The following is a 135,327-nucleotide window of genomic DNA, read 5'->3' as shown; positions in this document are numbered from 1 at the left end:
GTGCATGGAGCTTGGTGGAAACAGGCGCTGACAGTTAACTGTTTCACGTCTGGGTTCATTTTTCCAGTCATCTGGACATATTTTGTTATGCGAAAAAAAAAAATCTACAGCAAAAAATTAATTAAAAAAGAAAGAAACCTTTTGAAACTTTTATTACTGTGATTAATTTTCATAAAATGAGAAACATACCCATGATACTGAATGAGTATTCTTAGCTTGGAAGTTTTTACCATTGTAGTTGATAAAGTTAATTTCTGTTCATCACTGAGTTTATAACTGTTTTGTCATAAATCCTTTTTTGAGTGGGGTGCTTTAAATATGATAAAATAGAATAAATAAATAGAATGAAAAGCACAGTGAATGTGTAGTGAGGTAGAAGCTGAATAAATATGGAAATACTTGTGGCGTGACACCTCATGGTTTGATTTGTCACTCACAACAATAACTACAGTATAAATCCCTTAAATTTAATAAAGATTAACATCTAAATTCTTCTCCGCTGACATGTCCAAGCTGATATCACATTAAACATGTCAGCAGCACACTGCAGCCTCCAAGCCAACACAAGACCCCACTGAGAACTCACACAGTCAGCAATGCTATCAAATACACAAGAGGAGGATTAGTGTGAAGATGGACTGAGCTAGTGGTCAGTCCAAGAACTTAAGCCCTCCACTTCCCCATCCTCTTTTACTCCCCCAAATTACTTTAATAGCCCCCCTCCAAGGCTAGTTGCTTAACTGGATGACAGTGGTATGTAAACTGACTTGACCTGCCCTGTGCATAACCATGTATCACAGCTGAACCTCACATAGGAGTCAGCATCTGACTTTAAATACAATTCACATGATTAGCAGACATTTCTTTAAAATTTTAACAGAGAACCATTATTTGATTGAGATCACTGATGGCTGACCCCCTGAACGCCCTCAGGTGTAAGAATTTACCTCTCGTCAGGTAAGAGGCACAACTCCTGCTTAATCATTCAACTTGAGTAAATCCTGATGTTGAGTCTGCTCCTTCATTTCCTATCTGACAAAACTAGTCCTCTGTCTCCTCACACACCCTGGCCCCTTGTCACCCAGCTGGTTTGTGTTTAAATGTGTTTAAATGTGTACCCCTTCCCTCTTGCTCATCGCCATACTGTCGTGCAAGAAGGGGATGAGAGTTGGGCCGTGCAGTGCACAGGCTGATTCATCTGATACAGGTACATCCAAAGATAAATCTACATGAGAAGTACACTTACCTCTCCTCCCCCGGTGTTTGGTGCAGTGTATTTAGCTTTGGGCCCCCTCTCCCCTACCTCAAAAGACATTTCTGTAACAGCATGCAGGCGAGTGAACGGTGTCAGAAGGTGTTAGTGAGTTTGAAAGCAGATCTGTTCTTCAAGGTCGATGCAAGCGCAATGGGAAGCACTTTCCCCTCAACTGGCACCAGAAATGAATACTTTTTCACATGTATGTGCAGGGGGGCCGTTTCCAACAATCTCATGTGTAGGTGAAACCATTTATCCAGTTCATAAAGTGGTGGTGGCACAATGAACTATGTGAGAAAACAGTTTAGGGCTGTAGACCTTTAAGGTCACTCTCATATCAAACTTTCTTTTTTTTTAATCATAGAGCCCAATAAACCAGTTTTCTTTTTCTTTTCTTTCAACATTTTTTTTTTTACATATACAGACTAATTGAAGTGTGCAAAAACCTATGGACTCAGATTCTGTGTTATTCCTGTTGAGTTGATATCTGTCTTCCATCAATAATATGTCTATTCCCCACTGTAGCGAGGCCTTCTAACAAACAGATCATTTATGAGGAGTGAGTGAGCCGTGGAACCCAATCCTTGTGAGATGTGTCAACAGTGGCACAAAGACCTGTAGCTACAGGCCTCAGCGAGATGGACACTTTGCTGACATGACAGCGTGTGGAGCAGATGGAGACATGGGAGCATGTTACTCTCAGCAACATCCCAACACGCCAATCTTGCTTTCTCTGGCTTTTCATGTCTGAAATTAGCTGAAGAAAACCGGAATACTGAGCCGAAGTTTAACAAAGCTACCCTCTTCATGTAATCAAACGGAACATTCTTCGTAATGATGTAGTCATCATTTCTCCATGAAACCAAGAGGTAACTATTTATTATTTAAAAATTTCTACCTCTGCAAACACTTTAATCCGTTCAGCTTCCTCACATACGGCAACCAGCACAGCGCTCTTTGTTTAACAGCCGTTTAAAAAGCAGTTATTTGTGTTGCTCCGTGCTGCGGAAAATATCTTTGACCTTTAATTTGACTTAACAAGTTGATCCAGTCCACATCAGACTGGCTTCAATCCTGCACTTAAACGCTAGTTTGACATTTTCTGCCAAAGCCACTTCCTCTTGTGGCATCAGAGTGCCCTGCGTTTGAATGTCGGGTAATGAGAGAAATATTCTTGCCGTGCTAAAGGAAAGGAAGCAAATTGCCTCCATCATGGCTTCTTTTTTGGACTGTAAAAAAGCAATCAGGGGACGGAGTGCCCTGCGGTGTTATAGCTGCTCTTTTTTGACTCAAACCAAATAACAGCAGGGTTTATTTCATACATCAGTGGGTATGGGATTTTGCATTTTGAACTCGGCTTTTAAATTAATGCTTGCTCATGAGCTGATACAGGCTAGATTTTTAAGCAACACCTCTAGCACTGCTCACCACTCGCTTGAGCGTCTTCAAAAACAGTTGTGTTCTTTGAGAGGGTTCCTCCTGAGCTCTCTTGCCAATAGAGATTGTTAAGGAGAAAAACCTCAAGAGGTGACAATGCAATTGGCAATTTCGTCTGGCTTTCCATCGGCCATAGAAATCCACATTCTTGAGGAAAGTCTAGAGACAATGCAAGTGGGCGAGTTAGGTTGAGCACTGGGGACGAGGAACTTTGTGTGGCTACTCTGCGGTCTCATTCACAAACCGAAGAATGTCACCACAATCTCATACGCTCTTAGCAGCCAAAGCTGTGATGCAGTATATCTGAAGAAGAAGAAGAAAAAAAAACTAAGGCAGCAGCATCAATTTTCTCTTTTACTGCTGGCTTCAAATCCCAGAGAGGCCAAAACCAGTAACTATTGTATAAATTACAGCAATTTGGTAGATATCATATTTTCTGTTTTACGTAATAAAAAAAGTTTCGGCTGATATTTAAGCGGGGCGAGATAAAATATCAATAATTCCTTTCAAATTATTTCCGCAAAGTGTAACTGAGAGGATTATTCAATCCTTATGGCTGAATGCAGGTACATTTACAGTACTCATATGGTCCAATTATAGTAAATTAGGAACAATTTGTATGTATAACATTTCGTTGAACTGGAAAATAATCATAATCACAGCAATAAAACAGTAAGTGTTCAAAACAATTTATGTCAAAAAGGATGACAATTTTTTTTTTCTCACAAAGCTAAATCACAGTCACATTTTCTTTTTGACAATTGCTTCCAGGTGAGAATCTTTAGATTTTTTTTCTCCTGTCAGTGTATGTTTTACAAGCAAATGAACCATCCCCCATAATTGATGTGAAATTCATGTAAATGTAGCTGATTTAAAAATGCCCCCATTCATTATTTTATTTAAAATGTCCATCACTAACTTCTCTTTACTAGCTAATCTTGCTTTGAATCTAATTGTAAGTCAAAGATTTTGCAGTCAAAAGCGGTTTCATGCACTGTAGATCCAAGCTGGCAAGGCTTGTTTCATAGTAATAATGTTATTGCAGGCACCAAAGGTCAGAACAAATATGTGTGTTTGAATATCCTGAGATTACAATTTCAAAGTCCTCCCCATGAGAAGTCGAACAAAGGAGAGGGTGGGAAGTTTAAAAAGCGGGGTCTCTTTCAAATAAATAAGCATGCCTCTGTCCTGAATAGGGCTGCTACCCAGCAGCCGGATTGGTTCTCAGAAGACTGAGAGCAGCAAATGTGCACGCTCTCCTTCTTCTTCTCATCCTCCTACACTTAACTCCCAAACACACTCATGTAGTAAACATCAGTAAACCTGATAGAGTCTCACAACTATAATTAACTGCCCCGCTTATTTCTTTATCCCACCTTTTATCACCTCTGTTCACCCCCTTTTCACCCGCTGAACAGACCATGGACGAGAAAGTAGATGGGGGGTAAGAGCTCCCCCTTTTTGTGCTATTGCTTAATGAGCCTGAAAATACAATTGCACTGTCCTGGCTGTGAAGGTAGCCTGCAGGCTAGTGTAAATTAGCAGTGCAAGGAAGCCTGGAGGGCTGAGTCTTGCTGAGTAGCCAGAATAGAGAGACGTGGTGAGAGGGGGAAAATCCTGTTAGGGCAGTGCATATGGAGGAATCACGGTGCATTTATGACCCAACTGGAGCTCACAGGGCCACTTGTTGAATCCCGCAGTTGTGAATCTCAAATGCAATCACATACAATCTCACTGCCGATCTGTGAGATTTATTGAGACTGCACCACAGCCATGTGTAATGGCATCTATTATGTGAGATGTCAGTTGTTCGTCACATTTAAACCTATAATTCCATTTAGTTCTTCACAATGGCTCCTTTTCAGCCACTACTACAATCATCATTCAATTTAATTTTCTATTCTTTTGTAGATTCCAAGGCAAGGCAGCGGAGGCGAGTCTCCCACATTGCATATGTCCTCTTATGAGCTCGAGATGCTCTTTTGACCGCTCCGCTAGGCATCTGCTGCCCGTAGCTGCATTCTAATGCACATATCCTGCTGGGATGTTAACTTTAGGCCCTCAGTAATTGATGGCTTCCACACTTCAGCCGAGTCCCCCCTTTTTCCTTCTCCCTGCCGATTGTTGGTATATCTCTGTGGTTTGGGGTCTTTCAGTCAACCATTGTTCTTTTATAGAGGAATTATAATAGACTAAAGTAGAAGGAGAAAAGAAAAAGAAAGGAGGGGGAGAGAAGGGGAGGGGATAAAAAGAAAGTCGCTGCTGATATTTAGTGAACTCCGAAGGGGGAGTTTTCATTCTCATTCTGCAAGTTTGGCACATGCCTTCTGTTACTAAGTGGCAGTGGATTGAAAGAGCTTCTTGCATTTCCCATTCTGCAGCTCTGCTAGGTGCCTAGACTTACAACCCTGGCAGCTGTTGGGCCTTCTATGCAGCTATAGACTCCTCTCCACAGGTGAGCTCCCCTACCAAACTCCCAGTCTCCACTTCACTCAATAGGGCCTTTTTCAAGCCTTTTATCAGTGGGGAGAGGCTGACTTTATGTGTGTGCCCCTCACATAACTGCAATTCATGGTTCTCAAGATTGCAATTAATGTTGCTCATTGTGTAACGCCAGGGTGATTTATATCTTGTTTTAGCATCGTCTTCTCAAGCACACTTGGACGTAGGTCTTTTTGAAATTTTGTGTAAATGGCAATTACAACATCCAAGAAAAAAACAAACATAAGCATCACGCAAACAAACGCTGTTTCGGTGGCACAGAGAGTGGACCTTTTTCTGAGGCTTACTTCAGATAAACAACGCTCTAAAACAAATGAATGGAAATGCAGCGCTGCATATTTGAAGGAAAAATAACAATTTTGTATCTAATTTCTCCCAAATTTGCCACATTATGATGCTGCATACAGTATGTGTTTATGTGATATGCTAGCCAAAGTGGCCAGTGGTTGGGTCTCTATTTCTGTAAGGCAACAATTACTTTAAGCGCTATCGGCTGGACTGGTGAACCACTCTAAATGATGTTGTTGTTTTGGTTTGGGCAGGTTTCAGCACCTTTTTTCTTCAGATTTCAGTGGCAGAATATTTACTTGTTTATTTTCTTCTTCTCTTTTTTCTCCCTGAGATGCGAGCTGTTACATATTACTCCTAAGGTGTGGTGCCTCTTCCCTCAAAGGGCTCCACTGTTTCCTCCAAACTGCTGCCAAGCTGGGCTATCTATTCATTTGGTTACTTAAGTGTAATTGCTCCCCTTTGAAGCCTCAAAGAGGCAAATCATTTGCTTTGGCCCCGGGGCAGTAATGGTCACCGAACTGGCGACCCCCTCCTGGTCCGAGAGCGTCGAAGAGACCGCGAGAGGCCAGCTCCCATACGGAGAAGAAATAATACAGCCTGGGCCGCTCAATTTCACCTCCCTTTTCATCCCATTCTTTGAAAACTTTTTATTAACAACAGCTTTCTCTCTCATACCAGGGCGCCAGGAGAGGGGAGGAGAGGAGGCAGAGAGGTGGGGAGGGGTGGTGGTGGTGGTGGTGGCGGCATGAGAGGATATCGGCAGCGGGGGAGGAGATGGGGGGGTGGAAGGGGTGGCTGTCCCCTGTAGATGTCTGCTGGATTCTCACACACTCACATGCACATGCATATACATACACACATCATCACTAGTGACAGGTCAAGGAGGCATTGAGAAAACAGCCTCCCCCTTCAGTCTCCCCCATGGCTCACACTGCTAAACAGGGATTCATGTTTCATATGCCACTGGCCTCACACACACACACACACACACACACACACACACACACACACACACACACACACACACACACACACACACACACACACACACACATTCCTAGTCCACTGAAGCTTGTGAGTGCATGTGCATTTGCTAATATAAATCAATAACCTATATGACCCTGTGCTCATACACATGCATTTGTGTACCTGCTCACCTCATTGTAGACATGAGAATGTATTTGACTCGCCTCCTTTCAACCCACGATGGGCCGCGGGAATATGCGGCAACGCAGTACAAAGACCACATTTAACGCTGAAAATTACTCCACCACTTACTGTAATTGTCACAGTTCTGACCACATTGACATTGTAATCTCATAATAAGGTAATGGGAGGACTGAAACTGTGTACAGGAGTGCAATTAGAAGGGTGTAGTTCAGAAAAAAAGGGCTAAAATGTCAGAGGACAACATTTCCTGCCCAGGCGGAGGCATACAGTACTCCACGTTTGTGTTTTTCACGAGGTTTCACCGATGAAGACAAACCCAAAGCTGATAAAGGTGCTCTGTTTTCTTCCTTGTCATCCATGCAGGCTGTAACTAAAAGGATTACTGGCAATCACTTTTTAGCACAAAAATAACAAATTTCACAAAGAACAATCCCTCTTTAACGCAGGAATTGCACATTTCAAATCTTACACTCTATCTGGACTCTGTACCGTTATAGCGATATGACGAGGCCTACTTTTAGAAAGAAAAACGATTACTTCTAAATAGCGCAAGTTATCTTCAAGACAGTGTGGAGCCAAATCAATGTAGACAGGCATCCATAAAAAGCCAACCTGGTTATGAATGCTGCATTTTACTTGTATCATTTTGACTTTGAGGTTTTTAAGAGAGAAGCATTCCCTGCAGTCAAGCCAGATGGTAACAATTCTTAGACATATTACGAGCTGCTCTCTGCCAAATAGCATACCTTTGGGCTATGTTTTCAGTGGGCTATAAAAGCCAATAATGTAATTTTGATCTATTTTATCAGATATCACCCCAGCTCTGGCTGCGTTTATATAAGACAAAGTTTTAAACAGTACAAGGAGTCTCTCTGTTTTGCTTTTCCCTCTATAAGTGCACAATTTTCAATATCTGACCCGCTGTGTGGCTTTGCTTGTTTGACTTCTGCACTGGACTGAAATTTGGAGTGGGCCGCAATGGAGAGGTTGGCCTCCATGTCGTCAGACATATGGCACTTGGTATATGTAAAAATACACTTAACTATAGGTGCGTGGTTGCCCACAAGATGACTTGTGCTGGCCGGCCCAGAGAGAAAAGGGGATTCTTTGTGGAAGTACTTAAAAAGTCTGACCCTGACATCTCTTAATGTAACAATGACACAGTAGCAAACCATCCCAGCACTACACCACACTCCCCAGTGGCCTGCCATCAGGTCCATGACTCACCACTGACCTTGCAATAACTTTCCAGCGCTCTACCAGCCCCATTTAGAAAATCTTAAGGGACACGGTATTCAGTATGACATGGTGTAACACTAAACACACCTGAAAACAGAGCAAGTTCGCATAAACATACTGAACAACAGAGCCAAGGGATTATATCCCATCTGTGGGCACTTCTCCCTCGTAATGTCTAAAAAGTGTAATTGCCCCAGAAAAAACACAATAAAGTTGGGACGATCGAAGACATTAGCTCAGGTTTTCCATTGTGAAGCATGTTGTTTTTTTCAGGTCCGATCACATCCACAACTGGAAGCCTGCTGTGTGGAATTACTCGCACTAATGGCACTACACACTTTTGTTGCAGGAAATCGGACAGCCAGGCTGTAACTGCTAAAACGGCGATTAAAAACCCCAAATTGCATCATGATGTTGGGCAATTCAGCAGAGGTCTAAAAAGCTCTCCAAATGAAGTGAACGAGATTATTGAGCAGTTATGGGATGTGTAAAATTGTCTCGTGAAGCTATACCTCTGTCTAATGGATTTCTTTGGAAAAGTAAGACTTAAAAATAACTAAATCTAAATCTGAGGGCAGCTAGTAAAGACTAATTAAAGTTTGCAATAATAACTCTGTAATTTGCTTGTCTGTGGGGTCATTAAGTGTCTCCCTGGCTCGGTTTAATGGGATACAAACTGCAGTTAATGAGACAAATAGTTAGCTGTAATTATGCCCGGCTGAGTGTTGGCTATAGATGCTCTGAAGACTGAGCAACTCAATTTGAGATTTCTTTGTACTCTGTAGGTGCTGCTCATTTGCTGAATTGCGTGTATTATGAGTGGTTTAGATGAGTTTGTTTAATAGTAATTGAAGGTTGAGTACAAATACCTGAGCCATGAGGGGAAAAGAATGATTTGCTGATTAAAAAATGAGAACAGGGGAAAAACAGTTTATGATCAAATAGCTCCACCAGCTTTTAATTATATGTGACCTTTTTAAAAATGTGGTCCCAATTTAACATCAGAGGGAGGAAAGTACAGTGTGCATTATTGTGAGGTTTTATCTCCTCATAGTCATATCCCCTTATTGCTTGTGGTGCTTGTTAAAAGCCATTGTCGATAACAAACGCAATTTTTCTGTGATAAACTGAGTAAGACAGGAGAGCCTCAATGAGCGGTCTGCACAAAACTGTCTTTGTCTCTCATCTCCAGCAGCCAGTTACAGCAGCCCCCCCAACCCACCCCCCCCAATGACTGAAGTCTGACTTAACTAAACATTTTTTTTTCTTCGTCCCTTTTTCTCTCAGTGAATTTGTGGTCGTGTGCAATCTTTTAATGAGCTCCATCTTTGACCTAGGTTGTATGTTTCCAGAGATGTCATGTCTTGTAAGTCAAGGAAAGACTTTAATGTTCACATGATTTAAACGTAAAGGGACAGATTCCAAAAATGAGGCAGAGTGCCAGAGAGGAAATATTATTCCTGTAAATGAGAAATTGTAAATGCAAAGTACATCCTAGAGATGATGTGAATACACTGGGAGCAACAGACTTTGAAGAGTCTGAACTTTTAAGATGAAAAAATGATTAAAATGTCCAAATCAAGACATGCTAATGCTACTTTAACGTTTTCATTCCACAATGAAAGCCACAATATTCTGCGTTTCCAATGTACACTACACATAAATCAGAATCCAAGTTTTTTTTTTCCCCAATGCAGTTTTTTTTTCTTTACTGTAAATTTGTTGTGCGTGTTTCCTGTTAAAACACATGACTTGTGTCTTTATTCTTAACTTCAGATCATAAGGATGAAAAGAAGGCAAAGAGAAGGAAAAATAAAACAGAGAAGGACTTTGGCTTGTGACCGTAAGTGACATGCTTGCCACGGCATTGTTTGAGGTTTTTGCAGACCTGTAATCAAATTTGGGAAGGTTTGGAAACCTATCGTCATGGTGTGCTCTCCAAGACAGAATGATGTCCAGTGAAACAAAAAAAAAAGAAAAGAAAAGAAAAGCTCTCGCACACATTCAACATGCTGTGCTAGACTATGAGAAAATGTCTTTCTGAAAAAGAAATATCCCCCACAACAGCAATTTCCATGCACCATGAAAAACGTTCCTATTACAAATACAGTTGTTATGTCCTTAAATCTGTTTGTTTTGTCATATTGCTCCGGGGTTGTTTCTTTTTCAGGAAACCCTGCTTCAATTAAGTGTGATGGAACACATGTGTCCTTTATCGGGGGCCAGAATCTTCTCCTGTTGGCCTTTGAAACGACACCGGCTCCACGGGATAATTGGGTTTTAAAGGGGTATTCTCCCGGGTTGCCACTTCTTGTGCCTGTCTGCGTGGATCAGCTGATGTCTATAGACTTTTTATAAGTAATCATAAATTGGTTATGTATGTAGCTACAGGGATGATAGAAATCCTAGGACCCAACTCTCTTTTCTGTTGGGCCCCTGACACGCAGACAGACACACAGACTGACATCCCCCTCATAGGTGCGTGACTAAATCTGATCCAATTATATGATTCACCTTTGAAGTTTTACACTTTCTGTAAAATTGATGATTGTGCTGATTTAATGTGGACCTCACAGTAAACAAAAGCAGCTATACAGGTGTGGGCTTGTTTTTTTTTTTTTTGCATGCTTTTGTTAGTAATAAAAGAAGAATTACAGAACAAGCTCGGCACTACTTAGTAATATCCTCTCTCAGTTTCATTCAGCTCATGACTCAGCTGATGACCTTCCTGCCCTTCACAGAGACGCTCCATCAGTGGAGGCTTTGGTGATCTCCAAACCTCCGCCGACAACAAACCAGTGTTTACTGTTACGCTCCGCTTGCGTCACGTCACCAAAACAACAGCGTGTATGCGAACAAAAGACTTCATATTAAAAGCTTGTGACAGAGAGCACTTTTTTCACTCAGAAGCAAAGGGAAGAAGATTAAAAAGTTTATCCTCCTCATTGCAGAAGATAGGTTTGCTCTCAGAGGAGATTGTGACAAAGACAGACTGAGCAGAGTGGAAAACTGATTCCCTGCAATCATCTCCTGTCATCCTTTGCAGCACTTTGGCCTCCACTCCAATCATCTATCTACGAAATGCTCCTTTGAACAGCTGAACTTCTTGTAACCCTATTTGATTTTGTTTATTTCTTTATATGCTGTGTTTATCTTTATGTATACCCTTCCAGTGACTTAAAGGAACAAAATAAAGCAACTCAATCACTGATTTGCATTGTATGGAAGTCTCTCACAAACACACATGCTTTAACTTTATTAAAGTAATTTCAGCTAACTATAGAGATCTCCTGAAGCGCTGTCTCCAAATGGTACTGGACTTAGTGTAAAGTTTTACACTGGCTGCCAGGGGCTCAGAATAACTGCGTGAGTCGTCAACAGGAAGAGTGTGCTTCATGACTACAGGCCAACAACTTTAATTGGCTTTCTGCAGGAATTTCTGCTTTGGCAAACTAATTGACCCACAACTCCCTGGTGCTTTATCAACACAGGGAAACGCCACTGGGCCGATAACCAGCCAGCCTTGTAAACCAATCTATAACCAATGGCCAATTTGAAACATGTGTTATTGGCTATTTTACAACGGGTCCCCACTTTTCCTTGACTTGGATGTTTTGATGTATGCACAGGACCTTTTCATGTCGAGTCTGTCACTCTTTGATTGACAGACTCGACAGAGCCAAGCCAGCATAAGTAAGTGTTACTGTATCTCACCTCAGAAAAATCTTGGGAAAACTCACTTTGGTTGGTTCACCAAAATGACAGTGTGCATATGAGCTTGGTTTTTGTTGTTGTTTTTTTTTTTTTACTTACCTCTTGTGGTGCCGTATGAAACTGTCGAGATTGTCCAAGTTTTGTCGTGTTGAGCTTTCTTCTGTCACCTTTGTGCAGCAGAAGGTAATAAAATTTAGCTGGTTATGCTCACAGCACTGCAAAATTAAAATCTGTCTATTGTTTTCTTTTTTCTATAAACATCTAACAGATTGTATTCCTGAAGAATTAGTTGAAGTTGACTGTTAAAAAAGTTTTAAAGTACAAAATAAGCCTTATTTAAGAAATTGTGTATAAAAAAATAAACAAAAAAATATGTATGTTTCATTTAAGGGCTGCTGTAGGTCTTGAAAGACATGATCTCTCAGATTTGCTCATGAAACTGGCCCCTTTTGCATCTTTCGTATGTGTTTACTTCAGTCGTAAACCATGTATGAGTAAACCACTGTAGGAGACCTTTAAGTGTAATTAGGGAAACCATTGCCTTGTTCCTTTATTAACCCTCGTGTGACAAAGCTATGTTAGTGATTAAAATAAATGACTGGGATGTTTTTGTTTATGATATGCATGCTATTTTTCAAATAACTATATTATTTTTATTGAATCCTTTATTTAAACAATAAAAAAAATCTTTTTCAATAGAGACCTGTGTAAACAAACATTCGGATAGACACATAAGGACACATTATGCAGGTTCATAAATTAAGAAAATTATGTACAAGAGTAATTGCAGATAGTAGTTACTAGTAGTAGTTTTTGTATTTTGTTCCATTTTAAGAAACTAAGTATTGGATTTAAGAGGAAACTAGGAAGTAGAGCGAGTCGTCAACCCAACGCACGGTTGACGAATCGACACCCCGGCAATTCTAGTCTGCATGCCAAAGCATCCTTGGCAAGATACTGAATCCCGAGTTGCCCCCAGTGCATCCATCAGAGTCTGAGTGTGTGAGTGAATGTTAAAAAAAGTGTTTAGATACAGAAAAACATCCTTGAGTGAATGTCTGTGTAATGAAGAGGGTGAATGAGGCTTGTAGTAAAAAGAGTGCTCAGTTAGAGGATAAAAGCTCTATATAATTACCATTCCTTTAACAGGTATTGTTAAAAAGTCCTACGAACTTATGCTGTAAGTAAATGGTAAATGGTAAATGGCCTGTATTTGTATGGCGCTTTTACTAGTCCCTAAGGACCCCAATGCGCTTTACACAACCAGTCATCCACCCATTCACACACACACATTCACACACTGGTGATGGCAAGCTACATTGTAGCCACAGCCACCCTGGGGCGCACTGACTGACTGTGTTTAAATTGAGTAAAAGAGAAGAGATAAGCAGGCAGCCTTTGAGGTAGAGCCTTGAAAATGAACAGCATACAATGCTGCTCTCTTCTGTTAGCTAAAGAGGACAATGGTGATAAAGTGGTGAGTAAGAAAACAATCACCTGTAGTGCAGTGAGATGCAGCATATAAATAATGTCACCAAAACTGTGTATATTATACTTATGTTGTCCCTTTATCTATGAAAGATATTCTAAAATGATCACATATAATCAAATAAACTTTTTTTTTTTAAATTTTCATCAAACATCAGCAGTATGTACAATATTTATCGTGTTAACCATGGTATACTGCAAAATTTTACAATGTAGTGATTAGAAGTGTGAAACTGCAAAGAAAAAAAAATAATAATAAAAGCCTCATTTTAATAAAAGCCCACACATATTTCTGGGGTAATAAATAACCCTATATAACTTTCCATTTTCGTTGGTGCACCAATGGGCCAAATCCTTTTTGAAGAAGTAGCTTGACAAATTAATAGTAGGAAACATTTTTATGACTAAAAATGTCACAATGGCGCATATAAATATATGACTGGGGTCATATATGATGCAGCTCGCTTGCTTAAAGGTTGTATGGTAAGAACGGCAGATTTTGTTTTTCGTTCTTGAAAATGCTCCTACTCATTCTTTCTATATTCCTCCAGTGCTGCAGTGTAGTTCACTGTTCACTGCAAGGATGCTTTTTGCCAAAAGGATGCAGAAAGGTGATTATAAAAACCACTTCATTCATGGCTTTGGTTTTTCATGATGCTTCCTGACAATGAGACAAACATCCTCAGACCTGCAGAGTAAAGGGTTTTGCACTGTCTTGTATTTTTTTTGATTAAACAAAGAATTAACTGCATTTTATTTAGAAACAGTTAACCAGTGCAACATATGGAACATATCTGAAAATTTCAGCACTTAATAAAAATTTGAAATCGTCTTCACCTGGACCCCAGTTGGTGAAAACATGCTTCTGTGTTACCTTTGCTTTGGTAGTGACACTTTGGCACAACACATGCTGTTAACACTAAGTGATGAAAAGACCCAAGTGAAAGGTATGGTCTTCCCTCGTGGATGTGGTATTTGTTGCAAGATTGAACTTTTTCCAATTGGCTACAAAAATTAAGCCATAAAATCTTTCAGTGAGTGTGACAGGTCATGATCAAAACCAGCTGCCAATTAACTTAATGACTGAAGCTATCACATTCAATTAGAGCGAGTGTATCAACTGTCAATCCACCTCTCGGCTCGATCGTTAAACAAAAACACAGGCGGAGAATGATCACTTTAGGAGGCATGTCTCTTTTTTTGTGATCCTTATCTGACGAGCCCTGGATCATATTTGAACCAGTCGGCCCTGACAGGTCCCACGGATAAACTGCTGTATGAGAGGGGTCACCTCAACCTCTGGAATCCATCGTCAGCTTTCTGTCTTGCACAGCTGACAAATGGTTTCAAATAGCATTCAGGGGGCTTTACAGAAGTATTCCCTAATGTGTGTCTGCGGAAAGAACAATCTAAAAGTAAAAAGAAACAAGAGGAGGAGAGTGGTAAGAGAATGAGATGAAGGGAGAGATGCAAGTGAGATAAATAAACCAAAACAAAACAAGAATGAGAAGCACTTTCTCTCAGTTAGACCTTTACTCTGGCAAAGAGCCTACTGTAATCCCCCAGAGGAGCGGCTATCAGGCAGAAGTTTGCTCTGTGGTCAGTGTCTTTAACCCCAGATGATAACACTTAGCCTGGCCATAAAGCATAGGCCCCTTTAACTGATCCATTAGTGTCCGATTCCTGAGAGTGGACCCGCTGGTGTCTACTGAAACTTACCAGGAAGCCTTGAAGGAAAATAGCATTGCAGACATGCACTGAGATCAAAGACAACACCCCCTCCTCCTGACTACCTTTGCTCCCTCTGCTTCTTCACATCCAACTCTGTCTTTCTCTCCTTTTCTCACTGTGTCCTCTAAAATATTGTATATAAATATAAGTTTAAACAATTAAAGATAACCCAAAATGAGATATTTATGTTTTATCCATTTTTCATTCAGTAGGATCTGAAATTTGGGTGCAGGCCAATGAACTAGAACAGCAATGAACCTCTGTTATGAAGGAAATAAATTAATAATAAATAAAGAAAACTAATTAATGTTGGTGTTTTCTTGTTTTTTGGTCTAGAAGGCAAGCTACGTGTAGTTTGTGTGGTTACCAAACACCACCACCACATGATCACATGATCGTCACAATCATGAATGACTGTGACAGTTATACCTAAAAAAATGTTGTGAAAGGAGTCCGATTTGAGTAGATGAGTCAGTGAAGCTCACTTCTGTCTGATGACGGCGATACAGAGGTGAGGTGTTGAAGATATCCTGAACATTTCTGCCAGCAAGCACTGCTGTATTACTGCTGTTAGCTGCTATCAGTAGAACTTTCTTTTAAAAGGATCTATCATTATTGGACAGACACTTAGGGAATAAATTCTCTGGATACTGGAATGTAATATAACTGCTTATCAGAGGGAGAGTGCAATATTTAGGCTGCTCAAAGCTATCGTTAGTCAACAGAATGTTGTTACCTTGTAACTGAACTGAAGAAGCTTCTCGGATGAGAGGTGAAACGTCTTCAAGCGACTTAAAGAAGTCCAGACGCTTTTCTTTGCTAGCTCCTTTGACTACAATGACCTGGATGACTGAGAACCTTCACAGACATGTTACCTTGTAACCAGCTGCTGTTGTTGTTACTGTCAGCTATCCAAATCAGATCCAGTCCTGATCTTTCCCAGATCTGTGATCCTAATTCATTTCTGATTCATTTTACCATGCAAGCAGACTGAACCCAATTTGTGAATCTGTTATGGAGCCAGAATATCCAGGGTGGATCCGGTCCTGAGCCACTTTGCTATTTGGAAAGGAAATCCCCATGGACCCCCATGTTAAAAAGCCCAGAAATTAACATGTTTATGAACTAATAGGTGGACAAAATTAAAATAACAGAACAATGACGCAAAGATTAATAGTTAAAAACTTAGCAACCTTTACTGCTGAGTCCTTACCCAGTGTTGTTTGTAATGTAATTGATAGATGACATGAGACTAAGTTCCCGTTTTGTCTGATTTCAAAAGCTTAACGTGGACATAATATAAATATTTCCCACATATCTTCCTGATGTCTTTCTCTTGTCCTCCATCTCCTCCTCTGTATCTCTGTAGCTATTCATCTTTCCTTCTCTCTCTTTTAATGTCTTCTTCCTTGGTAGACCTCCCTACCATTTTTCCTTCAACATATTTGTTATCTGCCTATTTTCTTTCTTCTCCTCATATAAATCCTTTCTGTTCCTTGTTGATATTTCCGCTGTACTCTTTCTCTCTCCTCACAAGCCTTTCCTCCCTCCCTTTACCACCAGCATCCCCCTGTCTTCCTCCCCTTGTGTTTTCAATTTAGTGCCACTATGAACCAGTTCAGATTGTAACGCTATCAATTAGTTAGCGACTCCAGCACATTTATTTAATGGGGCCAAGAGCGGTGATTTACAGGCTGCAAGGGAGATGTAAGGGAGAGATGTGCAGACATGTGCTGATATGGGTCTTTAAGGTCTGTGGGAACAGAATCTATGCAATGTGTACCTTGAGGATTTGGTCTTGCGGTTTAAGGTCTCTGTAGTAATGCGGTGAAACCTCCATAAGATGAAAAGGTTTGCAGAGGAAGAGAAGAAATGCAAAGAAAAGAGAAAATGTTTGAGATTTTCTGGACAGCTAAATGCTTCTTTTCATATGTATTGGATTTCAACCACAGTCTTTTATTCTGCAAGAGCTGCAGTCTTAAGATATGTTTTGGAGATACTTTAAGATAAAAAGCAGAAGGTAAAAATGTTTACTTGATTTTAGATGTTTGCTTTCAAAGGAAAATGCTCTTTTGACTGTTGCTGTCACTGACAATGTTTTTAAAAAAAAAAGGCTTGCAGTGATATACTTTTGTATATCATTATGGTGTTAAGTTTCTTTCTCCTTAAGTTGCAGTAGATCTTACAAAGAAACAATGTTCTTTGATTTAGGACCACAGCACTGCGGAGCTGAGGGTTGTCACAAATCATTCTGGTCATCTTTTGAAGTTTCAGACTGCTTTTTCACGATTTTGAGAAAATTTCATCTAGTGAAAGACAGTACTTATTAATATCTATTTCCTACAACAGAAAGGAGCATAATTTAAAATAATAATGATAAATAAGTACAGCAAAAATGACTCCCTTATTTGATTTTCATTAATATTTTGTTTCTTCTGCGTGTTTTTAGGTAAACTGGGTTTCTGATTAAATGGTGAGTTTCTGAACTCGCCTTCTATACTGTGTTTTTTCACTTCATTAGTCTCAATCAGTTGGTGAGCCCATGTAACTTGTTGGCTCAGTTTCATGTTTTTAGCTGGCAGTAAATGCACCTGGTGTGGTCTTCTGCTGCTGTGCCCACCTATTTGAGTTACTCTCTTGTTCATACCAGCTTGATGAAGTCTGGCCCTTCTCCTTTTCAGAAGGGGAATTGGTTATTTTCTCTGTACACTCTAGAGATCATTGTGGGGGCAAATTCCCAGTAGATCAGCAGTTTCTGAAATACACAGCCTATTTGGCACCAACAACCATGGCGCCTTCAAAGTCACTTGAGCCACCTTTCTCTCCCATTCCCATTGCTCAGTTTGCACTTCTGAAGGATGTCTTGACCATGTCTTTATGCATAAATGCAATGAGCTGCTGCCGTGTGATTGTTAGATTAGATATATGACAAGGTGTACTTAATAAAGTAGCCAGTGAATGCAGATACCTGTTGCTATTTGTCTTTTTATGTTAACAACATAGAGCACATGCATATGAGTGCTTCTGCTGTTATCATCTTCATCAAAATCCCCACAAAAGCCTCATTTTAAAGAAAGAAGAAAATGTGTAGTTTCATGTACATAAGTACAATAAATTCATCTAATTAGGGCTCAATTTAATTCATTGTTTGAAAAGAAAACATTAAATATACCTTGCAGCTTTAAAGAGTGGGGAAAATTAATAAAGCAATCTAAGAAAAAATAAATATTAGAACAAAACATGATGCAGAAAAAGAAACTTGGATATGAAAAAAATATTTAAATCTATTTACAACATTTATAAAAAATAAACTGTACTTTTATTTTTGGAAGCAGCATCTATTCCAGAGCCTATAATTTGGCTTGTTTTATCTTGTCATATCATATGTTACTCCAGTGGCTGATTGAGGTTGACCATAAAACAAAGACTATATATAGACATGAATGACATGACATCACCCATTGCTATGTGACATCCCATTGTGAAGCCCCACCAACGTGATCTTAGCTTTTTGAAGCCTAACATCATGAGCAGTGTTAATTCGTGGACTGATAATTTTGTTTTGTTTTGTTTTTTACGAGAACAAGATAATAACTAAATAAAGCCTAAAGGATGAACACAATGAAGAAATGTACTGACACTTTCATCAACAAATCAAAATGAGATGAAAATGTTCTGGGGAGACCAGATCCGATTAGGACTAATTAAGATGTGTTAAATACAGGATGAGTTTGGAAGTTACCTATTGAGAGGTAATTTCCTTGTGCAGTACAGTTTCATCTTCCCCTGACAAACAGGAGCTAGATCTCCCATGTTCCCTGTTGCTCATGAAGATGAGACTGAAAGCTCGGGAGTAGAGGTATTGACACCTTTCACATTTGACATCAAGGAAAATAAGACCGTAAACTGTGTGGAGCAACTCTCTTTATGACTACAGCTAAAAAACATTTTTTTTCCCAGCATGACTAAGACTAAATCCAAATTTACCGTCAAAATTAACGTCGTTCATGAATGAGTAGTAGATATGACTGTGGAAGAAGACGCCACTGCAGTCAGTGGCTTAATGACTCATGACTGACAAAATGGTTTATCATCCTTTCCAACCATAATTTACAAAATGATCTTCATGTTTTGTTTTGTATGACCTGAAACTAAGTGGCTGATCCCATAAACTCATCAGTAAAGTGTTTATTGAGGTCACAGAGGTGAGGAGCAGAGGACTGTTTTCCTATAGACTTATATACAACTGAAAGTCTTTTTGCAACCAGAGGAGCTGCTCTCCGCTTGCCAGTACAACAAGCAAAGCTTTACTTTTCCTACCTGGACTTAATGTTAAAAGGTGGACAAGCAAAGGTGTTAAAATCTCAGCAATCAAAATAACGAATTTACAGCCGTGTCCAGCAAATAGTTTAGTTATCTATAGATAATTTTCTCATTTATAATAACTATAAAGGTGGTGATTTTTTTAAATAACTCACCCATTTGGATTTTGTCGAGACTCCACCAATGCAAGTCACTTTCTTATCCAACAATATCTGACAAATATGGTCCGCTGTGAGGTACGGCCCATCTAAGAATTAGAATTAGCACTAATTAGCAAACTAGATACCAGCCTGCTAACTGAGCTGCATGGGAGGCCCCTCTTACTCTCCTCTACATATGGTTGGAAAAACAAAAAACATGTCAATAATTCTAACCTTACAGCTTCAAAATGCAAGAAAGTAATAAAACTGATAATGAAAAAAATATTCCAAAAAGTTGATTGTGTTCATCTGGACGTTTCAATCATTTCATCACTCATCAGTCTCTGAGACGGTAGAAGTCACTTGGATGAGTGATGTAACGTCCTACTGAAACGTCCAGATGAACACAATCAACTTTCTGGAATGTCTTAACTTGGATTGAGCGTGCATCAAAACATGAAAAATATGAGAATATTGTGGCAACAACATTGAACTAGTTAACATGTCTGTTTTTTTAAAGACGCAATGTTCTCACAACAAAATTAGCACTATGTGGTTTGTAGTTGGGGCAGCAGGGTAAGCAGACTAGTGTGTGTGTGTGTGTGTGTGTGTGTGTGTGTGTGTGTGTGTGTGTGTGTGTGTGTGTGAAACAGAGCCGGAGACCAGCGTGTTATTGGAGAACCAGAGATGGGTTTGTTGGCTTGTCAGTACACACAGCCAATGGCCTGTTGCCTGTAACCGAGCCCCCACCGTGTCTCTCAGTGTCTTCCTCTTAATTACCCATCATTCCTCTCGCGGCAAGGCCCCTCACAAATTACAGCGCATTGTCTCCTGCCGATCGGCCTGTCATCACGCGGCTCCATGTTTCAGAACGCGGCTCATTGTCGACGGAGAGCAGTGTTTGGCACACACACGCATGCACGCACACAAGACCTTCATGCGTCCACATTCACACACACATGCACACACAGGCCAGGCCCATTAGCGCTGGTGCCAGCTGACTCTGTGACCCAGACAGGTTTCTGCCATGTCAGCAGGGCCAAATGACAGTGCCATGGTAGTAATACCCCCACACGCTATCACACATGCACACACACACAGTCACGCATGCACATAGACACCATACGGGTGAGCAGAGTGTCGCTTTGGAGAGTTACACATCTTTCTGTTGATCAGCTGAATGACTGCATTTCCCCTGGAGATGAAAGGAGGTACCCCCCTGTTTGCTCTATCAACCAGGATGAGACCGCAACACAACAAAAGCTTCAGTGTTTCCAGCAGGACTCTCCTCGACACGGGTAAACAGAAATGTATGCAAATATTGGGCCTGAGAGGTCAAATTTTGGAGACATCGTTTAAGTTGGATGTTTTTTTGGGGGGGTGAAGCAAAAGTTGGGAAGCAAGTAAAACATATTATTTGATGCAAAATAAATGAACGTATATAGTACCTTTCTTAATAAGCATCACAAAGTGCCTCACAACAACAATCAACATACAAAATACAAATAACTAACATGTAGCAGCAAATTCTTCTCAATATCAGTGAAATTAGAACTTGTGACCAATGCAGATGTTCTGTCTTTTAAAAACTTAATAATTTCTTTAACTGTTTTAATCAAACTTTATTCACAGGTTAAACTTGGGGGAAGGGACTTATTTCAGCTGTGGATGAATACATAATGCTCTAGTGAGTATCTGTGGCAGTAAGATGCTGTGTGTGGGATTGAGTCAAGGTAAACTATAGTCTGCGAGCTTTAACTGTAATTAGAAAAGACTGAACACTTGAACACATGTTTTTAAACAGATTCAGGAAAATAAAGGAGCTCTATGACAGCTTTAGCTGCACAGTCAATATGTGATGATGACAATAAGTTAGACTTTAGCAGTTTTACTATATGGATTCTATCATGTAGAAAAAAAAAACTAAAAAAGTTTTTAAAGAAGCAAATTATGATCCAAAATAAGCACTTGTCTGTCTTTATCTTTTAACACATTGCCCTTAAAATTGTGCTATAATTTATACAGTATATCATAAACACATGAACGGATGGATGGACTACTTAAGATATTTGTGCTTCTATGAGTTATGGATTTATTAGTTTAAATCCAAAGCAAATTATTTGTTGTTGCTGTCTTGTCGACCCCATGTTTTTGGCTGGGATTTAAGATAACATTTGCCACGTGCTGACATGTCTGTCACATCCCCCTCTTCACCTTGACCGATTCACTTGCTCCTTTGAACGTCACTCTTCTCTGTTCGGGCTCGTTGCAGCTCTGTGAGAAACTTTAGCCGCTCCGCACGTATGTCTGCCAAACCGTTGCATCAGCCGAGCATAAAAAAGGAAGGAAAAAAAACTATTGAAAAACAAACACATAGTAAACTTTAATTGTAGGCATTTGCCTTGGGTATGAGGGTGAGGGTTTTTACTGGTTCTCCCTCTTATTAAAATTCAGGCAAAACACTAATTAATAATCACTAGCATATGCTGGGTGAAGTGTGGAATTCTTTTACTGTGGCATTAGGTGCAAATGAGATTAAAAGTGCAGTAATGGCTGCTCGGTCCATCCGTCCAACACGTTCACTTTAAAGAGCACCTCTGAAAGCTTTTTGCCCCTTATACGGGCAAAGATGTGCTAGTCTAGCTTACTTTTGAAGTTCCTTTTTTTTAAAAAAAATAATCACATTATTAGGAAAAATAAGAAAACATAGAGTGTCTTGTTTTTTGCTGCATTCAGAATTTAGCAACCCACAGCTCCTAAACAAATGCCACTAACTTATAAGCAGACGGTCCTCCTTCCCCACTAACTGCTCACTGAGACACATGAACAACATTACGCGTTGGTAATTGTGAGAGTTGCTGCATTTATGTGGAAGGTAAGGGGGAGGACGGTAAAAACTAAAAATGGAAGGCTCTCATTGAATACAATGACTTCCTTCCCCTCTCTGTATGGCTGCTTCTGTCTTCCAAGCAGGGTAAGAGAGGAAAAAATAAGTCTCCATTTGGCACTGATTAGGGAAGACACAGATTGGAAGGAGGGGGCTTGGAGACCACAGGGGTTACACACATGTATCTGAAGCCGCGACACTTCAGGCCCCCTCTAATTTAGACGTCTAAGAATTTGCTGTATGTGCTGCCTCATGCCAGTAAGTCTCAGCCTCACTGTAAATAAATGGCACAGGGCAGCGTGCAGTCACCCCCATTTGTAAGTCATTAAAATATTTTTTGTGTGACATATTAATTAGAGTGCTCTGTTCATCTTCTCGCCTGTGCACGGGGAGTGTTGAGGTTCTGTATGCTTGCAAACAAACGTCTTTCAAGTATGTGTGTGCGTGGCTTCATTCATGCTGTACAGACAAGATAGTTGTTTATCAGCCTTAACCATCTGTAACACATCATCTCGCCAATTTAAAAAAAAAAAAATGTCACAAGTTTACTGGTAACACTTACTGTGGTTTACTTTCTAGCTCTGAAACAGCGAGGCAGCAGGAATAATTTAGAAACAAAAATGTTGAACATGCCCAAGAAATAATGTTTAATTATTTAATTGTTCCGATTTTAGTTTAACACTAATTAGTTAAAATGCATGTCCTATAAATTTTATTCTCGACCTTTAAAGGCTCTTTTTTTTAAGTTTTCCTTTTAATATGAGGGGAAAACAAGTCCTATGCCAAGTAATCAACTTTAAAGGTGAATTAGGAGATTTTTGTAGCTTTTACTGGATTTCGGAGGAAAGCATAACATGCTCTAAACACAACAAGATGAAATTGTCCACTTTCTGTCCTGTCATAATATGTTGATAAGTAGTATTATATGTAAAAGTCCCAGTGAGTTTCAGTTGGATACTGACTCTGTTGCTGGCTCTGATTTGTCATAATCAGAAAAACTCAAAGCTGCAAGTCACAAAACCCAAACATTGCACTAAAAGATACTAAAATGCTCTAAAACATAAGGGGAAGCTCAAAGCTGAGTGCTCTATTTCTATTGGTTCATTACCTTTTATTTGTTACAAAGTTAATATAAAAAGTTGACTAACTCAGCTTTAAACACACTACCAGGTTCAGCGTTTAATTTATCCGTCACATTTACGTATCATGGCTTTAATTGTATGCAAAAGATTTTATTGAAGTTGAGCAGGCTGCAAATAAACTAACGTTTCTGTTTGCAGAAGAGGAAATGTGGGCCATCAAAGAGTTGCACAGTCAGAGCAGTAATTGGAAGAGCAAAGAAAATGTATTTCAGCTTAAAGGTAATTTAAATTGAATTTGTAAATCTCTGAATCTCTTTCTGTCCCTGATACAAATAGAGTCCCTCTAGCATATCTTCTCTCTCTTCATGTGGATTATCGTTGTATCTCTTGGCCTGCTGGAAGAATTATGGCTCTAATAACTTTCATTGGAGGCCCCTGAAGCATCAGTAAAATGTTTACTACAAGAACGCAGCGAGGTCCTTTGGTGAAGCCGTGCGTTCGTTACAGAGCCTTTGACTCAATTCAGTGTGTATAAATATATCCATTTCATTATAGGAGGCCAGTCAAATATTTGTTTCAGCGGTTTTCCCCCCATATAATGTAAATTGCTGCAAGCTGTTGCACTTGGAAAATGTTTTCTCATAATGCCTTTCTGCCTTCACATAAATCACAGCTAAATGTTGCATTCAAATGACTACAGACAGGCAATTTATTCTTGGCTTCCTCGTCCCCCTCCAGAGAGGCTTGTGGCGAGAGGGTCGCTTCGGTTTTAATAGCGACTGTCATTATTTGTTGACAGTTGTTCATCATCCTTTCCAAATTTATGGTGTTTCCTTAAAGTATTTCTTTGTTTTCTCTGCAGTTATGACCACTGTCAAATGAAGTGAGGGGTGAAAACATGTCAAGAATTAGGCCACTGTGAGGCAATGAGCACATGACATGACATCTTTTTTTTTTTTTTTAAACACAATGAGGTTACGGGGAGATTCTTTTAATAACCCTTTTGCTCTAAAAATCCTACTCAGTAAATATCAATAAGGTTTTTCAACGTTTAATTGTCTCACATTTGGCTTCCGTAGTAAACCATGTAACAGGAGCCTGAAACATCACCTCAAATTGACAGTGACATTTCCATTCCCTTTATAAGGGACAATAATGATACATCATCCACAGGCAGCGAGATAAGCCTCTGGTGAAACTGTGGTTGCCTAACAACAAAAAAGCAGGATTGTGTTGTGCAGTGTGAGTGAGCTCTGTATCAGCTTTAACTGGATCTCAGTGGGGTTTGCTGACAGTTGAACCACTGTGTAAGTGGCTCTGAGTTGCCCCACTGAGGGATTTTGGGGAATCTGTCATCAGTGACAATCAAAGCTAATCCTGTAAAAATCCATGTCATAGCTGCCTGTTAACTGAGGCCCTAAATGATTATGACATTGTAGAGCAGAAGTGCAAATGCTGCTTCACTGAGGTTTGGTTGGACCTTTGAATTTGGGAGTAGTGCAGTGGATCCACCTGCCACACCGCCGTTGAAAAGACCTTTGTGTCTCATATAGTACACACCCAACAACACAGTGAGCTAAGTAATTAGAGGATTGTGAAAATAGAATTAGACAACAAATAAATGAACGTTATTGCAGTAAAGTGAAGAATTCCCTGTGCAACAAGTACACCAAAAGCTTTTTTTTTTTTTTTGCTAATTACCATTTAGCAATTTACCAATTACCATAATCATGAAATATATTGGAGGTCACACATCCCTCCTAGTAGAGCGTTTGTTGCAGTGAACCACAGCAGAAGTCAAATTGCAAATGCAATGAGTATAATCTGCACAACACTCATTTTGTTAATTTACTTGCAAACAGTTAGGACCTTATTTGTTGGGCAATGACACAATTTTGTATTTTTGCCTCTGTGCACAACCACAAAGGCTTTAAATCAAATTAAAGTGATGACTTTCAGCTTTAGTTTGAGGGATTTTTAAAAACTTTTGCATCAACTGCTTAAAAATTACAGCCATTTTTATACACAGTTCCCCATTTTCAGAGGCTTAAAATTCATTGAAGAAAATGACATAATTTTAAAGATGAGGATTGTTTCTCACATGTTGATGAAAAAACTTTGCAGTGGGTGATTTTGGGCAAAGTTCAGCTTGCGGTAAATTCTGATATTCCACTAACACATCAGGACAGATTACTGTCTTGAAAATGTGCGTTTCTACCCCACAAAATATTAAAATATTTGACATTCCTAAGCAGAAAAGAGATGTTTCTTAGTGGCTGCTCAAACATTGATACAAAAATGTTGAATAAATTCATTTGGTTTGGGAGGTTAAGCGATGGTTCTTGGGCTGTGACACCCTTTTCGGGAAACCCAGAGGCTGGACCGGCTCCCTGGAACATGTCAGGGATTAGAAACTTGTTGGGGGTTGTGAGATGTTGTCAGGGGTCCCAGAATTTGTAACCACACCCCTGTTCAGTGGTCTGGACCTGGAAAACAATATTCTATCTTTCAAAACTGCTCTTGGTTTTAGGGTCATGAAGAAAAACCCATGAAAAATTAGTTGATGGGAGAACTACAGTAACAGTGAGTGTAATTCAGTTTCCTTATGAATATCTTGACTTGCACAGGTTTTGTTTTTGATTGTTTGGTTGTGCCTGTGAGCAGGATAACATAAAATTTACCAAGCTGCATGTGGTGAAAGACGGTGGACAGGCATATAAAACAGAGGGAAGAGGCTGTTCTTAAAGTTGCAAGAAAGAGCATTGGTGGCAGTTTCATCTTTCATCAAAGTACTAATTTGTTCATACTGTATTGATTTTACATTATTTGTCAGTGACTATTTAATCTAACACAACAGTTTTGCATTGAAGAAGGATTGTGGGAAACCAATTCTTTTCCCTTTGTGGGCAGAGTTTTAAACCATGACAGTGAAGTGATGACAAAGCAGAATAAATGACACTGGATCCAAAATCATGTTGTTATTCACTTGCTCCTAAATGATAACAGCATGCACTCTTAAAAAAAAAGAGATCGCTTTTCTCCGGCACAAACAGGCATATTGATACAATTTCTACGACTCTCAAAGTCATTTTTTTTGCCAGAGGGCACTACATACTGAAGAGATTTCACACTGACACTGTGGACACTCGAGGCAGAAAGTAAGTATTGCACGGGGTCACAGAGAGAAATGCTATTTCTATTTTATTAACTGTTTTGTGTGCTTTAAAGGACAAACAAAAAAGAATCAACACTGAGAGTTCTGGTACGGTGAAGTGCAATGAGCAATTCAATATGAACTTTGTGTTCCTTTAATTAAATGATGGAATCCCAAATATGCTTTGTGTGTCAACACTGACACCAGCAGAGAAAAAAGATGAAGACACCCAGAGGGAGAGAAAGGTCAGTGAGAACATCCTGGAATAAAGAATTGGAGAATCCCACAGACAGACAGGAATACCGCAAACTAAGACAACAGTAACAGACTGAGATGGAAGTGTTTGTTACTCATAACATCACAAAGGCAAAAGAAGAAGAAAAGGCAAGCCTCTTAAAGTAAAACAAATTTGTGCACCACAAACCGTTAATCAGAAACTGCTAGAATAACTTTACTGCCTCAATAATGTGACATGATCTTTATTTGTTGAATTACAGCAATACAATTTGCATTTAATGTCTTCTCTGGTGTCTTTACAAGGATAACACTGGACATAAAATTGGTTTGAAGGAATAATGACATTTCCGCCTTTCACTCAAGTTAGAATCAATTGAGAATAAATTCAGTTGGTTCCTCAATTAAAGGAATAAAAAATCCTGTGATGTGACCTAACAGAGGGGAATTTGTAATTTTTTTTATTCTAATAATCAAGAAATATAGATTAAAAACAGACCACTATGGAGATTTTCCTGTTCAGTCACGTCAGAACAGCCGACCATTATTCAGGAACACACATAAAACAAAGATCGGGTGACACAGAGACATTAAAACCACTCAAGTACAGACACAAAAGAGCCACAAGGATCAGATCGGTTTTCAGTCTGCAGATGTTCGACTTTTCTATCTGTGTTCTAGTACATCAGTGTGTAATTTAGACTTTATGTTGAAGTCTTACGCCAAAATAAGACTGTTTCCACCTGCAAAATATGTGGATGCCCCATTGGGAGCAATAGTAAAAATGATTAAAAGTATCCAGAGTTGTGCAGATTATGTCATGTTGCTTTTATGAGTGTCTTACTTTGATTTGAACGTGACATGAACACCATTGATTATAATAAATAGCAAACACAGACAGCATATAAACCTCCATAAAACTGATGGCACAGCTCTGGTAAGAGATGAAACCAGAGCTTGTCTGCATAGCTTGATTGAAAAACAAATGTAGAGACACTTTGGCTTTTAGGAACAGTTTTCTACACATTTCCTTAAGACTCAAGTGATATTTCTGCCTCATCACACTTTACATTTGTCCTGCAGATGTTCGTTTGCCGATAACTCATCCTGTACGAGAGCTAGCGAGCCGAGTCATGCATTCAACAGATCACCATTAATCACATTGTGACCTTCCTCTCAACCAGGCCCATCTAAAGCTCATTCATCCCCATTTGCCATGCAACTCTGCGGGTCGATAATTGGCAAAGCAAAACACAGATTAAACCCAATTTGGAGGGTTTCAACTTGAAGCTTAGCAGAGACGGCCAGGCTCAGGCTGAACTGGTCTCTGGTCCTGTCTGAGGCTAAACCAGGAGGGAACCACAAAACCTAAATCAAACCAGCCTGTTCTCTGTTTGTGTTGCATGCATGTGTGTGTATGTGTGCGCATGTGTGAGTGTGCAAAGCATGCAGCATTGTGCTTCACCCTGCAATGGCATCACTAATAGAAACCAACTTTAAGCATTCAAACTTCGTTTGTCTCATTAACCTATTAGCTTAAAGCTTAATTACAGGATGTCGTAAAATGATTTGGTCTATGAGTAATGACAATATTTCAGCTCTTTAATGGCCAGAACAAAGCAAACTAAAGCTAAGTTAAGCAAAGCCGGTTGTTTTTCTTCCTCACGGCATGTCTGGGCTGCAGCTTTGGGCCTTTACCTCGCTGTGTAGGTCGGATAATTGTTTACTGGCGAGGTCTTTGTTGCATGAGGGCAACATCACGGCAGGAAAACAAAACTAATGACTAATTTCATGGCTATTGAGTCATTTTAAAAAGACCATCATGAGGATTAACTTTAAAAGGGCAACTGTTCCTAATCTGATAGCAGGTATTCAAGCTATGGTTCAAAAGGCATAATTACACTTGTAAAGTGAAAAACAAAGAAGGGCAATAAAACATCTTTTTTTAGTGGTTTCAAACACTTCTAGGCAAACATAAACCATCTTGATTCTGCTTATCAAGCTAGTGGTTCAAAATACGCAGAAAGAACATCCCTCTTTGCAACAATGGGAGATGACCCCTAGGTGGCAGCGTACCTCATGAAACCTCTACCACTGTAAGTACATCACTCCAATTACAAAACCTACTCAATCGTCCTTGCTTTTATTATCTCCGCGGGACAACGAAACTGGATGACAGCGCGTTCGAGCGCTCGATAAGTTATGATCAGCTGCCTCGGCTCTAGCTCATGCCCTTTAAACAGCAGCTTGATAGGATCTGTGAGGCTCGCTGAGCATGTATAGTGTTACTCTCATCAAAGGGGGCTGAATGGCGGTGAATGGAGGATGATGTGTGTACTGCCTCTGCTTAGTGGAGGCATTTCCAGCTGGCGCCAGGGCAGAGGAAACCCACTGAGACACACAACAACACACACAGACACAGGGGTCAGCTTGGATTCACCCTCCTCCTCCACCACTACCTCCTCCATGCCTCTTGGCCTCTACCGCCTCCTCTTCTTCTGCTCAAACCCTCACCCCCCACCTACACTTCCCAGGCCTGGCCGCCTCTCATCTGCTCTTTCTCTTTTCTTCTGTTTGTCCTTCATTTTCTTTGCTGTCTTGTTTTGTCATCCTCATTTGCCCCGTCGTCCAACTTCTAAGAGTTAAAATGCTTTAATGAGCCAGCTAACGGACAAAATAAGTTCTTTGCTGACTGTGAACAGGAAGAGAGACACTCCACCTTGCAACAAAACGTGCAAAAGTGGTCACATGATTAGTCACATGTGTTTGAGCAGGTAGAGACAAGGATTTTCCCTTTGATGTGTTTTGTTAACTGGTAAATGAACTGGTTCTTAAATGGCGCTTTTCTACTCTACTACTGCTTGAGCACTCAGAGCACTTTATACTACCAGCCTCATTCACCCATTCAGACACAAACATTCAACCATGCACTTCTAATGCTTTGTATCTAATATTCACACTCCAGTGAACACATCAGGAGCAAATTGCAGTTCAGTATCTTGCCCAAGAATACTGTGGTATGTAAATCAACAACTTCCTGCTGTCTGATGAACTGCGCCAGCTTTATTTGATCTATTTTATTATTGATTAACATAAAATGGGAAATCAACAATAGACTGAAATATTTTTACTTATTATATCTATTTATTGTATGTATAAACAATGGAGGAATGAAATGATGTTGTTAGCAGACAGAATATATTAAATAACGTATAAGAACCAGTATAACAACAGTTCAAATGAAATAAAATTAGAACATGTCTGTTAACACGGTTAGCTCGTTAATGTGTTGATGCCACGCATGGGGCGATCCGCAGTAACGGTTATGGTGTTAACGTCATTTTAACGAGATTAACGCTGACAGCACTAGTTTGTTGTTGTTGTTTTTTTTTACAAGTTGCACGCCATTAAACATTTACATGAAATGAAAAATGTAGACAAAACCACAATTTTCTTAACTAAAAATTGCACTTTGCTTGAAGTATTTCTATATGCACATGTCTGAAATTCTTTATGCTTCCTGCTGATGTCTATTTCTATTGAGAGACCATGATTGCTCATATTTAAGAGCAGTTAATCAGTTTGAAATCAGATAAATAGTTTCTTTTTATAAAGCAAAAGATTGGCATATTTGTGCATGTATATAGTAAACAACTGGTTGGCGTTGCTCAACATGAAGAGTGAGCTGAAAATATGATGTCTGCATGAACCAAATCAACCAATCAGCACCTTTGAAGCAGAGCAAGGCTCTTTTTCTTCACTTGGACTCCTTCTGAATTTCCGCTGGCTGCCTTGGCGAAAACTCAAGGCCACAGGAGAACTTCTCCTGTGCCTGTCATGTTATCAAAAAACTGACAACTAATGTATTGCTGCTCAGTGTACATCGAGACACAACAGGTAAAATTGATAGGTTACACAATTAATACTGATCATCTTTTTATTAAGCAAAGCTCTGCTGGGAATCCTTAGGTCCTGGTGGGAATTTTACTTTGCCATACGTTTCTGTCTTAACAATGCTGTTGCCCTGGGATGCCCCCTTCATGAATGTGTGTGTAAATGGGTGAGTGTGGCTTGTGGTGTAAAGTGCTTTGAGTGCTCAATAAAACTAGAAACTTGCCAGTCCACATGCCTTTCCCTTGAGAGGGATAATGCACCCTAAGACATGCAAAAAAACGCAGAACCGCTCAGGGTCGGCATGAGGAAAACAAGGTGTTGTTTTGAAACTCCCCAGATCCAAATCTGATCGATCATCCTCTGCAGTGGAGTGACCCAAATGGGCCCTGTCTGTCTGTGTATAGCCCCTATCTTGTTGGATGGGTTGCCAGATTTCCTATATCCATGCCCAGATTGATTGGTGATATTATAGCAGCACGAGGAGGACCAACAACAATAACAGGTTTTTTTTTTTAGTAATGACTGATCAGTAGATGTTGCTCCTTCTCTCTGTCTTTTGGAGCCACACCTACCTTTGCTTACTCTTTTTTCTTGAAAAGCTGACACTGCAGCCTGAGAGGCACACAAACAAGGAAGAAAGTACTTACATCAGTGACATCAGAACTCAGAGGAATGTAGTTTTGGTGCAACGCTAACAGCTAAATAACTCTTGGCATGGCCTCCCTCACGATCTTCAGGGGGAACGCAGGGGAAGGGTGGGGGGACTCCAAGTGGCCAGAACAAATTAAAAAGCCAACCTGCTATTTTACTGTTCAGATCTGTTGATGCTATAAAGCAGGAAAAATAGGCTTGGCCGCCTTTACGTGACTACTCGGCTGATTTTACGTGATTTTCCTCAGGCCCTGAATCTAAGCCCTTTTGGCACAACATGCTATGCCTTGACCAAGCATGGGACCTTTAAATGCACCAATAAATATTTTTTAGCACTTTATTTAATTCCATGCCCTGGGCCAACAGCATCTCAAAGTATGTCACTCAGCAACAACAGTGAGGAGGAGAAAAAAAAGGACCCTAAAGGGTAAACAGGGTGTAATGTAGATTTAATTAACAACCTAAGCACAGCGTCTCTCTCTCACTCACTCGCTCAGACACACGCACACGCACACGCGTGCACACACACACACACACACACACACACACACACGCACACACACACACACACACACACACACACACACACACACACCACATGAAGGCTTAAATATACTGTAACAGACACAAGTTGCACATAAACTTTATCAAACACATAACTTTAGGTTAATGGTTTCATATTCACACACACACACACACACACACACACACACACACACACACACACACACACACACACCTTCAAGTCTTTGAGCCACACATCCCTGGGTTTACAGCGATGGTGTGAAAATATGTGAGTGTAAATGAGATGCAGACAGGCTCACAGCAGTGAACCCAGCAAAGAGAGAGAATAAGAGGATGTGGCTTGGCTTTGAATTGCTAAACTAAAGTTTGAGGAGATGGAAAGAGTCATATTTTGAATTCTATGCATACTGATCAGCTTTGAGCAACAGAGTGTAAACAGAGCCGAACATTTTTCTTCTGGCGGTAATTCAAGATTACATTTTTTAAATATTAAAAAATATGCACTGATCCCTTTTTCCTATGTAGCTCAAAAAGCAGGAATGTGTGGAAAGCATTCAAAGTGTCTTTACAGAAATATTTAATCACAAAGAGCAGTTCTGCATTTAAAATATACTTGGCTATATGCATGTTTTATAAGTAAAATGTGTCACAAAAGTTACTCAAGAATAACTGAAGGAACAATTACAAGCTGTCTCTGATATATTTTCAGAAACAAACTCACTATAAAACCTGTTTAGTGACTCATTAGCTTGATAAAATGAAGCAAAATAAAAATAAATAAATAATAATGATTACTTAAAGAATATTTATAATATTTGTGTGACATGAGGTCCTGTTTTATTTATCTAGTTTGTACTAGTGAAAGTCCGTTACATATGCAACGGAGAGGAGCGATAGTCTCTAACTCGGAGAACCAAGGTTACAATGTAACCGTACATTTAACAAAGTTTGAAGTTGCTGGCTTGCAAGTTCTGTGGGGATATCCTTGTGTTAACACGTGAGATAGAATACCATATTGATTTCATGTTAATAATACAATATACAAATAATCCAGTAACTCTGTTACACTTTATACAATAGGGGGATGAAAAAACACTAGTAATTAGTAAAAAATAAAAGTAATTATTAGTTACTAGTCAACACCACAGTGTGTGGCTACCAAAGCATAAAATTAAAGGAGAAAAGAAAAAACAATAACCATTTACAAAAAAAAAAATACATTAAAGATAAACTAAATTTGAATGATAATATGTTATTTATAGCTGTTATGGTAATATTGCTATCGTAACTTATTTTAGACAAAATACTGTCAAGAGAAGATCTGATACCTTAATAGCGCCTAATTACTATCTTTGGTTTTGTGCACTAAAATGATTGCATTACATCCACTGAAATACCATATACACTCACCAGCCACTGTACTATGCACACCTGTGCTAGTACTGGGTTGGACCCACTTTTACCTTAAGAAGTGCCTGAGTTCATGGCATGTATTCAGCTGGAAACATTCATTAGAAATTTTGACATGATTGTGTCACACAGTTACTCCACATTTAAACAATCCACAGTTGCTACTAAGTGACCCGAAGTAATCACATTATTACACTGACCACTGATATAAGGCAGGATGGATCCATGCTTTCATGTTGTTCTCATCAAATTCTGACCCTACCAACCAAATGTCACAGCTAAAATTTAGACTCATCAGACCAGGCAACATTTTTCTTCAGTTGTCCAAGTTTAGTGAGTCAGCGTGAGCTGCAACCTCAATTTCCTGTTCTTAGCAGACAGGAGTGGCACCCAGTGTGCTCTTCTGCTGGTGAAGCCCATCTGCTTCAAGGTTTGATGTGTTGTACATTCAGAGATGCTCTTCTGCATATTTCCTTTGCAACAAGCGGATATTTGAGTTGCTGTAGCATCAAAGTCATTTTCACACAGAGAACTGATGCTCGCTGGATATTTTCTCTTTTTTCCAACCATAAAACCTTGAGATGATTATGTGGGAAAATCATAGTAGATCAACAGTTTCTAAAAAACTCAGACCAGCCAAACACTATGCCATGTTTAAAATAATCTAACTTTCTTCCCCATTCTGAAGCTCAGTTTGAACTTTGGCAGGTCGTCTTGAGCATGTCTACATGTCTACATGCTTTGAATTGCTGCCACGTGATTAACTGATTAAATATTTGTCTTAACGAGCAGTTGAACAGGTGTAGGTAAGAATGTGGCCAGTGAGTGCATATTAACTTATTATTGGTAAAACTGTTTTATACAGAATTAGATAATCAACCATAAGCCAAGACTATGTTTGAAACCTCTGACAAGGACAACTTTTACTGCGGAGGATAGAAACACCTAATGACTGTTTCTAAAATATCATCAGTGATGTTAAGTTATTAATTCAATTCATTCGTAGCAATGACTCTAAATCATCATTGCCGGTTCTGAGTGAGAGAACTCAACACTTCAGACATTTATTTCTGTTCAGTCGGTGACATCAGAACAGATGTGCCTGATGTAAATGTTTGGCAGTTAAACAACTGGAAACAAGCTGTGCTGTGATCTCAGATTCATCCGACTCACATGAAAAGTTCTGTTCCAAAATAAGATTAATGCCATTTGGAGAAAAAAAGGGAAAAAATGAATGAGACAAAAAGAAAAGTCAAGAGAAATTCTTCATACTTCTTACATCGGCAATTTTCCAAACTAAACCTTGGAGTCAAGACACATTAAATACTGTACATATATATTATTTGTTAATTAAATACATTTAAAAAACATAGACGCTTTTAACACATAATTAGCACTTATTATATCTACTGTATGATTAGAGCAGCTTATTCATACATCAGGATCGTGATAAGTTAACCCTGCGTTCACCATAAAGGCTTTTACACAATACTTATAGCAACATAAGTTAAACAAGAACGAAAACAGAACGTCATGTAATTGTAACTGTTCACAATAAGCGTACCTACATGAACATACAGTACAGGTTTTGTTTGTAATAATACATTAAAGGCTCTTAAGCTGTATCTATCATTACAGAAAGTAGCTCACATCATAATGTGACATAACAAGAGTCATCAAATGAGGAGTGGATTCAGAAAACAAACAGCATGTTTAAGTGATGCATACTTAATTGTGTTTTGTATTTAATTAATACTGATTAAGTGAACTTTTCTGGAAATTAATTACAAAGCCAATAACCCATTATGACAAAACTGTTTCCCAAAATCCGAATTTGGCTTTAACTTTACACAACTGCAATTAAAAGTCTAGACATAATAAGATGTGGGGTCAACTAAATTCAGTAAAGTGGAAAATGTCTTAATAGTCAAATTATGTGCACATTCAATAATGACTTCATACATTCTGCTCTAAGACTAAATCAGAAGACGAGGCAAGATAACAAGGCAGCGCAATGAGGGGAAACTCATTAAAAACTTATCTTCAGTTCTCACTGCAAGTTCTCGCCTTGCTTCTCTTCTCTCACCTCCTACTCACTCAGATGAGTACACATATTACCCAGTATATACGTACATACACCACACATGAATGCAAACATGCACACATGAGCTCATACTAATGTAAGCATGAACAGTGAACAGTATTTACATGAGTGCGGACACACACGCCGGATCCAGACTTTAGTCATGACTCAGTAACGCTGTAAAAGTCATGCACATTCCTGCCTTTAACCACAAGAACTCACCACACGCACGCATGCCTTTACATTGGAGCACCAGTATAAGCGAGTGATTCAGTGAGCTGTCTGAGGGAAGAAAAAAAAAATCCAAACACGCACACACAGACGAAAAATAAAGTAACATAACATCCACCATGCCCCTCATTGTCATTTTCTCCCCTACACATTCTTCACTCATCTGCTTCCAGCACTCCTTTCAGCGGTTCGCTGCCTGGTTTGGTCACCTCAGCCTCCTTCAAAGCGCTGATGACTGGTAACCATGGCGATGGCAGCTCAGGTCCGCTCCTCTTGACCTGGTTTAGGTGGCTGAGAGCAGCGTACAGTCCGGCGTTGGTGCCACCGTGCACACCTTGCTCCTGCTCCTGCTGCTCTGTGTAGTACATCTCCAGAGCTGCAGGGGTGCAGTGCTTCTGCTGTTAGAGGGAAATATACAAACAGCTTTGGTGTTTTCAGTATTACTCACACACTGATTTGACATCATCATCATCACAGAACAAAAGCTATCCTGAGTCAAGATAAACTGCAGATTTCCTCCACCTGGTCCAATAGGAAGCCATCTGTTTTATGACTAGGAAAGTACAGTCCATGGAGATAAAGAACCATTTATTTGCATCATATTAGTTAGATATTACAGATTCAATTATGACTGATAGTTTTCTGTGCCTGTTATAGAGTTTACCTAAAATAATGTTTAATTGTATTCTGATTTATATCCGTGCTCTTCTGTATGTTTCACCTTGTTGTTTCATTCTCAATCATGCGTGCAGCTGCTTTGAGCATTCTGGTTTTCTACAAGAACAACTTACAAAAATGTATTGAAAAATGTAAGCCAGCAATGACGTTTGCTGTCATAGGTTACTGTTTGTCTTTGCACTTTTGGAAGAAGCTTCTGAAGCTTGAGACAGTAACTAAGTAATCCTGGGTCGAATGTTGCCTGTTTTCACATGCAATGCACATCAAACTGCTGAGTGGAACATTTGCATTTCACATACATTAGGTGGGGCTGGAAAGAGTTAAAGTGTAAAACCATGTTTCAGTCCTGTTCAGGAAGTTGTATTACATCCACATGTAATAAACCACATTCAGATTATTTTCAAATGCTGTTTCAGAGGCTAAGAAAACAATTTAAAAAACAATATATGTAAAATGCACTCCAGAGGATAATTAAGGCTTTTAAACATACAAGGAAGTATCAGAGTGTGAAGAACTTTTACAGACAGAAAAGTAATACAGTTGAGGGTGTTTAAATGCTTGGTGCACAAACATAATTAAAGATTCATATCCCCAATAAGCCTTCACTTGAGGCTAAAGCATCCTTCAGAACATCCTTAGACTCACATTTACCTCATAGAATTAAAGATACATGTGAAATTATGTGGGTGAATTAAACCAAGACACTGAATGCCCGTCCTTTTATGGTTGTGTTTTGAAAAGGGCCCATGTAAGTGTCCCTGACCTTGCAAGTCTTTCCCTTAAGGAGAATCCACTACCTGACCTTCCCTAAAAGCAAGGAGTCAAGCCTCTGAAAAGCACAGCAGTGACTACACCACCCTCCACCTTCCATCCTCTTTTTATGTCTCTAACAACACATTAGTAGGGGGAAAAAATGCTAAAAGCAACTGTAACCGGCAAAAACTTCAAAAGCTTTGCCGGAAGGTCCTCCTCCCATCCCCCCCCCCCCTCCCTTCCTTGCTTCCCCCCCCTCACCGTTAAGCCTTTAATCACAGTTTAGTCACGCTCAGCTCTAATTAAAGACCCCTACAATTCACAAGCGGGCATCCCAATCTCTGCCTGACCAGTAAGTAGGCTGTCACTCCCTTCCCTTCCTTCCCCCACTCTCTCTCTATCTACCCCACTCTCTCATTTTCCACTGCGAGACAGGCCCTTTAACTAACATTCGCGGTTGTGCTGATTTGGTGCACGATGCCTCCAAGGTGTCGTTTGCAGACGATGAGTTTGTGTTAGTCCTGAAGTGACTGAAATGAGAGTGTGCGGAGAAGAAAACACCAGACGAGCTGCACTGTAGACTGTCGAAGTACTCCACACAGACTACTTCGACAGCAATAAGTTTGTGATATAGAAAGATGAGACTATGACCTTCTTCAGCTGGTCTCTGCTATGCTGCAAGAAGATAATAGACCATCTCCGATAATTTGCTTTCCTTGAACCATATTAAAAAAAAATATCACTATTTGTACATCTATGTTTGTGTGTGTGTGTGTGTGTGTGTGTGTGTATGACAGTATTACTCATGTTGTGGTGACATAAATCTATTTAAACAGTCATATCATAAGGATCTGTCGGCCTTCTAAGAAATAAAAGCTTTAAAATATTTCATAATGTAAATTTTTACTTTGTAGGTTGAAGCTATAATTTAAAATTTAGTCATAGTTAGGAAATGAACATAAATCAGGGGAAGGATCTGACTTTGTGTGGGCATGTGTGCAGACACATGGTTACGAGACATGTGTTTATGCTAAGCGTGGTGTTTGTAAAATAAAGAAGCTCGCTGTGCACACATGGATACGCTGCCCACCTTCAAGATGAAACCCTCTGGGCAGGTAAGTTGGTCGTACCACATGGCTTTGTACATGAGCAGAAGGAGCAGGCTGGTCAGAAAGGCCAGAGTAATGAGGATCAGACCTGTGATCTGAGGAAAAACACATAGTTATACACAATGTAAGACAATACTTTTCAGTTCAGTTTTATTTATATAGCGCCAAATTGGATTCCTCCTATGTCTATGGCCTTTAGCCACCAGGTGCTTTAGCTCCAGACACAGACTATATGTGAAGAAGCTATGTGTTTATAGCTCTGTCAAAATAGATGTTACGTCTTTCTTGGTGCCTGGATATAGCTGCTATAGTCTAAAAGGACCCACTGTGAAATTATCTATTGGACTACCATGTTGAAGCCTTCAGTTCGGCATTTTGAACACTGCCATTTAGATTTTCTGCTTTTTTATAACCCAACATGATGAGCAAAGGAGTGGAATTAGAACCCGAGGACGCTATGCATGATCATACAGCTGTGACCTATCAATTGGAAGAATAATAAATCCTGCTTATTGTAAATATAATTTTCAAAAGAAACATCATGGTGTACTGAAAAACACTCTAAATTAGTTACTGAGAACATGAACACATTATTTTGGTAATAAATCAAGTGATAATTAAAGTCATTCTTTCACAGATTCCTATTCAAACATTTCTGAAAGGAGAGGAGACCGAAGAGCCTTACAGCTCCTGTTTTCATGATATAATAGGTTGTTGATGTGATTAGCGATGTGATTATTTAAGTTTTCTTAAACCACTAGCAACTTTCATATTAAATGAATGAGGCAACATATTACAATTTTATGGAGTTCTTGAGCCGTTTCAAATAGAATGAACAACTTAATTAAAGAGCTCGGCTCTACGCTTTTTAGCAATCAATACAGTGCATTTGCTGGGGACTACTTACAGCCAGACATTAATACACATGAAATGCTCTAATGAGGATTTCCAGGAGCAGGCCATTGCACATGAGATGGATTCAAAACAGTGCTAGTGTTTATTAAAACAAACGCAAAGTCCACCAAGCACTGGACTTAACAGAAACACAACACAGACTTATACTAAATTTATATTTGTGAAGATTTTCACCCTTTACCTTGGCCTTCTCAGAGACATCACTGTAAAGATTGATATTCAGCTTCTTAATGTTGGGAAAATACAGCTTGTTCTTCTTCTTCTGCTGCAGCTGGTACTGTGTTGACGTTTTCACAATGACCTGCAGCAGAGGGAATGCACTGTCACTGCGAGTTCCTGGAAAAATTCCTATTAATCCATTATGGTCGATCGAGGATGCCCTCAGTTTTCAGCACAGGTTCAGCAATCCTGCTACCACTGAACACCATGATGGTTGTGTAAAAAAAATAAAAGCATCACTTGCAAAAGCAGATCGTTTTAATGATATGTTAAAAACACATTTGGGAACTACAAAGTGTTTTTATGTTAATGTTTCACCATCATCTACTGAGCCTGTAGAACATCCTGTGCTGCTAACAGCATTATCGGACAAAACATGATTCTGAGAGCTTTCTTCTTGTGTTATGTATTCAAAGAGGCGCTTGCATTGCGTGGGCTGGTGCCAAGGTTTTAACCTGGGATGGTGGGCAAGGAGAGGTAAATATAGCACTCTCGGCATTGGGGTTTAAGTGAGGACAGGTAAGTATGCCCACATGAATTTAAATATTGTTTGTTGTAATCTGTTGGGCATTTTTGCAATACTGTAATGCATGGTTCTGTTGCACCCAGTGTTCAACTTGGAAACAGTATTTTAGAAAACAGAAATGGGAAGGCACAATTTTACCTTTTCTGCAAAAGGCTGCTGGAGCTGGTTGACCTCCAGGGGTGTGATGAGGGGAATGTTATCAAAGCCATCGTCCGCAGATGGCTGCTTCTCCAGCTTATCGGACAGATTGCTGCCCAGCTTCACCATAGCTGCTCGTCTGTCTGAAAACGGATCTCGGAATCAGGGACAGATTTAGTCAGACTGAGTGTTTTTGTAACCAAATGTGATGGAGCTGCTTGAGGACCCTGCCAGGACACAAGAGGAAGTGAGAAGATAACAGTCTGATGAGGACTAATGAGCCAGGATAAGAGAACTATACACTGCATCAAAAGAAGAAAGGAGCATGAAAATTAGTTTTGAGTCATTTTAGCAGCGCAGCTGAAGATAAGGAAATGTGTGTTGGTCTACCACTTTTGCTCAAAGCAAATTACAGCAACAATGACTGTACTGACTGACATTATTTTATAAATATAAACATAATATATGCCACTGACTTTGCCAAAACAACGATCAGATGCACTGCCATCACATCTGCTTCATAAAAACATGTAATCTTTGGCAATATCTTTAATTTGCATAGTGCCACGTTCAGGCCACTTCTAAGTTTTATGACTAAATTAAAAACTAACAAAATCAATGATATGGCCATAATGCAAAGCTGCACCTTGTGTTTAATATTAAATGCATGCTAAATTCTTGCTAAAACAGTGAATAATGCATCTGATAAATTTTAAAAAATACTGTTATTGTGAGCATAGCTTACTGACATGCACAGAATAACAGCAGTGTTTGTTTAGAAGTTATTCTGGCTAACACTATGTATACACGTATTAAATATTTTAAATTACTATTTCTTGGCGGGGAGCAGTCTAGACATTTTTACTCTTTCCGCTAAGCTACCCAACTGCCTATTTAACTAAATGTTCATAGTATATTCCTGGAATCATATTATAGCACTTGACAGAAAGCAATTTAGCAGATTTCAAGCTATTTCTTGACTGCCTTTTAAAACTGTCGACACACGACGCAAATGACTTTGATCATATTGTTACAGTCCATTGTTGCATGGAAACCTTAGTTCCTGGCATTTATGGGCATGTTACTTTGGCATATACCACCCACCAACGCATTGTTGTAGATAAAGCGCACTCCCCAACGGCAGCAACCTTCCCCAGCATGCCACACTATAAAAACTGCTCAGTTTGAGTCTTTGATGAGAAACCCATCAAAGACTCATAACAACTCTCAATCTCGTCAAAGCACCTGCGGGGTGTGCCAAAATAAACCTCATCAACGGAAGTCACACTCAGTAACTCGTGGGACCCAAAGGATCTGCTGCTAATGTCCTGGTGCTAGACACAATATTAGGTTTGAATCTTGGGGCTGATCAGTGCGGTAATAGCTCGAGGACATACAGTATTTAAGTAACTCAGAGAAGCCGACTCTGTTTCCTGTTTATCCAGCCCAACAGTCTGGAGTAAACATATTTCATTATTACTCTGTATCTATGAATCTACTATCTATCCATCTCTTCCTCCAGCCTCTCACTTTTAATGTTTATAGCCAACATATACAAACTTTATTCTCTCAGTGCTGTTCTGCTCAGATAACTGTCTGATTTCTTTTTCTCCTCTGACGATGAACTAAATGTGGAGGGAAGAGGTGAAGAGCCACTTATCTCATTCACGCATTGCAACACAACACCTTCCCCCAGCAAAGGATGCCATTGGCCCACTGATGCCAGTGACTCACAATGATGATACACACCAGGAGGCAAAGAGCTAGAGTTTGTATGCTGCTGGAGAAATCCCCAGTGCTCAGGAAATGTGTTTTTGATGAAGGAGACAGAGGATCATTTACTAAAGCCTCTAGTCCGTCATCAAGTGGAAAATGCATATGAAAATATTTTTAACTATGTGACAGCCTTCTACCAAACATTCTCAGCATTTTGGAAAACAACAAAAACCATTTGGACATTTAAAATCTTTGTTAGGTAAGATCTTGACTGACTCTAGGGTATTACTCAAGACTACAACACATATTTCTTGATGAGTGGGTGGTTATAATGTGGTCATCTGCGCTGACCGCCATTTTTCCTCCCCACGGTTGGAGTGAAGTGCGGATGCGATGATTCATCCTGAATCTGTGATTAACAAATGAGTCGAGTGCTGCTGTCAAACATTCAGTGTTCCCACACTCTGACAGGAAAGGAGTCCAGAAATTGAAGGAACTGCAAATGACATCCTACAAATTCACAACCACGGCTCGTTTCAATCACACATACAATTATACTGTAAAAGATTAATGATTACTTCACAGTTCTATCCATCACCCATATCTGACACACTGAAGGAGACTTGAAGCTGTCTAAAGGTGAATACATGCTGTGCTATGAATAGGTAGCAGAGTGTTTGCTACCTGCGCCTGTCAAGTTCTTCAGGGTTCACTGGTCATGCATATCTAAACTTACTGCATTGAAGACTGCTGCTGCAAGATACACAGGCTGTGTATGCAATAATCAGAGACCAGAAATATGGATTGATAAAACACGCAGTTGTGTTTTGAATTATTGGGCTATTTAAACAAATATTGCAAACTTATATTCTTATATTTCGTTCTTCCACTGTTTATTTTCTACATTATTGTTTTTAATGAACTGCAGACTTAATTAATACCCATAGTAGACGAGGGCAATCACAGAATTTAAGTGTAGCCTCTTATATAATGTGGAGGTATAGGGGAAATTGCAACGCATGTCAGTAACACATACAGTCCCATGGAGCACTCAAATCAAGGTTTTATTGTTGTCCATTCATTCCCCAAAGAGGATGACAACCCCCCAATATAAGCTACCTGCACTAAATCACTTAATTGGGCAACGCATATCTAATCGATATTAAATAATCATCCCCCAGCTACATAACCCGCAGCCGTTTAGGCTGTTCTTAAACCGCATTCACGTCCGTCTAATAAACACAAATAAACCGCTGCACCGTCAGAAACACTGAAGCAGAAGGAGGAATAAAAACTTACGGTGGTCTTGCGGGCTCTCCGGTTGCCTGTGGATGGGATCGGAGCTCACCGATGCTGAAGGGGACTCGGTGTGAACGCAGGTTGCCGTGGTGATGTGAGATTCTCGGCAGGACTGCGCATGTAATTCAGCCCGGAGCGGCTCCGTCCTCCAGCAGAAACTGGCAGCTCAATGCTTGTCTCAGCGCGGCTCACGAGGACTTCAGCTGATGTACGTGTGTGAGCCACATATTCATATGAGTGTTTGTGATCGAAAGCGTCTGGTTTGTCTCTGAATGGAAAGACGGAGAGACCATTACTTCATCTTGGTTTCCAGGTTTGCGTACATTAACACAAGTGTTGGACTTCAGTGCAGTTTTGTGGTCCTTTTGAAGGATCTTGCGCCTTTTAACTTGATTACATTTAAGCTACTTGACACCTATAATTTCCGTTTAAGGTGCGCTTTACTTCAAGTCTCGTTATTTAGCATTTTTAATAAATTTAAACATATCTAATCAGTGCTTTACAAGCTGACATGTTCTATGTGAGGTGCTCACTAGAGGAGTTAGAATTGCTGATAAAGACATTAATACGCTTTACATCTTCTCACAACTTAAATAAGTGTGTTTCAAACCAAGTGCTTAAAAAGTGCTACACAGTGGGATTCAGACAGATTAAGATTTTACACTGGAAAAAACTGTAAAAGGGAACGTTGTGCAAAACCAGTTTTATTGTTGATATTTTAGTACATTTTAGTACATTTTACCTCCATATTAATTGAGTGATTTTACTTTCATGTGAGTATTTTTAAACTGATGTATATGTTTAGCTAAATGTATTATTTCATTTACATACATGTAACTGGGCCTGAACTTTATAGCATCTTTGATCTTCAAAAGAATTGGAAGTAAAGGTCTTGAAAACATAACTTAGTAATGATGGGCAAAAGGTTAAAGACCTGCAGACATAGCCCAGTTGTCTCTGACCCACTAACACATATCCCATGACCCAGGTGACCTGCAGAGTCTTCAAAGGCATATTTAAGCTTTAGCTTATTTCTGTTTCTTTTTTCTTTTATTCTTTGTTGTTATGTTTTTTTTATATAAACTCTTGAATCAAATGTGTATTGCCGTGAGGGAGAGCCATTTAGAGATGCTTACTGAGGTTTTTTGTTTGTTTTTTTTGTTTGTTTGTTTTTTGATTGGTGCTTGGTCACCTAGTTTAATTCTCTCAGTAACTCTCAGTAAAGTCAAGCGGAAAAAAAGTATTTAATCATACATGTGTATGTGATGAGAGTGAAATAAGAAAGTGATGCATTAGTGGGAAGAAGAAGCCATGCTTGTCTGCAAATTTAGATAAACCTTTTCATGGAAAGGGGACTCATGCTGTTTTCTTCTTTGGCTATGTCTGACTGTATGAATTCATTACCTCTTAAAGGGAGCACTCGTCCAAAAATGAGTGCTGAACCCCCATGCCCCCCTGCCAACCCATCAATTGGGTCTACATTTATTATTTTGACCTTTCCTTTCAGGCAGAGGGACATCAAAGTGGATCCTGGACTAGTTCCTCTATGAGGAGATGGAGGTGTCATCCTCACAGTGTGAGAGGCAGACTGCCGGCCTGTGCTGGTTTTGTTGTCAGTGTAGAAGATTCACAGAGTCTGGGTCAACATAATTAAAATGAGAATCGTTTAGGATAAAGTCTATGGAGGAAAAAATGTGACAAACCAGGCGTGTTAATGAGGCTCTGTATGTATACAGTCACTGATGTGTAAAAAAAAAAAAAAAAAAAAAGGTCAAAAATTTCTATAGTTCTCTATTAATACAAGTGATTAGATTTAAAGTGGCTCCAACTGGCAAATTGATTTAACATTTGTAGTTTGAAGAGAGGTGACTCCACAAAATCAAACGAATTCAAAATTGTATTGTCATTTGTTAGTTTTTATTATAACAAATCTTAAGTTGAAAATCAGCAATACATCCTTCTTTAAAATTACGTTTGTTTTACAACTAGAGTGGAGCAACAACAACTAGAATTAATACTAATCATGCAAGTTTTCACATAATGTTAGCAGGAGTTTCTGACTTTTATAACTGGAACTGGGTGCTGAGTTTTAAATTGTCAAAAACAATACCAACAAAAATCAAGCGTAACAAGAAGAATTATAAAAGTTAAAATGATCATTAGTAAATCCTTACATTTGGTATTTTTACAGCAGGCATGTAAAGATTTTTAAGAGGAAAATAAGAAATAAATATTGGGAAAGAAAGTGCAATAAGTTGGAAAACTTATTACTGATGGTTGGAATTTTAAAAAGCAGTGATGTTGGTGTTCACCAGTGTTTCTTTCTTTTTCCATTGAATTCTTACAGCCATTAAAACTGCACACAGCATGTAATGTTTCATATATCAGTATATATACATTTTTACTAATTAACATGCAGACAAAATTCTCAGTGCTATGCACACTTTAGTTTTCTCCACCCTGACTGCTGGTGTCCGCCCTTCACTGAAAACTCACCTTCCGAAACAAACATCGCTGCCTTCCCACAGAACCGTTAAATCTGTCCTTGCAGTCTTAAAATGGCCAATCTGTCTCTCTACTGCTTAAACTATGGTTCCTCCTCTGCAGTCACTTCCTGTCCTGTAGCAAAATCTTACTTACTTCACTGCACTATAAGCTAGTGTTACTTTTAGATGGACATGGGGACTTTTGTAACAGCCAACACAGAACTATGAATAACAGCATTAGTTAAATGCCTAAACAACAGTAACAGGACTGTTAAGTTGGTGCTTCTTTATCATTGTTTAGAAATGAAGACTTTTCACATTTAAGACATTTTGTTATGTTGAAATAGAAAGTGTAATCTGTTTAGAGTGTCAGTGTTGTTGATACTGGAAATATTAGTGATAAATGAATAATTTGTAAGTGAAAATATATTTTCAAATATTTTATTTTTTACCCTTTTTTTTCCAAGAACAGACTATAAATGTAATAATTGCCATATTCAAAGTTTTATAATAAAATAATAACAAATAGTTTAATAGTCTATGATCAGGAGATACTGCAAACTTATTCTCAGGATATATAATAATAATAATATATTGTAATATATTGTAAAAAGAGGGAGCGAAAACAAAAGAACAACAAAAAAGTGTCATGATTTAAAATGCAATCTCCAAACGTATAACAGCTAGTAAGACCAATGTCATGTTTTCTGTTCTTCCAACAGATATGTGCATTAGGTTGTCTAAGTTGTCAAACTGAACAATAATGACATTACTACAACTTAGTTTACATTTTGTGTTCTTACAACAGAAAAAAAAAGTATGTTCAGTATCATTTGCAAGAAGTAATCTCGGGGAGGACAGTGCAGTAAACTGTTAAGTTAATAGATGAGAGCAGTTTGGTTACAGATCATTTACCAACAGGGCCATCTAGTGTCAGAGTCGTCACCTCACATAAAGTGGAGGCAAAGACCAATGAGACAAAGACTGTTTGTTCTTTCTTTTTTTTTAAGCACCGATAAATCAAACAAAATGAGCCCCAGCAGTTTAAGCACTCAGTAAGTACAGTATGATGTATTACTGAGACAGTTGGTGTTCATTATCAACAGATGGCAGCATCACTTCAGTGACAGAAATGATCTGACTGATGGGACAAAGTCTTTGCTCTAAACTGTAAAATTCAGCGAGATGTAAAATCTCTTTTGGAGCAATAATTCAGACAGCAGTTGTTCACTTTTGAACAACAATTTATCATCCTCAAATTAATCTTACAGATTTACTTTATTTTACCAGACTTTTAAAAAATGATGCCCATCATAGCTGTCCTTTTAAGCTATTCGTCTGTAAATCTTTAAGTTATTAATTAAACCACATATGTTCTTTAAGCTGAACTGACCATTTAGAATATACTTCTTTGTGAGAACACACTAGTTTTTAACAACGGAAATATTTTTCAAAGCACTAGGGCATCGAGGTACTTTTTTTCCCCAAGACATCACAGCTCTATGTCAGTCTGATAAAATGTTGTTAAATCAGATAATAACTTACTGTTTCAAATGAGATCAAAGAAGGCTAAAGTCTAAAGAAGTAAAACTAATTCAATTAGAGTTCGCCTTGTGTTGTTTGAACCATTTTCAGTTTTCATGCAGATGTGGAAAATTCATAAAAGGTGTAACAGCGATTTAACCATTTCTAAGCAAAGGCTTGGTGCTGTTAGGCAAAGCACAACTTTATTGAGAGTTCTTAAAACCCTTTGCAGTCACTCACTGTGCTTTAAAACAGTCATATAAGACACATGTTTAATGTCTAATCATGTTTATTTAAAACATGAAACTTAGTGTAAATTTATCCCCCAAAATGTGTGCTTTTAATTTATTTTAATTTACAGGGACAGCTCATTGATCAACACAAAAATGAACCAGGTCAGTAGTTTTTTTCTAATCTCTTTGCCCCTGCAAAGCTCTTTAAAAGTCCTGTAACCCCATAATTAGCATAACATGACATTTTTAATGATATGTTAAAGTGATTTAGCTGCTGACACCCACGGCAGGATCCTATCCCAGCTACCACAGGGTGAGACAACCTGGACAGGTCACCAGGCTGACGCAGGGCCATCACAGAGAGACAGACAACCATCATTCACACTCACATTTATACCTATGGGCAAAACCACCAGTTAACCTATCCCCACTAACTGCATGTCTTTGGACTGTGGGAGGAACCCGGAGTAACCAGAGAGAATCTGCAGAGAACCCACGCAAACGGAGGGAGAACATCTACACAGAAAGGTCCTGGATTTAAACTTAGGAGCATTGTCCTGTGAGGCAACAGTGCTAACCACCGCACCACCATGCTGCCTTAAAATATAAGATGTACAACATAATACACTATACACACACCCATAATATTAAGCATTTGTGGTTTCTCAAGAAAAACATTCACTTTTTCACTTCCTTATGATGCTTTCAAATTGACCAATAGATATATGTTTAAATCTAGGTTCTGTAATTTATTTCATGTCCAAGGTGCATAGTAAGAAAACATTGCTTTTCTCATCTGCCAGACTTTCTTTGGTTTATGGATTATGTATTTAAAGGATGCATCAGAAAGATAAGAAATGCAGTAATAGAAGTGTCAGTGTCAGTGTATGTAAATACTAAAATAGTAATGAAAACAACCTGTGACAAGAATCCTGCTTAAACATCCATAAATGCACTTTCACTGTAAACTATGATGGCTACAATAAATAAACGCGTCTGCATCAGTGAAAGGTTCAATATGGTAAGTTATTTAATTAAAGTATTTGATATGCCGTTAGACATATTATAGAAATTAGTACTAGGAGAGTATTAGAAGTACACAAAACTGTATTTTTCCCTTTATGTATGAGACAGAAGCCATTGTTTCCTCATCGGCTCCAACAAAGAAAAACACACGTGAAAGTTGTCGGGGGTGTTGTGTGCCAGAGGGACAAGTTTACACCTTGTAGACCTTGTGTGTCTGATATCACATTAAACCTCAAGTGAATTTAAGGCAAAGGTGTTAATAAACAAACTTTAACAAAAACACATGATGCAACCAAATGTCACATGAATGCACAGTATCTGAATTAAGGAGTCAAATAAGTGATTAAACAGGAACTAATGTCATACATAATATGATAGACATAAAAAATACAGAATTACTTTAGCAAAGTAAAAATGAGTAAAAACAAAATTTAGGTGATTATAGAGAATTAACTGCATTATTACACTTCAAGTGATCAGGACCAGTGCATGACAAGCTGTGAGCTAAAACTGAGACTGAAGTTTCTGGGACTAAAATTGATGGCATTTTCCACAGGAATAGAGAGTTTTGTTATATTTTACAATCAGCGTTTCCCATTAGCTCAAAGCCTTACCTAACAGAAAAATTATACATAATTATAATGGCAACCAAGAGAATCTGCATCATAGAAAGAGCCAGCGATTAAGGGATTACAGATGACTCCATATAATAGTAAAGGGGGTGGGGGTGGGGGGTCATAATACTGATGCTTTTATGCAAATGACAACAGCACCAATACATTCTGATATTATAATAGCATATTTTACTCCACAGACTAATAATGGCTTTGTATCATTCATTTATCCCAGTCAGTTATGACAGTGTCACAGTGTGCCAGTATACAGAAGACCAAAAATCAAATCAAGCTATCTTTACTCTTAGTTTTGTGGTTTTATTAATGAATGGCTTATGTGTAAAATGTCTATTTGAACAGTTACTGAGGCCTACAACCACATACAGACATACAACCACAGGGCTGAAGTAAACTGAACTTTTCCTAACAAAACTATTACAGTCCGTTTAAGTTTCCATAAAGCTCATGTTGTACGGTTCCCTGCCTAAATAAAGAGACAAAGAAACAAAAGTTGAGGCTTCTGCAGTCTATCTTAATAATAATAATACCATCCAGGTAGACCATGAGAATTTCATATCTTCAGTACATAATATTGTTAAATGAATCCAATCGAGATGAGGCCCCAAAACAGTATCGAATGGCACTCATCTTCAAGCCCTCGAGCAGCACTGCATTAAACACAGATGTGTTTCTATAGAAAAACCTTGTAAAACTTTACAATGCAAAGAAAAAAAAGATATAAACAAGATCCAGAAACACTACAGCATGTCTCAGTGAAAAAAGAGTCCTAGTGCTAATCTGGCTTGTCTGCAGTCCAGACCAGGCACCCACTGAAAATACTGAGTGAATTATAAAGCAAAAAATACAAAAAATGCCATCATCTCTCATGGACCTTAAAAAAATACAAATTAAAAATGTAAGAGCATCTTCTTATTTAGCTGATTGGTATCAAAACAGCCGCAGAGCTTAAAATTCACACCTCCAAGTTTAACTGCTCTATTATTAACCTCTACCCTTCATCTTCTTCCATAACACTGATCTAATGCCACAAACCTTAAACTTGGATTCATCTCCAACACTTTTCCCCATAATGAACTGTTAAAAGTATTTGACCTACCGGCATCCCCTGAAAAGTTTGCTGCAGACAAAATTTCATATAGTGATCTTCTGACACGCTAAGAAATATCTTCTTTCCCAATAATAAATAAACAGCAAATTTACAAGGCTCTAATGACTAGATCAAAGAGATTTGACTTTAATCTATAAACCACTTTAGTGGAAGAAATTCAACTCAAGGAAATATAACCTGTCGTACAAACACGTAACCAAGGTCAGTGTTGCCAATATGCTCACACTGCTAACCTAGAAATAGCCACTTGAATCAGTAAATGATTTGAGTGACATGGGAAAAAAAACCTATGAAATTCATGGAGGGATGAATCTAGTTGTTTGATTATTAGATTTATTATTATTTCTAGTTATCCCCCTGAAACACTGATTCCTCACATGGGATATATGGTCATAAAAATGTTTTAAATGTATTAAATAATGCTGACTTAATTGTGTTAAGCTGTAAATAATAACCCAATGTCTGCACACGAGGATGTCCTTTTGTAGTATGGAAAAATTAAGTAACAAAGTAATGATTTTCTATTTAAAGATGATGCTTGCTTTTTGATTAATCTGAAATACTTGGAAAAAAATGTCAAATGCATCTTAAACAGGAGCTCAAGTCTCACAACGTCAAACACTGTCAAAACAGACACATCTGTCAGCAATGAAGGATGTGACTGCTGACTTATGAATGCTTTGGCTTTAAACTTTAATCTGCTTTGAAACTACTTCACAGAACTTAGAAACTTGAATCTTGCATCATACAAATGGGTGATGTAAGGGGGGAGAGAGAAGAAAGGAGCAAGGTGGAAAAAACAAGAGAGGAGTATAGACGAGGAGGAAGAAGAGAGAGGGGGGAGAGAACAGTAGGAGAGAATCGGGGGGGGGGGGGGGGGGGGACAGGGGACTACTTAGCAGACAGTGATGAAAAGGTTGACTTGGGAGTTGTAAGGGGGGAGTGTCATCAGAGATAAATAAGCTGTACAATGTCTCACAGGGTCAGCAGGTTGCTTGAACTCAGCAGGTCATCCTTTCTTTATACTGGATGATGGACAGCCAGGACAGAATTGAACTCTGCTACCCTGAGCTTGCGAATTTGTCTTGCAGGGGTTTAACACGTCCTCAGCCTGAGGCTGTCCTCCTCTATACACTGTTCTTGTCCATCTCTGTGCTAACTGTAGCTCTGAATGTGCTGGTTATCATATCCATCTCTCATTTTAGGCAGCTCCACATGCCCACCAATGTCCTCCTGCTCTCTCTGGCCATCTCAGACCTCTTGGTCGGGCTGCTTGTGATGCCGGTGGAAACAATACGGTTTATAGAAACCTGCTGGCTGCTGGGAGATCTCATGTGTGCTTTTTCTTACATTATCGGCTTCACTCTCACCTCAGCCTCTGTGGGCAACATGGTGCTCATATCAATTGATCGCTACGTAGCTATTTGTTATCCTCTGCAGTACCCCACTAAAATCACTCACAGCAGAGCGGAGCTGTCTGTGACTCTGTGCTGGGCCTGTTCGCTCCTCTACAACGGGCTGATCTTAAAGGAGCATCTCAGGCAGCCAGACAGGCATAACACCTGTCACGGTCAGTGTTTGGTGGTGATTAACTATGTCTCTGGAGCCATCGACCTTGTCTTTACTTTCATCGGCCCTTGCTCAGTCATTATCATTCTGTACATGAGAGTATTTGTTGTAGCGGTGTCTCAGGCTCATGCCATGCGGTCTCATATTACAGCTGCTGCAGCTGGTAGAGTAAAAATCACCGCAAAGAAATCAGAGAAAAAGGCAGCCAGGACTCTTGGCGTTGTGATATTTGTGTTTTTGATGAGTTTCTGTCCGTATTACTATCCCTCTCTTGCAGGGCAGGACATTTCAAACAGTGCTTCATCTTGGGCTATTGTTTCCTGGATGCTGTACTTCAATTCTTGTCTGAATCCACTGATATATGCTTTTTTCTACCCGTGGTTTAGAAAAGCTATCTGGTTCATTGTCTCCCTGAAGATACTAGAGAAGGGCTCCTCTCAGGCAAATATACTTTAAAATAGCAAATTTATCCTGAACCAAATCAGTCTGTATGAGAGAATGAAACTGCTGATTATTATATGGGGCAGTAGCATGATGTTTTTTAATTATAGACTTATTCAATGAATCAAAGACCATCTGTCCCAAAGTCTGATTTCATATGACCCACTGTCTCTAACAAGTATTGTATCCTGTCAGAACTGGAACATATAAGTCATGTATCAATGCATAATGGCAAAAAAGATTTACCCTCCTTATTGCAATAATAATTATAATGATTCAGGAAATCTTTCAGGCTTTTTACTACAGGACTTGTATTCTGTTTAGATTTTTAAGTACTGTGCTCCTTATTACGTTATTTTTATTCATTGAGCTTCCCCTTTTTAACTTTCAAATTTCTGCTTAATTTCTTTGTGTATTTTTTATATTTCTTGCCATATTGTTCACTGCTCCAAAATTTAAAAGGAGCACTTAAAAAACACACGACATTGTGATGAAACATTTAAATTAAAAATCATTACTGAAATGCATTATGTAATTTGTAGGGGACAAGATAAAGTAACAATGGTTATTGTTGTTTCTTACATCTTTCTGTTTAACAGTTTGTATGCTACAGACTTAAAAAGGGGGTTTAGGAAAGTTGATAAAGGTTTGAAAGAAAGACATCACCTTAATTTCCTCTTAACCACTGATCAGTGAAAACTTTCTTTCTTATTGTGAACACAGTGAGACACATTTTAAGATGTATTTATGTCATTATCGTCAGCAAATCAGATACTCGTGTATGTTGCACAGCAAAACTAATTTTCAAATCTCCATCACATGTTAGTTAAAATCGGCCATTACTGTCTCATAAAAATCTTTTATGTCTTAGAATGACATTATTCTCTTAACTTATCTTCTAGTGGAACAGAAAATGTGAATATATATCTAGACAGAAAAAAAATGTTCACAATGAGAAACTTGTTTTGTTTGAGGGGCGGGGGTAGATATTTGTAAAATGCAATACAAATACTACACTATTGAAACAATCTTTTATTTTTTATGTATAAAAGCAAAAACAATAAAGACATATATATTATATTAATAAACCATTAAGAAAGACTACAGATGAAGCCTTCATCTCCTGGATTGTGAATGAGGACGTTTCACTTCTGTAATAAAAAGAACAAAGAACATGAGTTTGTTATGTTGTTCTATTCACCTTCCATTTGAATATACGTTTAAATGAATTATAAAACGGCAATCACACATCTTTTTTGCACTCATTTCTATTTTTATCATTCACAGTTCCAGTTGAAGCCGATCAAATGTGCACCAAAGTTTGGGAGTCTAACTACTGGAGGTGTAACGTGTCCAGAAACAGTATTTGGGAATAAATAACATATACCAGGGATTTCATGTGGCCAGAAGTCATCACAAGAAGGACAACGTGGCTCCGATTTGCCTTTGAAGTATCTGGCCACACATGGGTTGTGTATTTTTATGCCACATGTAGGATTCTCACAGATTTGGCACTGAAAAAACAAGAGAGACAAAAAAAAAATCATTCAGATCAAATACTGTAAGCAAACAAATAATGCTGGTGACACATTACAGTAACTGGTCCTTTTTTGGATACATTTAACACATATCAGGTTGGACTATGCTTTATCTTAAATGTTTCTCAATTAAAAACATTACTCAAAGATTTTGGTCCATACTGACCCCAGATGATTCACTTATGTGGGCTGCATCTTCATCATGCTAATCTCTATTTCTACTGCTCCCGGGTAGCCGATTAAAACACTTAAAGGAGGAATACAGTCAACAACATGAGTCAATAGGCTGTGGTGTTTAAGTGGTGCTCAGATTACACTAAGAGGCCTAAAGTGTACTCCATTACATCAGTCATGTGCCTACCACCCACAAGGCAGGGTGGAGCCATGCTTTTATGCTTTTAATCTCAAATTATGTTCCTATCATCTGAAACTCATCAGACCAGACAATGTTTTTCCAATCTTACATTGTTCTGGAGTACACTGGTTTTCTGCTGCTGTGGCCAACCTATCCTACATGTTGTGCAGTCAGAGATGCTCATATCTATAACATGGTTATAATTACTGGGTGATTGTATTACTGTTTCTATCAGCTCAAACCATTCTGACATTATTCTTTGAGCTCTGGCATCAACAAGACAACGTCAATTAGTTAGCACTCTCAAGATGGCTTTTTTCTTTCCCTGAGCATTCTCTATAAACTCTAAAAAATGTTTTATGTGAAAACCATTTCTGAAATATTCAAATAAACAATGCCACATTTAAAGAGACCTCAGTCCCCGTCCTTCTCCAGCTGACACTTGGGATTTCAGCACGTTTATATGAGTTTCTGCAATTTGGATGGCTGATTAGATATGCTTTATCAAGCAGTTGTGTCCAATACGGTAGGCAGCCAACATTACAGATGATATTTACTTCAATTCTCTCTCAAGATCAATTTTCTCAACAGCAAATGAATATAATATAAACAATAATTTGTAGTAATTGTAGTATAAATTATAAATTGTATATGCATGCTAGTCATCTTCATTGTTCATTTTAAAAATAAAAATTTATATTTTTAAAGTTGAGGTAATATAACCACACCAGCCTAATGTTTACAGTTTATAGTGATCATCAGTGGCTAAATTCAAGCGGGTACGAGGGTGATATTACTAAGTGTAAAAAGGGAAACATTTACCTGGAAAGCGATGTTACGACAGATGTGGCACACTTTGACATGGTCTTGATACATTGTGCGAATATAAGGCTCCATCTCTATGATACACCGGGTGGACAAGGTGTATTCGCCCCGTTTCTAGGGTAACAAATAGCACGCAATTACACACTTACAGAACAACAAAAACAAAAACAAGTGGTGAGTTCTATATGTATATATTTGACATTATAGGCTTTGATTTCATTGCACTTTTCCACTTACTGCTACATTGTGAAGTTTTGCACTGAACACTGATTAACAAAAATACAAGAGTTAGTATGGCCAGAAGCCTCAATGTGAGTGCTTCTGCACAAAATATTTTAACTGTACAACTACAAACAAAAACATTTATTTTAAATAGAAGGACCTAATGTTTATGTATATTTTGAAGTTAAAATGATACTAGCATACTGAAACACATACCCAAAATGTTATTATTATTATATTTTTGTCATCATTGAAACAAAGAAATCTTGTTCTGTAAGCTGTAAATGAGAAGGATTGTCTAAATAAACGTTATTTTATTTGTATAATATTTTTTTTATTAAAACTTTTTTATTAAAACTGAAAACCATAATTAATGACATTTTATGCCTTATTAATAAAGGAAGCAGTATGGGAATGAAAACATAAATGGAGTAATTATATTTGACCTCAATAAGCTGTATGACCTCCTCCTGCTGCATTCCCATTTTAAATATGGTTAATAGGAAGGCAAGTATTTGAAGAACTGAAATCATTTTAATAATCCGTTCACAAAAAAGAGGAAGTAGTTTGTGGGAAATAAATAATCAGAATTGTGAAATCCTACTAGAGACGGTGTATTTTACCTCACTGAGCCATTTGTCGTGCACTAATCGGCTCAACAGGTGCTCCGTTTCGCTCTTCTTCATCTTTCTGGTGGTCATGGAGTCTGTGCTGTTCAGAATATCAGTAGAGGAAGCCTTGCCATTCTCAGAGCACACGATGAGGTCCAACTGAATGAGCACAATTCAAGTTGATCACAACATTAGTTTTACTACAAGCCACATTCACCCATTCACACACATTCATACCATTTCTTCTGTGTCTTTAACATGATATGTTTAGGAATTCCTGATGTAGCAAATATGATACAAAACTTCTTTAAACTTCTTTCTCAACACTCCATTTTCCAAAATTTTGAATTTTCATGGTTTGGGCTTTACAGGGTTAACGACTGTCAATTTAACACACACCAGAATTTGGGGTTCAATACTCTTGCCCAAGGAAACTAACATATGGACAGGAATCACAACCACAGTCTTCTAAATGATTGATGTTCTACCTCAAGAGCCACAGTCACATAAATCTGTGTGTAGTAATCTATTCATGACTTCCTACATGATCTTTTGAACAAAAAAATAATGTTGACCACTGTTTATGGATAATGTCACTGATTAGACTGTTACACTGAACTGCAACCTACAAGTTATGTTGTTTCAGGGTTTTACATATACCACCAGAGGCTTAAAACCCCACCCCGACAAATACCAAAATTTATAGTGGAGGCATCTATAACATGTTGTTTTACTGTGAATTTAACTTACTGTTTTCCTGAAGAGCTCAAGTTCATTGTCGGCATAATCTGACGACATCCTGGTGATGTCAGTTTCAGCCATGTTCACCTGGATGGGATTAAAGTTAAACTTTAATTAATAATGCATTTCCTTTAATATGATCCTAAAACATGTTAAGTCTTTGCAGCTTGGACACATACTAAACAACAGCCCGACAAGGCAGACCCAATACAAGCATTAAATCACTAACCAAGGCGTAGTACTGCTGACCGTTATTTTCAGACATCCCTTTCCTAATTTGCATGAACATTGGCTGCAGTCTTGAGTTGATAGTATCAATAAAATCTTCCAGCTTGTCAGGTGCATACTGTGCTGCAGAAAAAAACAAGAACAACAATGTTTGTTAGTCTCCTACAAAAACAAAACAAAACAAGACACATTGTGGTTCTGGTGTCATAATGTGCACATTAAAGGTAGGTGATATAATCTCAAAATTATATCACAGTATTAAAAAGCAAGTTGTGACAATATTTCTGATGATATAATGGACAATAGACAATATAAAATGGCACAGCCCTAGTGCATATACACAAAAATATTTTATAATGTCTATATTTTTGGGGAGGGTTGGGCTGAAGGATTTTAATTGGAACATATATACCATCATCTTATTGTACTTCTATCCCAAATTTGTATTTTACAACTTATTTAATATTTTATATATCTGCACAGGGTCTGCAGACAGAAATGAGTTAGTAGCTAATTTTGGTACAAGGCGTCTTGTAACACTCCCTTCAAGTGTAATGAGGTTGCTTTTTTGTGTAACAGTAAATCAATAGTAACAGTCTCTTAGTGTAAGAAAATAAGAAATTATTTATTAATAATTAATAAGGGGGTGATACTACTTTTTGTTGCCCTACTTTACACTAGTCTCCAGATACACTATGAGGTGCATTTTGAATTTTCATTCAATTGTTGTTCACATGTATAGATATTTACTTACTGTTGTGCGTTTCACAGCAGTACTGATAAAGAGCCTTTGCAGCTTGCTCATCGATTACTCCACTGACCATCATGGTCTGAAGAAACCTTTGATGGCTTTCTCCCATCTGTCGTGACATGTCTGTGGGTACAGAGCAAAGGTGGTCTTTATATATATAGTTAAATATCTGTAAATCAGGCACAAAAGATGATCATCCCACATCACTTTTGTGCTGGCTAAACGTAAATAATAAACAAATAGATAAATAAATAAGAATGTGATGAAAAAAGTGACACTTATTATTTCACTGACACAAAAAGAAGTTATAAAATATCTAAAAGGCACATGTAGACATCTATAAAAACAAACAAACAAACAAACAACAAACAACAACAACAAAACATAGCAAACTAAATAAGACCAGCAGCCGATCCGACTTTCTGCCAAATTGTTATTCAAACCAAATTCACGGTACTTTCGTATTTCTGTGATAAAGTGTATAAAAAGTGAAATAAGCACTTTCTCTGAGGACTGTTAGCATGTTCTTTAAGTTAAAATGCTACAACTATTCCCTCCTGCAAACTCAACAATAACATCATTTCTGAAACAGTTTCCTCTTCTTTGCCGAACGGCTAACTTACGCTAAAACTACTGATGCTAGCTTTTAAGATCAACTATATAAATATTGTAACTATGACTGAATCTTTTTAGAAAGGTTACGCTAGGTAACGTTACAGCCAGACATTTTGCCAACTTTAACTGAACTATCTGCGGCAGTATGGAGATTTTGTCAATCAACGGTTATTGCTAATGGACCCGGTTATTTGCTTGTCCAGTTCTGCAGTTGCTCTAATGTTTAAAAACAAAAAATGTAATTCTTTCCAGTTTCATTTAAACATGTTTACCTACTCACCCCCTACCGCGCGCGCCTTCCGTCTTTTCCTCCGGGTTCTCTTCGTCTTTGTAGGTTTTTGTGGTGAATCACTGCCACCTGCTGCTGTGGAGGAACTACTGCGGGACGCCATCCCTGCCACCTCTGTTCATTCAAGCCTGCAGACCTGTTTTTTAGAGCTGTCACAATATCAATGACCAAATTAACATTACTAAAATTATTCCCTTTACTTTCACAATAGCAATACGTAACATGTTAAATGTTAAAAACCTCTAAGTTTCAAATATTATAAAAGTGGCAGCTCCACATAAAATTCTTAATGAATAGGTTTAGTATATGGTACATACACATAAGAAAAGCCAGATACACAAAATAATTAATACAGAGACAAACCACATTCATTGAAAAGCAGGAGCTACTGCTAAATAAAGTAACAGCTAAAATAACAGCAGACTATTAGTGTTTTAGCTCAGGCTTACCTCCTCTGACTGGCACCTGTTTTTCAGCTTTTATCTGGCACCTCTTTCCTAGTCTCTCCCTTTTCTTTCATTCATTTTTTAATCTAATCGACGTGTTTTAACGTTACCAGGTTGCCATGTCGACAGAGAGATTGCATCTTTGACGTATGCACTTGGGTGCCATGGAAACTGCAGAGAGAACAGTCTGTGGTGGAGAGATGTGTGCTGTTCTTAAACTGTTTACTGATGAAGATGATATCCACAGCAGGCAAAAGCAACCCACAGGCCAGTGATACCAAACAAAGCAACAAAAAGATTCATGTTTTATAAAAGAACGAATTTAAAAAAAAAAATTGTGTCTAGTTTCATACAGATAATAATGTAAGCAAATTTTCTAATGGTGAAAGTGCATATAGGTACTGAGCTTTAATGTTTTGTGTGTACAGTACTGCACGTCACCACAATATATACGGTAGCAGTGTTGTGCTTTATGTTAATGCCATAAAAAATGACACCGTATAATCTTTAGTGTAAATTGAATTTTATAAAGTATAGGCTGGCTCAGGTTACCCTGAATCCTTCTTTAGTTACACCACCATAGGCTTAGGCTGCTGAGGGCTTCCTACAGAGCACTGAGTGTTTCTTCTTCACTCACCCTTCACTCTCTGAGCTTACACACCACTCTGGATTTAATCATTATTTATTATTACTTGGCTCTCTTCCAGAGTGTGTTTTTTTTTGTCCCGTCTTCCTCCCATCACCCGCAACTCGTCGCGACAGATAGCTGCCTCTTCCTGAGCCTGGTTCTGCCAAAGGTGTCTTCCTGTTCATAACAAGTTTTTCCTTCCCAGTATTACCAAGAGGCTGTTCACTTAGTGATAATTTGATTGTTGGGGATTTCTCTGTATGTTCATTGAACAAATTCCACATCATGGTCAGACACCTTACTGACATCATGCAGCCCAAGGATACCCTGAGAACCTCTGGCTTTCAGGCAATGCTGGTATGTTAAAAAGAATGTGATCACAGAATTTATTCTAAATGCTTTATTACTCTAACAAATTAAATAAGAACATATAATACAAGGTGTCTCGAGTCTTTGATTACAATATAGCCTATTATTAACATTATTTAAATACAGTATCCAATGTCATTGAGTTTTACTGCAGCATTTAAACTAATATTCCTCAACATTATCCCACATCTTCTGAGGCTTTTCAGCAGAAATTTCAAGTTTGAGGTTTCAGGTGTCAGAAAACAGTTTCTCAGGCGATCATAACTGTGCATATAAGGGAAAAGTGGTGGTCAGTATGTTTACATCGAGAATGTTTTTTTTTTTTTAAATCAATCAATGTAAAAAGCAAAAGAGGGACTGAAGAATTCAGATTTGAGTTAATGTAGTTTAACCCGCCCTCTGAGCGGAAAAATATTTGCTTTCAGTGCTAAAAACAAGAACCACAAATGCTAATCGTGTTAGCATTGGTTTTAAACACGTGACCCTCAATAAGCAGAATTACAATACAGGAACTAACAACTGAAACAGCTCTTACAGTATGTTATGTGGTCTGCTTGGTTCACGTTAACTTTGAATTGGAAACAAATGTATTACAACTTACAGTACATGAATTGAGGGATTATCAGAGTACTGATAGAAAATCTGAAACCTTAACTATGAATGTTTATGTAATGATATTCCGGCTGTGTTTAGGATTTCCTCAAACTGACAGCTTGATTAACAATCAACCACTTTCCACTTTGAAAACACATAGTTTAAATTTTAACAGCCCAATTAAATGTCTCCTGACCGAACTGTTGAGTCCTTGCTTCTTTTCTTTGTTTAACTCACTGACAGTCATGGCTGTCTTGGACAAATTATCGCTGAAAGTGCATTGGCTGCACAACATCTCCGTAAAGTGTAATGGGATGATTAAGCAAGGACTGATCTCAGAGATGTATGGTACAGACACCAATATTTCAGAATAACTTTTTAAGTGATACTAACTAGCCCACAGCAAAGAAAATGGAAGATTAGGGGCACTGTACTACACAACTTGTACTTTCTTCCAAATTTCTTCACATCTCCAACCTTCCTGATTAAGAACAGGCAAGATTTTATGAGCAACGTGACATAAATCTAAAGAGAAAACAAAGCTTGTTGTAATCACTGCCATGTCAAAACTGGAAAAAAAAGTGCAATAAAAGTATCCACAATGTGATGAATCCATAGTAATGTGTCTGGAGCATCTAGGCATGTGCCACTCATCCTCCAAGGTTTGGCCTCCTGTGGTGACTCAACGTTACTCTCACAAGATCCAACTTTAACTGCTTTTTTCTGTTTTGCTTTGTTTTGTTGTGTTGTTTGTTGTTTTTTAAGCTTGGATCTGGACACCATAGGCTTCTTGTTTTAGCCCAGCATTGCAATCAAAATCTTCATGTTTCTCCAAACTGATGAGTGCCCAGTGTGCTTTTCGGCCCCTGTAATAACTTTTTCCTTTTACTTGGCAGCAGTTGGCTGAGAAACACTGAATCTGAGGACCAAAGAAATGGTGAGAGAAGCAGAATTAATAAATGAGAATGAAAAATACAATTTCCTTTTTTTCCTTTCCAAAAAAAAGAGGAAAGGTTATTACAGTCATTGTAAAAGTTGAGAACCAGCATTTTTACCCTTTAAACAGACATGTGACTGCAATGCGACTTAGTAATGTGTGCTGTGCTGTGATTCTTCTACCTTGTGATCTAGTGACTGGTAGGAAACGGGCCATGTGTGTTGATGGACTGTTGCAGCTTCTCTTCTTTGGCTCTTCTGCTGTGGCAAAGCTGGAAAACAAAACCAAAGTCATCTGAAGTTTCCCCTTAAAATGTTAAGTGCAGTACTTCCTATAACATTCACACCTAACATTAATTTACAATAAATTACAATAGAGTCAAATGCAGTAAATATGGCACAAATTAAAACTATCATTTTTAAAAAGTGTCAGGAGGTTCAATAAAACCTCTATTTTTAAATTACTTCAATGATGACAAATAAAAGAAGCTACTTTCAGCTTTGCCTTGCCACAAGGGGTCAACACAGCGGGTAGGCTTTGCATGATAGATTTGTCATTATCATGACCGTCATCAGCCTCTCTCCAGTTCCTTACAGGTTTAACACCCTGTTTGCATCCCATTCAAAACTCAAAAAAATGATTTTTTTATCCAACTCCAGTCCTCTTTTTATGTATCGTTCAATCAAACCCAGCTAACTCTGACTCATATAACAAAACATGAATGAAACATGAATTAAAAAACAACATAAAAATGGCTCCTGGCCAATTCTAGGTATAAATGGTTTTTTGTCGTTCTTGTTGTTGTTAGCATCTCACTGTTCTTTTTTCCATGAAGCTGTTCAGGAATTCGTCAATGTCAATACGTCCTTCCAGGAAGTTTTCAGCCGTCTCCTCAGACTCCTCCTCTGCCTGGTGAGCTGCGACTTTTAACCGAGCTTGTAGAGTGCTTAGACTGCAACTCTGGTAGGGAGTAAAATAAAAAAACAAAGACAAAACATAAATGAAATACAAAATGATCAAAGAGTGTTTACAGGCAAACATGTCTGGGTTGATATCTATAAGCTCTTCTTTAGAGTATTGCTCAATCTAATGAGTGCTGCCGGTGAAGGGACCTTATATTGGCCAAGTCAAGTAAAAAGACAATGTAAAATCTTCAGGATAACCTGCTGAAAGTAACTGTATGTATATATTTGAGCCTTTAGTGTATACTTTTGACCCTGTGTGGATTAAAGAAAATTCAAAAGAAATTCAAACTTATGCACCCAATACTTGCTATTAAAAGTGAATAAAGATATATGCTGTGCAATCATTAAACCCTGGAAAAGTCCATTAAAAGCCAAAAAATCACCACAACGTTCACGTCATTGATGAGTGTATATAAACCTCTGACCACAACTGTAGCAGACCGACATGTAGTCACCAATTAAGTCTGTATGTTATATTTTACTTTTTCTTTTTGTGCTTGGTTTTCTGGAAACTAAGCAGTCAATCAAGCTTAGCTTAACCCTCCTGTTATGTTGGTTTCCAGGAACACCAATTATGCTCCTGGGTTAATTTGACCCAGGGCAAATTTACTCATCCAAAAGTGTCAGAAACACTGGCATTGATTATTTTACAAATTTCTTTTATAATTTGGATTTTTTTGTTTTGTTTTCTGTAGTGATGCAGATGACATGTGACATCTATTCTGTTCTGGGTCAATCTGACCTGCAACATAACAGGAGGGTTAAGTAACAAAGAGTACTACAATTACACAGTTATACAATTCACAAGTTACACAGTATATTAAACAACCCAAGCTCAGTTTTAATCAACAAAATAATAAATCACTATTGGAATAAACATATGAAAATGTCAAAACTCTCATTTCAAGGCGTGTATTTGCACTAAACATGTATTACGTGTAAAACCAGAGTGTGCGGGTGTGGCCATTTACCTCACTGAGTTCGTGCTGTCTCTGCATCTTTGTTTCAAAAGCTGACTTCATCTGAGTCAGCTGTTCATACTGTTAGCACAAGAGACAAAAACACATAATGAGCAGCAGGACAATGGCATGAACGAATATGTGAGCCATGTGTGGATGACACAGAGAGGAGACCGGGCCTTTGCAGTTACTGCGCCTAAACTCTAAAACCGCCTGCCTTTTCAAATTCTGACCTCTCTAACATTTTTTACCTGTCTGAACACACCTCTTTAATCCCTAGCTTTTTACGGTGACTGAGTTGTTTTGCTTTTGTGGCTTATCTTCTATTTTTCTATATTGATGTATATATTTATTACTTTTCTATTTTTCAGTTAGTACAGCACTTTGGTCAAACTGTGTTTTTTAAAATGTGCTTATAAATACACCGACTTGACTTGATTATGAAACAAAGAGGAATTACGTATGAACTGACCTTGTAGAGCATCTCTTGTCTTTTTCCTTCCAGATGTGGCTCCATTTGAAGATTTTTCTCTGCAAAAACACATTGAGACCAACTTAAATTAGAGCTTCACTTTCCTATGACTCGCAAGACCATCTATGAAAACAGGGGAGGAACTTACTGGCCATGTCCAGTATACTGTTGACCAACTCTTCTTTATCAGATGTGACCTGTTTCAGTTGTGGCAAACTCACAAAAAACTTGAGCAACACATCTTCGTTTTCAGACATATCTGACAACTGTGTCAGGCTGGGGGTGGATAAAGAAAAAAGTGGATAAATGGGCAGATAGGTGAGAGAGTAATTATTTGATGTGTGTGCCCACTTATAAAAGACATGAAAAGCCTGTAACTTTTATTGTAGGTTCATTTTAATGGATAGAGACAAAATATTAACCAAAACCCTCAGTGGAGTGAAGTCATCGTGTACGCTTAGAATAAAAACAACAACAAAAAAAAACAATGTATAAAGTTTTAACTGCTGCTTGACTGTCGGGTCGGTGCACTTTGGGTTATACTCAGCAGATTTCATACTCCAAACACGGCTCGTTGAGCTGAGCCCTAGCATTTTCTGCCAATTCTGAATCATTTAGATGTTCACTAACAAACTTAAGATATGCCTCTACATGTGCCTTCTTGAGCAGGGGGACCCTGCAGGTGCTGAAAGATTTAAGTCATTTATGGCAAGAGTCTTACATGGTGTTCTGTCTTCAGATCACTAACAAGTTCTTCCCATGTAGTTTCAGGTTGATCCACCACCTTTCTCATAATCATGCTCCCCCCCTGGAGCAGGATTTTTATAGTTCTAGATTTTCCAAATACTTGTTGGAGATTTTTCTGCATTTTGGGTTGATAATCTGTCTCTCACCATTAAAATGAAAAATTAGACACTATCGCTTTCTTTCTAAGTGAGCAACTTATAAATTCAGCTTTATTTATAATTATTTCTATCACTTTAAATAAACAGCGGGTAAGATGTTGAATACATCAATAATGGTATGAAATAATGTTTGTCACGAACAAACATTTCACACTGTGCAAACATTTTAATTTGAAATCATTAAGGAATACTTTACTTCATGTCACAGAGTTCAGGAAAAGACTCAGGAATCTCAGGCATCTTGTACACGTGTCCATTTAGTCTAGTCTAGAAGAAACAGAAGTTATATATTCACATCACAATCTTCAGTGTATTAATGTCTGAACACTAGAGCTGTGTCGGACTGTCCAATGCTAGTTCTCTGAGTAATTTTGTCTGATGCCATCTGCTTCTTCCTGTAATGTGCAATGTGCATGCACTAGTGGCACTAATATTGGCCAGCATGAGATTAAAGTTTTATTTGAGCGACCTAGGAAGTCCACATTAGTTGTATGGCGTGTTAGTTGTAGATTTGTTGGCAGGTCACTATGGCTTGTTTCCCAAGCTTGGATTTTTTCTTCAATCGCTGATTTGTTTTGTTTTTCACTTGTTTTTCACTTTTGGTTTAACTCTGGTTAGGTTCATGTGCTGAAAACTACTTGATTAGGTTCAACAAAAAGTTCTGGTTTGGGGTAAAATACATCCTTGAGTTCCACAAAATTACCTTTAAAAATGTCACTGATTTCCCCATCAGTGACATTTTCTCAACCATTCGTGGATTGCTTCCAGCCCGGCTAATGTTTACATTTACAAAGCAATCTTTATTAAACAGAATTTGTGCTGGAAGCAGTCCAGAACCTGGGATATAGGTGGAGGAACCTACAACTTTTTGATCAATGCTTTTATCTGGTTTGGTGAAGGTGATGCTTTGCTTGCTATATGCTTGACTGTTACCATTCCATTTTTATACACTGTGCATCAATTGCATACCTCTGAATCTCCAATAGGTACAGGCAGTGGCAGGTCAGAAATTATTCCATATGGCGCTGGAGCTCGAGGGGGCCCAAGGGCACTATCGACCCCTGGGTGAGGCATTGGCGCAGGGGCTGGACCAGAAGGTGGTGTCTGACTGGGTCCCATGTGGCGAGAACCAAAGTGAAAAGCCGGATTGGGGTAAGGTGCTATACCTGATGATTTGTACATACTGCTCCAGTGAAAAAAAGGAAAGAATAAAAGACATAACATCAATGTTTAAATGATTTTTAATGTGGAAAAAATATACCAAACTGCTTTTTAGAACCACTTTAAAATAATATTTAAAATAAGACCACACTTGAAATGCCATAAGAAAGTACTGAGAAATAAGTGTCTTATATTCTCAATGACAGAAGGAGGAGACTTACTAAGGAAAGCCAGAAGGACCGCTAGACATCAAGGCGGGAGGACTTTTCCAGAACTCGTCAAGCAGACTTTGGATGACCTTTCCCAGGTCTGAGTGCATCCCAAACTAGAACATATATAACAACAACTAAATACAGTAACATGGATAAAATGAAAGCATGAATTAACAGAAGAACCTAAAATAAGTGGATTTACTTCACAATGAACCAATGAAAGAAACAGAAAAAAGCAAACAAGTACATGTTTTTGCAGCTGATGAACACCTGGTTTATGTGCACAAATGAAGCAAGGATACCAGATAGAAAGCTGTGCATCGACGACAGCTCTCCCCACTCTATCTGGATCTGTCATAGTTTACAATTATGCATTGAAGTGTGTAACATAATCAATTTAATTATGTATTAAATTATTTTTTAAAATTTGGTTACATTCAAGATGCTTTCTAAAGTATGCTATTTATTTATGTGTGTGCAGATGATGTATTATAGCTTTAGAACACTGGATTACATATACGTATTTCCAAGTAAACTGGATAATAGAATTAAACTATTCTTCTTGGTTGAAGACACAGAGCATTTGATTGGTGGTGAGAAGACCTACTGTTCAGGCTTGGAAACCCCCTGACTTTAAGTTACTTATTTCACTTTCACTTTTAGTCCGATGAGAAATGTAGTTATCTTGGACACTACCGTGAGTAATGATCTTTCAACTTGTCCTGCTGCTTTCACAGCAATGCTGTTACTTTGCAGCGTTTTACTTCCCTTTGTTTCTCTCTCTTTTTTCCCCCCACACAGATCATTGAAAAACAAAGAAACAAAAAAGAAAACCACACACGCATTTGTGCAATGACACTTTAAACAAAAAAAAAGTGTTATCTGTGTCATTATAAGTATTGATTCAGGATGCCATAATTTATAATTCTTGTTTAAGATCTGAAAAAAAAACAACTCTTTAATTCTCAAAAGCTACTTACATTAGTGATGAGGGGGCTCTTGATCATAGTGCCATTATTGCTGTCCACTAAATGATGACCAACAGGGGGAAAGACACTAACCACTGGTTTCTCCTGGGGGAACTGAGGAGGCAGCAAACTGAAATGAAGGGTAACAAAAGAGAAGTGTTTAACTTAGTTAAACCCTTTAATGTTAACTATCAACAATTTACAGCCCAGATAATATAATCTAGTTATGATGTAGTATTGCTGGATAATCAATAAACATTACTGATTATCAATAGGACACAAGTCAATTATGCAGGAAGCAAATGAGAACTTAACTGATAAACAAAGAAACAGACTTTATAAGAGCAGGATTACTGAAAATGTAGGTATTTATTGTGTCATAAATTTTGTTCTTGGGATTAGTAACACCTGTATTTACCTGCTGTTACATGCCAAAGTGGCATCTGTCAAAAATGTTTATGGCAAATACAGTTCTGAAATACCCAGACCCATTAATGGACAGTCCTCCACACCTATAAAGCGTATATTATATATCCCCATATTTTCTTTATAGGTGACAAAAATAGAAGCAGAAATGAGAGCGAATGTGTGACAAAGGTTTTTCCTAAGAGCTCTCACAAACATTTGACTACCTGATGTGAGTTACTAGAGCCTATGGTACATATTTGGGTTCTCAACCGGCTTTACTAGTTTTTCTTGTCTCATCTTCTTTGTGGAAATCTGAATATTTCTATCTTGTTTCTCGTGTAATGTTAGCCTTCTTTTGTATTAATTTACAGTCAGATTTCAATCAGTGGTGTAAGTACAGACTGACTTTGAGGCACACAGACCATTGTCTGTTGATAATCTGAAATTACTGTATGCAGTGTGACAAAAAGTTTCAGAAAAGAGGCCCATAAAATCCAAAATCCTTTTTGGCCTAACCCATGTTGACCGTCATAATGCTGGGTATGTTTAAGCAGCCTCCAGCATGGCTGCTATTATTCCCATTCTGACCACTCTTTTAAACTGACCCAAATTTCATCTGAAAAAACACGGCTGGTTATAACAGGCTCTGGCTACAATACAGCAGTTTGCAGTCCACAGTCTCCAAGCCTGAAGGCAATGCGGTACATGAGATGCTATTATCATTACCCAATGGTGTGAGACTCCCAGTGCAAAGTTCAATGCACTTACTGAAAATAAAAACCAAGCAGAAATGCAAGAGAATATAATGATAGTAGTGAGAGATCTAAAAAAAAAAGCAGCCAGATGTATATGAGAAAATGATCTCCAATGTGAGCTAAGGTAAGGCTCTTTGTTTTCACAGACATACAATTAGAACTTTTTGATGCCACCTGGTAGGTGTATAAATGTACTCACATGTTAACACTAATGGTTGAATTGTTGACTGTGAATGGTATTCTGTATTCCACATCCTTCTGGATTTCTGCAAGGCTGTAAAACAGGAACAGGGCCAGAAATTTGAAGATTTATCAACATGCAATCAAAAGAAGATGCAAAAGAAGAATTATACACCTAAGGTCAAGGTTTATGAAATTCTGCTAGTTTGAAGAGCAAATGATAGATTCAGTATTTATCCTCACCCAACAAATTCTGTTGGTGAGGGATTAAATGGCACAGAAGGTGAACATAGTTTTCATGAATAAGTAAATGCAATCTATTTATGGTACTTAGTAGTTGATCGCTGGGGAAAAGGTAGGGAAAAAAAGAGTTGTTTCACAAAAAAGAGCAATTAATACACTTGACATGTTAGGTTTTAAAATCACACACAAGTGTCTGTCAGTGTCTGATAATAATGAACTTTCCCTTTCACTGCCTCTAATGCTGCTGATACCACTATTTATCTGAATAACTGCATTTTCACCAGATAAACTGCACCAGTGAAATGATGGAATAATTGTAATGCTACACTGTTTATAAAATCACAACTTGAAAAAATAGGGCAAAGAAGGTTCATGTTGAAGTTGGTCCGGAAGTCAATATAAGGGGTTTAAACAGTCAGCACCCCCAAAAAATCAATTACCATGTCAAAGCAGCATGTAGAAAACCTTAACCTTACACCTAGTAACATCAGTGTCATCATATGAGAAGCATTCAACAGAGCTCCGCGGTATCTAAAAGCACATGATCTGCATTTGATATGCTTGGTTCCTTCTCAGAAACTGTGTAACCCCCTTTCTTTGTCACACACTTGGCATAATTCGCATTAGGAGGGAGAAGACTGTGACTCCTCAAGAAATGAACCACAACAGTGGCTTACGCTGGAAACATTCGTTGATAAACAAAGGCTAATACTTTAATCTCCACTTCTCAGTAACAAGCTCATCTTAAAACTACATGCATGGCAAACACATGACCACAGGACATGTCCAGCCACGAGCCCTAAAAATAGACCCTGTCATTTAATGCTAACATAGCACGCGCTAATTAGCCATGAGAAAAGGCTAGCAAGATTAGCTTACAAACCAGACTAAGGGGCTTCACAAAAGTGGGTTTAACTAAAATAGTATTACATAATTTGAATGTTTAGAGAACAGATGGGATAAATGTGGTCGATAATAAACGAAAAGTTGGTTGCTAGCATGAGGTACTTTTAACTTAACTATGAGAAGTAGCTAGCTCTGAGAAGTAAACAGCAGGTGTGTTGGTAAACTGAGTGAGGGTGTTTTCTATTTAACACCATTAAAATGTTCAGGAAACATCGTGGTGACCATAAAACAATCTCACGGGTCGGGTTTTGGGGTGACGGATCGTTATTACCTCGGGTGGGCAGCTTTTAGGGACTCGATCTGCCGCTGTCTCTGTTGCTGTAAGCTGTTCAGAGGAGGGAGAGATCCAGAGCCTTTGGAGGTTGGGAAAAACCAGTTCATTCTCTTCTGGAGAAACCACTGACCGGACTTGGCGAATCTAAAGGCCGACTAAAAACGAAGAAGAAATGGAAGAGAAAGTCAGCATGAGCGATACACGGTGTGGAGATTTGCGGCGCTGACCGCTGTTAGCTGTTTGACTCTCGGTTTCTCGTCCTCACAAGGTGTACTTTCTGTATATGTTACAAAGTCGGATGGCATATCCTCATTTGTTGGTTAAAGTGTCAGTTCCGGTTTATCTCCCAAGAGCTGTGTGTAAATGTCACCCAGTCATTAATATCATGCGAGAGATTAAGGCTAAAGGAAGAAAACAACCTAGCTAATAACAGCTTGATCAACTTATTTACGTGTTACGTCACGCAAACGCCTACGTAGAGCGCAACTTCCTGTTTTCAACCTTTTTTTCACAATAAAATATAAGAATAACATATTTTTTTTGGATTGGACCTTATAATAAACTATATGAGATTTAAGAATAAAGCAGCAAAGCCACGTTAAAAATGCGATTTTGTTTAGTAACATAAATGATAATTTTGTGAGTGTTAAAAAGTTTTAGGGTGAGCACGGGTCCCTCTTTATGTAGGACTCCACTACATTTTTATCACTTGTCCCACATATTCAGATATTGTTCCAAATTTTTGTTTTTAAAATCCACCTTCTAGGATGCACATTCTTCTAAAGTGTGAAGAAAGTAGCAATTTCACCATTGGTCTTCTCCCTTTTTTGTCAGTTATTTCTGAGTCTAACAAGAAACCTGTAGCTAAAAAGGAAAACAGGTCCAATCTGAAAGAAATAGGCAGCTGCAATGTGACAATGTAGATAGGTAGAATTTGATGGTAGTCTGTAGGATGACTTAAGAAATCAAGAAGAAGTAGTAAGTGAAGGCAGACACAAGGATTTAATAGTGGAAGCTTAAGAAGGAATAACGTTGCACAGGGGAAAATTGTCACAGGCTCTGGGTGGTAGGGAAGAGTTCCCAGATATCTGGAAGAGGTTTTCAAAGGTGGTTGAAAAATGTCCCAATAATTTATCTCACAATTGATCATAGTCAGGTGTACAGTTTAGATTTTATTCTTTGCACTGACAATACTGCATCCAGTTCCACTGTATATATATAGTGACAATAAAGATTATTGTACTTATCAGTCCTAGCATAACTAAGTCAACATAACTTTAACTTAATTCTTGACTATGCCCATCAACTTTCATTTTCTTAAAGATAATTTAATACATATTATAATGCAACACAATTACCAACCATTCAAGCAAACATGGCACATTTTATTCTTAATAAATGGGAATCAAATACAGGGCAGAAGGCCAAGGCATGCTGCAGTGCCTTTTTCCCCTTACTTTTTCTGGAACACCAGATAAAAATAAACACCCAAGAAACCAAGGTGACGTAAATACTGCTTAGGACACTAGGTTGACAAATGAAAGAACCAAAACTAACAGTTAGTTTAATAGTTAACTCCTATTATATAAAAGTGCCGGCGAACTTCATAATTGAAGTGTATGACAATGAGTGGGGAGCAGAAGGGGAGGGGGGGGGGATCCCCCACCCCGAGATCACGATTCATGGTGAACATGTAACACTTCTTATCACATACTTTTGAAACATTTTTATCTCAAACATTTGCTCAAAAGTTTGCATTTAAACTAAGGTGCATTTAAAGTACGAAATTGTAAAACCAAAGCCAACCTTCTTTAAAACATATTTCCTTCCTTTATGCTCCATAACAAGGGAAAGTGAAATAATTTAAAACACTTGCTTTTTGCCCAGAAGTGACAACCATCTGTGTTTTTAGCCCTTGTGATAAAAACCGGAGCTTTAAGCACTTAAAACCATTTTTACCTTTAAATCCTTTCTATGACCACTCAGGCCATATTTCCTTCATCAAAACTACATTGAACTATAACTTTTACAAAAGTAAGATCAATCTACTGATAAAAATATTTTTTGGCAACACCAATTTGGAAACATTTATGTTGCTCATGTTCAAAAATTTGATAGGAGTAAAAGATAATTTGGACCTGTTTTTGTTTTGTCAACAAAAGGGGATGATAAAGCCATGGAGATGGCATCAGTTTAAAGGAGACAAGTGGAGGGTTCACTCACAATATTATTTTGCTTTACTTCATACACAGTCCCTGTAAATGCTTTCTAGGCTTGGTAATACCATTCCCAGCAAATTACTTGCTATCATTACTGTCTTTCTAATTGTCTTTTTCTGTCCCTCAGAGGCATTTCCAAACAAACAGTACAGAAATTCAACACACTTTCAACAAAAGCCCAGTAGAACATGTAAAGCATTTTAGACTTTGAAGGCTAAAAGTTTCTGCAAAAATATAGATTCAATGCCTGTCTTATCTAGAGATTTAAATAACTCAGAAGTCACACATGACTTTTCAGGTATTAGTAAAGGGCAAGTAGGGATGGGTATCAAAACCCGGTTCTTGTTGAGAACCAGTTCCCACTGTTTCAATTCCTTGGAATTGTTTGTCATTTTTGCAAACGATTCCCTTATCGATTCCAATTGCCATGAATGACGTCACCACGTTGCGGAGCGTCATTTACCTGGCAGGAAACATAGCGCCTAAGCGGCTCAAACGCTCAAAAGTTTGGTTTATACTTTACGAGAACGGATGACAACAGGGCAACTTGCAATACTTGCAAAGTAGATATTTCATTTAAGGGAGCAACACTACGAATATGCAAAAGCATTTGCTCACAAAACACGCAATGACCTTAAATGAATGTTGTGTTTTTAATTCCGCTCCGGACTCGTGAATCTCAACCCAGCAGCAGCGGTAACGTTTGCACATCCTCTCCCGTTAATGCGGCAGGTAAATAATCAACTAACAGTGCATACTATGTTAGCACGATCTGCCTTATTACAAAACCTGCCATTACTGTGCATTTAGGGGACCATGATGAGAGAGACAGACAGAGTCTGGCTGGCTCAGATGCTGGCAGTTTTCGCTGCAGTCTACCGGTAGCGTCTCCTTTCAGGCCAGGATAGACGAATGTCACCGAGCAGTGACTGAGTTTGTGGTAAAAGGCTTGCACCCATTTGCCACAGCAGATGCCCCCGATTTTTGGTAAGTGAATGTGTTTAATTGTAGGCAGGGACATTACTGGATATTCTTGTGTAATTGCTACAGAATAATTTATGTTATACTTTGTTATTGCTACAGAAGAATATTTATTTTATTATTTTACATTTACAATTTTTTTTTCCTGGGGACCCTGTGACACCCCATTGAAGAGCCGTAGGCTGTGGATCTCTTAAGATCTCACTGTTGGGTTTGTAAGGCCATGTTACTCCTAAATTTCTATTTTGTTCAAAGAGAAGATATAAATGAATAGTGGCATTGTAAAGCGCTTTGGGTGCCTTGAAAAGCGCTATATAAATCCAATCCATTATTATTATTATTATTATAAAACAAAGTTCTAAGCTAATCGACCTTAGTGTTCTCCTTTTTTAAAAAGAATCGATAAGAGAATCGATAAAGGATCGAATCGTTAAACAGAATCGAAAATGGAATCAAAATCGTGAAAATCTTATCAATACCCATCCCTAAGGGCAAGTGTCTGGAAAAACAGTTACACAATGTTTTCCTCTTCAGCTTTCTTAAAACGACTCAGATCATAGTCACTTCAATTCTGTAAAGAAGCACAGAACAATCATGAATGACAAAAAACACATGACAGAATCATGACTGTTTGTCAGCTTCATACTTCAATGGAAATATCACAGCAAACCATGATGGTTTGTAAGACCATACACTCTACAAACACATCAAATCAAACACCATAGGAATGATCCTTGAAAGTATAGCCTTAGAAAAACAGCGGGCAGAAAGAGCTAGTGATTCCCAGGACTACTCTCACTCATAATTTGCTTCAGCTGTCAAACATGGCCAAAGTCTTGAGTTAATGAGAAGTTAATGAACTATCACTGTTGTACGTAACTACAGTAACATTAGCTCAGATAAAGCTGCTTTTAAAGTTGATTGCTGCAGCAAGAGTACTGACAGGGACTAGAAAGAGAGAGCATATTTCTCCTGTTTTGGCTTCCCTTCATTGGCTTCCTGTTAAATCCAGAATTGAATTCAAAATCCTGCTCCTCACATACAAGGTCTTAAATAATCAGGCCCCATCTTATCTTAATGACCTTGTAGTACCATATCACCCTATTAGAGCACTTCGCTCTCACACTGCAGAACTACTTGTTGTTCCTAGAGTATTTAAAAGTAGAATGGGAGGGAGAGCCTTCAGTTTTCAGGCCCCTCTTCTGTGGAACCAGCTTCCAGTTTGGATTCGGGAGACAGACACTATCTCTACTTTTAAGATTAGGCTTAAAACTTTCCTTTTTGCTAAAGCATATAGTTAGGGCTGGACCAGGTAACCCTGAATCCTCCCTTAGTTATGCTGCAATAGATGTAGGCTGCCGGGGGATTCCCATGATGCATTGAGTTTTTCCTTTCCAGTCACCTTTCTCGCTCACTATGTATTAATAGACTTCTCTGCATTGAATCATATCTGTTATTAACCTCTGTCTCTCTTCCACAGCATGTCTTTTATCCTGTCTTCCTTCTCTCACCCCAACCGGTCGCAGCAGATGGCCGCCCCTCCCTGAGCCTGGTTCTGCCGGAGGTTTCTTCCTGTTAAAAGGGAGTTTCTCCTTCCCACTGTCGCCAAAGTGCTTGCTCATAGGGGGTCATATGATTGTTGGGCTTTTCTCTGTATCTATGAAGCGCCTTGAGGCGACTTTTGTTGTGATTTGGCGCTATATAAATAAAATTGAATTGAATTACGTAACATTTAAATCCAGTTTTGAGAGCCTTGATGCTCGGTAAAAGTATTTTAATATAATACCATTTACTCAATCCAAAATCTGTTGCTGGCATTACTGTGATCGTTTTCCAGAAAGTTAAAATTTGAAAATGACCAAAAATCGTAAATAGTGCACATTTCAGATGCAGTTGTTCACATGACCATTAAATGTCACACCATCTTAAATTGTGACCAAAGCACATAACTACATATGTAGAAGTAATCACCAGACCCCCCCAAAAAACAATTTTTTTTTTTTTTTTTAAGTTTTGTAATTCTTCTAGAGCCACTCAGAACATATTCCCTTCCTCAGTGCTCTACAGTAGAGCAATAAGCAATCATCAATGACAGAACATGTGCAGTACAGCACTACTCCATCAGCTTCATGCTCAAAAGGGAACATCACAACTCATCATTGTGGTTAGCGAGACCATACACTCTAGAAACACATTCCTCAAGTCAAAAACTAAAGAAATGATCCCTGAAAGTATAGCCTTAATGAAATTGAGGATGGAAACAACAAGTCACTCTCAGTACAATTATTCTCACTCAGGGTGTTGATCTTTTAGAAATCGTCTCATTGTCTAATGTTACTGTTTGTCTGTCTGTTATGGTTTTTAGTATAGTGTGTCATTCAATCATGAGTATTTTAAAAAATGGTCAAGCAAACTTCATTCTGAGAAATTAATTTTTAGATAAAATGTTAGATGTTGTATCTATTTCATGCTTAGAAGGAAGTATTACAAGTCATTGTCGTGGTTAGCAAGACCATACACTTTAGAAACACATTTCACAAATCAGGAACTATAGAAAGTGTAGTCTTAACTTACATGAGTTTTAGTATAGTGTGTCATGCAATCGTGAGAGTTCTAAAAAATTATTAAGCAAACATCATTCTGGAAAATTAATTTTTAGATAAAAGTCACCAAATGTTGGGGGTAACGTATGGTTACACTGTAACCTTGGTTCTCTGAGCGAGAGACTATCTCTCAACCCTGTATATATGGAATATGTAACGGGGTGGAGAGAGATACTCTCAATATGATAGAGAACAGCTAGATTTTAAGCAAAGAGAACAGAAAAAAAATTCTCAGTCAGACAGGACTACGACTCGTGAGGATGACTCAATTTGATTGCCACACCATAAACTTTAAAAAAATATCTCAAATCTATCAAATAAATAAGTAAATGTGTTTTAGTGGCACATTTCTTAACTATTTCTTAAAATAAGGAAGAAAAGCACTGGTATCTTTGGATGAGCCACTGAAGTAACCGTGAGTAAGAATGATGCTACCATGAATGAGATGCAGTTTTAACCCTCCTGTAACCTAAGACTGTACTTTCAGGGATCATTTCTATAGGTTTTTACTTGAGAAATGTGTTTCTAGAGTGTATGATCTCGCTAACCACGATGATGAGTTGTGATATTCCCTTTTGAGCATGAAACTGATGGAGTAGTGCTGTGCTGCACGTTTTTTTGTCATTGATAATTGCTTATTGCTCTACTGTGGAGCAGTAAGAGAGAGAATATGATCAGAGTGGTTGTAGAAGTGTTAAACAGGCACTGAAAAATTTGTGTAATATTTATCTGTTTAATTGCTCATTGTTACTTCCCTGTGGTTCAGTGAGACAGTGAATGAGATAAGAGTGGAAGTCCTGTTTAAGATTAAAAAACTTGTGTTGCTGTTTTTTTCCATCTGGTGATTTCTGGTTTTAAACGGTCAAATAAAGGACAGTGCTGAGCTGAAATTATCTAATAAATTGTTAACCCTAGACCAATAATACAAGTGGGCACTAGATGACTAGATTAACATGCAAGTCCATTTGTCTGCCTATCAGGTGGGATTAAAACAAAGAGCATTACTTGATCAAAATTTGGCCAATCTCACATTTAAGGTCTTCTTCTTGCACACCTCTGGCTGCTATTTATAGATCACACATTATGTATGGGCAGAAATCTGTGCCATCAGAAACTGTTTGAATAAGTTAAATTTGAATTTGAATTGCTCGCATTGAATCTGAATTGTAACTTGAATAAATGCTTTTAAAAACTGAATATGAATTAGCCTAGCTTTGACAAACAAATATGATCGACTGTTTCTAGTAGAATTCCAAAGTTGTCATCTTGTACCCTCTCAGAGCCCTGTATGCTTGCAGAGACCCCTACAGTAGGGAAACATGCAAAACAGTGTCCAAACCTTTCTATTTTAGCTTTATTTATGTCTTACACAGCATCCCAACTCTTTAGCTAACTTAATAACTTTAGCTAAAGTGAATAGTTAGTCTAATTCATTAGACTCCCATAATTATGCTCCCTTGCACTTGTGTATCTAGAAATCTTTTTTTATTTTTTTTATTTCAACAAACTATTATCTGAGACCAATAATACAAGTGGCCACTGGATGTCTCTACCTGCTTGAAGAGTTGGTAGACTGACAACATTTAGTCTAAGTTTAAGAAATTCTTCTTCAACAGACTCGTCTCTGTCACTCACTAAAAAAAGAAAATTAGTGTAAAGTCCCTTAAATAAGCCTTTTTTCTCATTTTTAGTTATTAATACAACTACTAAATTCTACTTACACATGAAGGGACTTGCATAGGATGAATGCACCTGTGCTTTTAGTGCTATGACACCGGCTTGGTGAATATATTTAAAGCCTTTCTTAGAACCACTCAGATCATATCCTCTTTTTCAGAGCTCCAAAATTAAGCAATGAACAGTCATCAAGAACAGAAAACACATGACAAAGTCATGGTTGTCTGTCACTTTCACATTCAAAGGGGAACATCACAACTCATCATCGTGGTTAGCGAGACCATACACTCTAGAAACACATTTCTCAAGACAAAAACTATAGAAATGATCCCTGAAAGTATAGTCTTAGTTAAGCAAAGTCCATAAAGAGCTAGTGATTCCCAGGACAGTCACTCTCACTAATGGTTTGCCTCAGCTGTTAAACATGGCCAAAGTCTTGAGTTAATGAGAAGTTAATGAACTATTACTGTTGTACGTAACTACAGTAACATTGGCGCAGATAAATCTGAAGTTAGAGTTGATTACGTAACATTTAAATCCAGTATTGAGAGCATCGATGCTTGGTAAAATATAATACCATTTACTCAATCCAAAATCTGTCGCTGGCATTACTGTGATTGTTTTCATGAAAGTTAAAATTTGGAAATGACCAGAAATTGTAAATAGTGCACATTTCAGATGCAGTTGTTCACATGGCCATTAAATATCACAATGTCTTAAACCATGACCGAAGCCCATAACTACATATGTGGAAGTAATCAGCAGACAAAATAAAATAAACTTACTGGTTCTTTTAATTCTTCTAGAACCACTCTGATCATATTCCCTTCCTCAGTGCTCTACAGTAGAGCAAAAGGCAATCATCAATGACAGAACATGTGCAGCACAGCACTACTCCATCAGCTTCATGCTTAAAAGGGAACATCACAACTCATCATCGTGGTTAGCAAGACCATACACTCTGGAAACACATTTCTCAAGTCAAAAACTATAGAAATGATCCCTGAAAGTACAGTCTTAGTTAAGCAATGGCCAAAAACAGCTAGTGATTCCCAGGACAGTCACTCTCACTAATGGTTTGCCTCAGCTGTCAAAACTGGTTAAACATGAACATTAGCTCAGACTTAAATGCAATTTTAGATTTGGTAACCGCTGTTCTATATAAAATGTGTCCTTTGTCAGCACCTCGAGGTGTGGCGGAGGCTGGCACCCTAGACACTCAAAAGTAAAATATCCAGTCTAAAAAATGAGTGTAATTTTACTTTCTGCATGGTTCTGTAACCATACATACAGCATTTTGCAGTTACAGATAGCAGTCTCCAATCTGAACGCACTTGAGGTGCTATCATCATTGCTTCACAGAATGAGACTGTCAGTGCAAAGTTCAATGCACTTACTGAAAAAAAAGATTTGCAGTTACACAAGTGCAAGGGAACATAGAACAGAATAGAATACCTCTTTATTGTCACTGTTACAAGAACAATGAAACACAGTTTGGCATCTTTCTGTAAATCTACACAATAACACAGGCATTTACATTTACACAAGAAAGATATGCGCACATATGGCTACATCCATCCATACAGATACATACATATATGTATACACACACACACACACACACACACACACACACACACACACACACACACACACGCTTACATATATATACATACACAAAAATGAAGAGCAGGTGCATTGTGAGGTGCAGTGTGATCAGTGATATTGCACATTGTGTGTGTGTGTGTGTGTGGGGGGGGGGGGGGGGGGGGGGGGGGGGATGCTGTCGCTACTATAATAAATACTGTTTAAAGAGGTAATGTCCAGGAGTGTTGGCAGTGCAGTTATCCTCCAATCAGGGCGGAGGTAGGGCATGTTTGACAGCCTGTGGGTTGAGTCTGTTTGTCTTTGATCGATGGACCTGTAGCGTTTACCAGAGGGAAGGGGGGGAAAGTGAGTGTTGAGGGTGCGAGGGGTCTTTGATGATGATACTGGCTTTCAAAAAGTCTGCGCCGCGCGAATATATCTAACGTCCACTTTTCCACCTATCAGGTGGGATTAAAATGTTCTGACAGCAGATTTGTGGAAACTAAGAGCATTACCTGATCAAAATTTGGCCAATCTCACATTTAAGGAATATTAAATCTTTACTGTCTCATCTGAAATGTTGTCCTTGCTCTACAGAAGTTTTACTGAATCTGTTATTTCTTTCTGTATCGCTGCTTGGTTTGGTAACGTGACTCTGAAGAACAAGAATCAGTTGGGACTTTTGGTAAAAACTGCCAGCAAAATCTCAGGGCATTGGCAAGACAGACTTTTGGCCATTTATAACAAGCATGTGCTGAGGAAGGCTCATTCTATTGTTAATTGTTTTAACCATTCACTTCACACTGAGTTTAACCTGTTGCCCTCTGGCTGTTGTTTTAGAGTACTTGTGAGGAAGACCAAAAAACTTGAGGTTTCTTTTATCCTTACTGAACCAGTCTCCTTAATGGCAAATAACTGTCTTGTGGCTTTTTGTTATTGTTTTGTTTATTCTTATTGTTGCCCTTGGTGCTATACTAATTTTGTGTTGTGGGACAATAAAATATTGAATTGAATTAAGGTCTTCTTATTGTACACCTCTGGCTGCTATTTTTAGATCACACATTATGCTCCCTTGCAGTTGTGTACGTGCAGATCTTGGTTTTTAATTTCAGTAAGTGCATTGAACTTTGCATTGACAGTCTCACTCTGTGGAACAATGATGATAGCACCTCACGTAACGCATTGCCTTCAGGTTTGGAGACTGCTATCTGCAACTGCAAAATGCTGTATGTTTGGTTACAGAACCATGCAAAATGTAAAATTACATTCACTTTTTTAGATTGGATATTTTACTTTTGAGTGTCTAGGGTGCCAACCTCTGCCACACCTCGAGGTGCTGACAAAGGATACATTATACATAGAACAGCGGTTACCAAATTTCAAACTGCATTTACGTCTCATTGTCTGAGCTAATGTTCATGTTTGACCAGCTTTGGAAGCTGAGGCAAACCCTTAGTGAGAGTGACTGTCCTGGGAATCACTAGCTCTTTCTGGACATTGCTTAGCTAAGACTGTACTTTCAGGGATCATTTCTATAGTTTTTGACTTGAGAAATGTGTTTCTCGTGTGTATGGTCTCGCTAACCACGATGATGAGTTGTGATATTCCCTTTTGAGCATGAAAGTGACAGGCAACTGTGACTTTGTCATGTGTTTTCTGTTCTTGATGACCGTTCATTGCTTATTTTTGGAGCTTTGACAAAGGGAATATGATCTGAGTGGTTCTAAGAAATGCTGGTGTCATAGCACTAAAAGCACAGGTACAATTTCTTTCTTCATGTGTAAGTAAAATTCAGTGGTTGTATTAACTAAAAAATAAACAAATGGTTATTTTAGGGATTTTACACACATTTACTTTTTTTAGTGAGTGACAGAGACGAGTCTGTTGAAGAAGAGGAACTTCTTCTTCTTCTTGAAGAAGAATTTCTTAAACTTGGACTAAATGTTGTCAGTCTACCAGCTCTTCCAGCAAACTTTTTTTTGAGAATGCAATTTATTAAAAACAAGGCTTAAACAGAAACAGGCTGTTTACAGCTGATCAAAAGTTTAGGACCACAACTCCAAAAAAACAAACAACCTGTAACCCCATTGTCTCTCTAAACTAGCAGAATTCAAATAAACCTTGACTTCAGGTGCGTAATTCTTGTTTTTTATCTTTTTTTTTTTGGTTGGATGTGTTTTCTGTCATTGATGAATGTTCATTACTTCTTTTCAGAGCTTTGACAAAGGGAATATGATCTGAGGGGTTATAGGAAATGCTTTAAATATGTTTCACCAAGCTGAGGTTATAGCACTAAAAACACAGCTACAATCATTCCATGCAAGGTAGTTCATATGGAAATGGAATTCAGTAGTTACCATCACAATCACCACTTGTATCGCATGCAAAATGTGGACTCTGTCATCAGAGCCAGATGATAGAAACCTACAGATGTTTGTTGGTTTGGTGCTTAACTCTAATCACTAAAACAAAGCACATTTTAAAAGCAGGTTCAGGGGCATTTCTGTTATCATTAATCCACACCTTATTCACAGCAATGACTTTGTCACTCATGGTTCAGAAGTAAAGGCAATAATTACGTATTATGTATTACTGCTTGGCATAATAAAGAAGTTAAAAATAAGAATAAAGACTTATTGAACCAAATTAGATTTTCTTTACTAGTTTTTTCAGGAAGTCTTTTTCAACATTCTTCCTTTCCAATATATATTTCCATGAATTGGTTTTCAAAGGACTTCACAATTAACGATGACTCTTACCACAACAATATATTAACATCACTCTTGCCATACACAGTTTTTTTTTTTTTTGTTTTTTTTCCTCAAAAGTAAGTAAGTCTCAAAAGTTCTCTAGTAACATGTTTACCATAGCAACAGCTCTTCTTGTGATGCACGCTCAATCATCCAGGTAAGTAAATTCCAAAGGTTGATTCTGCTCACATCCATACAAATTCTGCCATTTATCTGGACCCAGGTCACCTCAAGCTTGGTCTCAGTTAATAGTTTATTAGATAATTTCTGCTTGGCACTGACCTTTATTTAACCATTTAAAACTAGAAATCACTAGGAGGAAAAAAACCCAAAACAACAAACAAGCCTTTTAATTTTATACAGGACTTCCCCTCTTTTCAAATTCACATCTTCAGTGAGCTACAGGGAAGCATTGATCAGTAATCAACTACCAAGAACACATTTAGCAAATCATTATTCCCTGTGTTTTACACACTCAGAAAAGAACCACAACTCATCATTGCGGATTGCAAAACCATATAATTTTGAACCACAAATCTCAAATGAAAAATTATTTCCATGAAGCAGAGCTGTACAAGAAAACTGGGGATGGACAGACCAGGTCATTAGGAAGACGCATATTCTCACTTAGGGTTGTGAGGGCAATTTAAACCATGTGTCTATGATGAATGAGCATAATGGTAACTTATTTACATTAATCCAATTTAAAAACACTGTAAAGTTAAAAAAAAAAAAAAAAGTTCACTTCTGTCACTTATTGTTCCTTCCCATTCCATGCAAGGCAACCTGGGTTGGCTGGAAGACTGTTTACTTAGCCTGGCAGGGCGAAGGACACTGTCTCAGCTGAACTATGGACACGCACACACATACATATACTGATACTGATAAGCACTCACCGACGCATCACCCTCCCTACCCCGGATCCAACGCCACCTCCAACGATTACCTCCCCTCTGATGTGGACATCGGGTCAGTTGGAGGCGCAGTCGAAAGATTGCAGTGGTCCCACATCAGATGTACACACTGGAACTCTTTCCCATGTTGCTGTCTGTGTTTATTGTGCTATGGTGTGTTGATATCTGTGCATTCCTGTATTATCCTTCTGTGTTACACATTTCAATGTTTTTTTTTTTCCCTCGCTACCTAGCCTGACCTGTCTCCCCAATGTGATGTTTGTGTATTGTATGTACGGTCGGCAAGGTCTGTCATCTCGGTTGTGGGCAAAAGACCTGCAACTGACAAATAAAGGCTATCTCATCATCATCATCATCTCTCATAAAATCACTTACTCCTTATTAACTTAATGCATTGAAAGAATCATCACAGTTCATCATTACATTTCATTTCATGCACACTAAAGAAATGCATTCGTCAAATCACAAGCAATACCAGACAATCTAACAAGCCATTTGCAAGATGACTTTTCTCTCACAGGTTTTACCTCTGCTGCAAAACAACCACCTAATGAGTGAACAAAACAATAATGATGTTCATTAACATCCTTTCATGTAATGGAGGTGGCTCTCTTTTTACCTGGCTACATCACTATGATAACTTTTGCTTTTCACTAATAACTTAACTCTCAATTTTTTCTACAGTCCACTTATATTGATTCTCTGCTTCAGAAATACATTACATTAGAATTGTAGCATGGTTGTACAGTGGCTAGCATGGTAGTTAGCACTAGTCTAAGAGCAAGAAGGTCCTGAGGTTGACTCCACCATCTGGAGAATCTTTCTGTGTGGAGTTGCATGTTCTCCTTGGGTACTCTGGCTTCCTCCCACAGTCTAAAGACATCCAGATATTGGGGTAAGGTTAACTGGCCATTCTAAATTGTCCATAGGTTTGAATGTGAGTGAGAATGGTTGTCTGTCTCTCTGTGTTAGCTCTATGACAGACTGGTAACCTGACAGCTGGGATAATATTTATATTATCCCAGCTATTATTTATAAATGGAAGAGAATGGATGGATAATTGGAGTTCCAAAAAAGCCTTGTCCTCTGGAATATAAAAAAATATATATTCTTTTCTGAGTGGTTACCCAAACTGTTTAAAAGAATCTGAATATATATCCCCAAGTAAATACACAATTTCCTTAGAGATTATTAAAGTATTCTGATTCTGATTGAAATAAGAGGCAGTAGATTTAATAACTATAGTTTTATGATCTTGAAAGCAGGCTGGCAAAGATGAAATGTTTCAGTTAAAGATGGTTTAAAATCTTTTGGAAACTTTACTCATCCATAAATACACTTTTCTGTAACATGTTAAACATCTTAAAATCTTCCAGTCTGTAGGTTGCTAAGTTCTGCCCCACCTAAAGGTGACACAGTGCACATTTTGTTTTTTTTAAGGTCAGCCTAATCACCATTTTTCAAAATAATCATCGAACATGTTCACTCGAGACTGTCCTTCTTGTCATAATGTCCAGGTAATTGTTTGTTCAAATCACAATGGCCATAGTTGCACTTTGAAATTTAATAATGCCACTCCATGTAAAATGTGAACTTTGTCACCACCTTGAGGTGAGGCAGAGGGTAGCACCCTAGACACTCAAAAGCAAAATATTCAATCGAAAGAATTAATGTAATTTTACTCTTGGCATGGCTGCGTAACCACTCTGATTGTCAATAACAGACAACACATGAAATAAAACTGTCTATCAGCTTCATGCTCCTCCAGTCTATGTAAAAAACACTGTACAAACATGTAAGAGAGAATGACAGCACTAAATAAAAGAAAAAAAAATAACAGGTAAGAGGGATGGTAAATAAAGGTTACATGACAATGACTTCATGAAAAAGACTATTTGTTTCAGGTTGAAAAGATTCAAAAGGTTCATGTCTCTGAGTCATTAAGAAGTAAGACTGTGTAAAAGCACCTGGATAACATTTAAGGATGTATAACTTTTTTTTCTTTCCAATTTACTAACCTGACACTCCGACAGTCTTCAGTCCTCTTTTAAGATTCCAGTGCAACAACCAAGATGACTTTTTTCTAAGGTAATGGTTTCTGTAACACAGACTTTAAACACAAGCATCCAGGAAAACAATTAAACCACACTTTACTACTTTTTAACACCCTTATAACCACTCTGATCATGTTCCCTTCCTCAGTGCTCAGCAAAGAGCAATCATCAATGATAGAGAGTGCATGAAATGAATCACTATTCTCCACCAGCTTCATGCTCAGAAGGAAACATCGTGACTCATCATCGTGGTTAGCGAGACAGTACACGTTTGAAACACATTTCTCAAGTCAGAAACTATAGAAATGATCCCTGAAAGTACAGTCTTAGTGTGCTCACATGTGTAAACTGCATGTGGTTTGCAGTAAAGTCTTCATCAGTCAGGGTTCTTCTCTGCTATTCAATAACATTGTGCAGTTGCCATGTCTTGTCCAATCATCTGTGTTTATGCAAAGAACATAAATACAGAGGATGACAGGAGACAGAGGAGCAAAGAGTGTGCGCATTAGAGGAGCTGCGTAAATCTGCTGTTTGATGAAACCAGAGCAACACACTAGACACAGAGGAGAGACAATACCAATGTTGGTCAATCCTCTTGCTCCATAACACTGAGACATGCCTCTGAGAACTACCTCTAATGTGTAGGATGGAAAGGGATGGGACTCGATATTTATGTTTTAGCAGCGTGTTAAGCAGATGTTGATGATGAAACACTGCTACAAAGTGTAGTTCGAAACACCCGTGTTACATGACCATAAGTAATATAGGTTTTGGTGCGCTTTGCCCCAGTTTCAACTGCTGGCTTAGTTTCTGCTTAAAAGTTTGACTAGCAGAGTGCAGAACAAAACAGATAACAACATAAATTCCTTGAAATGTTAAAAGTCATCAACACCAGCAGCAGAAGCAAAGGACAGTTTGCTGATGCAGCTGTGGAGGTCAAAAAATAGCCCACGGCTGCATCTGTTCCAAGGACACATGATCCTTTAGATTGGAAGGAATGATAAGTCATATATCCTCATATTTATAGGTTAGCCTACTTGCAGCGTTTCCAAGGCTGAAGAGGTAAACTGCCCAAAAAGACACTAACTGAACCCCGAAATATGTTAAACATGACAAATGTAGACATTTGATTTTCTCTTGTTCATCTTCATTTTCCATCAGCATAATTAGCAACATTCGTTCACACTTGATGCCACCGTAGTTGAAAGATCTTTTACAAACCTTACTGGGGCCTACTCAGCCCACATACAAAGTAGCAGGCATTTAAATCTACTGAAGATATGAAAAACATGTTGATCATTAATAATTTGGTATAATAAGTATCACCGGTTTTGAACTGTGCAGGGCGATTTCACAGAAGTGCCACTGAGAAGTGACATTAAGGAAAAGCTCAGATTGCCATCTCTAAGGAACAGTGTATTAACACTGCATAATACTACTATAACAGTGTATAAACCAATCATTAAGTTTCACTTAAACAGCTTTAGTAACCACTCTGATCATATTCCCTTCCTCATTACTCCACAAGGAAGTAAAGACCGGTCATCAATGATAAAGAATGTATGAAATGAATCATTATTCTCTATCTGCTTCACGCTCAGAAAGGAATATCACGACTCATCATCGTGGTTAGCGAGACCATACACTTTAGAAACACATTCCTCAAGTTAGAAACTATAGAAATGATCCCTGAAAGTATAGTCTTAGTGTGCTAATATCAGAAAACTGCATCTGCTTTTCTGTGAAGTCTTCATCACTCAGGGTTCCTCTCTGACTTTCAATAAGCTCCGCCTGTTATCATGATTTGGCCAATCATCTGTGTTTATGCAAATAATACTGTGTAGCACATCCAATCACTGGATACCTCTAACAATACTGATGGCAAACATACAAGAGAGAACGGCCAGACTAACAGATCAACTTTATAAAAGTTTTTAGGGAACATGACAACAAAAGAGTGATGGTTGCGACATTCAGTTGAAGCTGAAAAGATCCAAAAGGCCTGCCTCTCACTCACTGACAAATTAGACAGATTGTGTAAGTGTCCCTCAAACATGAAGTACAAAAAATATAAGGTGGTTTAGCAATCTGAGTACATAAATCGACTGTGCTAACTTGCAGGTTCCTTCACATACAGACAGATTATTAGACAACAGAGAGACACAGCTGCCCCGACTACTGATACTTTTAACTTATAAAGTTGGCTCATGATTTATGAAGTAAGTGCATCATGAATGTGTTTATTATGAATTCTTTAACTGTAGTATAGTAAGCGTAACTAAACATAAAAAGTATAACTACACATCTTTTACACATACATGTTCTGAAATTGTTTTTGTAGACCTGGAATTTAAATGTGCTTTTTTTTTTTGTTCTATGTACAATAAACAAACACATGACTGGACAAAAAGGTTTGATTCAGACCTGTTCTCACTTCATGTTTGAGTTTTTTTTTTTAACTTCCAATAAAAAAATTATTTCACATGTTTCAGTGGGCTGAATCTATTACTTGAATATCTCAGTAAAGCCTGCAGGTAATCAGTCTGCTAAAGTAGAACTGGGTATTCTTTTATTATCAGTACGGATTCAGCTAGTGTGGTCTGGCTCGATGCTGAAGGCCTTGGATTTGTCCTCCTCCTTGTGTAATTTGTTCTTAATTTGTTTTTGGGGGAATGTTTTTGTTTGTTTGTTTGTTTGTTTTTTCTGTTGTCTATATAAATTCAGTTTTGTTGCCGGAATATATTTTCCTTCCTACACAAAATGCAGCAGTGTCGAAATATCTGTAAGAAAGATTATTGGGATCTATTCAGTCTACATACAAAGTAGGTGACAATAAAATCCATAAAACTCATTGTTTATCTCAAAAATGACATGACAATCATGTGTTGATAATAATTATTGATACTTTGGTATGATAAGAAGCCCTGTTTTATATTTTAAAAGTACTGGCTGTACGGTTGTTTCACAAACTGGTGTTAACAAAAAGAATGAAGACAACACTTGTATGTAATGTCTGTTGCTGCCACAGGAAACCATCCCAGCTGAAAACATAGCTTCTTATGATTTCTTTTGTACCTATTGTAACCACTCTGATCATATTCCCTTCCTCATTACTCCACAAGGAAGTAAAGACCGGTCATCAATGATAGAGAACATATGAACTGAACCATTATTCTCTATCCGCTTCACGCTCAGAAAGGAATATCACGACTCATCATCGTGGTTAGCGAGACCATACGCTTTAGAAACACATTCCTCAAGTTAGAAACTATAGAAATGATCCCTGAAAGTATAGTCTTAACGTATTTACATGTGGAAACTGCATGTGCTTTTCTGTAAAGTCTTCCGCACTCAGGGTTCCTCTTTGACATTTAATAAGCTCCGCCTGTTACCATGTTTTGGCCAATCAACTGTGTTTATGCAAATAATACTATGTAGCACATCCAATCACTGGATACCTCTAACAATACTGACAGCAAATGTACAAGAGAGAACGGCCAGACTAACAGATCAATTTTATAAAAGTTATTAGGGAACATGACGTGTAAATAAAGGTTACAAAAGTGACTTTGTGATAGTGGCGACATTCTGTTGAAGCGGAAAAGATTCAAAAGGCCAGTCTCTCTCACTCACTGACAACTAAGATAGATTGTGTAAATGTTCCTCAAAAACGAGGGACTTTTTTATGCACAATTTAAGTACACATGATTTGACAAAAGGGTTTACTTGAGACTTGTTCTAGAAATGAGGTAAACTGTTTCAAAACTTTGAGATCATGCTGTTATTTTGACATTTTTCACAGCTATGGTTGTACATTACTAATGTTAGGTACTTCTATAACGTTTATAATTTTTACACAATATTCGTAACCACTCTGATCATATTCCCTTCCTCATTACTCCACAAGGAAGTAAAGACCGGTCATCAATGATAAAGAACGTATGAACTGAATCATTATTCTCTATCCGCTTCACGCTCAGAAGGGAATATCACGACTCTTCATCGTGGTTAGCGAGACCATACACTTTAGAAACACATTTCTCAAGTTAGAAACTATAGAAATGATCCCTGAAAGTATAGTCTTAACGAAAAGCTGGGTCGAAGCAAGACGTGATTCTCGGGAACGCCGTTCTCACTCAAGGTTTATGTCAACTGTTAAGCATGACCTAAACGATCAGTCCGCGAGGAGTTAGTAGACTATAACTTTTACAGAGCTACGATTATGCAAGTAAATCTAAAAGTGTGGCTAAAGCTGTTTATTTAAGTTTTAAAATCCAGTTTCCAGTCCCACAATGCTTTGCGAAAGCAGTCGCATACGTCACTATACGAATTTATTTATTTTCACTCAAAAATCTGTAACAACCGTTATTTTTATTGTTTCCCTGAAATATGAAGTTGTGACTAACATAAAAATTGAAAGAAACAATGCGTTGATCATGGAAATAGCAGTAACTTTAAGTTTAAATAAATGTTGTGTGGTGCATCGCTTATTATACTCCTGACATGAATCTGGCAAAGAGGAAGCGTTCCGCTTAGAAACAACTATTACAATTTGTTTAATTAAAAAAAAGTTTAAACTCGAAACAATTGGTTAAAATATTAACGATACACAAATCACAAAAAAGAGACACGTCTATTGTTTTTTCTTCTGTAATATAAGACGTCGAATCTGTACATGTAGCACCGCAGCTACCCTTGTTACGACACACGAGGGCAGCATTTCATTGGCTAGCAGAGTTTAATCGTCACGCGATATTCAATGTTTAAAAGACTGCCAAAACTTATATTTTGGTTAACTTTTGCTTAAAATAATAAAAATCAAAAGAACCGCGTTACCTTAGTACACAACATTCTAGATAAACTCAATAGGCGTCGAATGACTTCAACACAGACGCCTAACTTTAACTGAAAAAGCTAGGTGAAATAGTTTCACCTGCAACTAAAAGCAACTCACTAAGGGCGAAAACTAAAATAAAAGTGCGCCACAAAAGGCTCAGTCGACAGTATTTTTAACTACATTTTAAACAGGCTGTAGCTAATTATCGGCTAACATAAATGTTTTCACCCAGAGACACCACGCCTCCATCTCAATTTTCTTTCTATAAAAATATTCTTAATCACCTTTGAAACAAACTACTCACCAGCATGTTGTCCAGCAGCACATTCGCTTTGTCTTAAAGAAACAGTCTCAATTTTTAAAAGCTTTAAAATAAAGCCAGTTAGCCAGGAGACTCCCCAGTTATTAACGTTTTGTTTTGTTGCGCATGCTCAGGGACAGAGAGGAATTCCGCGTGTTTTCTTAAAATAGTTTATTCGTGCATGAAATTAATTAAACAAACGCACTCGTTACATATATATGATCGTTTTAAATATCAGAACAATTTATAATACATTAAGACAATTCAACTTGATGTTCCAATTATTAGACATATGTCATGCTAAGACAACGTGTAGTCATCAATGCATACGTTTTGTAGTTGAAATTAAAAGCTCAAAAACTCGTGAATTGCTTTGGAAAAGGGGGGTGGATCAAATGCACCTATGTGTGCATCTACTTATGAATACTAGGAAACCAGGAAACACGAAAGAGGCAAAAACATTCACCCCGAAAAAATATTGAAATACATTTTTCATACCAAGACCTGCTGTAGTATTAAGATAATAAAGCATTCCTAACTGCAACAGTAGTGTGAGTCATACTGTTCGTGCAACAAAAAGTAAGGGGTTAGATGGAACTACTGCTTAACATAATATAAATGAGTTGAGGACATTACATATCCACAACATATTCAATTAATTATATAGTTTCAGCAACATGCAGGTTTCATATTGTATAACTGTTATCAGTTTTATATGGATGTTACTTTAATCCCCTAGAACTCATTTAAAGATTCTTGTGCTCCTATAGATTGCAGTGCTGTAGCAAACAAAACAAAACAAGTTTTTAATAAATGCAATAATTAAAGTAAAGAAAGCAACTTTTGGGCCTCTAGATTTCAGGGTGTCAGTGTTAACCAAAAGTTCTCCTCCTTATTATAAAAAACAAAATGACAAAGTTCCCACCATTGTGGAGGTATCTCGTTAGAACAGACATTAAATTTCTATTGTAACATAACAACATTTAACTACATGTAAATCATACCCAGGATAACTGACATCAGATCAATGGATGGATGGATGACTGGAAACAGGGCAACAAAAAATAAATAAAAAAAGAATGACACTTGCTTATTATCATCACAGAGAGAATCAGTCGGCTTTGTGCGGTCATGCTTGCAGTAATCACATATGTACAGTCTGAAAGTCGACGGGAGAACTGCTCCACAAATACTGTCTCCTCCTGATTAATTAACGTCGGAGCTCCGTCAGATTTTGTCCACTCTCTATGGCTCCTTGTACCTCCTCCACAGCAGGTGCACCTGTCTCCGGGCCTCAGAGCGAACACATCTGGAGAAGGAGGTGTGCTGTCTGCCCTTCACCTGGTAACCACAGGGCGATCGGACGCAGTTCACTTCAACAACTCACTACCTTTAACTTTAAAGTCAACACTAACTTTATTTAAAATGTACAGTCAACTAAAAAATGGCAACTACTGGGACACAGTGGCAGTTTTTTAAAGCATCACAGTGGAGTAAAATGCCCTCAGATCTTACTGAAGATATTCAGCAACCTACTGCTCCTGCTCTTACACATACAGGTTCACAAAATATTGTACAGTATACTCTATGAATTATATGAAAACCCATTCTGTAGATACATTGTAATAAGGCTAAACAGTTCAGGTGAAACAGACACGCAAAATAAGTCATAATCCAGACTGAATTCAAGTCAAGAAACTACCTGCAACTCTAGAAATAACAACGAACAAACTCCTTGAACTGTAGCTGTTAGTGATACTTATCTGCTTGCCAGCTCCTTCTTCAGACAGGACCTGAAGGAGGTAGCACGCTCCACAGCTTTATAGCCCTGAGATGTGTGTAGACAGCCAGAGTGAGGCAGGAAGACAGGAAAACAATCGCAAAAGTGGTGGGCACATGGAAGGTGAGAAAAACAAAAGTATAAGTGTGGTAAATTCATGATAATAGGGAAAAAAGCATGGGTTAGAAAGGAGATGAAGAGAGAGGTATATCAGCAAAATAAGGACAGAACACTGTTAAAAAGCCAAGACAGTGAGGCCAAGACAGCATCAAAAGGGACATACAGGACCATATAAAGTGCAACATCCAGGCCTACAGTGGTGCCAAGTTTATTATCACATGACAACCTCTGTAGAAAAAAAGGATCTGAGCAGTGTTATTGCATCAAAATCCACCATTGGGGGGCAGTATGGCCTTTTCAGACAGCATCACCAAATTGCTTATAGGTGATTTCCAACCCAAAAGCCTGCAAATTATTTTCCATTTAAGCTTTTTTTGTTACATTCCTGATGCTTACTAAAAGTCTTTCATCAATATTTTTTAACCCTGTTATCATGTGTGTATGTTAAATGCATTTTTCTTTTGTTTTGGGTAACTGTTGATTTACCTTAACTACTTGACTGCAACTGAAGAGCACAAACAGTCATGAGTAAAGGATGGCTTAGTTGTACCAGCAGAACTTCTTCTACAAAAAAGGTTTAAGAAACAGCTGAACAACAATAATACTTGTAGTTTTGGATTTCCTGTTTTTTTGTTACTCTGTGACACTAAATCCTGGCACAGGTAAAGCTAGTTTGCATTTAAGGTAAAGACTGATTTGTTATTCTATAATGAAACAGGCAACAAGAAGCTCCCATGTTTTAAATTTCAGCTCTTCTTTTTTGAATCTAAAATGCTCAAGAAATAACACATCCTGTAGTTTTAAATCCCTGTAATTTCTTTATGTGGCTAACTTTGAAATTGTAACTTCACCTCGACCAAGTTTTTGGGTAATGCTGGATGTCAGAGTTTATACTTGAGAACCCAGATGCTATGACTACACCGTTCTTCTGGTCCTCTGGGTGCCACCAAAACAGCTTTGACCCACTAAAGCAAGGTGTGCACACAACCCGGTATCATGGCATAGTGTGTAATAGACACGCCGGTCCACAGTGTCCATTTCACACTTTGCCTCTCCAAAGCGTGAAATGGACACGCATGCAGAAGCTGCAGTAAGCTGCAGTACCAGTAGAGGGAGATATTTCATTTCAGGCCAACATGAAAATAATCAAAGTAAAGCATTTAAAGAGACATTACTAATGCATTCATGAGCAAATACAAATTAGCCACCTAGCTTAATAATTTCTGGCATAGTGGGAGCCTAGAATGTACTTTATACCTTTCTTGGTCACTGTGGACTTTATGGCATTACATATATTTTCTCCCCTTGTTGCAACTTGCGTCTCCATTTCACGCTTTAGAGAGGGGTAAAGTGTGAACTGGACACAGCAGACCAGTGTGTCTATTACACGCTTTGCTGTCATAGGCTGTGAAGGTGCCTCGTGGTATTTGGAAGTTTAGCAGCGGATCTTTTAGGTTCTGTAGGTTGTTTGTGTTAATGGAGTATGTGCCCATGTGCCCATGTGCCCATGTGCGGTTCAGTTGGGCTCAGGCATGCTACACATGTATAGTTCATCTGTAGTTTACATCTGGCCATAGAACTCCCAAACTATAGCTGCCTTTGGGTGCTCAGTACTCAGGCAGAGTATAAGGCAACTGGTCAAGTGGGAGTACACCCTAAATCTTAATGAGAAACCTGTCTCTTTGTAAGTGCTCTGGAACCCACTTGACCTCCGACCTTTCTGCGAAGGGAGGTATATTTCTCAAAAGTGGTTCCTTTTTCGTGTCCTGGTGACTGGCTGTGCTTCAAACTTTTTCTAAACAAAGATTTTTCAGTTGGAGCTGAGTGCACTTTTTCTCAAAAAGAAGGAAGTTCTTTACCCTGGCTCCCCTGTGCAGCCGGTCCTTCATGATACCAATGAACTCTTTGTAGGAGAGCTGGTCATCGTGATCGACATCGAAGATCTTGAAGATGGTGTTTACAAGGTGACGTGTCAGCTTGAGCCCTGTGGCTACATACACCGCTCTGGCAAACTCATCTATCAGGGGAGAAAGTAAAAATGACTTTGATCATTTGTCTAAGTGCAGCTGAGTGAAAAACCTGAAGGAGAAAACACAGCATCAGTGATTGTAAGCAGAGACCTTCAGTGCCCGCATTTCAAGCTCAATACAGTTTTAATACCTTGTCCAATGGAGCGTGAAGCAAAGTTATACATCTGCATGGCAATGGCAAAGTCTTCAAGGTTGTTGAGAAACTGGAAGAAGGATCTGAACTCATCAAAGGTGATTCCCTGAAACACAAGTAGAAACAGTTAACAAAACAACTGCAGGGAGAGGTACTGGACAGAAAGAAGCTTGGAAATGACAAATATCGTTTGAGCGAGACTGTGAAGGTGCATTTAAGTGGCGTGCATACAGCATTCCTCAAAGTGCATCTAGTCATCTGTCTGAAAAATTAAAAAGCTAAATGATTATTCAAGCGATTCGATGACATGGTCTCATGAAGGACGTAAGAAGTCATTCATGGGGTTAACCATCGTATGTGTGTATGATGTGGAAGATTTTTCGTTTTCCTCAGTGGCTTTGGCTTAATTCTCAAATTACAGTTAAAGTTAGTACGAGAAATCTTTTACAGCATTTTGTTACTCAGAAAGAGCTGCTCTCTATACAGTGGCATTTTCAAATGTTTCAATACAATTTGGCAAATCACTAAGCAGAACACTTATTGATTTTTGGAATAAAAAAATCTTTTTATTTTTTACTGTATAAAATGTTGTGTTGACTCATCACATGCAGAATAGTCCAGCTAATTGTCCACATGTTTAGGTCAGTACTGTAAGTAATAAGAGTAAGTGTAAGCAGTGTTGGGAAGGTTACTTTTAAAATGTATTCCACTACAGATTACAGAATACATGCCCCAAAATGTATTTTGTAACGTATTCCGTTACGTTACTCAATGAGAGTAACGTATTCTGAATACTTTGGATTACCTATTATATTATCATGCTTTTTTACAACTACATGAATGTACTATTGCTGTGTGATTTATTACTTTTACTGAAGGTTACTCGCCATACCAGTACCAACCAGATGTTTAAATCTTAATATAAAATGAGTAACAGCAGGTTGACATTAGGTAAGGCTGCCCTTTTTGCAGCGATCTCGTATAGAAAACTATTCCGCGCGTATATAAAACAGGTCCGCGGCTCTGAATCGTAGTAAAGGGACCTCTGGCTAATACGTCAGGTTCGTGTCGGGCTCGTAGCCGAAAACTAGCTTTACTTTGTTGTCTGGGTCAACTTTGCAAGCGAGAGACAAAGAGAGGCGTTGAAAGGCTGCTCCAACGGAACTTATTGTTTCGGAGAAAAACACAAAAAAAGTGTACAGTCGAGTCTTAATAGCTTACTTACAACTGGGCTCGTCAGACACTCTTTTTGGCTGCAGTGGTTATTATGATATTTACATCCTTCCAGCTCCCGTTTCTGCTCGGTGACAACTCGTACTTTTCCTTTTTCTCCCTCCCTCACGCTCACAAACACATAACGGGTATGGCAGTTCATTCTCCCTGCAGCACGGACTACACTGCCCATGAGGCTACATTCTTTAGGGCAATGCCTGTAACACTCTGCCTATTGCCTTCATATTAAATCATTTTTGTGAATAATTTTTTAAAATATTTCTTCACGTCATTATGCGAGCTGCAAGTAGAGGTGACATGGGCCGCGAGATTGAGATGCAGGCATTAGAGCCTCTTAATGCGTGTTTTGTTTGGGGCGTGGAAACCAAAAATAGAGAGGGCATAGCCGACAATACCGCCGTGTAATCCTTTTATTTCAGCAAAGTAACTGTATTCTAAATACCACCTTTTTAAACGATAACTGTAACAGAATACAGTTACTCATATTTTGTATTTTAAATACGTAACGGCGGTACATGTATTCCGTTACTCCCCAACACTGAGTATAAGACATCTTATGTGTTTTTTCTGTCTCTGCCCATTAAAATGGAACTACCATAAAATGAGAGACTCTTCAATTCTCTAATTGTGAGAAAACAGACAAACAAATTCAGCAGAGGATCAGATGATTCTTTCTACTACAAAAGATTTTCAGTTTTATTCTGTTCATTGTATAGTGCTGTGTTGTCAGTCAGTTTTTCCTTACGTGCTATGCAAATGTATAGGTGCTCTTTTGCTTTACAAAGTAGAATGTAAAACACTGCGCCCCTGAAATCAGCATGTGAATAGATTCACTAGGACATGCTGTAGTTGTCACTAATCCTTGGAAAAAATATTAGCCTTGTATTGTTGGCACTCAGTGTCAGAGACACATGAATTGTGCAGGTTAACTATAGTGTTTTTCTGCATGCATGAGCTATTTCAGGAAATGCATTTTTTCAGCTTCTGTGACCTTCAGATATGTTTGGAGAAATATACCAAAGCAGTTGAAAAAAACAGTAAAACACATTGCAGTGTTTCATCTCCGTAAAGTAGCATAAAGTGAAAACTAATTGGAATGTACAGTCTAATTGTTGGGATGGCATGTGTTCATATATTGAGCATTCACCCAGCACTAACAAAGGATACAAAGGATATTGTGTATTTCATATAATGAATAACAAAAGTCCATCTGAGCAAATGGTTGTGAGGTGCACCTCATGCTCTTTGCTGTGAACTTGCTGTAACCCAATAACAGATGCATAATTCAGAAGATAAAATATTATTAATCAAATAAATAAATGGGTTTTTTTTAATTACATGATAAAATGTAGATTAAAATACAACAGCTTGCTGTGTATCTTAACCTTGACAGCGCTTATATGAAGAATAAAAGAGAAGGTGGCAAATTAACTTAATAGCAGGATAGACTGACAGATTGTAACTGCAGGTTGTGAATTATACGAGGCAGAGACCAACCTCCTGCTTCTTCCACAGCATGAAAAGGAAAGAAGGGAGGGACAGAAATAGAGACGGGTTGCATAAGGACTACATGCCAAAGTCTAGCTAGATAGCACAGCATGATAGATAGATAGATAGATAGATAGATAGATAGATAGATAGATAGATAGATAGATAGATAGATAGATAGATAGATAGATAGATAGATAGATAGATAGATAGATAGATAGATAGATAGATAGATGCAACTGAAAGTGTAGTGAAATGTGTGTTTTTGTGTGTGACATGTAGTGAAGCAATTGAGCGCTCAAGTGTGGAAAGCCACAACAGCCTCAGGCAGAGACAACAGTTTGAAATTACAGGTACTCTAGATGTCTAGAAGGTAGAAGCTCCCATACAGGAAGGAAGAATTTCATTATTATTTCATTACTGATCAATGAATTGTCCAGTAAATAACTGTGTGCACATGTATACTGTACCTTTTCATCAGGTATACACTGGCGGACATTTTCCAGATAGGCACTAATGTTTTCCACGTTGGTGAATCGCAGCAGGATTTTGGCAAAGTCTTCTTCACTGATAGTCGTCATACCTTTAGAGTAAGTCAGGAACTCGATTTCCAACACCTCTGTCTGGAGGTTATCCATAAATCTGAAAACAGGAAGAAAGGACAGTAAAAAAGACAAAAAGAGAACTGTTCTATAAATCATCCATTCTGCCATGTGGTTAATACTGTTAGCATTAGCACTCTTTCTGTTCTAGTACCTGTAGAAGTCATCAAAGGTAAGCTCTGCCTTCCCCTTCTTCCCAAAGAAATGGACCAGTAGTGTGGTGTCAATTGTGATGCTATCATCGGCTCGCTATCAAAGAGAGAGAGAGAGAGTGATACGAGAGACGATCAGTGACTAAATGACAAACCTCAAGCATCATGGGTGGAGAAGGACGAGTCCATCATTAGACCAACATGGCCACCGCTGTGCCAGATTAGCAGGAAGCAGGTTTCTATTGCACGTGTGCAAAACGTGCACTGGATGAGCATTACAAATTACACTACAAATGACATCACAAATTTCAGTCACAGTTATCAGCTCAGACAAACAGTCAACAGCCATCATGAAATCAAACTTACCAGTCTAGGAAGCATAATATGATGTGAAAAACATACTTCAGTCAGAAGAGCCAAATAAAAATTTACAAGCAAACTGAAGTAAAGCAGGGAAGTAAAGAAGGGAAGTCAGATTAGATCTATTGAAGAAATCATTCTCTATGCAGTCTAGACTGGTGAGTAGTGATGCTGTAGCAGCATGAAACACAGACTGATACAATGTTAAGGAGTACTCAAGTATCAGCCCAAATAAAGAGAAGGCGGTAAGATCATAAGTCATGCCTACATTCACAGAGCCAGTGTGAAGGTAACAGTGGAGGTGAACAAGAATGCAGGAGGAAGGAAGACAACACTTTAAACAGGTGGAGTTCATTAAGGACAGAGAAACAGACGAGGTAAGCAGAAGACATGAGAGGAAAAGAAGACTTGTGGAAGAGCAACTAAGTGCAACACAGACAAATACATGACAAAGACACACCCCATGCATTTCTCTGCAAATGCCACATTGACACACCTAACAGAACCAAAAGCAACACCAAACAAAACCCACATAAGCACAAGTGCAGAGATTTTGTGAGCCGATTCCACCTTTTTCCGTCATCAGATGTGTTTGGTTGCATATCCTTCTAGTCTCCCTTGAGTGTGTGTTGACTCTGTGACCCAGGTCATTTAAAATCCATTCAATGAGCTTTGGGTTGTTTCGACTGTTTGCTCTAGCTTTAATCTGCTGGTTAACACCTTGTTTAAAGCAAGGTGACACGATTAGGATTTTAAGCCTTTGCAGAAACTTAATCTAAGTATTTAGTTCACTATTTTCTGTTTATACACAGTAACATACTTGTATCTTTCAGAAAAAGGTGACTTTTGAGCAGTTCCAGAAATGAATCAGGCAGCATCAGGACAAAAAAGAGAGGAATTCAAATACACATCTTCTCTCTATTGACCTGTCATGCCCCACCCAGCCAACCTTCATTTCCGATCTTTCACCATGCTGAGGAATACGCAGACATAAGATTAAATAAAATCTCATGTCCTTCTAAGAAGGAGCATTTATGGCATTTCAGTCATCATCATAAATATCATCATCACCACGATGCCATTCGTGGTTCTACCTCAAGAGTAAAATCCTAAAATCCAGTGTGGGACAAGAAGAAAATGTGAAACAAGATCACACGTTTATTTAAGGGACAAAATATCAAGAGGTCTTTTTTTTGTAATTGTTTGGTGTCACACAGTGAATATTCATTCAGTGAGTCAGAAATGTCTGTAAGTGAACTGCAGTCTTTCTGATAGAAAGGAAACCATCCCCACGGATAAGAATGAAAAAAAGTGATCTTACAAAAAACAACTGATGTGACAAAAGTCATTAGAATTTTGCTGGGCATTTACATTTTAGGCTTTTATTAAATTGTTGTTATGTATGAGTAACCACCAACTAAAAACTCTACTGGTTAAAGTAAATCGTGTTTCAGTTACAGATTCTTTTGGTCATCAATGCACAATATTAACAATAAGCTGCAGGAAAATGCAGATGTTCAAGGCAGTAAAATTCTTAAATGTATGGTAGATTAAACTGGAACCACACTGGTAACTCACACAATAAAAATGTCTTGTGAGAAACAAGCATTAAAAGTAAACACTGTAATAAGACCACTCTTAGCTTTTGGTCTGTTGCTGATTCACTTAAGAGTCTGGTCTTTCAGTCTTTGATTAGGGACAAAGGAAGATTTCCTTTGTGTAAACACAAGACAAACTGAAACAATTACAGACTTATCATTGCTGTGCCTAAGTTTTCTGTGTCTCATTTACTAGACGTTCTTTTCATTAAGTCTCTGATTACGGACAAACAGGACAAAATTTGTTTTGCTCTTTTATCTCTGAACTGACGCATTACTGATGTCTTTATGACACATGAGCTGTTCATAGATCTAGACAGTATCCAGGTGGTGTGTCTCTGCCTCTCTTCCCTCCCACGTGGAGTTCCCTTAATTCTGTTTTGTTGTTTTGAACTCAAAACAAGGAAATCATCTTGCATTATCTTTATTCAAAACTATTGTGACTGAGGAGTTTATGTATCTGGTGGGTGTCTATTCACCGTTGCAGTGAGTTATCAGCTGTTGCACAAAGACTTGTACTAAATGTATTTCAGAAGTCTTTAAGATATATTTTGAAAAAGGATGGATCCACAGCTACAGGAAGTAAAGCCTGCAAATGAGTGGAATACACTATGGTTGGAGTGATATTTACTAAGGTGTACAAACTAGCAAGGGAAATTACTTAGATTACTTAGATTGATTGTACACTGTGGGTGTAGGATATAACACCAGTTATCTGAGCTTTGTTAAAAATAGAACATTAAGTTGAAAAATAATTACTAAAGCTACATTAAGAGATTTTTGACCACTACTTTGGTCACTACCAATTCCTCCATTAACGTTAATTAAGCTTTTTCACAAAATAAGCTACCCGATGCTGCTAAAAAATGAGCTAGACCAAAGTAATAATAAAGTTGCAGTCAGATATTTTGAAATTGAAAGTAGTAGCACTGAAACAATTTGATCTAAAGTTTTGATTATTTATGTTTAGTCCATGGTAACCTATTTTTCACTGGATGCTGTCTTATAATGTTGTTTGATGCTAGATCATCAATAATGTGTACCCTCACCATGACCACAGACTATAAAGAAGTTTATTTTAGCCAATACATCTTATATGTTCAAGTCTCTTTAAGTGTAATCTCTTCTACCAGCCAGCACGGGGCGACTTCTTTGGTTGCTAAAAAAATCAAAAAGCGTAGACATCTATGGGTAAATGGCCCTCGATTCCCCTTTCTGGATAAATTCAATGGATTATTTGCTAGCTTCGATTCTTACTGAACACAATATGATGCTCATCTTCTAAAGTACGGCTGCAAATAGTGTCCATAAGGATGATAAAGCAAGTTGTGCCTTTGGTATCTTTCTCCATTTGGTATCTTTTGGTGTCACAGTCAAATTGTAACACCTGTAATGTCTGGTTTTCAAAAAGATTAGATGACAACAATCAAAGTGTTCAGCTTTAAAAACGTAAGTTGGCTAATAAATTAGCGATGGCGCAGAGGCTACAGCCACCTTTTAATTAGTCCATAATCACAATGAGCCTACCTCCCTTACAAATTCTAGAGCTATTTTTTCTAACGTGTCTAACCAAAAGAATTTTGTCATTGTGATGTGCAATAACTTTGTCATAGCAAAGGCTTTCAAGAATTCAGATCAGTCTACCAACTTGTCGACGTAATGCCAAACGGATCATAACAAGCTTATCATTCCTGGAAGTGTGGCGGTACTAGTGTGAGCTCATCATCCCCGTGACAACGTAATCGTTACCACGCCCACAAGGCACGAGCCAACACCTGGTGCATGCATGTGTCTATTTGTCCATCTGTGTGTTTATCTGTGAGCTTGTGCAGTCTTTGATCACGAAGCTGAGGGTAAAAACAGTAATTACTGATGTAAACGCTAAACGCTGTTCCTCACCCTCCCCATCTGTGAGTAATACTCCGGAGGAAGAGCTCATTGTGGGTCTTTAGTCAAGTCAGTCAGACTGTCAGTCAGTCACACCTTCCAAGGGGAAAAACAGCCAACCCCCCCTTTCCGTTTCATGGCCTGTTCAATTTTCTTGCAATGACTTTTATCTCCCACATTTTCTTTCTTTCTTCTTCTTCACATCTCTTATCATTCCTTTAATCTTATCCCACCCCCTGCTCTGATTACGCTGATTTCCTTTCACCTCACACTACCCGTCAGTACCTCCTTCACCTGACAAACAGAGAGGTGATTTGCTCTGTCCTACACTCCCTCCTTTTCTACCTGTCAGTCAGTCCCTCCTTCTCCAGACAAAAGGAAAGAGGTATAATGGTGACTAATCTGTTGAGTAAACACATCTTTCTCTAAATACAACCTGGTTCTTTCTTTTCACCCAAATGTACTTCCCGAACTTCTTTTCTTCTCACTCACTTTGTTCCTGAACATTTGTCCTGCCTGCTGACCTGTGTCATCTTCCTTTGGCCTTTTTCACCCATTTGTTTACTCTGATTTTATCTCCTTCGCGTGTTCTTCACCCTCATGTTTTCCACTTATCTGATATCGCGTCCTTGAAGATATATTACATTTCTTTGAATTACATCTTTTGCCTGGCTGTCATCTTGTTTGTCATTTCACTGTTTCACATTTTTTTTCTTACTTAATTTAATCCTAAATCATTTCTAATCCCTTTTATGTTTAATATATCCCTCCATTAAAAAAAAATCCTTACTCTTTTTCCCCCATGTCTGATTTTTCTGCTCTGTCCGTCTGACATCCAGATGAAAGGCTGCACGGTGTAAATACAAGGTCAACCCCATTATGTTTCACTGTCATTACCTCAACCTCAGCTTCCGCTGCCAACACAGCAGACAACCTGTCATTAGTGAGCTAGTCTGTTAGCACTATTTTAGCTGTTACTAATGATTACCAGTCTTCAGAAAGTACTATCAGGAAGACACTTTAAGCTGCAATTGTAGAAATAACTGGAAACCCTGACTTTGATTTATTGAGACAGCTCATTTGTTAAACCACCAGTCATATAATATCAGTTTATCAGTTTGATGAACAGATATTCTGGGATCCAAAGAGCATAAAAGCTTCTGAGGTAATGTCTCAGCAATTATTCTATCATCGCCTTTTCCTAGCTTGGAATAGTGCATTAAAACAATAAGGATGAGGTTGGATGCCTGCTAGTTCCGATTAGTTCAGCTCACCATCTGGTTTTAATTTTTGATCCCAGAGATTTTGCAGGTTGTTTTTTTTTCCCCAAATGTTAACCTTTTGTGTAAATCATAGTTTAAAAGTAAGATGTTGTCCTGTAACTCCTCATGAATTCTACTGTGTGAATTTAAGTTTGTAGTGATAAAGAGACAAAGCTTTTGTATGTGCTCTGCAGTCAACTGTCTTATCCTTGTTAAACACTTGTGGCGCAACGTGGGAATGATCTGACACCAAAGCTACGCCACTAGTCACAACACGGCACAGATAACAAGGCACGGATACACATATGAAGCAGAATGAAGACAGAAAGAAGGTGAAAAAAAGACAAGTTATTAAAAAAAGGACATTAAAATCTTTGTCATTTAATGGATCAGTACTGATCAACAACAAAGGCTAAAGTCTTTCAAAATATTCATAATCCAAAAGTAAATAAATATCTTCACAGACAGAGTGAAATGACTTAGGATGGAGCAAAACAGGAAACATTTAGAGGATGCTCACATTATTTAATTCAAATCCACAGTGTGTCGAGTAGAGAAAGGTCAACACTGGCGCTTGAATGCTGATTTTAAATGTTTCTTTTAGAGCTCATCCAAACAAACATGATTTCACACTGGGATAAAAAACAGTGATGATTTCTACACTAGTCTAAAATTAAATTATTACTATTTTTAGAAACAAAAACAAAGAAGAACGCTTTGGGACAAAGGAAGGAACGCTGGGAAGAATGATGAGATATTTCTGTTCTAACATCTAGGAAACAAAGAAAGAAAGCAAGGAAACGTATTGTCACTATCAAGCCAAACCAGAATAAAAGTTAGAACGACCAAAGCTTTTGCAATAATCCCAAAATGACTATATTGAAGTGAAGCTTCAAAGTAACTTTTTTGGTGCATATGCACTTCAACCAGTAACACATGACTTCTCTGAAGATTGGAGAATAACTGTGGTGTGTGTTTCAAGTAAAGCTTTTATTCTCAGGGAAAAGTATTATATAGTATATAGGATTTCGAGTTTGATTCTGGCCAGCTTGATGGAATATATTTCTTGTGAACGTGTGGGGGTATTTGGATCCTCTATGTGAACTATCTGGTGCTGAGGAATGAGGAAAAAAGTGAAGGATAATGAATGCAGGGGTGAAGGAACAGAGGACGGTTGGGTATGTGTACCTCCGCCAGGTCAGAAAAGAGGACTTGACTGGCGCTTCGCCTCAAAACGTCCCAGTAACTCCGCGCCACAAACTCCTGACTGTCTTTTTTTAGCACCTGTAGGAGTGGTCAAGCAGGGCCAGGGTCAGTCAACCTCCAAATCAACCAGTTCAGGAAATAAACGTCCATTACCCATTCAATCAGTTGTCATTATAAGTAAACATACACAGATTATATCTCTGAATTTATATGTGAACATACAGGTGGATATTTAGGAAAGGTGTCACATGTAGAGGCAAGCATTTTTATCAATACCTGGCACTCACTAGTTCTCTCAATAAAGGAGACCCTATCCATTCAAACATAAAAAAATAAGCAGTGAAGATTTTCACGCACAAAAACATGTTAGCATCAACCAGGAAGGGGCATACACAAATAGCTAGCTTCTCTGCAGCTAGGTTTACATTACAGATAAAGGAAAAGATACTACCAACAGGGAATCATCAGGATGATGATGGATGTGCTATTCTGTTTAAATCACTGAAGCTACAACTCGCTCATGTTGCGGACTCAGCAACAAACACAAGGAAAAAAAAAGTTTTTAAAGAAGAAATATATGAAGATGTCACCCTATAGCACATTGTCTTTATTAAATAAATACTTTAGGGAGTTCTATAGCAACAGTTGGCTCTGTTAGCAAACGTTATTCTACCTTAATAAAGGCTGACCACGGTGCTGAGCTTCTGACCACCCACCTCGTCTCTCTCTCCAGGGAGAAAGCAACAGCAGCCATTTTAACATGACCCTGCAATGCTCTTAACTTCAGTGCGACAATGCGGCTATCCATCACAGCAGTGACAGGAGGAGTGCATATGTGTGTCTGTCTGTGTGTGTCTGTCTATGTGTGAGACAGCATGACAGAGAGAGAGTGAGAGCGAGCGAGAGAGAGCGAGCAGTGGCTGGTAGTGTATTGTTTCTGACAGCACACTGCTGATTTTCACTACACTGGAGGCCGTTTCCACTCCACATATAAATTACTACTCATAACAGACAGCTACAGTCATTGTCATTACATCTCAACACACACTAGGGACAAAAAAGCACTTGAAAGTGATAAAATGGAACTATAATTAAATGTCCAATGTTTCAAATAATGAGGTCCTGGTGATCTTTGTGAACGAAAAGCTCAGGCTTGCAACCCTAACCCAAAACATTCAGTTTTAAACATTTCTTTCTGCTTTTATGGCTAAAAGGGAGGCAATGTCCTTAATACGGTGATCTAAAGTACACAGCTCTGGCTGTGATCACAGAAGCACCGCTCACCTGCTGTTCAAATTTTTTGTTTGCAATGGACAACCAATTAAAAGAAAGCTGTATTAAAAGGATGGTGGCTTTTGAACTAAATTTGCTTTTCTCGTTTAGTGGATGAACTGAGGGGCTGCATCAAGAATAACAGAAGTAAGGATTATCTTGAACTGTGAATTATGCAAATCTTTTCTAATACAATCCAGGAAAAAACATATAGAATTTAAGTATAATTAATTATTTAAATATTTAAACCATAATATAAAGCATTTCAGAAATGTCACACGTGATTATTATTCATTAATATGCAAAATTTTGCACAGCAGCTTCAGTAGTTTTAGTTATCATCATTGATACCCAATACCTAATCTCCAACTATTTCCTAATCATTGATGCCTTAATAATTGTTTTCCGACTTAGAGCTCATCAGGTTACATACAATTAATAAGTCAGCATTTTGCACAGGGTTGGTAAATAAGAAATATTCATCCTTGAGAGGTAAAAATCTCTTTCATTTTCGATCCCATAAGGCTCAACAGACAAATTCAACCTCTTTGTGTTCTTTATGTAAATATGATTTTGTTCAGACAACAGAAACATATTTTTGTATGTACCCTTGGCCTCCTTCCCTAAAAAATCTCCTTCTATATCTTTATATTAACAAACTTCCCCCATCAGGAACAAACAATACTGCCAAAAAAATACAGCACGTGTCCTAAAAAGGACTAAAATGGAGTCTGATTGTCTTTAGAGCTCTACAGGGTCTCAGGTCATTTTAAATTACATCGCTCTCTTTTTGTAAGAGTTCATCTCTCCTGACCCCTTAAATGTATTACTGTTTTCTTTGTCTGTCCATTAATCATCCCTCAATCAATCAATCAGCTGACTTGACAGATGGGCAACCTTTCTTGAATTTTTCCCTTCTCCCTCTTACATTCATCCTTCAAAGTAGCTTACAGAGTACATTTCACTGATAACAGAGGATCAGGTGGACTGGGTCAAATTTAAGGCTTTTTCCATCATTGGGAGCAGAAGGGAATGACAGGCCTTTTTATTATATTAAGGTTTTTAGACTCCAGAGAGTCAGTGTATTAAAAAACTCTGCTGCATATATATATAATATGGAATGTTTAAACTGAATGCAAAATGAAGGCCATTAATGTGTGATTTAATGTGTGATATTTAAAGGTCCTGGTAATCTATATTAATTTAAACTTGGCAGGGTTGGTGTGTCCTTATATTTAATGAACAGATATGATGGATGTCACTCTTCTCACCTAATTTTTCACATTAAACTTAATAATTGTATCTAAAAGGCATGGTGACACACAGACTGCAAAGCAAATGTTTTAGTGACTGAGAAACAGTTCAGATGTATGGAAATATATATGTGTCACAAGTGGCAGGTGAGCTAAAACACAATCACAGACAAATAATTTATATTTTTTCAGCTATTCATTTCCACACAGCAGCCCAAAAATATTCATCGGAAATGGGAAAATGCCTCCTTGGTAATCATTGCAGCAGATTCACACTGTCATGGCCGGCTCTGCTCTCAAAGCTGAATTGTGTCTCGCTCGAATGATTCTGACTTTTGACAGTTTGGAGGGCAGAGCCCAAAGGAAAAAGGTCACTTTGAAAGTGACCTCACAACCTCTGTGATTGACAGGTTCAGTTTACTGTGTTCAATTTAAATATTTGCCCATGATTATGTTTTATTTCACATTATTATTGACACAGATATAATTCCACACAGGTAAAGTTTAACATATTCTCACATGGTTTCACAAAACTTAAGCTTTTTGTTACCATTAGGTTTCTACTCTGACTGATTGCTAAACAATAAAGCTGTTGAACTGACCCAGCTAATAAAAACAGCCCATTCTCTGCTCCATAAATATCTTTATCTATCTAAAAAGCAGAAAATGAGACTATGCCATGTGGATACCTACGCTGTTCATGGGGGCAACCTGATATCCATACAGCTGCATACTCTAACACACAGAGAGAGACATGAGGAAGAGAAAGAAGGACAGAGCATGCAGTCAGAGAGGAGGAGACAAGGTAAAAGACATGTTAGTACATGCAAGGAAAGAGGATGTGCCATTTTCAACACATCTATGATTACATTTTAGAATACACACTGTACCTAACACCAAGCATGTACTTTCAAGAGATAAGTTATGTGGGAAACATATCCTTCATTTTTCAGTGACAGTATTTCCTGTGAGCCAACAGCACAACCAGGACTGTTCTGTAAGATACCCAATGCTTAGATCAACAAATCTCTATCTCTTATTTGCTTACATGTCTACACAGGTTGTTAGCAAACTTGGGTTTGAAAGATTTACTGCCTTCAAAATCAATAAATATAGATAAGTAACAAAAGGAAGATTTTAATAAGAAGCCTTTAAATATTTTTTTTGCAAATCATGTCATGAAAAACTTACCTTGAGAACATTTTACTATAACTAATGCACAAGATACCTAATGGCTTATCTGTTTGTAAGTTACCTTAATTAATCTGTTTGTAGCACAACACATATGTGGGATGGGACAAGTTAATACTGACTCATCAAAACCTGCTCTCTTTGATAGTTATTAAGTTGCATATACACTCTGACACAAAGAGAGCAGTAATGCGAGGTGCTTGGTGTTATTTCTAAAACTCAATCGCATAAAGTGCTGAGAAAGACACATATTCTATCATATATATATATATATCAAATATACCAAGTCCACAGCAGGGATAACTGTCACAGAGATACCAAACAGTTTCTACAAGGCAGCATGCACTCAAAACTAGTTACATGAAAGGTTTAGTTTCACACCTGCATGTATACAAATGATAGTTAACTTTGATGATCATGATGATCGTTTTTAACAAATCCATGTGCGCAGTGTGACACAGCACTTCTGTCAGCAACCTTAACTAAATGGTAAGAGGTGTTGTGACAGTTTACACTCATGGATATATTAAAATGTAAAGTAACTTTACATTAATGTTTACCTGTCTTTTAAGTTTACCCCACTAACAACAGAAGCATTTATGAAGTCCACATCCACATAGACTATTCATGGTTGGTTCACTGTTGCCAGCATTAAGGTTAATTAGCAGTAGCACCCATGCTTGTCTGAGCATACACCCCCACACCCCGTAACCATCTTCCTTACCAACTGCGCGGACTTCTCAGCATCTCCTTTCCTTCCTTTCTTCTCGTTTTTCTTCCTAAAGATCTCCTGAAGCTGTAATGAGAGGAAAGACGAGGAGCTCATTGACAATTCAAAGTCAGATCTAAAACGCTGTTAAAAAAAATGAAATGCTCAAATGAGTTCAAACAAGGTCATTCACTCTTTCGAGCACATCTATGATGTCATTCAGGTAATGGTCTTTTGGCAGCATGATTAAGGGAGTATTCAGGTTTCACTCTGGAAGTGATTTATGTTTATGCATATGTGTTATTAAAGGAAAAATCAATGCTGAATTCAATATGAAAAAAAAACTGCTTCTACACTACAGTGTCGGGTAAGTTTTTATATACTTACTTATTCAAATTTAAATTAAAATACTAATTTCTTTGAAATAAAATAATGAGATTTGTAATATAAATGTTATAATTAATTAAGAGTTAAATAAAAAAAAATGCACAACCACAAACATAGCAACCTGATGTCTACACAAATACAGATACATAAACGCTCTCTAAGAGCATATGATCATAAAAGACAGCAATAGTCACTGGTATTGTTCAATCTCCATTTAAATCAATAGAATATTTAATTACTCTGACAATCACATGTAAAACAGAAAAATCTGTATCTAAACCCTCAATGTGAAAATCTTTTTCTGTCCCACACCTGCCTGCTCCCACAGGATTTTAAATCATTACCACTCCCTCCTGCTGATGTGCCATCCCACTCCCACCAACCTTCAGAGATTCTGATCCCTTCATGCCTGCAGCGGTGTTTTGACTTGAAAATGTGTCAGTTCTATCCCACAGGGAAAGAAACACATGTGTAGCCCTCAAGGAATCCTACAGTTAGTCTTCTCAGCTTTGTAATAAGCTGCCTTTAGAAGATACAAATTCAAAGTCAACCTTTTTAAGTGCTTTAAACGTTAAAATATAGTTAAAGCTCAAGGCACTGGGAATAAAGGTATATAATAGAATATTCACTTAGGGTACTACAATGTTGGCCAAATGTTTTTTTTTTTATTGATTAAGATGATGGAGACACTTTAATAGGGAAAAGACTTCTGTAAATGATGCAATCTGTGAATGTATTGTTTGAGAGCGCAAGGATGCTTGCATGAGACTTGAGGAACAGTCTTACAGGCAGATAAAGCTGAAACACGACCAAGCATTAGTCCAAATTCTGAAATGATTTACTGAGTTTACAAACGTAATGTAACATGCTGAGAATCAAGATTAATTTCAAGCTGTCAGTCTGTTAAGTTTTCAATAAGGTAGTTAATAGTAGCAGCAAATGTTCTCAATCTTGCCCATCTGTAACATGGGGATGTTAATTTAACCAGAGAGCCCAATTATTTGTATCTAAAAACTGTTAAATCTCTTTAAAAATCCCAGACAGAAGCTAGGAAAAGTCTAACATCAACTAGAGCAGCCTACCTTACCAACTCTACTCGATTAGCAACAAAAATGTGGAGCCAAGTCACCAGAAGCACAGCACTACCACAGAAAATCAAAAAATCTTGTTGTCTTTTTTGGTGGGTTTTGACCTGTGATATCAAAAATGGTAGAATGTCAGGTATTAAATTTATCAGTATTGAGCTTGTAGTACTGTAACAGCCCAAGTCACAGTGGGTAAGGAATCATTTTAGTAATGTAAGGTAGACAAGATTTGATCTATAAATGTGATCTATGACAATTCAAGAGTTTCTACTATGCCTGGTTTGACAGTTCATAAACACTGTTAAGTTCATTATAGTTGCTAATACTGACATGGAAAACAACCAGGCAAGGAAAAAACATCTAGGATGGACTGATTTGTGCTATCTTGTTTTTAAAGCTTCAAAATGAGGATTTTTGGTACGCCAATCTTTACTTTTCAAAAACCAGACATCATGAGTCAGAGGCTGACACTGGATGAACTGAGGGTCTGCACTAAAGCCCGTCATTTGATGTATAAGGTTTAGTATCCTTTTTCCTGTAAATCACATACACATATTTGTACTAGAAGAGTCCAAGAATTAAAATATTGACTTGAAAATGAGCAAAATAGGGCCTCTTTAATTTCAGTAATTTAATAAACTACAATAAAACACCATGGTACAAGTCAAAATTAGATTTTCAAAAGTAAGGTTTTGTCTTTTGTCCACTCTAAAATCATGGATTGTTATTTAATACTAAAGCTATTCTTTAACACTGCTTTTTAGTAAACGGAGTAACAAAAAGGGTTAATATTAATATGTAAATTCAGGTTTTCTCCCAATATCGGCGACTCACCACTAGGAACTCCCTCTTATCCACCATCTGGTTGCCGTCTGCATCAAACATATTGAAAGCAATCTTAAAGCCAGCATGAGGCTCTGGGGAACAGAGAAGAGAACACATAGGGTGAGTGTGTGCATGTGTTTGTTAAAGGCAATTTGAAATCCATAAATAGTAAGTGGAAAAAGTGTCTCAAAGCGACGATAGGAGGGAGAATGACTTAAATGAAGCCACAGTTTCAAACACAGCTGCTTATCCAAAGAATACATTAAAGTGTTAGACCAGGTTAAAGTTATTTAAAAAAAAACAATAGCAGAACAAATACATCTGCTACAGACTGACCTTTCAATTTGACATTTTATTCTATTTATTCAACCATTTTTAAGGCCAAACAAGGAAGCATGCATGTAAAAAAAAAAAGAAAAGAAAAAAAAGACGGTAATTTCTATTTATACTAGTTTCACATGCTGGTCATAGGTCTAAGAGATGAAGTAAAATGTAATTTCAATTATGTTCTTATGGTTTTTGGTTTTGGGGTGTGCACTGCCTTTCACCCTGTGGCAGCTAGGACAAACTCCAGCCCCCTACAAGCATAAACTGAGCAGTTAAGATCAAGTATGCTTATTTTTATTCACTATAACTTCATCCATCATCTATTTAGGTTGAATTATAATAAAATTTGTGATTTGTGATCATTAAAAGAAACAACTTTTTATTGATCCCTTACGTGTCAGTACAGCTGAGATCCATATTTGTAAAACACCCTAAAACATGCTATGCCAGTAACTGGCCCACCCCCAAGCATCAGAGCAATACAGTGTACACTCTTAAATGTCAAGAGGATGGCTGTAAATTATACACCGGGGACACCAAACAACCTCTGGCTAAGTGGAGGGCGCAACACAGAAGAGCCTCGTCCTCTGGCCTTGACTCTTTAGTCCACTTAGACACACGGGCCAATGGTCACGCTTTCAATTACAAGGACTTGCACATCCTGGACAGGGAGGCACGCCGGTATCATCAAGGAGCCAAGGAGGACATTTATGTGAAAAGGGAATGACAATGTTGGAATTGAGGAGGCCTTAGAGAAAATCTTTAACCATCTTACAGTGATGTGATCGCAGTCATTACCCAACTGTCTGTGAAGAGTTCAAGAAGCTACTGATTAACGGTCACGCCAATTTGCATATCAACCATTATGAAACTGATCTCATCACTCATTGTTATGCAGTGGGGCTACTTTCAATTGTTATGTAGCTGGACTGTTTGTAAGGTTAGGGAGAGACTGGGTCACTTGGATGAGTGATGAAAGTACTGAAATTGTTGCTTCCAGATGAAAAGAATAAACTTTATGGAATTTTATAGCCACTTTCTTTTTTTCTTTTCTTAAAAAAATTTATCTATTACTTTTCTTCATCTTTTGAGAAGATGTTCTTGCAATTTTCCTTACGTTTACATTTTTTTCATCTTTGGTCTGTCTCTGTCTCTTTTTGTCTTGCCCCAAGGTGAAGGGGAAAACCACAGCATTTGTGAAATCAACCTTTTTTAAATTTCTATATGTACTTAGCGCACTTCGCTTTGTCACGTATTTTTTTCTAAAAATAAGAATATAATAATGCAAACAACAACTGGGTGAAAGAGATATGATAAAAAGGTGCAGATGAGTTTAAGTGAAAGGAGAATGTGTGCAACTGAATTGACTCACTTGTCAAGATGCAGAGCAGGAACAGGTACTCTGTGTATGAGATGATGCCTGGTAATGAGATCAAGACAGAGAGAGTTAAGGAAGAGGTCATATTCAACTCACACACACACACACACACATACACAATGTTTACAGATGTTCAAAGACTGTGGGCCTCACACAAAGACATACACACTAACACACATAATCCTTCCTTTCATGGAGATAGCATCTTAAAATGTGTCTTCTCAAAGCGGAGCTGCCAGCGGCCATTTGGCCACACACCGATTCTTTTTCTACACCCCAAGTGTCCAAAGTAAAGACACAGGCTAGCGTGTGTCTGTGTGTGTATGTGTCTTGTGTTTGGATAAGCAAGTGAAAAATGTTTCAGGAGGTGATCCTTTCTTGCCTCAGGCACATTCAGGAATCTTTGCAGCTCCATCTACGCTCTCTCTCCCTCTTTTTTCGCTTTCTGTCTGATCGTTCAGATAGTTCAGGGTGGTTCGCTTGAGTGTTACGGGAGACTGCTCCCCCATTTGTGTGTATGTATGCATGAGTGTGTGTGAGGGTGAACACGACACCAGTTAAAGTCAGTGTGAGCCTTGTGTTTTGCTGATGCTTGACTGCTTTGTGTAGAGGAGCTGGTTTGGAACTGAAGTCTTTTTCCCCCATGTAGCCTGAGCTCTGCATAGACTAGAGCATACAAAATTGAAGCTACTCAGGTTTCTATAATACAGTCTGTTGTGTGTTTACGCTCCCATGCTTTCAGTGATATACCACAGAATAAGAGGGATTAATACTGATCTCAAGGTGATATTTAATCATGATGGAAAGGGCTGTAAACAGGCATTATATGTCCTCTCCAATAGTTTTAACAATAACATATGTTCCATATGTTTGTTGATTTTGCCTTCCTTTTCTTTTAATTGTCAGTGGGTTAAAGATGTTAAGAGTCCATTGTAATCCAATAATAACAAATCTGATGGTTTGAATCAGCCCCAAGAAATTTAATTAATTCAAAAAACCCTGATATTTACCTCCAGAGAAATTTATTTAACTTTACAAGTCTATATCAATGCATATGTTAATACTAAAGCACCTTTCTCTATTATGGACATCTGCTATGGACTCACTAGAATAGCATATATTAAGAAGGCCAAGAAGATCTAAATTTTGTGTTTGTTGTGCAGGTCAACTAAAGAAAAATATAAGGGTTCGTTAAGTACATGTGAACCATGATGACATTACAGTAGTACTAATAAACCGTTTTAAATGGAAAACATGAATGTGTCACATGAGTATTAACATATTAGGCGCAGGTAACAATGTTCCATGTTGTATACAGGCAATGCAAATGATTGCAATGAGTCTTTACTGCTTTAACTATATTTCCAGTTATATTTTCACTGCAGTCTGAATTTTTTTTTTTGATTTAATTATCCAATGTGTGGCATTTCACTTACTTTATCAAAGTCAGAAAGTCAAAAACCAAAAAGGCATTCCCAGTTAACACAAATGCTTTATAACGGTACTATGAAAGGAATATTTATTCAGCTGTTGTGTGTAACAGATGGAAACATGGATTAACATTGTGTTAAATCTGCGATATACATACCCAGCATGTTACTGTATACTTACACAGTCAATTTTTCTAAAGCACAGTAATGCATTACCCATACTGTGGTAGTCATAAATAACTGATAATAAATTAATCAATCATGAATTAATGTAGTGTGTTCTGACATTAACACACAGACACAATGAACCCCTTTGAGTCTTTGTCTGATTTTCAACTCTATTGAGCTCAGAAATCCAAAGACATTACAACGATTTCAACTTTCAAACGTACTGGGCCACGTACACATCACACCCACAGGAGCTGTTCAGCCACTGAAAAGCCATGTCATGAAGTTCCTGAGAATTAATGTCACTGGAATTTTGGAGCTTTACACATTATGTACCTCAGCACTCGGTGACCCCCGCTATATAACTTTATGGGGTCTGCCACTTCATGGCTGAGTTTCTATGGTTACTAAATCCCTCCACTTTGTAGTAAAACCACTTACAGTTGATTGTGAAAATATAGGATTTAAATTCAATGGACTGAGTTGTTGCAACAGTGACACGACTGAGTTCAGTGAGCGCTGTAGAAGGACTCATTCTTTTACAAATGCATGCAAGGCCACACATTTTATACACCTGTGGGAATGATAGATGACAACTGGTAGATGTCAGTGACTTTGTTTTTCGGCTGTTTCTTTATATCGTGGCACGATGTGTTGCTTTTTGCAACACGTTCTCATCCTGACGTGTAAAATACCAACGACTGTGACAAATTGTCGGTATGGGAATGAGAGCAAGTTGGAATGAATCTATAAATGTGTTTTACGGGTGAAAAGAAAATAAACCGAAAAAAGCATTACGTACCCTAAATCTGTTCACTTTCAGATCCTGAATCACTTTGGAAAACACAATGTGATGGCCACAACATGAAGCTATTTTATTGTTGAATTATTAGTCATACTTTGATGTGTTTGTATTGGAATGGATGGCTGGAGCCTTTGCTCTGAGCGTCTCTTACAGCCGCGAGCTTGTATTTACTCAGGTTATCTTTGTCTAACATTTAAATTTGTTTGATGTTCTGAAACATTTAAGTATGAGAAATATGTAAAAAAAAAAAAAAACAACCTTGGAAATCAAGAATGTTTTACTGTATGTGAATGAAAAAATCAGCCCTGTTAAATCTTGATGGTGTGTGTGGTCTCAGTAGTGCTCCACCAGGCCTGAATGGTTAAAGTACAATAACCATAGATTACCCTGAGGTTTCTGTTTACAAACTTTCTCTTTTTCCTCTCTTACCATATTCATTTCTGTCTACTTTGCCTGTTTGTCTTTTATAGCCCATCTTTTACACTCCATCTGTTTCTTATATTTCTCCCACTCTCCTTTTAAATCTCCTTTTCACTCCCTGATTTGATTTTCCTACTCTATTCTTTTTTTCCCTCCATCTCTCTGATGAAAAAAGGAAGCAGACCACCCTCCTGGCTACTTGTCCCTGTAGACTAAATCAAACACACTCAAACGTTACAAGCTTAAGAATATACCTTTGTTATTATGGTAGAGGAAGAGAGGGGATGCATCACACATGGTTCACTATATTTAGCATCTCCCAGTGTGTGTATATCTGTGTATCTGTGTAATTATCACTACAGGGAATCAGTCCCAGACTGTGTTATTCCTCTGTTACATACTCCTGAGGCAAATGCTTAATTAGGGTGAGCTTTTCTCTATCTTTTAGTGTTGCATAAATTGTAGAGGAGAGGAGAGGAGAGGAGAGGAGAGGAGAGGAGAGGAGAGGAGAGGAGAGGAGAGGAGAGGAGAGGAGAGGAGGTTGTTCAGCTGTACGGAGTAACAGCATGGCACAAACTTGGATTAGAGACCCCTACAGTGACACACAACTCACAAGTATGATTTTATCACACACTGAGAGCCAAGCACTGGGAAATGTGCACAAAAGCACAGTTAGGTCATGGCAGTTACTGTATAATAATGTAAGAACCCTGACAGTCATGCAGGTGTATCACCTAAGAAATATAACATGATGCAAGAATACCTCTTAGATTTCTACGACCTCTGTTAGGTATTTGCGGGCTGAATGAAAAGAAAAAATACATAATAAAGATAATTAAGTTAATTGCAAGGATGCATAATTATATTAGTGATCCAAGCAAAAACACCACCCCTTTGCTCCTGTCCTAAAACACAGACATATATGCTAATTTATCATGTTATTCTCTTTATCTTCATTAATATCTTTTTATGTAGTTATATGGCATAAATGGCTGTTCATAAACACCAGACAAATGAATAATAAATACTTGTATCTATTCTTCTTTGCAGGCGACATGTTTATTGTATAAGAAAGCAATCAATTCCAGGTACTATTAGTGTCACTGTTTGATGAACACTTATTTACATATATGCATGACAGCTCATTCCAGTAACCCAAAGTGTCACTACACTAAAATTTTGATTACCAAAATGTATTTCCGAACAATGTACACATACATAATGGGAATGTAATGTCACAATTTGTTTTGACATTAGTTACTACACATAATATATATGACTTATAAGAGGACAAAGTATTATATTTAGCACTCAATTCATTTGTGTGTTTTAAAAATAATTTCCAAAAGCTAAATAAATGATAATCGTGGTGCTCTAGGCAGTTTATAAAGTTTTCTTCAAACTGATTAAGGTGACTGATTCGGAGGAGTTAGGGAACATACAGACATAGAGAATGGACATTATACATATACATGGTCTTAAAATGACAGTCATGTTTTTTACAACATTAAATTCCCTGACAGTGTATCAGCAAACAATTGTTCAGTGTTTTAAATAATCTTTAACAACTTGAAAGCTGAAGAAACGTAAATACTTTACCGTGTTTACTCATCATATAAACCGAGTCCTATTTGACTGACATTCACTGACCTTGTTACTATCTGACTCTTATACTCCTACTTATGTGCTCTGATAACAATTAAAAGAGAAAACATTGTCAATGGGTTTTGTGTACAGTGCATGTGTGTTCCTTTTTTTATTTAGTGAAAAGGTATTTTGCTCCTGTTTTGTGTGTATGTGCGTGTGTGTGTGTGCGTGTGTACTCTCTCTGACCTCGTTCTCTCAGGTTGCGAAATAGTTTGGAGGATCCTCTCCACACGGGAGGAGTGTCTGATAGGATCTTCTCCAGCTCCTTACAGACACATACAAACACACAATAAAAAGGTAAGATAAACTCTAAAAACACAGACCTCTAACTTCAAACTTCAACTTTTACACACACCGATTCAGCACAAACAGGAAAGGTTAGCATGCCGTGGAAAGAAGGAAAAAAAAACCTTGGCAGGCCAACTATTTTAGTATTGTTATTAATGTGGTAATTTATATGATTTGTATAGAAAGGAATGTATGCATATATTTTTTTTTTTAATTGACACAAAGACTGCTTTTAAGAAAGAAAAAAGAGAAAAAACAAAGTACCAAAAGTAGCCTGTGGAGGTTTTGACCATTTGTGGTGCTGTGAATTAGGGTTTGAGTGGAGTCTACATTTTTCTTAGATTTCACACTGAAGCAGCACAAGAATTTCCTTATGGATTCTTAAAAAGAAGGTACATCACAAAACAAAAATGTAGAAACCTCCAAAAGTTGATTCTGTTCATCTGGACGTAGCGTTTTCAGTGGGAGAAACGTTTCATCACTCATCCAAGTTCCTCAGTCTCAGTTGACTGCAGGTTTCCCCAATCTTAAAAAAAAGTTCATTTGCATAATGACCGAAACCAGCCCACTGAAAGAACAATGGGAGGTCAGTTCCTTCATCTTAATTATGCAAATTCTCATGACCATTGATCAAGAACCGCTGATCGAAGCCCACGGATCAATGGCCATCAGTACCATTCACAGAGAGTTGGGGAATGGCTGCAATCACAGCATTGTAAGAGTGTCCACTGGCCTGTAGGTGTGAATAGACTGCGGAGTCCTGGCCTGATGAGGTAGCTCTTCTGTGTTGTGCCATCCGCTTCACCAGAGGTTGTTTGGTTTCCCCGATGTATAAATCCTGGCAATCCTCCTGACACTTCACAGCGTACACTATGTTACTCTGTTTGTGTTGGGGCACCCGATCCTTGGGGTGGACCAATGGTTTTGGGATTCAAAAGTCACAGAAACACAGTGTTTAGAAAGAAAAAAAACAGAATCAACTTTTGGAGATTTACTTACCTGGATGATTGAGCATTCATCAAAAGAATGTAAAAATTACTTGAGTCTAAAATCGCTGTTTAAATGTTCAAATCCTTTTCAAAATCTATTTTATGGACAGCAATTTTTGTAAACTGTGGTCTGATTTTATGTTAAACAAAAGATTAAACAAGTTATGCTTCAGAATGTAGCCATCTTGTTATTAATAAGATGCTGTATTATGGGCATGTGTAGCATCCTCAGGTTCCCTTTCAGATTTGATGGATGTTATCAAATTTAAAAAATTAGGATCACGATAATGAAACCCTTCAACTCAAGACTTTTAAAAAGTGGCTGATTTTATATACAGTTCATATGAATAAAACTTAATGTAAACTGCGTCACAAACGGGCTCAAAGAAGGTGAGAAAGAGGGATTTCACACAAGAAGCTTACGTAGATATAAAATAATTTATTATACATAACCTAACCGAGACACAAAGATTGCTAATAAGTTGATGTCAGGTGGAGTGGAAGAGAGAGACTGAGTGGTTCACCTGGGCCGGCTTTTATAGCCCGCAAGACACAGGAGACCTGCATTAAGTGACGATTGTCCAGTGCCAGCCAAACAGCAAGCCATAGCTTTCATGAGTGTGGGAGGGTGTGTAACATGAAAACTGCACAGGGCACTGAGATTACAACCAGGTGAGTACTGATGTGGCGACAGCCTGTATTTTCACATTCAATGGTATGATCTACAGTTTAAATAAAGCTAAAGACCCTATTTGTGCTGTATGAAATTTTCAGAGCCTCAGTATTTTGCATACAGTATTTCTTTAATGCACTTACATTTTTACATTTGGATTAATTAGTAAACCTGATTATTGCTGAACTTAGAGATAATCTGCAATACATATGTATGTGGAATCATGACATTTGTATGCAGAAACTCATGACAAATACTAGGAAAATTGGTTTTAAACTTTGCAGTGTATACTGATTTAGATGTAACATGCAACAGATGTCTGTCTGCAATATAGAGGAGCACGAAAAACAGTTAGAGTGTGTTTCCCACCTGTTTTGTCAGGGACCTCCAGGGCCTCTTGCCTGCCAGGGAAACGAGACAAAAGAGAAGAGAAGAAGGGAAAGAGGAGAAGAGAGTTTGGGTGGGCTCAGTCAGATAGCATCTGTGTGATCTAGAAATGGGTCTTAATGTGCCAGGTACAGTCACAACACACACACGCACACACACACACACACACACACACACACACACACACACACACACACACACACACACAGGCACACTTTTATATACACTGTCATCATCACAGGCCCATTTGTACCATCTCAAGTGCCCTGTGCTTGTCTTTGTAGTATGTGGAATGTCCCTGTAAAAGCACATACTACTTTTGTTCTGTTTTATACAACAAAGTTCATCTAATTCAACTTCAAAGGGGCCATTCGAGGATGTCAGCTGCCGAGAGGGCATGTGCGGCTGTATCGTATGTCAGCGAGCCAAGGCTAGATGTAAACACACACATACAGGTGCACAGTTTGCACGCAATGCAATTATATATCCATTAAATAAATAAATAGCAGCTTTTTGTTTGTGATAACTTCCACATGTGAAGAGATACTTAAAGCAGTGGTCGCACAGGAAAATTTTAAGATGATTCTCCAGATTAGATATTTGCAGGGTAAGAGAAAGGGTACATGAGACCAAATGGAATGTGTGTGTCTGACTAACATTAACCACAGACTAAACAATAGCTTTAAAACCACCTGCTTTGAAGAAGCCAGCCAGGGCTAATCTGTTACGAATGACAGTGGGCCAACAGAAATTGCAAAGATGTGTTTTAAAGCCATATTTTTAACGTTTTTTAAGAGATGGCAAAAAATTGTATACCTGGCACTGAAATACATAGTTTAAAATACACATGAATATTAACAAAATAGCCACTTCACGTGGTTATCAAAGTAAAGTAATACAAATATAAAACCTGAAATTGTAATATTTAAAATCAACTAACAAACAGGGATCAGTAAACATGAGGTATTCACTGTCAATTAAATTATAAAAACAAAGGGTTTAAAAAACAACAACAAAAAGCTGAAGTATCCAATCAAATCTTGCTTAAATTTAAATGTAATTTATACCTTAAATTCTTGAAGTATAAATTAGCTTTGCCCCCTCCTACACTATGGACTTCCTATCATTTTATGTTTCTCCATGAATCCCAAGAACCTCTGAGGTTGCTATTTTACCTTATCAAACACTATGTGTACTTAAGAGCCATTTGAAGGCCTGAAACGATTTGTAAGGCAGTCATTTGTCTTACTTTTCATATTTACAATTTCTCATTGAAGAGAGCGAGGCGCTGCCCTCTAGGCTTGCGTAGAGTAGCTACATAAGACTTTAGACCCAGCTGGCATGTTCATTCATTAAAAATGAATGATTAATTTAATCGACTTGTACTTCTAGCGCCGATTAGCAAGAGCAGCAACATTTAAGTCAATTAATCATGTGCATAACTAAATTAAAATGTTTCAAAATATGACAGAAAGCCTCTTTAGATGTCAGTGTTAGCTATTACAAAAAGGTGGAATGCTGCTTTTAAATAGCAGACCTACTGATTGGTGGATAACTTTCAGTGAACATTCAAACTCAGCTGTTCAATCTAACCTTTAACTGACAACTCTTTAAGTCTGTCTGTTATAGATTTTCTTTAAAACATTTAATTATTCTTGCAGCTGAATTGCAAAGCACTTCAAGTTGTATTTATATACATAAAAGTTTTTAATGGCAAAAGAAGCATAGAAGTTTACAGTGGTGACTGGTTTTAGCATTTTTTCTGCATATTTCCATTTTTATTTTTAGCACTCTGACAGAACTAATTTATTTGTGGACAACCAGCTAGCCCTGCCCCCTTCCTGTGTTTTCCCTACGGGAAGACTCACTGGCCAGCTTGTTTGCTCAGTCTCGGCCATGGTTGGACAGATTCCAACTACACCATTTTGGACTGCATGAGTAGACCTTGTTTTGCACCAGAGATCTGGAAGCCACCCTAACCGGCACCAGGTGGACAAATGGTTCATGTGCCACTATGCAGAGTTCACTGAGATTGCAGAGCAGAACCAGGTCTACCAGCTACAGTCCAAGACCATGGAGTTAATAATATTCAATAATAGGATGAGAGACTCTGTGAAGATACAGCTACAGATACAGATGATATTGTTTGGTTATGTGTTTCATAGAAATAGCCAGCAGCACGATGGTTTAGTGGTGACCACGGTTCATGCTTAACACCCCCTGTAAAAGATATTCTCAAGACATTCAGTTCTTGGTTAAATAAACTTCCCTCCTCCTTGGATGTTGGTTGAGGAGGGGAGAAATTTACAAACTGCATTTTCTGGTAGTTTCCCTGTGAAAGCAATCGGGCCTTCTTTTGCAGTGCTGAGATATATACACGTCCCATCAAAAGCAGAATATAAATTTGTGTTAAATGATTGATTTAAATGAAGCAGTCAAGTACTCTGGGTACATGTCATATATGCAGATTAAGCAGATAAAATAAGCCCCAAATATTTTTGCCTTAAGGAGACACAATTTTGAGAACAACTGAAAACAAGCTATTTTTTCATACGTACTTCTCGGTTCACTCATGGTAACCGACTCGATGAAGTTTTGTGGGGTCATGTACAGCTGTCCTTCATACTCCACTGAGCTGAACAAGCGGAAACGATGTTCATGGGAAGACATGTACACATCTCCATCCTCAAAGTCAAATGGACGTGCCTGCAGAAAAAACTCATAATAAAAAAAAAGAATATAAAACAAAACAAAGTATATGCATTCCACTTATACTGTTAAATAATTATCCTAATTCTCATATTAAGTGATTAAAATCAGGGATAAGCAATTAATGTTCCACTTGTGTCACAGTGGACATAATGTGAATGCGACCTGTGACAGATTTCTGTGCACACAAAGCAATTTCTATAATGAGGAAACTCATCTATTCTTGGCATCAACTCTCTCCATTTAGCTCCCTGTGGTTATAAATAGAGCGAGCACCGCTGGCACATTGCAGTAACGGGAAAATGGGCACACATGCACAAAAATACTTTGTCACTACTTTCTACTTGATTAGCATCTGTCTCTCGCTCGGTCTCTGCAAGCAGCCAGTGCTTCAACTTGATTAGCTGCAGAGTAGGAGAGCTTCTACACCAACCGACTGTACTGCGTGAAACTGTATAATTAACAGAGAGGCTTCCATATTTAAACCTGTTTAGCTGCAGGCCCCAGCACACAGTGGTTTCGGTTCAGCTCAGCTAACATGCTAATGAGCATACAGATTCATTCATAAAGCTTTGATGATGCCTGCACCAAGGGGGGTTTTTGAAAGCGTGAATTGGAGATCAGTGCTTGGCTTCATGGGAATGCACCCCACTCAAAAGTAAGAGCATAGGCACCCATGGCTTTAACTCTCACTAATGAATGAAGTTTAGAAAGTTTTGCAAAGGCAGCTAGGTTCACATGCCATGCTGCACAACATGAAAAAGAAATGTAAGAAAAACCAATTAAATTGCAGAGATTAGAAAGTAGATTCAGTGTGGCTCACTGCTTTGTGTCTTGACTACAACTAAAACTTTCTGTTGTCTTTTCACAACTGCTCAGCAGATGCTCCAGGTGTTTTCCCCTCGGGCAACGTTGTGTGTTCCCTTCACAGCTGCAGCTCTGTAACCCTTCTGCTCAGTTTCATGCTTAAAACTGTCACTGTCTGCTAAACTTTTGGATGAATAATGATGATATTTTATCCAAAAATCCCAGTATCAATTCTGCTTATAGGTGTGATTCTTCATCAGTTGACTTATTGATCCATGAACATTTTTTTTGAACGAAAAAAGTGGCTTTTGCAGGTCAACAACTATTTTGTTCTCTCTGAGTCTAAACACAGTGAAGCAACAATACAAATGTAAGCATAGGACGGTTTGCACATGTGGAAAAGCGCCACTACCATTATTATTTTAATGTCACTATTCTGCACCATTCTGTCATTTACAATACCATTTAGGGTACATAAACCCTTTTATATATGAGGTGTATTACCACTCCAGGTTGCTGGGCTCCCTCCTATGTGTGGTTAACTATTAGTGTGTGCTGCTCTGCTTTGGTGCCTGAACCTGTTCTTTGTCGTCCAATTGCCATCTGTGACTGGTCCATCCCAGTCTCCAGCTACAACCACAACACGGCTGATTATGGCAACTGTTTCACAAGTCAAAGCTTGTAATTTGTAGCAGCTGTGATTTCAAGTGAGCAGTCTGACCTGTGCCTCTTTCTGGTTTGTTCTTAAATTTCAGGTTACTTCTTGTCTTTTACCTTTGTAAAAGATAGACTGTATCTCAACAGGCTTTGTGTACCCTTGGATGGTTATGTACTTGCTTGTAATTTTGGGGTCTATATTTGTTTGTTTTTCTCCATCTGAGACACCTTCAAGGCACTTACAGCCAGGCAGGAATAATTCACACTGTAACACACTACACTGGTAGGAGCTTCTTTTGTCAGATACAATGGTCATAGCTGTGCAGCTTCCTTTTCCAGTTTATATTTTTGATAGGACGGTTTTAATTTCTTTCTTACAACCTAGAAAACTCAGGCTTAGCATTTAAATTTTTGCTAGAAGTCATTTTTTATATTAATTGGTTATTTTAAATAGACGTTGGTTTTGTAAAGGGGTATTCCACCAGTTTTACACGTATTAACTTTGTCTGCAGGTATACTTCTTCATATGTTAAAAAATACTATCTCAAACATTCTTTGATAAACCCTCTATGCCACCAGTGAACTCACCCTTACACTTCTGAACCCTTTAAGAGCCAAATGATCGTGTGAACATATATCCCATACCCATTCAGCACAAGTCTCAACTGCCCCATATTTTTCTCTGCCTCTGTGGCTTTCTTTTACCAGAATAGCTGCAGTGTTGTTCAGTCACTACAGATGAGTCATCCAACTTTTTGAGGCAAATTATTCAGATTCCATTTCCTTCCCCAGTAAAGTAAAATTTATGTCTGCATCTTGTAAAATGCCCCCCCCCCCCCTTCCCCACCCCCACACCCCCAACTCCCAAAACACTAAAAAAAATGCGTTTTTGTCCACACTAGCGTTTTCAGCTGTTTTCACAGAGTTGTGCGTCCACATTGAAACGGCCGAAAACACTTACGTTCCAGTACTGAGCATGCGTGAAGCGTAAGAAGATTCGGCCTGCCTCATTTCTGTCAGCCGTTTATTTACTTTCCGGCTCGTTGAAACGTCGCGGCAAAAGGTTGAGGAAAAGCAACGAGTTTTTTTTAAATGGACTAACAATGAGGTGAAGTTGTTGCTGCGAGTAACACAAAATTACAAAGTTGCAAAAGCGAGTGAGAATTAAATAATTTGAAGAAAAGCTATCTGGAGCATGTACAAACTGATATTCATCTTTAATAGGGCTGTCAAAATTGAGAGCAAACAAAACAACTGCTGTATAATGCCCTCCGCTATCTTTGTTTAATTGGTCACATGACTGCATCACATGACTAAAATGCGTCACCGTTCTAGAAAGTCTCTGTTTTCCCTGTCCACACTGCGACGCAAACGCAATGTATTCGTTTTCGAGAGCGTTTTCAAAATGCTGCGTTTTTCCTTGGAGTGTGGACGGGAGGCCGAAACGGAGAGAAAGTGTGGACATAACCTAAAGAAGCAACATTGCTGGCTGAGAAGACATAATTTTACATTTGCAATCTGGATAGATATGCAAATGGTGCCACTGAGCTACTGTCCACTTCAGTGAACTACTAAATGCAGTTTGTATCTATAGCCAATTATGTGCAAAAGTCTTAAGCCACCCTCCATTTCTTTATATTTTGCTTCCAAGGAGCCAGGCTTTCCTTTATTTTTTTTAAATAGTTGTGAACAGTACTTCTCCAGATTTTCTGAAGGTCTTTCAATGCCTTTCTTTGCTTTTTCACTCTGCTTTTAAATTAATTTTCAGTCCAGGCCTTCTACCTGACCATTTTCAATTATATATATATATATATATATATATATATATATATATATATATATATATTTTTTTTTTTTTTTTTTTTTTTTTTTTTTTGCATTAGAAGAGCACCTAACTTAAGGGATGAACCACTATTGTGTTTGCACACAACAGACAACTTAGCAAAGAACCAATTTGTAGGAAAATTAAATAGTTGCAATGATTCATTGAAACATGCTAACATGGAAGCGTAGGATGTAAGGCAAAAACAGAGTTTGTACATTCTCATAAGCTGGAAAGGCAATACTCTCTTAGGCAAGCTTTTTGAGGGACATTTGAAAGCTTTTTTCGATATTGGTGGCTCCACTGCATTAATAATATTCAGGTCTGGACTCTGGGGAGGCCAATCCATGACTGATGGTGTTTTACTGTGTGTTTTTCTATCATGGTATGCTTCACTGGATTCACAGTGCATTTGTGATCATTGTCATGATGAATAAATGAAGTCATTGCCATTCAAATGCTTTCCAGATGATTTTAATACCTCACCCTTTTCTCCTTGTTTCTCTTCCTTAAGAATGGCTTCTTGACAGCCACCCTTCCATTAAGACCTTTTCTAATGGGGCTTTGGCAAGCAGTAGACAGATTATCAAGATACTAGATGCATCTCTCAGGTCTTGTGTCGGATCTTTGGAAATGTTTTAATGTATGATTTTTTAAAATAAATATCAGATATTGTTCAACTTTTGTTGATAGTTTTTTTAGGCCTGCTAAGGATGCACTGCATAAATAGTGAGATATGCCTAGTTTTTCTGCATACAGGTCTTTGAGAATCACCTTTTGGTGCAAAAGTATAATTTTATGCCTGTTTCTTTGTTATCGTTGGTGCTTTTTAATATTTTCAATGAAAGGAATTGCAACAAGCTATGTGTTTTTACAGCAGGTTCCTAGTGACAATAAGACTAAAAATACAATTTAAAATATGTCTATGCTAATTTGCCTGTTATGTGTGGACACAACACTAGTACACCCCTTGATTTAGGTCCTCTTTTTATGTTTGAAATAATTATATCCTAATTGTGAAAATGATCAAGTAGAAGGCCTGGACTGAAAATGAGTGAAAAAGTAGCCAATGTCCAAAGAAAAACTTTGAAAGACCTTCAGAAAGCCTTAAGAAGTATTTTTCATGCTCAGTATTACTTTTTGACTTCTGAAGCATGGCTAAAAGTCTTGATCATTAACTATGCAACAATGCTAAACAAATGTAGATGATTTTGCCTGGCTAAAAATGGACTTTAAACAAGACTGTTCAACATGTCTCAAGGCAGGGAGTCTCTGTTATCTCTTTTATGTTCAGATAAACGAAATCCTGATTAGAAAAAATTCTTAAAACATTACTCTTATTAAAATCACCACCACAAAGTGTCATTTGAAGCATTGCATTCAATCCACACTGTAGTGGATGACCTGTTTGTGTGCATGTATGGTTGTGTAATGGTGTATCTGTGCTGTTCTACCCTCACATTATGAAATGTGAGAAAAAGGAGAAACAAACACCTTTAGCTGAAACACTAGCAGAATATTAGCTATTTTATTAGCATAATGAAAAAGCTAATGAAAAATACAACACAACATATTTTTTCATTATACTGTGGATATGCTGGATATTGTTTCCAAATAGACACATAGACACATTATCACATTTGCTGAAGTTTGCATTTCTGCAATGTGTAGTTACATTTCTGGGAAGGTGCATATACATTATGGTTTATAGATTTAGATTAGATTTAACGTAGTACTGTAATGAAGGAAGCAGAGGTTTGTTAACACTGTCTCACTAGCAAGAAAATCCTAGGTTCAAACCCAGCCTATGGGCCTTTCTTTGTGGAGTTTGCAAGTCTAAAGTCATGTTTAGGATTAACTGGTTATTCTAAACTGACCACCTGAATGCGGCTGTGAATAGTTGTCTGGCTCTCTGTGTTCGCCCTGCAAAAAAAACCTATCCAGGGTGTACCCCACCTCTCAATATATGACAACTGGGATAGGCTCCAGCCCCCCCACGAACCTGAACTGGTCAATCAAAAGAAAATGGATAAATGAGTGGATGGAAGGACTGTAATTAAGCATGGCAAGGAAATCCATTTAAAACAACTACATGTATTAATAATGTGTTGATATCTTGGCCAGCTTATATACAACAAATTGTATATTGCCTTATATATTGTGAGTCATCCTAGCATAACTGATGCTTTAAGTATACATGAGTCATTTCAAGTTGTACTTCCTACACCTTTGTTTCAGATTGAAATTACTGATATCATATGGATCATGGTTATTAATACTAATATCATAAATGAGTTATTATAGTGCTTTACATTTGAGTGAATCAACAATTATACTCAATACTATAATATATATTTTTTGTAATGTGCAATGATTTACAGAGATAACTTTAACTTTTAGAACTTTGAATTATAGTATGGTGGGGTTTTTAAAATGTTTTTATTGTATCAAACCTTTAATGTACATGACTGTATTATTTTCATGGAAATCTCTGAGAACTTCTGTCTGCCTGACCTGCCTCTGCACAAAGCTGTCTGATTGACATCTCGAGCTTGCTGTCATTTCAGCACCAGCTCGAGCGGAGAGCGCCCTTCTTGCATCTGCGCGCGCACATCGCCCAACAGCCAAGGAGTGAGCGAACTGTTTCCACTGAGCGTCCTAGGAATGAGTGACACACTTTATCCACCCCAGAAAAAAAAAATTCTATAAAAAACAAGCTCACCATGGCTACAGAAAGAAAAGTGGGCCTGTCTGACTGGGCCTGTGTGTCTAATCTTAGCGGAAGGAAACGAGGAAATACCCAGCGCTCTTTGCCTTCTCTCCCTCTTCTCTCGACTATGTCCTTCCACAGTCTTGAGCACTGAGGCCCGTGTGTCAGCAGTTACACATTTTCGACCAACAATCAACGACCTCGTTGTGTGTCACGGCAGCTTCGGTTTTGTCGTTATCTGCAGCAGCTCAGTTTGTGCCACCTACCTTCTCTTTGGCTTCAACAGTCGGGATGGACGGGAGCAAACCGTTGATGCTGTGCCTCCTTATCCTCTTCCTGCCTCCGCCGCTTATTAAACCGTTGTAGAAGTAAAGTACGGCGCCACCCGTTGCAACGCAAACCCCGGCTGCCAGACACCTCCAGGTCCTTCTTCCATTGGCCGTCTGCCCACCGACCAGCTCGTTTCGTGTCGCCGACCAGAGGTTGAGCTTGCCGGCCAGTGCTGCCACTCTGCGGAAAGCAGCCATTGCTGCCGTGGTAGTAGCTTCTGCTTGGCTGCTGTGATTGTAACTTTGAGGGCAGCTCAAAAGTATCGCGTTTCCCTGATTTCATCGCGAGATTTACGGCCTTTCTGTTCTTGGCATGACAGAGAACAAAGTCCCGCACAGCTCGGAGGATTTGATGCTTCGCTGAGTGATTCATTTTAACCAAGGTCAATTATAAACACAGAGAGATAAACTATTATGAAGCTAAACTCAAGCTTATCCAGTTCGCATAAAAGAGGCCATATTAACAGCCTACGCCAAAATCAAAAATACTGAATATTAAATTAAAATGCATGTGAAATATAGTGAAATATATATAGACAGCTTTATTTTCTAAACGGAGTAGTGCATCTGAGAAGTGGCATTGAATAAAGTAGAACATATATACGTTTTCTCATTTAGAAGTTAGGCCTGCAATAACCTAATAGAAGTATATAACGACTACTCTGAAGTATTTTAAAAATGTGCAAAGACAGTTGTACTACTTCATAAGGTACTGGCAGCTGGCAGACTAACTGTGACACACATGGAAAGAATAAGAAAACGACTCAGTAAAACATATTCCACGGCATCATCTTAAGTATCTTGTCAGGTGAGCATGGGCACATCTTGAAATAAATTAAATAGATTGTATTTTTTTTTTTTTTTTTTTTTTTGGGGGGGGGGGGGGGGTCTCTAAATGAGTAATGATATTATTGATATCGCTATTTGTCAATATTCACGAAGGGTCAATGTAGTGTCGAATTTCCAGTTGTAAGTGATGGATCAAAGGAGCCAAAAGAGCAGATATCAAACAAATATCAAAGATGAACTCTTCATTTAAGTCCTCACATGTAGGGCTAATGTTAACCTGATGGGGCTTTTCTGATGACTTTGATGCTGAAACAATAAAGGGAAGAAGTCTAATAGATGGCCTGTCACCTGTTCACACATGAAGCTCAGTGGATCACTTGGCCCATAAGCTGAAAACAGATCAAACAATGTCTAAAACCTCTTGATAGAAATCAACCATTTAAAAGACTGAGTATTGATATTAAACGCTTTAATTATTGCTTTGATTTCTATTTTCTTCACAACCCAAACATCATTAATGTATCATGGTGACTAATCCTAATTAAGTTTCCTGGTTTACTGGTTGCATTTTTTTTATGAAACTGCAATTTGAAAAGCTGTAAAATGTCTCCAAATCTTTATTCAACTTTAATTACTTTGACACAAAAAAATGCAATATTTTGCTGGATCACAACAATAAAGGTATTCATAGGGGTTCAGGTAGATACAAAGTACCATATCTGCATGCAGGTCACTTATTTTTAATCTATCTATGCACGAAAGATTGCCGAAATATGATTTTCTTTTTTTTCCTGCATTTTCTGACTGACCTATGAAGATTAAAATATGATGAAATCAAAGTCTGCACGTTCATGGGGCCCTCTGAATCGTGCCCTGGGTTCGCTCGACCCTAGTTTGGAGACCACTTGCATTAATAACCTCTAGGCTACTTATTCAGTTATTCCATTATCCAGGCATTCGATTAGGTTGTGATTTCTTTGTGTGTGTATTGTGTGTGTGTGTGTGGGTGAGGGGTTAGAGGTGGGGGTATAACCCTAGGGACCTCCTCATCATCATCGTCACCCTCCTCCTCCATGACAGCTATGTTCCTATATGCTTGGCTTCCCTCCATGTCCCACTTGCAGCGTTGTAAAAGAAAACCTACCCTTTAGCGAATCATGTGGTCCTGGGAACTGATCACTTGCGCCTTGTGTGAACAGTTCCCAGGACGATGTGGCGTAGTAGTTGACGTCTTCACTGAGGCCAAATCGATATCCAATACTGGACCAGATCGGCCTGAGGCGATTACGATTGATCCTGTCGCCCTTTAAAAAAAGTTCTTTTTGTGCTGGTCATAAATACTAATGAACCGAGGGAAAGAGGGAGAAGGACACGCGCCACACACATAGATGCCCTCTAACTTGTCTGTCACACACACGTGTGCAAAGGCAGTGCAGAAAACTGGCGTTATAAGAAACATTTTGTACTTAATAACTATGTCAGGTCCTGCAGCGTGACAAGTAGACCCGTGTTATTGGTGTGGGTATATGACTTTTTGTCATGCTGCAGGACCTGACATGAGTACAAAATGACCCGAGTATGGCACAGCAACACCTCTGGACCTTCAACTCATTTATCAACGGGACTCCCAGGGGAAGGGGAGGCAGTGTGAGCGCTTGCGTTTGTGTGCACGACCATGTGTCTGTATTGCTGCCCCAATCAATGCCATGATCTGGAACATAAGACCATGCTTCGTGCCCTTGGTTTAAATAAAATCACAGTCTGTATTAGAGGATAAATAGTGTTGAGCAATTCAGAGCTAAATAAATGACGTCGCACCATAAAAATTAAGAAAGGACTGTTTAGCCGGTGTTTCGAAAAAGCGTCTTTTTGGAATCTGGCAATCCACAGGCTTTTATTACCAAACCGCCATGATCACGGTCAACTTCAATAGTAGACTGATATTTTACACTAATCTGATATACTCAGTATAAAGTTTCCTAAACTTATAACCACTGGAGCGTGTTCATTGTTATGATCACTAAAAATATTTGTTTCCACAACAAACTCCGTTTTTTTCTCTCAAAATCGCACTTATTTTACCCCCCCCCCTCCCCCCCCCCAAGTCCTTCAGTGTCAAGTGTCGGGGTATTTTCTAAGCGTGTGGTTCAAACAGGTATATTCCCGTTCCCGTCTTCTGGTTGTTATTGCCTGATCCCCTTACAAGATCCCTGCGCTTTGAAGCCTCTGTTTCTTTGATTCGTCTCGTAAGACCACAATTAAGGGTATATATGAGCTCCAGTGTTGTTCAAAGCATCGTGGAAAGATCAATGAAAGGATTGACAGTCAAGTGATGTCGTTTGCACAGGTGTGTGTGGGTGCATGTGTACGGCTGTGTGTGTGTCTGTGTGTGCGGGTGCTGTAAATGTGCGGCTGGGTTACATAAAACAGGAGCAATAAATCAACAGTCGAGTGCGAAAATTACGCAAATGGGGGCTTTCCTCGCCCCTCTTTCTCTCTGCACCTGAGCCATTTCGAAATGGGGGCACTGAGATGTAAAGCATTTAAGATAATGGCAACATCACTTTCATGCCTATTTGACATGCACACGCTGTTTCTTTCTCTCCACGACTATTTCACACCCAAGTTGCAGAGACGCGCGCTCCGCAGCAACTCTTATAAACACCTGTACAGTTTAATCTGTTTAATCTGCTGCTGAAGTGTCCACGAGCAAAATGACATTTTGTCCGTTTGTGAGTCAGGGAAACATTGGTGTAGCTTGAGGGGAAGTAAGGGAAAATACGCCTGTCATGCTAATTTTTATTAGGGGTTATTAATTTTCCTCTCACGTGCCCCTGCGCTAAGACTGAACATCAAAGGTGAGACGGGAGAATAGCGAGAACAAAAATTAGCCATAAAGAGAGGGGATCGGGCCATATTTGCATAAAAGGCAACCTGGGGTTAATAGGAGGCAGTGCGCTATAAATGTGGAGTGGTTTGCACTGGTTTCACTGCGCTACACACTGCTGCTGGGGGAGGTATCACTTGAGAGAAGAAATAAAAGGCTGAAGTGAATTTAGCGAGAGAGAGCAAGAGAGCAAGAGAGGGGGGTGAGAAAGAGAGCGAGAGAGAGAGGAAAACCCTGGTGCGCACCGGAGCAAAGGGGGAGTATCCCGAGTTGAAGAGGAGAGAATAGAAGAGAGGAAAGAAGGATAAATAGCAGAAGAGAGGAGACGGGGGACACACGCTGCAGCAAGCGGGGATGCGTACGCATCCAACATCAAGATAACGCAGGAGTTTAATCTCAATTAGATGCCAGTCTGATCACTAGGGATTTTCTCTGCACGCACGGTCAACTTTTTCCTTTTCTTCGCCTTTCGGCTTGACCTTCGCTCACTTGCTCATATAGAGGCTCTCTACTCATCACTTGGAACTCGACTTGGAGCTCCTACGCTGCAAACAGGATCTGGTGTGTCATCTGTGATGGGGGCAGCGGCCGAGGTTGGGAGCTTCGCCAACGGATTTTTGGACAGCTTTGGTGCCGTTCCGGCTCCCGTTGGCTCTCAGTTTATTCTCACCCCTGCCGGGGCGGTGGACTACAATTCGGCGACCGGATTGATAATGGGGGGACATGGACAACAGCAAGAGCACCTAATGTCTGCGGAGAGGCTGTCCCGGAGCCTGGCGGACCTCAGCCATCTGAAGGGGATTCTGAGGCGGAGGCAGCTGTACTGCAGGACCGGGTTCCACCTGGAGATTCATCCTGACGGCACCGTACAGGGCACCAGGAAAGACCACAGCAGATTCGGTACAGAGCCTGTGAATTCTGGCAGCACAAGTAGTAGTAAGAGCATAGAAAAGCTATTTTGAATTTTCAGACTGATTGACACACTGTCAGGTATCTTTGTGGTGGAGACGCTGACAGACTCACATACAAACAGAATCTAAACAGGGGAGGAAATAGTGATAATCAGCATACAGCAGCGAATAGCTTACTGGATTATATACCAAATAATATATAAAATAGAGGTGGCCATGAGTTATAACAGAGGACTTATAACTCATACGGGAAAATAGCTGCATCACTCCTACAGTCACAGCCGTCGTGACTTGAAATACCCATGCCAATACAGGCTGCTGTGATCAAACGCTAATCATGAATGCAGCCGCTATTTCCAGGTGGAACAACATTTGAGATATTTTATGTTTGCACATTTCTACCACGTTTCCTCTTTCAGATTAGATTGGACGCTTTTACAAACTTATCTCCAGCTATCAAGATAAAAAGCTGCAGGTTGCGGCACATCAAAAGTAGATTATTTATCGCTGCAAGGTTGTAGCGCCTCTGGTACTTGATTCATTTCATTTGAGATTTGGTTGTAACCTCATACCAGAAACCACTCTAACCTAACTTGTCAGAGGCATTTGATGGACTCTACGAATTTGTATGGAGAACAGACACAATTTAGTAAACTGAAACGTTGTCAGCAAGACTAGTGCTCTATTATACCAAATATGAATTGCTATTTAATATTTCCATGTTGCCAGATATGCTAATGATTGCTTAATTAATTAATGATTGATTAATTAATGTAATGTAATGTGTGTTTGCAGGTATACTGGAATTCATCAGTTTAGCTGTGGGACTCGTCAGCATCAAAGGGGTGGACAGTGGTCTTTACCTTGCCATGAACAGCAAGGGAGAATTGTATGGCTCTGTAAGTATACACCTTTGAACAGATACATATTGGCACACACATTTTTTTTTTTCAAGAATGATGTCCACAGCCAGTAGGTGGCACATTTTGCACCCTAAAACTCATCTTTTGTTGTCCTGTCTTTCTGCAGGAGAAGCTGTCAGCAGAATGTGTTTTCAGAGAGCAATTTGAAGAAAACTGGTACAACACCTACTCCTCTAACATCTATCGGCATGGAGAGAAAGGTTCATTTTATTTTGTTGCTTTGAACAAAGATGGGACGTCCCGTGATGGAACAAGATCAAGGAGGCATCAGAGGTTCACTCACTTCCTACCAAGACCTGTAGATCCAGAAAGAGTTCCAGAGCTGTACAGAGACATACTGGGTCAGAGCTGAGGCAGAATGAATTAGCTGGTGAAAAGCAAGGTTAAAAGCAGAAGTGCACCCGAGGTCATCCCCTTAAGGGAGATGGATGATCTTGTTTATGTGGACAAAATAGGATCGTAAAAGTGCACCAAATCAACACTCCCCACTGCTGGCATGGAGGAAGGAAAGAAAACCCGACTGGCTGGGGAGTGTGACTGAACAGCATCAGGGATCTTCTGTGGAACCTGTGAAGAGCCCCATGACAGAGACTACTGGGGCTCCACATATTTTCACCTTATCAGCCTATGCAAAAGCCCTGGTGGCCAAACGGATGATCTTTAAATTTTATTACGTTTCACTAATGAAATCCAACTATCTGCTTGCCCAGACTGCATGTTCAAAAGGACAAAGGTGTGAACTTGATAGCTGAGATTAACCACTGGCTGCTAGTAACCTTTTACTGCTGTGTCTTGTCAATTTTGATGTTTTGAGTCGACCTTTTATTCCAACATTACTGTGGCTGCTAAGTAAACAAATAATTTACATGCAAAATCCACTATAAAGTGTGGCTGGTTTACATTAAAAAAAAGTTCATGCACTGGAAAGCAGCCACATTTGTTCTGCAAAACGGGTCTTAGAGCTGGGATAATCACATGTACTGAAATGACTGGCATGGGTGAAATCAATCCAGACTATGATTTTTCTGCAAAATGCATGAGGAGGAAGAGAAGAATAACAGTGTCCTGTGTGTGGGATGGTGCATTTTGTAATGGAGCTCTTATGGAAGCCAGTGAAGGAATTCCGACTGCTGTCAAACAATGGATGGGACTGACAAAGACACCTTTACAGACATTTTGAAATCTTTATTCTTATTTATGAGTTTTCCTTTCCAAGGACATACAGTATATTTATTTCATATATTTATTTATTTTGAGACTATATTTTTACAGCTATGAGATAAAATAAAATAAAAACACCCAGAATATGCACGAGATTTTTCTTATTTATTTTATCATCATAGTATAAACTGTTGTTTTGTGGTCATTGAAGGAGGTCTTTTCATACTTTTTGAGACTTTGTGTTCTGCATATTGACGCTATGACTTCTTAAACTGCAGTAACGATCATATCAGTCTTTCCAATCTTTCCAGTGCTTTGTCTGTTTGAGCCAATGTGGTTAACTTAATCTGCATGTTGGCAATGATATTAAAAATGTTGACTTCTTTATGACTAGTACAACATTTATCTGGAGAACTTGTCTGGAACAACCAATCACTAACCTTAAAAACAGACATCCATAAGAAATGTATACATTATCCTAAATAGAGGCACTTTAAGTCTTTTGCAATGTTAAACTGTGGTGCTGTAGCATTTTTGTGTGAAAACAGTTTATATAAGACTTCTGTATAGCACACGTGTGTGATTCCTCCCTCTCAGCTCTTCTAGAAGCCTCCTTATTTGTCAATCCCTGTCTACTGGGAGGCAGGGGCAATATCCAGAAAACAGGAAGAAAGAAGATACGAGGAAGTAAAAGTTGAAAGCTACCCTATTCTGTGATTCAAACACACACACAGAAAAATTCCCATATTTCAACTTTAATATTTGTTACTCTCCAAAAAAACAAGACAACTGAAAAGACATCATTTGGGCATTTTTCCATTCTTAATAATCACATCAAGAGCTGCACATAGTACTGATTTATACACTGATATTAATTTAAGTTATTTATACAGTTAAAATAGTCATTTACAAAACTGGTACATTGTTTTTGACAAGTAATATTGCTAGATTTCCCCTTCAATATACTATACATCATGCTATACATGTTACATGGCACAGATAACCTGATAGCTGGATTATCAGCCCTCTCTTAGTTAACAACGTCCACAAAATCTGTTTTAAAAAAAAGCCTGAATTGGAAAAAATATTTAGCATCTTTTTTGTAGTTAAATGGATCACAATTTGAAGTACGGAGGACAGCGAGATGGGGCAATGAGTTGCTGTGATCTCCAACTAGACACGTGATTGACAGGGCTAATGCTATGGCTCTTTCATTCATATATCCTGTGTGAGTCATCCCT

At 38.3% G+C, this 135,327-nt stretch overlaps 6 protein-coding genes and 10 non-coding genes across 25 annotated transcripts; 4 read left to right on the top strand and 12 right to left on the bottom strand.

Moving 5' to 3' along the window:
- Positions 1-34,374: 34,374 nt before the first annotated feature.
- Positions 34,375-43,123, bottom strand: caly (calcyon neuron-specific vesicular protein). 3 transcript variants are annotated; one of them, XM_035907638.2, is made up of 5 exons: positions 42,795-43,123; positions 39,780-40,006; positions 39,078-39,197; positions 37,963-38,076; positions 34,375-35,839 (listed from the first exon to the last, which is right to left on the bottom strand). In XM_035907638.2, the coding sequence occupies exons 2-5, from the start codon at positions 39,906-39,908 to the stop codon at positions 35,597-35,599; spliced, it is 606 nt and encodes a 201-aa protein (XP_035763531.1). In that variant the 5' UTR covers positions 39,909-40,006; positions 42,795-43,123; the 3' UTR covers positions 34,375-35,596. The 3 variants fall into 3 exon arrangements, with proteins under 3 accessions (XP_035763531.1, XP_006790873.1, XP_006790872.1); XM_006790810.3 differs by having other exon boundaries at positions 39,780-39,922; XM_006790809.3 differs by having other exon boundaries at positions 39,780-39,934; positions 42,795-43,121.
- Positions 43,124-50,835: 7,712 nt separating this feature from the next.
- Positions 50,836-51,831, top strand: LOC102780023 (trace amine-associated receptor 13c-like). Its single transcript, XM_006790899.2, has one exon. It carries the CDS (start codon positions 50,836-50,838, stop codon positions 51,829-51,831), a length of 996 nt encoding a protein of 331 aa, XP_006790962.2.
- Positions 51,832-52,835: 1,004 nt separating this feature from the next.
- Positions 52,836-58,546, bottom strand: nsmce1 (NSE1 component of SMC5/6 complex). 4 transcript variants are annotated; one of them, XM_006790811.3, is made up of 9 exons: positions 58,441-58,546; positions 57,983-58,140; positions 57,091-57,210; positions 56,338-56,459; positions 56,118-56,195; positions 55,380-55,526; positions 54,532-54,648; positions 53,204-53,330; positions 52,836-52,967 (listed from the first exon to the last, which is right to left on the bottom strand). In XM_006790811.3, the coding sequence occupies exons 2-9, from the start codon at positions 58,092-58,094 to the stop codon at positions 52,933-52,935; spliced, it is 858 nt and encodes a 285-aa protein (XP_006790874.2). In that variant the 5' UTR covers positions 58,095-58,140; positions 58,441-58,546; the 3' UTR covers positions 52,836-52,932. The 4 variants fall into 4 exon arrangements, with proteins under 4 accessions (XP_006790874.2, XP_035763578.2, XP_035763579.1 ...); XM_035907685.2 differs by having other exon boundaries at positions 57,983-58,127; positions 58,441-58,539; XM_035907686.2 differs by lacking the exon at positions 58,441-58,546 and having other exon boundaries at positions 57,975-58,054.
- Positions 58,547-59,450: 904 nt separating this feature from the next.
- Positions 59,451-69,951, bottom strand: vps37a (VPS37A subunit of ESCRT-I). The gene is made up of 12 exons (XM_006790813.3): positions 69,371-69,951; positions 67,970-68,044; positions 66,620-66,737; positions 65,649-65,752; positions 65,236-65,449; positions 64,463-64,533; positions 63,510-63,637; positions 63,362-63,420; positions 62,902-62,970; positions 61,782-61,925; positions 61,148-61,236; positions 59,451-60,947 (listed from the first exon to the last, which is right to left on the bottom strand). The coding sequence occupies exons 1-11, from the start codon at positions 69,478-69,480 to the stop codon at positions 61,156-61,158; spliced, it is 1,173 nt and encodes a 390-aa protein (XP_006790876.2). The 5' UTR covers positions 69,481-69,951; the 3' UTR covers positions 59,451-60,947; positions 61,148-61,155.
- Positions 69,952-73,117: 3,166 nt separating this feature from the next.
- LOC148102561 (small nucleolar RNA U3) lies at positions 73,118-73,323 on the bottom strand. Its single transcript, XR_015719204.1, has one exon. It is a non-coding gene; the product is annotated as a small nucleolar RNA U3 (small nucleolar RNA).
- A 1,279-nt stretch (positions 73,324-74,602) lies between these two features.
- LOC118454165 (small nucleolar RNA U3) lies at positions 74,603-74,814 on the bottom strand. The gene has a single exon (XR_004843628.2). It is a non-coding gene; the product is annotated as a small nucleolar RNA U3 (small nucleolar RNA).
- An 833-nt stretch (positions 74,815-75,647) lies between these two features.
- On the top strand, positions 75,648-75,860 carry LOC118454168 (small nucleolar RNA U3). Its single transcript, XR_004843631.1, has one exon. It is a non-coding gene; the product is annotated as a small nucleolar RNA U3 (small nucleolar RNA).
- A 1,125-nt stretch (positions 75,861-76,985) lies between these two features.
- LOC118454160 (small nucleolar RNA U3) lies at positions 76,986-77,200 on the bottom strand. Its single transcript, XR_004843623.2, has one exon. It is a non-coding gene; the product is annotated as a small nucleolar RNA U3 (small nucleolar RNA).
- A 460-nt stretch (positions 77,201-77,660) lies between these two features.
- Positions 77,661-77,872, bottom strand: LOC118454166 (small nucleolar RNA U3). The gene has a single exon (XR_004843629.2). It is a non-coding gene; the product is annotated as a small nucleolar RNA U3 (small nucleolar RNA).
- Positions 77,873-79,947: 2,075 nt separating this feature from the next.
- On the top strand, positions 79,948-80,162 carry LOC118454167 (small nucleolar RNA U3). Its single transcript, XR_004843630.2, has one exon. It is a non-coding gene; the product is annotated as a small nucleolar RNA U3 (small nucleolar RNA).
- Positions 80,163-84,278: 4,116 nt separating this feature from the next.
- LOC118454161 (small nucleolar RNA U3) lies at positions 84,279-84,486 on the bottom strand. Its single transcript, XR_004843624.2, has one exon. It is a non-coding gene; the product is annotated as a small nucleolar RNA U3 (small nucleolar RNA).
- Positions 84,487-85,647: 1,161 nt separating this feature from the next.
- Positions 85,648-85,863, bottom strand: LOC118454162 (small nucleolar RNA U3). The gene has a single exon (XR_004843625.2). It is a non-coding gene; the product is annotated as a small nucleolar RNA U3 (small nucleolar RNA).
- A 1,378-nt stretch (positions 85,864-87,241) lies between these two features.
- LOC118454163 (small nucleolar RNA U3) lies at positions 87,242-87,457 on the bottom strand. Its single transcript, XR_004843626.2, has one exon. It is a non-coding gene; the product is annotated as a small nucleolar RNA U3 (small nucleolar RNA).
- Positions 87,458-88,026: 569 nt separating this feature from the next.
- Positions 88,027-88,242, bottom strand: LOC118454159 (small nucleolar RNA U3). Its single transcript, XR_004843622.2, has one exon. It is a non-coding gene; the product is annotated as a small nucleolar RNA U3 (small nucleolar RNA).
- A 1,210-nt stretch (positions 88,243-89,452) lies between these two features.
- Positions 89,453-127,680, bottom strand: micu3a (mitochondrial calcium uptake 3a). Of its 5 annotated transcripts, XM_006790814.3 has the most exons (15): positions 127,353-127,679; positions 120,940-121,087; positions 118,364-118,395; positions 116,231-116,309; positions 111,569-111,616; positions 109,879-109,961; positions 107,588-107,659; positions 106,366-106,407; positions 103,130-103,225; positions 96,837-96,931; positions 96,551-96,722; positions 93,357-93,465; positions 93,056-93,213; positions 91,060-91,124; positions 89,453-90,640 (listed from the first exon to the last, which is right to left on the bottom strand). In XM_006790814.3, exons 1-15 carry the CDS (start codon positions 127,611-127,613, stop codon positions 90,634-90,636), a joined length of 1,467 nt encoding a protein of 488 aa, XP_006790877.1. In that variant the 5' UTR covers positions 127,614-127,679; the 3' UTR covers positions 89,453-90,633. The 5 variants fall into 5 exon arrangements, with proteins under 5 accessions (XP_006790877.1, XP_087698031.1, XP_006790879.1 ...); XM_087841905.1 differs by lacking the exon at positions 91,060-91,124 and having other exon boundaries at positions 89,453-90,637; positions 127,353-127,680; XM_006790816.3 differs by lacking the exon at positions 103,130-103,225 and having other exon boundaries at positions 127,353-127,677.
- A 3,761-nt stretch (positions 127,681-131,441) lies between these two features.
- On the top strand, positions 131,442-134,221 carry fgf20a (fibroblast growth factor 20a). Its single transcript, XM_006790818.3, has 3 exons — positions 131,442-131,991; positions 132,798-132,901; positions 133,032-134,221. The coding sequence occupies exons 1-3, from the start codon at positions 131,667-131,669 to the stop codon at positions 133,275-133,277; spliced, it is 675 nt and encodes a 224-aa protein (XP_006790881.1). The 5' UTR covers positions 131,442-131,666; the 3' UTR covers positions 133,278-134,221.
- The last annotated feature ends 1,106 nt before the right edge of the window (positions 134,222-135,327 follow it).

Source organism: Neolamprologus brichardi, chromosome 6 (genome assembly GCF_056152115.1).
Source record: "Neolamprologus brichardi isolate AB-2024 chromosome 6, ASM5615211v1, whole genome shotgun sequence".
Lineage (NCBI taxonomy): Eukaryota > Metazoa > Chordata > Actinopteri > Cichliformes > Cichlidae > Neolamprologus > Neolamprologus brichardi.
The sequence above is the reverse complement of the archived record's forward strand: the minus strand, read 5'-3'. Positions and strand labels throughout refer to the sequence as shown.

Excerpts from the sequence above, each read along its gene's own strand:
- caly (XM_035907638.2), bottom strand. The coding sequence starts at position 39,908 with ATGGTGAAGCTGGGCAGCAATCTGTCCGATAAGCTGGAGAAGCAGCCA. Across the intron at positions 39,198-39,779 it reads AGCAGCCTTTTGCAGAAAAG|GTCATTGTGAAAACGTCAAC; the intron begins GTAAAATTGTGC and ends CCTCTGCTGCAG. Across the intron at positions 35,840-37,962 it reads CAGAGGGTTTCATCTTGAAG|CAGAAGCACTGCACCCCTGC; the intron begins GTGGGCAGCGTA and ends TCCCTCTAACAG.
- LOC102780023 (XM_006790899.2), top strand. The coding sequence starts at position 50,836 with ATGATGGACAGCCAGGACAGAATTGAACTCTGCTACCCTGAGCTTGCG.
- nsmce1 (XM_006790811.3), bottom strand. The coding sequence starts at position 58,094 with ATGGCGTCCCGCAGTAGTTCCTCCACAGCAGCAGGTGGCAGTGATTCA. Across the intron at positions 56,196-56,337 it reads GTCAGCAGTACTACGCCTTG|GTGAACATGGCTGAAACTGA; the intron begins GTTAGTGATTTA and ends AATCCCATCCAG. Across the intron at positions 55,527-56,117 it reads TTGAGCTCTTCAGGAAAACA|TTGGACCTCATCGTGTGCTC; the intron begins GTAAGTTAAATT and ends GTGCTCATTCAG.
- vps37a (XM_006790813.3), bottom strand. The coding sequence starts at position 69,480 with ATGAACTGGTTTTTCCCAACCTCCAAAGGCTCTGGATCTCTCCCTCCT. Across the intron at positions 65,753-66,619 it reads AGAGCCCCCTCATCACTAAT|TTTGGGATGCACTCAGACCT; the intron begins GTAAGTAGCTTT and ends TATATGTTCTAG. Across the intron at positions 64,534-65,235 it reads TACCTATTGGAGATTCAGAG|ACTAGACTAAATGGACACGT; the intron begins GTATGCAATTGA and ends TGTTTCTTCTAG.
- micu3a (XM_087841905.1), bottom strand. The coding sequence starts at position 127,613 with ATGGCTGCTTTCCGCAGAGTGGCAGCACTGGCCGGCAAGCTCAACCTC. Across the intron at positions 121,088-127,352 it reads CTGTTGAAGCCAAAGAGAAG|GCACGTCCATTTGACTTTGA; the intron begins GTAGGTGGCACA and ends TTTTTTCTGCAG. Across the intron at positions 96,723-96,836 it reads ACCTTTGATGACTTCTACAG|ATTTATGGATAACCTCCAGA; the intron begins GTACTAGAACAG and ends TCCTGTTTTCAG.
- fgf20a (XM_006790818.3), top strand. The coding sequence starts at position 131,667 with ATGGGGGCAGCGGCCGAGGTTGGGAGCTTCGCCAACGGATTTTTGGAC. Across the intron at positions 131,992-132,797 it reads GAAAGACCACAGCAGATTCG|GTATACTGGAATTCATCAGT; the intron begins GTACAGAGCCTG and ends GTGTGTTTGCAG. Across the intron at positions 132,902-133,031 it reads AGGGAGAATTGTATGGCTCT|GAGAAGCTGTCAGCAGAATG; the intron begins GTAAGTATACAC and ends GTCTTTCTGCAG.